This window comes from Sorex araneus, chromosome 3 (genome assembly GCF_027595985.1).
Source record: "Sorex araneus isolate mSorAra2 chromosome 3, mSorAra2.pri, whole genome shotgun sequence".
Lineage (NCBI taxonomy): Eukaryota > Metazoa > Chordata > Mammalia > Eulipotyphla > Soricidae > Sorex > Sorex araneus.
In genome coordinates, this window is record NC_073304.1 from 120,544,076 (window position 1) to 120,682,385 (window position 138,310).

The window sequence follows — 138,310 nt, forward strand, 5'->3', positions numbered from 1 at the left end:
AGGAAGTTGGGATGTTAAAGAGAATTTACTGATCAGGCCATCTCTATGCCAACCCCAGGAAGACATTACCTGCTCCATGAAAGCCATTGATTTCTCTCTGCCTCATTCTCTAACTACTCTCCTTGGGTAGGTGTGACTGGGAGCACAGAAATGTAACCAGTGCTGAGCTGGGGATATACCAAGGAACTATTTTTTAAAGCAGTTTCATTAGAATATTGTGGGCAAACAAGAGATCCTACAATGGGTAGGGTGCTTCTCTTGCATGTGGCTGACCCAGGTGTGATTCCTGAACACAAAACTAAGTTCTGAGCAGCACTCTGTGTAACCCAATCCTCTCCGCCTCCCCTGCCCCTAAGACCTTTAAAAGGCCATAGAGACAGTACGGGTGTAAGGTGCCTGCCTTGCACATGAGCAAACCCAGTTTGATCCCAGCACATACGGTCATTCCTGAACCCCACTATAAGTGATCCCTTAGTACAGAGCCAGGAGTAAGCCCTGAGCACTGCTAGATATGGCTCCAAAACAAAATGCCTGAGGAGGGCCAGAAAGAGTGCAGTATGCTAAAGCACTTATTGTGCATATGGTCGTTAATCCCTGGCACCTCAAATTTCCTGAGCACCGCAGGGTGTGGTCCCAAGCATAAATAAACAAAAGCAATAAAATACTTAAGAGGGCCTGGAGAGAGTATACAGGGCCTAAGACCTTGCATGCAGTCACATATGGTTCCCTGAGCACCCCCAGTATCCACCAGGCGGGATCTCTGAGCACAGAGCCAGGAGTAAGTCCTGAGTATCACCTCGGATGGCCCCCAAACTAAAAAAACAAAAATATTTGAGGTAGACAGGTTATGTAAATTTTGTAGTAACAAATTTTCATTAACGTAGATATATAGTAGAACATCTGATTAAAATTTGCATAGTAGTGACTTATAAAGCAGACCTTCATGAAACGTCACTTGTGACTGGGAATATGAAAAGCTTTAAACTTGTTCAGGGTCAGAGAGAGAGTACAGGGGCTTAGGTGCTTGCCTTGCTGACACTACCAACAGTGACCCTGAATATAGGGTCACTATATTCTGAATATAGCCAGAAGTAGCCTCTGAGTAAGTACTGCCAGGTGTGTCACAAAAACAGAACCAAACACAAGTGCACCTGCACACAAACAATTCTAAAAACATACTTATTCTACTTCCTTGTCCTCCAGAAACCTTTGGAAAAGACATTTCTGATTAGCTTAGGCTGCAAACCACAGCGTGTGGGCCAATCTGCTTTTCTGCCTGTTTTTGTGTAGCTGGTGAGAAAAATACAAAGATCGGAAATGAAAATGCCATTGTAAAGTTTCACTGGAACACAACTACCCAATCATTTATTTAGCTTTTGCATGCTACGACGGCAGAGTAGCATGAGACGGTGAATGTGTGGCAAAATCTTAACTTTTATTTTTCAGACTGACCTTTTCCAGAAAAGGCATTTGTCCTGGGGCCTAGATTAATCCTGGGTCATGTTCATGTCATTCTGTGAAATTTGCTTATTGCAAAACACAGAGGTGGATCCTTTAAATGTCCCCGTTACTATTCTTTATAGACCAGCGGTGCCCGCAGACTAGACCCGGGTAGATGCTGACTGGTCCTATCACTGCCTGAGCCAGTCTGGCCACGTTCGCGCTCATTCTCAGTCCCTTTCATGCAACCTATCGAAGCACGAGGAGACTGGGCTCCGAGGAAGCCCAGCCGCCCCGCGCCCGGGACTCCGGACTCACGGCGAGCGCCGGCCGCCTCCAAGCTCGACCCGCGGGTCTGCGGGCCGGCGTCGCGCAGGTGGGACGTACTGCGGGGCGGGGAGGGGCGGGGTCCGCCCCCAGCCAATGAGAGGGCGGTCCTGAGCCCGGCCAATCGGGGCGGCCGGGCTCGGCCAATCGGGCGCGCCCGAGTGTCGCCGCAGTTGCCGGCTGCGGCCCGGCTCGGCTCGCTCTGCCGCTGCTCCGCCGCTGCCCCGGGCGGCCTGGACGCCCCTTCCCGGAGCCCATGGGGCGGCCGTGGGGGTCCGCCATGCAGGCGGCCGAGCAGGCGGGCTGCGTGGTGAGCGCCTCCCGGGCCGGGCAGCCCGAGGCGGGCTCGTGGAGCTGCAGCGGCGTGGTGCTGAGCCGCAGCCCCGGCCTGGTGCTGTGCCACGGGGGCATCTTCACCCCCTTCTTGCGGGAGGGCAGCGGGGTGCTGACCGCGGCCGGCAGCGCTTTCCTCCCGGGGGACAGCTGCACCGACGACCTGCGTCTGCACGTGCAGTGGGGCCCAACGGCCGCCGGCCCCGCCGGCCGCGCGGAGCGGGGCGGCCCGGAGCTGTGCACGCCCCAGTGCACCGGCCGCGAGCTGGACCCGCCGCGGCGAGCCCCGCCGCCCGCGCGCGCCGCGCGGCTGCTGCTGCTGCTGAGCTGCCCGGCCTTCCGCGCGCACTTCGCCCGCCTCTTCGGGCGGGACGCGGTCGAGCCGTGGCGCTTCGCCGGCGCGGCGCCCGACGAGGACGTGTCGGAGGACGAGGAGGAGGACCAGCTGCGCGCGCTCGGCTGGTTCGCGCTGCTGCGCGTGCGGCCGGGCGCGCCCGAGGAGCCGGTGGCCGTCGAGCGCGGCCCCGCGCTGGCCGTGGCGCCGCCGGGGACCGTGGCCAAGGGCGCGCCGCTGCTGGCCTGCGGCTCCCCGTTCGGGGCCTTCTGTCCGGACCTCTTCCTCAACACGCTCAGCCGCGGCGTGCTCAGCAACGCGGCCGGCCCGCTGCTGCTCACCGACGCGCGCTGCCTGCCCGGCACCGAGGGCGGCGGCGTGTTCGCCGCGCGGCCACCCGGCGCGCTCGTGGCGCTCGTGGCCGCGCCGCTGTGCTGGAAGGCCCGCGAGTGGGTGGGCCTGACCCTGCTCTGCGCCGCCGCCCCGCTGCTCCGCTCCCTGCGCTCGGCGCTCGGCCGGCTGCCCGCCGACGCCGCCGCCCTCGCCGCGCTGCTGCCGCCGGAGCTGGGCCCCCCGGCCGGCCCGCCCCTCCGAGACCCGGAGCCCCCGTGGGCGGCCGCGGCCGTGCTGGTGGAGTGTGGCACCGTCTGGGGCTCCGGAGTGGCCGTGACGCCCCGCCTCGTGGTGACCTGCCGGCACGTGACCCCGCGGGAGGCGGCCAGGGTCCTGGTGCACGCCGCCTCCCCCAAGTAAGGCTCGCTCCATCCCTGGTACTGTGGGTACCCCAGTGGGGTGTGCAGCTCCCGGCAGGGGGGCGAGTGAGGACAAGGTACGGGCTACTCTAGGTTTGGAAATGGAGGTATTCTTGCACATACGGGACTCTGAATCTTTGAGGACCCCCCCCCCCCCCGCCTAGTTTGAGTACCTTTGGGACAGCATCTCTGTCTCAGAGCCCTACACACCCCGACACATCTGAGAATTCCTAACCCTATACCTCCCTCTCCTGGTACCCCCTTTGCCTCCCATGAGTAATAAGATGGACCTGTAAATGGTCTGCTTTTAGGTTTTGGGTCACACCCAGTGATCCTCAGGGCTTACTCCTGGGTCTGCACTTAGAGATTACACCTGCCACTGCTCCGGGATGTTGGGGATCTAACCCAGGTCGGCTGTATGCAAGGCAAGCAAGCACTCTACCCACTACAGTTTTTTCTTTTTTTCTTTTCTTTTTGGGTCATACCCAGTGATGCACAGGGGTTACTCCTGGCTTATGCACTCAGGAATTACTCCTGGCGGTGCTCGGGGGACCATATGGGTTGCTGGGAATCTAACCTGAGTTCGCTGCGTGCAAGGCAAATGCCCTACCCGCTGTGCTATCTCTTCAGCCCCCTACTACAGTCTGATCTGTTAATGATTTCTCAGATCTTAGCCAGCGCTTCTCTGATGGGTCAGAGTTACAGGCTGGGGGCAGGGGTCAGGGGATGATGTTCATCCTGGGCAAATGTGAGAGTGGGCCCCTGGCAGGAGGATTTGAACAGCCCTTGGTTCACTGCAGGACCCAGCTCTGGCCTCCCATGCTCCTGCCCTCCCAGTGGAGACTGCAGCCTTGGCTTCCTCACTGGGTTTTCTTACATGTGTTCCTCCTGGTACTCTGCAGCCCCAGGAGCTTAACTCAGAACACAGCAAAGCACCCACGTGTTAAAGCCTGGTGATCTGGACCTGGCAGACTAGCCTTACAGCCCTGACCTTCCCAGATCCCCAACACCGGGCTGGGGAGATAGCACAGTGGGTAGGCACTAGCCTTTCTGTGCAGCTGACCCAGGCTCGATCCCTGGTACTGCATATGGTCCCTGTAGTACCTCCAGGTATGTTCTGAGCTGAGCACAGAGCCAGGAGTAAGTCCTGAGCACCACCAGGTGTTGCCCTTCCCCCCAAAAAAAATTCCCCAAATTAAACATCCTGCTTGGCCATAAGATCCTGTTGGCAGCTTGCAAAACAACTGTGCAGGGGAAACTGAGGCATCTCCAGTGGGCCCCCTACATTCCCACACCCCACCTGGGAGGTTCCTCAGCCAATTGCATAGGAAACCCCTGTTTGATTCTGGCCATGTCACTTGGTCTGGAAGCTGCCTGCCTCAGAACTGCCATGTTCAAGTTCTGGACCATCCTGGCCTGGAGTAAGTGCCAGCTTTCCTGAAAGCCAGAACCCAGGGGCATGAAACCAGGGCACACATACCCCGCTCATGATGAGGTGATAAAAGCCCTCGGGACGTTTGCTCTGGTTCCACCACTTGGAGCTTGGGGAAGGTGGCCGCCCTCTTGGGCTCAAAGGCCACCAGCTTCCTGGTGATAAAACCTGTGTATGGCCACTTGAGGGCTGATGTGCAGCCTATTCAGCATTAGTGAGCCTCGCCCTTGGTGCCCTGCACCTATCATGGGCATCTTGGTGAGATGCGGGCTGAGCTCTGGGACATGCTCCCAGCCTGCAATATTATAGAGGGGTCACGTGACAGACCCACAGTTGCCTGGCAGGTGGTTTCTGGGTTTTTCCTGCCCAGTCTCTGACTTCCTGTCCCCTAGCCGCCTCCCCATGTGTCATTTTGTTTCCCTTGTTCACAGGGGTGCCCAGATCTGGGGGCAGGTGGTGTTTGCCACCCAGGAGACTTCCCCCTATGACATCGCCGTGGTGAGCCTACAGGAGGACCTGGACGGGGTCCCCATGCCTGTGCCCACGGAGCATTTCCATGCAGGTAAAGGATAAGGGGCTGCCTGGAATGGGCCTGGGAAGGACAGTAACCCAGTCTTTCCTGGTTTGGAGCCCCCCTCCCCGCATCAGGAGACACGGGAGCAAACCAAGGGGCTGTAATAGGCTTGGGTGCAACCTGGGCACTTTGGGGACCACACCCGGCGGTGCTCAGGGCTTACTCCTGGCTCTGTGCTCAGGGATCACTCTGTCGGGCTTGGGGGCTAGATGGAGTGCTGGGGACCAAGCCCGGCTTGGTCATGTTTAAGGCAAGCGCCCCACCCACTGTGCTATTGCTCCAGCCCTTCATTTTCTTTTTGTTCATCTAAAGAAGGCTGATTTTCAGAGGGATTTTTATTTTTTTTGCTTTTTTTGGGTCACATCCGGAGATGCACAGGGGTTACTCCTGGCTCTGCACTCAGGAATTACCACTGGCGGTGCTCAGGGGACCATATGGGATGCTGGGAATCGAACCCGGGTCAGCCGCGTGCAAGGCAAACGCCCTACCCGCTGTGCTATCACTCCAGCCCCTTCAGAGGGATTTTTTTAAAAAAAATTTTTATTAGTGAATCACTGTGAAGTACAGTTCAGGCTTACAAACTTTTTTTTTTTTTAGACTTACAAACTTTTGTGCTTGCATTTCAGTCATACAGTGATTGAGTGCCCGTCCCTCCACCAGTGCCCATTTTCCACCACCAGTGGTCCTAGCATCCCTCCCACCACCATCACCCCCTCTTCCCCAACCCCACCCCGCCTTTGTGGCAGGGCGTTCCCTTTCGAGCGCTCTCCTTTTGGGTGTTGTGGTTTGCAGTAGAGGTATTAAGTGGCCATCATGTTCGGTCTGTAGTCTACTTTCAGCCCGCATCTCCCATCCTGAATGGGCCTCAGAGGGATTTCTTTATTCCCTGTAAAGGGGGTAGTATGCCAAGTAAGTTTAGGAGCCTCTGACCAGGCACCCCAGCCCATCCCGGCCAGACCCCTCTCCCGTCTCTGCTGGGAAACTGAGTCAGTGAAGGCGTCAGGAATTAGAGGGTTCCCCCTGCTCATAGGGCTTGAGCCAGAGCTGCCCTGGCTTTAGGGGAGCAGATGGGACCCCTTCCTGAGACCCCCAGAGTCTTGTGGGTTGTGCTTAGCCTCGGGAGCATGCGAACACTGCCAGCGTGGCAGGGGGCTGCCGTGGCTGTTGGGCATCGTTTGAGTCCGAGGCTTTGTGACTCGGCCCTGGAAGCGGACATTGCATGATAGAATAGCCAAGAGCACAGCTCTGAGCCGGCCTGGTCTTGGCCCCTCGCGTGCCCGTGACCTGACGCAGGTGACTTGATCTTCTTTGCCTCTTTCCCACCTGTGGCGGGGCCCAGGGCTCCCAGCCCGGGTGTTGAGAGGCGTGAGTTATGCGTCGTGGGCTCAAAGCACCTGGTAGAGGGAGCTGCTGCCCGCCTGCTCACCATTAGCAATCAGTGTTGGTTGGTTGGATGTTTCTACCAAGAGACTTTGTCCCGGGAGCAGATGGAGATTCTTTCCAAAAACGTTGTTGACCGCCTGCCTGGGTGAGAGGAAGCCCAGGGAGGGACCAGCCCGGGAGAGGAATGAGGAGGGCCTGGTGTTGGGGCGTCTGGGTGTTGGTGAGGGAGGGGTGTCCCGCAGACAGGGTGGCACAGCTGCTTCCCACCCTTCCCTCCTTGGCAGGCGAGCCTGTCAGTGTGGTGGGCTATGGCGTCTTTGGCCAGGCGTGCGGGCCCTCGGTGACCTCGGGCATCCTGTCGGCTGTGGTCCAGGTGGATGAGAGGCCAGTGATGCTGCAGACCACATGTGCTGTGCACGGAGGCTCCAGCGGGGGACCCCTCTTCTCCACCTCCTCCGGGAACCTTCTGGGTAACCACCCCTTCTTGCATTCCCCTTGTACCGAGTGACTGGGCTCCGTGGGCCTGACATATAAAAAAAAAAGCAGCCCTGTTTTTTGGGCCTTTCCTGCCCCTGTTGGTGGGGGGAGGGAGAGAGCTGAGTTCTGACCCCTTCTATGCCACTCAGCTACTGTGTGGCCTTAGGTAAGATGCTTAATCACCTTTGCTCTGTGAAACAGGAGTTAGGTTGACCCAGGATCAGAGTTGGGGTGTGAGCTGGGGGCCAGGGTGAGCTCCACTCAGTTCCCACTCTGTCGCTCTGTTAACAGTAGGGCACAGGCATCACTCTGGCCATCTCTATTGTTTTTCATAAGCTGTAAATTTAAAAAAAATGTGGGGGGCAGAGCAATAGTACAGTGGGTAGGGCATTTGCCTTGCATGCAGCCAACCCGGGTTTGGCCCCCGTATATGGTCCCCTGAACTGCGCCAGGAGTGATTCCTGAGTAACCAGAGTCAGGAGTAACCCTGGTGCACCACTGGATGTGGCCCCAAAACAAAACAAAGTGGCTCCTCAAGGCCTGAGCAGCACCACATCCTCGGGCCCCCGCACTGGCCATGGCCCTGCCACCCCAAGCACCCATTAGCAGGCCGCCAACTTTGCAGATCAAGAAAATACATGAGGGCTGCAGAGCTAGCAAAGCTTCTGCCAAAACAAAACCAACAAAATAGTCCAGCTTTTCAATTCTGGTAACTGGTTCAGAAGAGGGAAAAAAATACATATATAGTAACAAGTCTCACAATGGAGACGTTACTGGTGTCCGCTAGAGCAAATCGATGAGCAACGGGTTGACAGTGACAATGATATATATATGTGTGTGTACAATATATGTATATATGTGTGTGTATATATAAGTATATATACATACATATATATATATATACATATATAGTAGCACTGTAGCACTGTCATCCGGTTGCTCATCGGACTTGTTACTGTTTTTGGCATATCGAATATGCCACAGGTAGCTTGCAGGCTCTGTCATGTAGATACTCTTTTTTCTTTTTTTTTTTGGTTTTTGGGTCACACCCGGCGATACACAGGGGTTACTCCTGGCTCTTCACTCAGGAATTACCCGCTCAGGGGACCATATGGGATGCTGGGATTAGAACCCGGGTTGGCCACGTGCAAGGCAAACGCCCTACCCGCTGTGCTATCGCTCCAGCCCCATGTAGATACTCTTGGTAGCTTGCCGGGCCCCCTGAGAGGGGCAGAGGAATTGAACACGGGTCAGCTGCACGCAAGGCAAATGCCTTACCCTCTGTACTATCACTCCAGCTCATATATATATATATATATATATATGTGTGTGTGTGTATATGTGTGTGTGTATGTATATATATATACACACATACATACATATACACACATATATTTATAGATACACACAAACACATTTATACACTTGTATGAAACATAATATTTTGGGGGCCCGAGTGATAGTACAGTAGGGAGTGCACTTGCCTTGTACACAGCTGACACAGGTTCTGTCCCATACGGTCCCTCGAGCCCACGGGGAGGGGTTCCCAAGCACAGAGCCAGGAGTAACACTTGAGTATGCCACGTGTGGCCCCAAAACAAATAAGCAAAATGCCACATCATATTTTCTTATGGACTATTTTTTTCTTTTTGGGTCACACCCGGCGATGCTCAGGGGTTACTCCTGGCTTTGCATTCAGGAATTATTCCTGGCGGTGCTTGGGGGACAGTATGGGATGCCGGAGATCAAACCCGGGTCGGCCGCATGCAAGGCAAACACCCTACCCACTATACTATCGCTCTGGCCCAGATTTTGTTAAAATTAAATTTTAAAAAATGACGTTTTATCATTATGTTAGTGCATTAATATGATTTGTATTCATTGATTGTAATTTATTATAAAGTATATATATTTGGCTTTGGGGCCATATCTGTTGTTGTCAGTCAGTGCTCAGGACTTACTCCTGACTCTGCACACAGATATCCCTCCTGCCAGTGCTCGGGGACCATTTGCAGTGCCAGGGATCAAACCTAGGTCGGCCCCATGAAACCTTATTCTTACCCTCAGTCTTGCCAGGAAGGAACAGCCCAGGCAGAGCGGCAGGCTACAGACTTGGGGGCCTGCATGCTGCCAAGTGCCAGCGCTGGAGATAAGCACCCTCGTCTGGAAAGGGGGCATGGACAGACATGCCCTGAGCAGGACAGACAGAATGTGATGGGTTCCCTTGTCCAGGAACCCCACTGGGTGGATTGAGCACCCAGTGCTGAGCGTGCATTAGCCCAGGTGTGAGGAGACGGTGAGCAGAGAACAGAAAGGGCCCTAAAGGAGCTGATAGGGAAAACGACATCTAGTGGCTTCTGTCCCGGAGGTAGTAGGAAGACAGGAAAGGGGGACTAGGGTGCGGGGAGCCAGTGTGTGTCAGAGGGATCCTGGCACATCCCTCCCCTGCTCTGTTCCCCCACCCACACCCTCTTTCCCTCTCTGCTGCCTCTCCAGGTATCGTCGCCAGCAACACCCGGGATAACAACACGGGGGCCACGTACCCGCACCTGAACTTCAGCATCCCCATCACGGTGCTGCAGCCGGCCCTGAGGCGCTACAGCCAGGAGGGGGACCTGGGCGGCCTGCGGGCACTGGACAAAACCGCAGAGCCCGTGAGGGTGGTGTGGCGGTTGCAGCGCCCCCTGGCGGAGGTTCCTCGGAGCAAGCTCTGAGCAGGCCGCCCCACGGAGGAGAATGAGCACAGCAGTGGGGAGTCCTGCCCGGTCCTGCCGCCTGCTGCAGTCTGGGTCACACGTCTCTTCTAGCTGCGGACTCAGCCTACGGGGCTGCTGCTGGCGGGATCAGTCCCAGCCTCGCCCTTGTTCTTGGCCTCTTCGTGGCCAGAAGTAGCTTCCGCTCCGAGACTGCTGGAGGGTACAGGGGAGAGGCCCCACTCTGAAGATTAGGGGGTGACACAGCCTCCTCTGCCAGAGACCCCCAAAGTCCAGTGTCCCTGGCTTGCAGAGAAACTAGACGTTGTGCCTTAATTTTCCAGTTCACAGATGGGTTTCAGGATCCTCGGGGGGTGGAATTTTCTACCTGGGGCTTGGGAATAAACTTGACTCACTGGAGAACATCTATATTAAAGTATTCAGACTCTTCCATCCCTCCCGCCTTTGTTGCCTTTGTTTCAGGGGTTGAATTGGGACCCTGATGGCTCTGGGCATGGAAATGCCCCTTTTCTGTGCGGCCTTCTGGGGTGGGGCTTGGCCTAGGGGCTTCTCTGGCACCTGACTGGCTTCCCAGGGCAGGGCTTATGGGTGTCCATTCTGGAGATGTGTTTATAGGGTCCGCCCGCCCCCTGCTCTGTGTGTGTGTGTGTGTGTGTGTGTGTGTGTGTGCGTGTGCGCGCAGGGCTTGTGGGTGTGTGTGTGTATGTGATTAGGGCCACTACAGCCCTCATCTTGGAGATGTGTTTACAGGGTGTGCCCCCTGCCATGGGGTGTGTGTGTGTGTGTGTGTGACTAGGGCTACTACAGCCCTCAGAACTGAGAGCTACCTTGCAAGTCAGAAGCAGTTTCTCTGCTGGGGCCTTGTGGGTGGTCCTCAGCAGAGAAAGATGTTTTCAAGTCCGATGTGCTTTGGGGAAAGCCAGGGAGGGTGGTGGCAGGGGAGATCTGGTCCCTTTGTGGATCAGAAATGGGCAGGACGCAGTGGCCTGGGGCCTCCGGCTGCCCGCAAGAGCACAGGGAGAATTGACTGAAGGTGTTCCCGGGCTGTTCAGTCCCTAGTGTGCCAAACAGAGCAGCCTTGTCCCGAAGGGATGGAGGGGGAGGACATCCAGGGCCAAGGGAGGGTTGAGAAAGGCTTCCTGGTGACTCATGCTTAACTGTAAACACAACCAGTGTGTAGCAAGGGACTGGAAACTCGGGTGAGAGGTGTGACCTCTCTGCACATTCTGGGAATACCAATGGGGAGGAAGCTGTGAGGGAGCAAGATGTAGGGTGTAGCCAGTTAGCAGGGTCCTGATGTGTGGGGGCACTCACCTTGCAGGTACCCACTCCACTCAGCGCTGCCAGGGGTCACTCAGTACAGAGCCAGGAATAGCCCTTGAGCACCACGGGGTATAGCCATGGCCCCTCTCCCCCCAAACACATACCCCAAAGAAACCACCTTAAATGGTTCTAGACAGGAAGATGGCCAAGGCAGGACTGGGGGGCAGAGAAGACCAGCAATGACGCAGGAAGGGAGCGGGCTGCATGTGGGGTCCGAGCAGAGACTTGAAATGGTGCCTTGGTGGCTTCGGACAGTTGCAGTGTCCATAGAGCCCTGGCTCAGCAGCAGCTGAGACCTTGTGGTGACAGGGATGGACACTGCTCTCCTTGGTTGTGTCCGTGAGTGTGAGACGTGAGTGTGCTGTCAAGTCTCTGTCCAGGAGTGATGACTAGGGACGAGGATGGAGAAGATACTCCTGTTATTTTACTCCTGCCTCTGCACCCAGGATTTACCCCTGGCAATGCTCAGGGGAGCCGTATGGGATGCTGAGAATCAACCCCAGGTGCGCCGTGTGCAAGGAAAATGCCCCACCCGCTGTCCTATTGCTCCAGTCCCAACTATCCATTAATATCTCGTGAACTTTCATGGTTGCCAAATGCCAATTTTTTTTTTTTTTTTTGCTTTTTGGGTCACACCTGGAGGTGCACAAGGGTTACTCCTAACTCTGCACTCAGGAATCGCCCATGGCGGTGCTCAGGGGACCATATGGGATGCTGGGAATCGAACTCAGTTTGGCTGAGTGCAAGGCAAATGCCCTACCCACTGTGCTATCATTCCAGCCCCCCAAATGCCAATTTTCTATTTTCACTGTTCTTCCTACATTTATTGTAAGAGTTTTCTTTCTGTTTCTTTAGTTACATCTTTGTGGACTCGTGGATTCATACTTTATTCAGTGGGTTATAATCTGTTATTGATTTTGATGTTTAAATGGTCCTATATTGGCCCATGAGAGCTGCCTGCAACTAGATGTCTTGGCATCTCTCCTCCATCATATTTTGAGCATTTCTTGCCAAATAAAATGTTCTAGGTTTACAGGTAAGTGTATTTTCTCTCAATAATTCAGTTCTTCAGGGATCTTTTTCTGGAGAGTAGTAATTAGAAGCCAAGGTCTGCCTACTAGGGATGCTTATTTGTCTAGGTAGGTTCATTTATTACATATAGCTTTCATTTTAAAAAGTCAGTTATGGGGGCTGGAGTGATAGTACAGTGGGTAGGGCATTTGCCTTGCACGCGGCCGACCTGGGTTCGATCCCCAGCATCCCATATGGTCCCCTGAGCACCACCAGGAGTAATTCCTGAGTGCAAAGCCAGGAGTAACCCCTGAGAACTGCCAGATGTGACACAAAAAGGAAAAAAAAGCCAGAAACCAGTTATGTAGTTGAATTGGAAGGGTACATTTTTGCCTATCTGAGGCTCTGGGTCCAATCCCTGGCAACTGCTTCCTCCTCCAGAATACTCCGGTGTGTGTGTGTGTGTGTGTGTGTGTGTGTGTGTGTGTGTGTGTGTGTGTGTGTGTGTGTGTGGTGTATGTGTGCATGTTTGTGTGTGTACACTTAATATAAATATATACGCTAAACCATGAGTTAACACTGACAGTTTCTTTTTTTTTTCTTTTTGGGTCACACCCAGCGATGCACAGGGGTTACTCCTGGCTCTGCACTCAGGAATTACTCCTGGTGGTGCTCAGGGGACCATATGGGATGCTGGGAATCCAACCCGGGTTGGCCGCGTGCAAGGCAAATGCCCTACCCGCTGTGCTATCACTCCAGCCCCTGACAGTTTCTTTTTGTTGTTTTTTTATTTTTGGTTTGGGGGTCACACCTAGCAATGCTCAGGGGTTACTCCTGCCTTGGTGCTCAGGAGTTGTTTCCAGAAGTACTGGGGGTATGTACCATGCAGTGCCAGGCATCAAACTCTAGTACCTAGCCACATGGCCAGCTAGCTCCTAGTTTGAACAAAGGGCCTTACACTGCTGAGGCAGACGCTGCACTACTGAGCTCCCTGACAGTTGGGATTTTAACCCAGTAGCACACAGTTCATTCCAGAGCCCCCCTTCTGAGCGAGGCCAGCCTGCCTTCCCTGCTGCTGTGACAATGAGTTTGTTCACGACATGCTTCACAGGGTGAGAGTAGAAGAAGCTGCACTTTCCTAAACAGTCACCTACATGGTCTTCTCTGTTCTCTTATCCCTCCCAAAGAGGAATGCAGACAGCCCCCCTGCCCCCCAGAGACACCCTGGAAAGCATGTGTTAAAGATGGGAGGGGCCCGAGAGATAGTACAGCGAGAGGGCGCTCGCCCATCATGCAGAAATCTGGGTTCAATCCCTGGCACCACACAAAAACAAACCTCCAAAGATGGAACTGGTCTGTCTGTCTGATCTTTGGATGGTGTGGAGGGGCTCAGGAGCGAGTGTACTGGCCTAGCCGGATGCAGTATTCCAAGCATGTTACGGGAGAGAAGAAAGAGGGGTTCCTCCAACCCCCATTCTTTAAAGCCCCTGGAGCTATAGACGGAGAAGGAAAACACTAGGGTCTTGTTTTGTTTTGTTTTGTTTTGCTTTTTGGGTCACACTCAGCAATGCACAGGGGTTACTCCTGGCTCTGCACTCAGGAATTACTCCTGGTGGTGCTTGGGGGACCATATGGGATGCTGGGAATCGAACCCGGGTCGGCCGCATGCAAGGCAAACACCCTACCCACTGTGCTATCGCTCCAGCCCCAGGATCCCTAATTTTTGTGTTCAGGAACAGGACTTTAGACAGAGGCTACAGCTCTGATACACTGAGTCCTGAAGCTGGTGGGAGGCCAACCCCTCCCTCTCCACTTGAGGGTGCATTGTTTCTTGTCTTTCCCTTATACCCCACCCATTGGAATCCTCTTCATCTGCCAAGGTTCAGTGTCACCCCCCCCCAGCCTTTCTTGATTATTATCAAGTGCCACCCCATGGCCTTTTCCCCCCGCCCCACCCCAGGCTGTCTCTCTGCCCTGGATAGGAAGGAATGCTGTTCGCCACTGTGTCCCAGAGGACCTGGCTTGTGTCCAGTACATTTTGCAGCTTGCTTGAGTCACAACTGTGACACCTTTGCCTGCTAGGTGACCTTTGCCTGGATTTGGGGTGAGGCTTGCAGAGGGTTTTCCTCCCGGGCTGGGGTTCTGCCCTCCACTCCGGGCTCTGCTGCTCTGCAGGCTCTTACCAGTTGCCTGAGGCTGCCCCAGGGCTTTGCCCGTTGAGCCTCAGTCTCCCCAATGGTGCATGAGATGGAGAGTCAAAGAAATGAACTGGGAAGGCCTGTGTGACACAAAATCAAGTAAGTCATCTGAAGTACTTACTTCGTGTTCAGTATTTGCTGATTATTTATTTATTTTAAACATTTATTTCCTTCCTTATTTCCCTCTTTCCTTCCTTCCCTTCCCTCCCTCCCTCCCTCCCTTCCTTCCTTCCTTCCTTCCTTCCTTCCTTCCTTCCTTCCTTCCTTCCTTCCTTCCTTCCTTCCTTCCTTCCTTCCTTCTTCGTTCTCTTCCTTCCTTCCTTCCTTCCTTTCTTTCTTTCTTTCTTTCTTTCTTTCTTTCTTTCTTTCTTTCTTTCTTTCTTTCTTTCTTTCTTTCTTTCTTTCTTTCTTTCTTTCTTTTCTTTCTTGTCACACCTGGTGATGGTCAGGACTTACTCCCAGCTCTATACTCAAAAATTACCCCTGGTGGTGCTTGGGGGACCATATGGGGTGCTGGGGATTGAACCAGGGACAAGGTATGCAAGGCCAGCACCCTACCTGTTGTACTATTGCTCCAGCCCTTTTGCTTTTTTTTTTTTTTAAGAAAATGATTCTATATCATAGGATTTAACCTCTAGTTGTAGATTCATAATACATACATTTGATTCATAAACATGATTCTCAATGAACTCGTTTGGTTGTCAGGAGAAGAGATAGTTGATGAGGTGAAAGTTTCTTGATGGTTAATGAAAGGCCTGGAATTAGGGAGAGGGGAGGTTACACAGGAAAATACTGCTGACTTTCACAGCCAGCAATGTAAAAATTTAATTTTTTTGTTTTGTTTTGGGGACCACACCCAGTGGTGTTCAGGGCTTACTCCTGACTGTGCTCTGTGATCACTCAGGGACCTTACTGGGTGCTAGGGGTTGGACACAGGTGGCACTTGTGTGAGGCCAGTACCCTGTTCACTGTACTATGGTTCCGGCCCTTATTTTATTATTTTTAATTGGCGAAGGTTGTGCTCAGGGTCTCTCCTGGAGATGCTCAGAGACACGGGTGCCGGGGGTGTGACTGAGGATCCTGCATGCAAAGCATCTGCTCAGCCCTTGGAGGTATTACCCAGTTGTTTTTTGGGTCACACCCGGTGATGGACAGGAATAACCCCTGTGCATCGCCCAGTATGACCCAAAAAGCAAAAAAAAAAAAGAAGAAGAAGATTTGGAGATTGGAGACATTGTGTGGCAGGTAGGGTGCTTGCCTTGTACCTGCTGACCCAGGTTTGATCCCCCAATATTGGTGAGTCCCCAGAGGTGACCCCTGAGCGCAGAGCTAGGAATAAGCCCCGAGGACCACTGGAGGTGGCCCCATAAAACTTTTTTAAAAAAGAGTAATTTTCATGTTTAAGGAAAAAAAAAATTTCATTTGAGCCCCAACTGAGGGAGCTGATGGCTGGGCTCAGTGCCAAGCCCAGCCTAAAGAGCAGCCAAGTGAGGCCTCAGCCACAGAGTGGGTCAAAGGCTCTTCTGGCTCTCCTTGGGGGCAGCCTTTACTCTCTGCCCCACTTCCCTCTCAGGGGCTCAGCAGAGAGGAAAGGAGACCAGCGCTCTTGGAAACTTCGCCAGGCCCAGAGAGGCTGCGGTGGCAGGGCCCCAGGGCTGTCTGTGCCCAGCCCGGCAAGGCTGCCCCCCTGTGCCCCCTCTGGCAACGCCACACCTCTTCCCTCTCCCAGCCCCCATCCCTCCACGGGGTCAGCAGGATGCAAGCACCCAACTGCAAGCTGCAGCCAGCCTGGGCGCGTAGGGTGCTGTGGGGATGCCGCAGCTCCTGGTGCCAATGGTCCAGGCAGGGGACTCTGGTGCCAGTCTTCCAGCGGGAGTGGGTCACAACTGCCCGGCTGCGGGGTTTACTGGATACGGGTCCCTGGCCATCGCTTTGTGAAGACAGACAGAGAGGGCCATGTGTCCGAGGAGAACTGATGTGCACTGGGAAAGGTGGTGGAGGCGCTGAGAGGGGTCTTGGGCTAGGGGGTGGGCGGCTGTCTCGAGGCTGTGACCCTCAGGCGGGCAATTCACAGCTCTAGTCCCGCATTCTAAGTCCGCACTGAGCCTGCGCTGCGTCAAAGCTCAGATGTGCACAAGAGACCTCACCGAAGCTTTCCAGTAGCTCTTAGGGTAGGACATAATGTTGGCTTCATGCAGAGGCAGTGGCTGTCTCTCGGCTGGCGGGATCCCGCCTCAGTCCCTTTCTCCACAGACCCTTCCCCAGCTCCGTCCTGCTCTCCCTGCACTTCAGTCCTTCCCCTGCCACCACCCTTGTTCTCCCCCACTCTATTGCCACAGAGCCTAAGTCAGACCTGACCCTCTTCTGCCTCAGTCTCCCTGTGGCATCCCATTGTCCCTGAGCACACCCCGGGCTGCTGTCCGCGGGCATTTCCGCAGTCAGGTCTGCGGGCACAACTTCCTCCCTGCCCAGGGCCAACGCCTGGTACTTAGAGAGACGCCCTTTGCACAACTGGCCCCAGTCCTGCTGCAATTAGTAAGAACTTTTATTTTGGAAGTTACATCTGTCTTTTTCTAAGCGGTGATCTCAACTGAAGCAGAAACCGTGTTCCTTCCCTCTCTCGCCGGGCCCACCGGGGCTGCTCAGCGGCGTTTGTGGCATTATTACTTAGATTCCTGGAGGCAGGAGCTGGGGCGGGGAGGAGGGGGAGGGCGAGCTCGCGGGGCTTTCTGGCTGCGAGTTGCCAGGGGAAGGCGTTTTGACTGACTGCGAGGGCGGCGCGGAAGCCAGCGCACGGCGCGGTTCCCAGGGGTGGAGGGGGCGGGGACGGGGGCGTCGGCGGGGGCGGTTGTCGGCAGTGCTGCCGTGGCAGGCGCAGTTCTGGCAGCGAGCCGGCTGCTGCCGTTCCTCGGGGGCCCGCCGGGGGGCGTGGCGCGGGCAGAGGGCGTGGCTCCCGCCAGTCTCTGGTCCGCCGAGGGGCGTGGAGACATCAAGTCTCCTCCACGGGCCGTGGCTACAGCAAGTCACCGCCTTCCTGGGGCGTGGCTCCCACAAGTCTCAGTCCAGGGGCGTGGCGCCCTCATAGTCTCCGCCCTTCCGGGGCGTGGAGCCCGCGAGTCTCCATCCAGAGGCGTGGCTCCCCAAAGCTTCCGCCCTCCTGGGGCGTGACTGAGGGCGTGGCACCCCAAACCTTCCGGGGCGTGGAGCCCACAATGTCCCTCCCTTCCGGGGCGTGGCACCACAATATCAACGCCCTTCCGGGGGCGTAGCTCCCGCATGTTCCCGCCCCACCGGGGCGTGGCGTCCGCGTAGTCTCCGCCCTCCGGGGGGACGTGGCGGCCGCACAGTCTGGCCTTCGTCTGGGCGTGGCGCGGGCGGCGGGGCGGACGCGCGTCTGCACAGCCCCCGGGAGTGGCCTCGCGACTAGCGGCCCCAGACTTTGGGCAGGAGCGGTTCGGGCGCGGCCGCGGCGTGCAGTGGAGGGCAGGTGAGGTGCCTCGGTGGGAGGCCGCCGGGCACTGGCTGGGGCCAGGGGACGCGCAGGCCGTGGCCGGGTGGGGGTGTTCGGGGGCGCGGGAGGGCCGGCCCGGAGGCTGGTGGGCCGCCGTGTTTATCAGCCGCCGGCTGGCCGTGGGGCGGTGCGCAGACCCTAGCCCCTCCGCCTGCTCAGAGAGGTTGAAGATCGCCCAGCGGGGGGCCGCGGTCAGGGGCCACCCCCCACCTCCTGGTGCGGGGAGGTGAGTGCAGAGCCAGTCCGGGCCCCCCTGCCTGCGCCCCCCAGTCCCTCGCCAGACGTGCCCCACCCCCATCCTGAGAAAGTTTCCCAGCACCCCCTGGGTGGAAGCCACAAGTGGGCCTCGCTGGAGCCTGAGTCCCACCTAGGAGGAAAGTGCCCAGCCCAGAGTGCGGGGGGGTGGGTGTGCTTCTAGAAGGTCCCCTCCGCCCCTCTCCTGCCCCCCAAGCCCCCGTCCCAGTGGGGAGTTAGCCTGGGGGAGGGGCTGGGGCCTGGGTTGTGGGCCTGGTGTCAGGTCAGTCTCCAGGAGGCCGGGTGGGGGAGGGGCACGGGTGTGCTCCAGTGGTTCTTCGACCCCCTGCCTCTCAACCCCCAGGAAAGGAACCCACCCAAGGGGGTGTGTGCCCCCCCCAAATCTGGAGGGACCTCCTTTCAAGGGAGGACGCGATTGCTGCCCACTATTCCAGTGGTGGAGCTGGGCAGGGGTGTGCGAGCCAGCCTGGTGGAGGACGTGGAGGCGGGGCGGTGGGCAGGGCGGTCGTCGTGCCGGGGAGAGGCCTTCGGGGGAAGTACAGGCTGGGGCAGGTTTCTGAGCGGAGTGTCCACGCTTGCATCCACAGTCTGCCTGCTGAGCTGCCGTCTCCGGTGTGAAGACACAGACTCTCAGACTTTCTCTTTTCAGACACGGGGGGCTGGAGAGATGCACAGCAGGTAGGGCGCTTGCCTGGCTCTGGGTTCCGTCCCTGGCACCGCCGATGGTCGCCCAAGTACCACCAGAATTGACCTCTCAGTGCAGAGCCATGATGAGCCCTGAGCACTGTCGGTGTGGCTCATAAACCCTCTTCCCCACACACAAAAAAAGATGCTGGTGCAATGTGGTGTTCTGGGTGTGTTTCTTGTGGCAACTCTGAGATGCCACTCTCAGCTGCTGCTGGTGGCTGAGGGGCGAGGCTGCTGTGTGTGTGTGTGTGTGTGTGTGTGTGTGTGTGTGTGTGTGTGTATGGGGGGGCAGAGAGAGAGAGAAAGAAAGAGAGAGAGAGAGAGAGAGAGAGAGAGAGAGAGATCCTGGCTTGAGTTCTAACTAGTGGCTTACTCTGGAGACATGATATTTGTGTTCCTGGCTTGCGGTGTGTGTGTTTATGTGTTTGTGTGTAAGTATGTATATGTACACACATGCGTGTAAGCACACATGTGCATGCACACATGTGTGTATGTGTGTGTGCATGTGTGTGTGTGTATATGTGTATGTGTGTGTGTGTGGTGCGACAGTCCACTTTTAGCCTAAGAGGCAAATATGCAGAAAACTGCTTATTTTACTTGTGTTCTTTCTTGCGCAATGCTGGGCGTGGCCTTGCTTTCCTGGGAGCCCACATAGTTCTTGCTGTGTGTCACCCCAGGCACGACCTTCCAATGGCTTTGGCAGAAACAGTCACTTCCAAGTTTGGGGACCTCTTTTTTGCACCTTTTGGTTTGGGGCCACATCCATTGGTGCTCAGGGTCCCTTCTGGTAGCTCTAGGGGGACCCTGAGGTGCTGGGGTGGAACCTGGACCCCCTGCAGCAGAGAGTCTGCGCTCCTACCCTCCAGCATCTCGCTGGCCCCTTTTTGGTAGGTTTCTTTTATGTACTGTAGGAGGAGAGACTGACCTGGGTTTGATCCCTGGCACCATACACAGTCCCCTAACACTCCCTGCCAGGAGTGATCCCTGAGCACAGAGCTAGCAGTAAGGCCTGAGCTTGCCAGGTGTGGCCCCAAACCAAAGGCAAAAAGCCAAATAAAACAAAATACAACCCATGACATGTGTTCACATAAAAAATAGAATTGACTATTGAATAATAATCATACAGCAGGTAGGGTGCTTGCCTTGCATGTGGTACTCCGTATGCACCCCTCCCCACGCCCCAGCCCGTCGGGGGTGATTCCTGAGGGACCCCTGAGCACACAGCCACGAGTAAGCCCCTAGTACTTTGGGGTGTGGCCCTCCAAAAGAAACAAGTTTGGGGACTGGAGCAGTAGCACAGCGGGGAAGGCATTTGTCTTGCATGCGGCTGACCTGGGTTCGATTCCCAGCATCCCATATGGTTCCCCGAGCACCACTAGGAGTAATTCCTGAATGTATGAGCCAGGAGTAACCCCTGTGCATAGCCGGGTGTGACCCAAGCACCAAAAAAAAAAAAAAGTTTGAAGTGTTCCCTACACTCACACATAAAAGGTCACAGAAGAAGGTGAAAATGTCACCTAGCCCTGTCCATTAGCATTTCCAGCTGGGGTGTGGGTGTGGTCAGCCCGGTCAGGACTGAATTTGTGGGGTTCGGGCTTGGTGTGGAGACTGGGTGTGGGCAACTTAGGGCCTCGCATCTGCTCTGCTTGAGCCCCGGCCAGTGGGCGTTGGGCCTGGCACCAGCCTTTCTTCTCGGAGAAGACTCCGCGGTCCCACGTATGTGGCCAAGTCATGTGCCCCGGTGGGGCCACCCTGCAGTGCCGCCCGTGGTTGCAGTGTCCCTCCTGTGACCTCAGCTGCACCAGGGCTCTGAGCTCCTCCGGCCACGTGGCAGTGAGTACAGCCCCGTGGGCAGGTTCTGACTGAGGGTCCCGGCCTCGCACCGTGGAGCCCAGTTGTCTTGGGGGCTGGACATGTTCGAGGCTGCTGAGGCAGAGTAGCAGGCCGGAGTTCTCCCGCTGGGCGTGCCAGGGATCCATAGCACAGCGTGGAGCGTGGGTCCCGGGAGAAGCCTCGGGCACCCCTGTGGACTCTCTGTGTGCCCAGGTCTGGCAGAGTGGGGTCTTCCAGGGTGGGGAGCTGGGCTTTGGTTCCCACCCCCCTGCGGCAGCGGGACTCTCCCCTGTGAGGCCCAGGTGGCAGGGCCGGGGCATGTGGGTCTGGCTTAGAGGCCCCCTGGTTCCCAGACTCATCACTGCCTGTTTCTGCCACGCGCTCTTCCCTCTGACCTTGGAACTGACTAGTTTTCAAGATTCCTTAAGCTTCCCTGGGTGGTCCCTGACCACCAGGACCCCTATCTTCACCAGGTATAAGGTGGGACTGACTGCTGCCCTGGCTCCCTCCCTGGTGGCTAAGCCTGAGGGCAGCTGTCCCAGGACGCCACGCCAATGGGGGCCACCTCCTGGCTGTCCAGGCCAAGGCCTGCCCTCTGGGTCCTGACCCGAGAGACACTTGAGTTGACAGGCTCAGTCGGACCCACACTCGGGGGAGCAGGGCAGTTGGGGTGACCTTTCCAGAGGCCTGAGAGCAGTGATGGGCCCTGGTTGGGTTGCTGGGAAGGGTTTCTGGGGCCCATCCCTGCCAGGACTCAGTTTCCCCATCTGGCAGATGATTGTGCAGAACCATACTGAGGCGCCAGAGAGATAATACGGGGGAGCAGGGGAATCCCTGATTGGATGATCCTCCAGGCACCACCAGGAGTAATCCCAGAGCCCCACTGGGTGTGGCCCTGATCACACAAGGCCAAACCCAGCCCTCCGCCTAGGCCTAGCTGGTCAGTTCCTGAGCTCCCCTTCTCCGTGTCCTGCCACAGGGGAGGTTTGGGCAGTGGGTGTTTGGATCCCCAGTGAGAATAGGCCGGGGGTACACTGGGGGGCTGTCTCCTAGGTGTGAGGAGATGGGGGTCCAGTGTGGGAACTGGGTGCTGGAGCAGGTACGCCCTCATGACCTGTCCCTCACATTCCAGGAGTGTCCCAGGTCACACTGAAGACACGGTGGTGGCTCCTGGCTGGCCTGGCACTGTCCACGAAGGTCCCTGGGGTCTGGAGCATGCTCCTGGCCAGCCTTGGGCCCGTGTTGCCTGTCCTTGGAGGCTGGCCTCAGGGCGCTGCCTCCTGCCCCGCCACTCCCGGGTCCCCTCCCCAGAGTCCAGGCTGCAGACAGGGCTGGGGCGTGTCGGCCTCTCTCCCGTGGGTCTTCCCCCTCCTTCAGAGCTGGCCACAGCCTCCTGCCTCGGCTCCAGGCCCCTTCCCCCTCCGCGCTCAGGATCCAGACCGCTGCCCGTGCTTCTGAGGGTCCTTCCCCGGTTTGGAGCTGGGCTGGGCTCAGGGGCAACCCTAGGCTGGTCCCTCAGCTCTTTCCAAGGACAGACTGTGTCTGTGGGTGCAGCAGGTGCCCCAGCTGTTGACACAGCTGGCCCCAGTGCCCAGGAGACTCCTCCTCCCCTCCGCCCCCCGAAGCCCTCTGCCTCTGAGGGCCTCCAGTGTCCGGCTGAGCCACGGCCTCTCTGAGTTACTGCCAGAGACACTCAGTCAAGGTCAGTTCTCGGGCCAGAGCGATAGCACAGTAGTCGGGCCCTCGCTTGCATGTGGCCCATCCAGGTTTTGTCCCCGTCACCCCATATGGTCCCCCAAGCACCATCAGATCCTGAACATCACTGGGTTTGGGTTCCAGATTTAAACCAAACTAAGTTCTTAGCTAGGGGAGGACGAGGCCGCTGTGCACGAGCGGAGGGCACCCTGGCCCACACATGTGGTCCCCATGCTCACTCAGCAGACACCCACGGATGGCAGCCCTTAGACCAGATACTATGACATGGGCAACATGTTCCTTCACCCCGCTTCCTGAGTCCTGTGCCCTCCCTGCACCTCTCCTTGGCCCGCCCAGCTGCAGGCATCCCTGTGCAACCCTCCGCCAGCGTCGCCCCTTCTCTTCCTCTGCCGCACACCACTGGGCTACTCCCAGCTTGGTGCTTGGGTGGGGTTGCTCCTGTGGTGCTGGGGGACTGTGGAGCAGGGGATCGAGCTCGGGTCTCCTGCACGCAAAGCAGTTCTACCCTAGCGCGCCTCCCCAGCTCTCCGCTCTGTGGCTGTGGTGCTCACTAGGGTCGTACCTTCTGGTGCCAGGCTCGCATCTCCAGGGATCACATCCAGCAGAACTGCCCAGACCACTTGGCGCTGTAGGGAGTCCAGGGCCCTGACTCGTGGCTCCTCCATGCTGGCAAGGTCTTAGCCACTGAGCCAGCTCCTTTCCCTATTCAGTTGCTTTCGGGAGACTCATACTCACTGGTGCCCAGTGGTTCCTGTGACTGGGCTCAGCTGCCCACATCCACAAGCAGCCAGCCAGCCCTCAGAGCATGCAAGAAACACATGCAGGGGCTGGAGCAATAGTCCACAGGACAGGGTGTTCGCCTTGCAGAGGACTGACCTGGGTTCTGTCACCAGCATTCCTGCCAGGAGTGGTTCCTGAGTGCAGAGCCAGGAGTGAGCCCTGAGCACCAGTGGGTGTGGCCCCCAATCCAAAAAGACATGGATAAGGCAGGGACCATAGTATCCATCCTCGTATTCCGAGGCCCACAGCACAAAGCATGAGAAAGAGCAGGCGCTCAGGGAGAGGATAAACATACTGAGTGAAAGGAGTCAGACAGGTTGGTGAGATGGAGCATGTTGGTGAGATGTGGGTATGTTGGCGAGATTTGAGCAGTGGGTGAGATGTGGCCAGTGGTGAGATGTGGGCAGTGGGTGAGATGTGGCATGTTGGTGAGATGTGGGCAGCGGGTGAGATGTGGCATGTTGATGAGATGTGGGCAGTGGGTGAGATGTGGGCAGTGTGTGAGATGTGGCATGTTGGTGAGATGTGGGCAGCAGGTGAGATGTGGGTGAGATGTGGGCAGCGGGTGAGATGTGGGCAGTGTGTGAGATGTGGCATGTTGGTGAGATGTGGGCAGCGGGTGAGATGTGGGCAGTGGGTGAGATGTGGCATGTTGGTGAGATGTGGGCAGTGGGTGAGATGTGGCATGTTGGTGAGATGTGGGCAGTGGGTGAGATGTGGCATGTTGGTGAGATGTGGGCAGCGGGTGAGATGTGGGCAGTGGGTGAGATGTGGGCAGCGGGTGAGATGTGGGCAGTGTGTGAGATGTGGCATGTTGGTGAGATGTGGGCAGCGGGTGAGATGTGGGCAGTGGGTGAGATGTGGCATGTTGGTGAGATGTGGGCAGTGGGTGAGATGTGGCATGTTGGTGAGATGTGGGCAGTGGGTGAGATGTGGCATGTTGGTGAGATGTGGGCAGCGGGTGAGATGTGGGCAGTGGGTGAGATGTGGGCAGCGGGTAAGATGTGGGCAGCGGGTGAGATGTGGGCAGTGGGTAAGATGTGGGCAGCGGGTGAGATGTGGGCACGAAGGCTCAGGATTGAAGGCACCTGGCTGTTGGGTAGTTGGGGTGGGGTGAATTAGGAGCAGACTGGATTCAAGTTCCACAAAGTTAGAATTGCATTTAAAAAAGATTGAGCCTTGGGACCTGAGAGATAATATAGCAGGTTGGCGCTTGCCTTGCACACAGCTGGTCCGTCTAATCCCTGTTCTGTGGCCCCAGCGGGAGTGACCTTGTGTGCAGGGCCGGGAGGGAGCTCTGAGCATTGTCCGCGTGGCTCACAAAACAACAAAAGACCAAGCCTTGGCCTTTGAGGCCTTTCTGTGCCTGCCCCCCCCATGCCCTCTGACTCTCCTGTGTTCTCTCCTCCTTCCCTGCAGTGCCGGCTTCGAGATGGGGTCCCAGGTGTCGGTGGACCCCGGAGCTCAGTGTGTAGTGATCGTGGGCGGGGGCTTCGGCGGGATTGCGGCCGCCAGCCAGTTGCAGGCCCTGAACATCCCCTTCATGCTGGTGGACGTGAAGGAATGCTTCCATCACAATGTGGGCGCCCTGCGCGCCTCCGTGGAGAGCGGTGAGGGGTCTTATCTCTCCTGGGGGGTCTGGGACCAGGTGCCTGAAGCCCCCCAGACGGGCTCACGGGCCTTAAGAAGAGCTGGAGCCTCTGCAAGGGCCTGAGGCCCGTGTGGGCACTGGGGCTGGGGGCGGGGTAAACTCCAGCTTTCCTGCTGGCCCGGGCAGCCCGTGGACATGCAGCTCGGGGAAGGGCCTCTGGTGACATCCACCTTCATGCCGTGACCTCCTCTGTGTCCTGTCTCCAGGGTTCGCCAAGAAGACATTCATTTCCTACTCGGCGGCCTTCAAGGAGAGCTTCCGGCAGGGCCTGGTGGTCAAAATAGACCTGAAGAATCAGACAGTGCTGCTGGAGAGCGGAGAGGTGAGCCGGGCGGGGGCCTGCAGAGTGGGGGAGACCCGGGCCTGCAGGTGGGGGGACCTCCTGTGCCAGGCCCGACCCTCAAGGGGGAGGCAGAGGCTTTCCTGGGCCATCTGCCAGGTCCGGCCTTGCACCGCAATCTCATGTAATGCCCTGGACGGTGAGGGCAGATGTGGTCTCCTTCTACCCAGACATTCTTGAGGTCATCCTTCCTTTCGTCCCCCTCTCCCCCGCCCCCGTCAGGTTTGTTTCTGTATCAGGAACAAACTGTATCAGGTCGGAAGTTCTTCTGAATGCCAAAGTTTAGGCTCTAAGTCAACTGCACCTGTGTGAGAATCCTGCTTGCTGCTCCTGGCACTCGTGTTTGTGCCCAGGCTGCTGGGGGAGCTCCCCTAGGTCTTTAGTTCCCCCAGGCTCCGGCAGGAGGGAAAACCTGCTGCCTTCAGTGGTTCCTGGGTCCCTGTGTCGCCCCTGGGCTTGTCGCCCTGCGCCCTGCCTGGATGGCTACAGGAACCCAGGTCTCCCTTCAGCCCGATTCCCTCCCGTGTCCCCTCCCACTTCTAGGCACTGCCCTTCTCGCACCTGATCCTGGCCACGGGCAGCTCGGGCCCCTTCCCCGGCAAGTTCAACAAAGTCTGCAGCCTGCAGGCAGCCGTTGAGGCCTACGAGGACATGGTGAGGCAGGTGAGCTTCGGGAGGGGCCGTGAGACGCAGGATCTGCACGCCGCTCCCTGGAGCCGCATCTCATCTTCCCAGGCCTCCTGAGAGGCCCCGGCAGGAGGCATGTTGGGACCCTGATTTGGGAAGGATTCTCGATGGTCTCTGGCCCCTGTGGCCCCGATGGTGCTGAGGGCACCTGCCTTTGCTCCTCAGATCCAGCGTGCCCAGTTCATCACGGTGGTAGGAGGTGGCTCTGCGGGCGTGGAGATGGCGGCGGAGATCAAGACGGAGTACCCCGATAAGGAGGTGGGCGCAGCCGTCCCTGCCAGGGGAGTCGGGGTGGGGCGACCTGTCAGGAGCGCAGAGCGGGAGATGCCCTCTGGGGTGGCGCCCAGATCTGCGCCAGGCACCGGGGAACTTGTTCCTGCTGAACGGAGCCCCGTGCTGTGGCTTCCCCCTGTGACAGTGCACGTCTGGCGGCCTCTGGGCTGGCCCTTGCCGGGTCAGATGCCGCGATTGGTTTTCCGTTCTGGGGTAAGCAGTGGCTGTTCTGGTGCCTCGGCCCCTCCCATCCTGGCTTTGGGCGTCCATGCTCTCTGACGAGGGGCACAGAGAGTGCGGTCCCCTGGCCAGCGGAGAGGTTGGCAGAGGGCAGAGTGCTCCCTGTGTCCTCGGGCTCAATGGTTCTTCGTCCCTCCGGGAGCAGCTGGGCGGTTTTCAGAGGGAAGATCAATATGGGACCCATTTAATTACGCGGCTGTGCCCTGACAAATTGTTGGGCGTTCTGCGTGATTGATGCAAAAGCGTAGGACGTCTGGTTGGTGGGGTGAAGACCCTGGGCTCTCAGTGCCTCCCCTCCACCTTCCCCTCTCTCGCCAGGGCAGGGGTCTGTGACAGGACCTCAGCTCAGCCCACCTGTCCTGTGGCCTGCCGCCAGCTTCCTGAGCTTGCCCAGAGAGCAACGGACAGGCCTGGAGGCAGCGTCCTTAGGACCAGGCCTCACGGCCTATCACAGGATTCTGAGAGGACCAGTGGCTTGTGTACAGACTATGACCCCGAGTGCCCAGCAATGCTTAAGAATCACTCCACGTGGGTCGGAGAGAGAGTGCTGGGGGCAGGTGCTTGCCTGGCTCGTGGCTGACCCCGGTATGATCCCTGGCACCATATATGGTCCCCCAGGCACCGCACTGCCAGCAGTGATCCCTGAGCACAGAACTGGGAGCAGCTGCTGAGTACCATTAAGTGTGGCCCTAAAACCTCCCCCCAGAAAGGTTTTCAGTCAGCCTTGGGTGAAGCAGGGCCTGAGAAGACTCAGTGCCTTAGTCATCTGGCCTGCTTCTTTGGCTTCTTCCCTGGGCCTTGGTTTCCCTCCCTGTCATACGGTCACGGGGCAGAGGTGGGGCAGCAGCGAATGTGTTTTTCAGCAGGAAACTGAGAGGCCGTGCTCTGGCCTGTCATTGTTTGTCCCCACAGGTGACACTCATTCATTCCAAAGTGGCCCTCGCCAACAGGGAGCTCCTGCCCTCTGTCCGGCAGGAAGTGAAGGAGATCCTGATCCGGAAAGGCGTGCAGCTGCTGCTGAGTACGTGCCCTGTGCCCACCCCCCTGGCCGCTCCCTGTACCCCGTGTGGCTGTGTCCCGTCCCGACTCCCTCTGCCCTTACACATGGCAGCGCCCCGCATGTCTGGATTCCCACGTCGGCCCCCCTGTGCTGACTGGCACTTTGGACAGTGCCGATGACTTTGGGGAGTTTCTGAGTCGCTTTCAAAAGTGAAAGGCTCTGCCGGGCAGGGAGAGAGTCCGGCGGACTGAGCCCAGCAGGCTTCGCGTGCCGGGGACCTGGGTTCCACCCTGGCACCTTGAACATGGCCAGGGGCAGCCCTATGACAAGAGGTGGGTGTAGCCCCCACGCCAGGCTAGGCTCCCCCTGCCTGGTCAGGGTGGTGAGGCCAGCATTTAGGGAAGTGTGAGGATTCCTCCAGAAGATTCCCCGAGGACTCCGTGGGGAACTCGGCCCTGCTCCCAGCCGTGCCCTGTCTCCTGCCCTTGGAGCTGGAGACCACCAAGCGCATCCTGAGAGCAGAGGGGAAGGGAGAAGGGGGGCCGAGGTTGCTTGGCTGGTGGGGTGTCCACCCACCCTAGGCGGGCCTGGGCCGGGGTCTGCGTCTGGAGTGGTGCCCTCGAGCCCCTGCACTGGCCTCCCTCGCCAGGTGAGCGGGTGAGCAACCTGGAGGAGGTGCCGGTCAACGAGTACCGAGAGTACATCAAGGTGCTGACGGATAAAGGCACGGAGGTGGCCAGCAACCTGGTGATCGTCTGCAACGGGATCAAGATCAACAGCCAGGCCTACCGCAGCGCGCTGGGTAAGTGGGCAGCGGCCCCTGGGCCTTCCCGTCCCCTCCTCCAAACAGCAGCTCATCCTGTCTCTTCTGGAAGGTGACGCCGACCTTTACTTAATTCATTTATTTTTGGTGTTCGGGCCACACCTGGTGATGCTTAGAGGTTACTCCTGGCTTTGTGCTCAGGGATCACTCCTGGTGGTGCTCAGGGGAGTGCTGGGGAGTGAACCCAGCTCAGCCATGTGCCAGGCGAGAGCCCTCCCGGCTGTGCGCTTTCTCCCCCTGGGCCCCAACTCTGACCTTGAGAGGCAGGGCTGAGTCACCCCCTAGCAGGGCTAGGTATGGCTCTACCCGCCCCCGCCGTCTTATCCACATGGAAAAGAATGTTCCAAGACTTGTAACTTAATCGCGGTGAGTTAACCCTTAGAGTCATGCATTGCACGAAGGAGCCTGGCTCTCCTGGTCCCTCCAAGCAGGGACAGTAACCCTGCCTTTGCTGGAAGCGCTCAGGGCTGGAAATGGGTTAAAGGAACATAGAAGGTGGTGGTGGTGGTGGGAGGGGGCAAGGGGGCAGCTTGTTCCCTGAAGCGGTGCCTCGGGTTCCCCTCGATGACGGCTCGGGATCCTGACTTCTCCGTGGGGTTCCTTGGCAGAGGGCCATCTGGCCAGCAACGGGGCGGTGAGAGTGAACGAGTTCCTCCAGGTGGAGGGCCACACCAACATCTACGCCATCGGCGACTGCAGCAACCTCAAGGAGCCCAAGATGGCGTACCACGCCGGCCTGCACGCCAGCATCGCCGTGACCAACATCGCCAACTCCACGAAGCAGAGGCCCCTCAAGGCCTACAAGCCAGGTTGGGCCCCGAGCCGCAGGGGTGACAGGGAGTTGGGCCGTGAACCTTAGGGAAAACGTTGCAGGCGGTGGGGGTGGGGGCTGGGGGGTGTTGGGCCACACCTGGCAGTGCTTGGGGCTCTTCCTGGCTCAGGCGTGACCCCGACAGTGGGTATATGTGGTGCAGGGATGGAACCAGGGCTGGCCGCCTGCAATGCAGATGCTTTCCCTGCTGCCCTGTCTCTCCGGGCCCTGAACCTCGGGGAATTTTAACAGGGCTGACCCCGGAAAACCCTCACAGAGCTGAAAGCAGGAACATTCCCCTAGAACTTAAAAATAAGCCGGGGGGGGGCCCGGGGAGGCCCAAAGGGCTGGGACGTGCTCTGCGTACTGTGTTCCGTCCCCGCCACTGTGGGTGCCGTCCCCAAATTGCAGGGACTCCCCACCTTGCGAGGCGGAGCGCCCAGAGCAGTCCCTGCTGACTGGGGTGGCAGCCCCAGAGTGGCTGCAGCACTCCAGTTGGTGTCTCCGCCCCACAGGAGCCCTGACCTTCCTCCTGTCCATGGGGAGAAACGACGGTGTGGGCCAGATCAGCGGCTTCTACGTGGGCCGCCTCATGGTCCGGCTCGCCAAGAGCCGGGACCTGTTCGTCGGCACCAGCTGGAAGACCATGAAGCAGACTCCGCCTTGACGGGGGAGGCCACCCGGGACCTCTGACAAGTGCCCAGAGGCAAAAGCTTATTTTATGGAATAAGATGACAAAGATCTACTGACCAACCTACATGAAGTGGAAGAGAGAGGAGGCACAGCCGGCTCTATCCCAGCTCCTTTGGAATGGACATGTGTGTATACACATGTGGATATGTGTGCGTGGATATGTGTGGATATGTGTGCATGTGTTTGTGTGCACATGTATAGATATGTGTATGTTCAGGTATGTATGTTCATGTGTGTGGGTTTGTGTTTGTGGATATGTGTGTTCATGTGTTTGCATGTATTCGTGTGTGTGCGTGTTCGTTTGTGTATGTGTGCATGTGTTTGTGCGTGTATGTTCATGTGTGTGTTTGCTTGTGCATGTATGTGTTTGTATGTGTGTGCGCATGTGCGTGTGTATGTGTGTTCGTGTGTATTTGTGTATGTGTGTACATGTGTTCATGTGTGCGCGCATGTGAGCATGTGTGTGTGTGTGTGTGTGTGTGTGTGTGTGTGTGGTATATAGAGCTCTGGGAGCGGTGGAGCACTGTGTCTCCCTGAGGCTGGCACCCTGTCTGTTGGAGTAGGTGGGAGAGGGCCTCCACTCCAGCCTCTCCCATCCCATGGTGGGTGGTGGGGTTCTCAGAGCCTGGGCAGCCAGGCAGCTCATGGGCACCTCCTTTGAAGCTCTGTTTGGTTTTTGTGACTCTTTCTTGCCATTTTAGATGTTAGAGGACATTGCCCTCGTGGTTGGTTCATCCAGCCAAGTGAGTTTTCCCACTATTAACACGTGTTACCCACGAAGTGTTGGCATCTGTGAGGAGGGGCATAGAATGGGGGTGAGCAGGGTGTGGAGGGTGGTGGTGGGCTTCAGCAGGTGAGCCTCCAACCCAGGTACATCTGCAGGTGACCGGCTCTGGAGCTACTGGGGGTCGGGGAGGGGGTTTTGTGTTTCTGGCCACCTGCAATGTCACTTGACCTGGAAGTGCTCCAGGTTTAGCCCCTAGCCACCTCTCTGAGATGGAACTTATTTCCTGCCCGAGGGGCCGGTGAGGGGTGATGCTGAGTCCGTCTGCCATACCCAGACCCCTGCATAATGGTCTCTGCAGACGCGGACACCAGCCTTCCTGGTCATCCATCCAGCCCCGCGTGAGCTGAGTCTGACGCCACCTGCAGAGGCCTTGCCAGGGCGCCTGTGGGAGGCTCCCCAGGAAGCAAGCCGAGCCTGGTGCCTGTAAACTGAGGCCTTGTGTGTGGGGGGGGGGTGGGGGATGGTTGGGGGGGTAAAGGGGGTTGTCTGATTTCTCAGCCACTCTACAGAGAACATTCTAGAAGTATCCCACCCTGGGGAACATGGTTTTCCAAGCTTTGGAAATGTGACAATAAAAGAGTACATCCCAAGAAAGACACTGGATCTTTTTTTTTTTTTTTTCATTTTCTTTAAAAAACAAAACCCCCAAACAAACCACCACCAACAAAAAAGCCCAAAGCCAAAAACATTTTCAGGAGTAGTTACAGATATCACTGGGTGAGGAGAGGAGGGCCACTAAAGCAGGGAAGAAACGCCCCGAGCTGCCTCCTGATTTTCTTCTCCTCAACACCGAGTGCCACAGCCCACACCACCCAAACCACTTGGTTTGCCCTCCGCCCTGGCAGGAAAGATTTTTTAGAAGACCTGGTGTGTGTGGGGGTGTAGGCGGGTGTGTAAAAGTCAAGGCTATAAATCTAAAAAAAGTCCTCTTTTAAAAAAAAGAACGAACAAACAGCAAAATTTCTAAAACAAAGGGAAGAAAGACAGGGAAAGAAGCCCTGGGGTGTGGGGAGGTGGCACACCTGGTTTGTGAGCAAAGGCCACACCCAGTGGGGGGGCGGATCTGCCCGCCAGCACCCTCGGCTCCTTTGAAACGACGACGACAGACACCCCCGCTGGCGCCCTCCTGCGCCAGGGCTCCCGTCGGCCGACGCTCTACTTGGCGTCCAGCTTGGCCATCTCCTGCACGTAGATGCCGATGCTCTCGCTGTCGAAGAGCAGGAAGTAGACGTTCTTCAGCGAGGACACGCTCGAGTCGTCGAAGTGGGCCGAGATGGCCCGTAGGGTCACCTGTGCCGCCGTCTGTTTGGGGAAGCAGTTTCTGCGTCCGAGGGAAAGAGGAGGTGAGCAAGGTTATTTGGGTCAGCAGCTGAGGAGCTCGGACCTCAGGGCAATGCCTTGTCCTTCCTCCTGGGCACCACACGTTGGTCACTGTGGGCCTGTTGTCAGTGTGTGTGGCTGTGCTGGCCTGATCTGACTTACTCCAAGGGACAGGTGGGAAGGGTGGGCTCAGGGAGCACTGCCCACTTCATGGGTGCTGGGGGCGTGAAGGCAAAGGACACGCAAGGTGTGCCTGAATCAAGGTCTCTTGTGTCTGGCCAAGCTGGCTTTGAAAACTTTTTTTTTTGCTTTGCTTTTTGGGTCATACCCAGCGATGCTCAGGGGTCATTCCTGGCTCTGCACTCAGGAATGACCCCTGGCTGTGCTCAGGGGACCATATAGGATGCTGGGAATCAAACCCGGGTCGGCTGCATGCAAGGCAAACGCCCTACCTGCTGTGCTATCTCTCCAGCCCTGGCTTTGAAAACACTCAGAGAGAGAGAATGTACAGCTGGGAAGGCCCACACAGGTGGCCTGGGTTTGACCCCTGGCACCACATAGAGCCCTCTGAACCCCACCAGGGGTGACCCCTGAGCAGCACTGGTGTACCCCAAAACCAAATACATAAATAGAGAAATAAACCTGCTGATTTTGGGGACAGGGACACAGTGGATGTGACCGAGCAAACATGAAGTCCTGACTTTGACCCCCAGCACTGCTGGGTGTGCCTCTCGTGACAAAAATCAAAATCTGGATTCACAAATGAATCTTGGAAGAGGACAGCACGCTGTGGAGACGTCTCCCCACCCTGCGCCAGATTGATTTCATTGGGGTATCTCGGAGGGGGGCTGGGGTGTCCCTCTGCCTGCCCCAAATGAACTCTGACAGCTGCAAACCTCCAGAACCCATTCACCACCACGCTCAGCGGCCCACCACAGCCTTGTCCCGAGCCCCCCACGCATGAGAATGAAACCATTGTAAAACTCAGGTCTGTGGGACTAGTGACTGAAATCTCCTGGCTTGCTCGAGACCTCCCCCCATCTCCTTGCCCTTCCGGTTCCCTGGCAGTCACACCCGTGAACTGCCTCTGGGCGCCAGTGAAACACATTAATGACCATGATTCAGAGATTCACAAATCACACTGCAGAGATGCCTCTGGACCCCAAATATTAAACACTTTAGAATTTCAGGAGTGTGTGGCCGCTTTTGCAGCCGCACAACACCTCAATCTCTTCATAACAAGCAGTACAAAATAAGTTATTTAGCATCTGCCTGTGGTGCAGGCTTGGGTGTTGGTGGGAAAATTTGAAATTACGGTGGTGGGAAGGTGTAACGGTAAGATTGGTGTTGAACTTTTTTTTTTTTTTGCTTTTTGGGTCACACCCGGTGATGCACAGAGGTTACTCCTGGCTTTGCACTCAGAAATTACCCCTGGCGGTGCTCAGGGGACCATATGGGATGCTGGGAATCGAACCTGGGTTGGCTCCGTGCAACGCAAACGCCCTACCCGCTATGCTATCGCTCCAGCCCCTGAAATATTTTTTTATTTTTTATTTTTTTGCTTTTTGGGTCACACCCGGTGATGCACAGGGGTTACTCCTGGCTCTGCACTCAGGAATTATCCCTGACGGTGCTCAGGGGACCATATGGGATTCTGGGAATCAAACCCGGGTTGGCCGCGTGCCAGGCAAATGCCCTACCCGCTATGCTATCACTCCAGCCCCTGGTGTTGAAATATTGAATGTAATCAATTATTGTGAACAACTTTATGAAAATAATATTAAACTTTTGTGGCTTTTTTTTTTTTTTTGCTTTTTGGGTCACACTCAGCGATGCTCAGGTGTTACTCCTGGCTCTGCACTCAGGAATTACTCCCGTTGGTGCTTGGGGGACCATATGGGATGCCGGGGATCAAACCCGGGTTGGCTGCGTGCAAGCAAATGCCTTACCCGCTGTACTATTGCTCCAGCCCTGAAAATAATATTAAAAATTAAAAAAAAAATCAAAACCCTACGGACCCAGCATTTTAAAATATCTAATCTTCAAAACAGCAGGTCTCCTTCAATGCCCCAAACTGGCGTCTAGGGAGGACAGGCAACGCCGTGGGCTCAGAGGTACACTCCATCATCGCCTCCCCACTTAATGGCCCCCACTGCCCTGGTTGGACATGCTAGTGAGATGTTAACATTGGGAACTCTGGGCAGGGCCCCAGGACCCGGGAAGGTTGACGGACCTGTTCACTGGCCTGGCCCCAGTGGCCAGGAACAGTCAGAGTGGACTCTGGGGTCATTCTGTTGGTCCCAGGCCCCGGGGGCTGGCCTGGGGCCCTACTAAGACGCCTTCTCACTTGCCCCTGGTGTCTCAGCATCTCGTCGTGAGGCTCCAGCTCGCTGGGGGCTCAGCTGGGAGCTGTTTGGGGCTGGGCCGCGTGTCCCCATGGTTAGACAGATGAGCTGCGAGCTCTCTAAGCTCCCCTAGTTTTTTTTTTTTTTTTTGCTTTTTAGGTCATACCCGGCCATGCACAGGGGTTACTCCTGGCTCTGCACTCCTGGCGGTGCTCAGGGGACCATATGGGATGCTGGGATTAGAACCCAGGTTGGCCACGTGCAAGGCAAAAACGCCCTACCCACTGTGCTATCGCTCCAGCCCCTCCCCTAGTTTTTTTTTTTTTTTTTTTTTTTTTGCTTTTTGGGTCACACCCGGCGATGCACAGGGGTTACTCCTGGTTCTACACTCAGGAATTACCCCTGGTGGTGCTCAGGGGACCATATGGGATGCTGGGATTCGAACCCGGGTCGGCCACGTGCAAGGCAAACGCCCTACCCGCTGTGCTATCGCTCCAGCCCCTCCCCTAGTTTTTTTTTTTTTTTTTTTTTTTTTTTTTTTGCTTTTTTGGGTCACACCCAGCGATGCACAGGGGTTACTCCTGGCTTTGCACTCAGGAATTACTCCTGGCAGTGCTTGGGGGACCATATGGGATGCCGGGGATCGAACCCAGGTCGGCCGCGTGCAAGGCAAACGCCCTACCCGCTGTGCTATCGCTCCGGCCCCACCCTCCCCTAGTTTTTAAATGTCTTTTTCTTCTGGTTTTGGAGTCATGCCCGGCGGTGCTCAGGGATCACTCCTGGTGGTGCTCAGAGGACCCTATGGGGTGCCAGGGATCGAACCTGGGTCAGGCAAGTGCCCTACACTCTGTCCTGTTGCTCCGGCCTCATGTGTGCATTTTGAAGGCTGGGAACAGGCTTTCTTGCTCCGTGACTAGGAGGCTCCCGGGGTCAGTCCTTGGCCGGGTGCAGGACTGAGTGAGGGGGTGTAAATGGCAGGAGCCCCCCCCCCCCCGCTTGCTTACCTGCCGCTGGGGAAGGGGGGAAATGCCACGGACTTGAGCTTCTTGTCTTCGGCGGCTGACAGGCAGTTCTTGATGGTCTCTTCGAGCTGCTCTTCGCACTTGTCAGAGCCCCACTGAGGGATGTGACAGTGGATGACAAACTTGGCCGCAAGTCCATTGGACTGGCTGACGGCGGCTGGGACATGGGAGAGAAACGCTGCAGGTCATTTCCGGTGGCTCCTCCTGAGCCCCGAGATCCTCTGCCAGGCAGGGGGACCAGGCAGACAGGACGGGGCAGTTGGCGAGTCACTGCCCCTGAGTCAGCAGGGGCTGCACTCACAGTGGAAGGAGCACTGGGTGCTGCCTTGGCCAGGTGACGGCTGCCCCCTCAGGGGCCTGGCCAGCTCGTCCCCGCAGATACAGGCATCTAAACAGTGGCTCCCTCGGAATCATCTCTGGGGGTGGTGCGAGGCTGGGGATCCTCTCTCCACTGCCCGCATCCCTGGAACCCGGTGCCCACGGATTTACCTTTACATGGCAACAGAGCCCCTGCCATGGCCAGAAGGTGAGGGGAGTGTCTGGGAGAGGGCTGGGCCTGACGGGAGCCACCCTTATGTGAGGGGCGCGGAGGGAGGAACAGAGACAGAAGGCCGTGACACTGGAGAGAGGTGGCCAAGGAAGAGAGAGGTGGTCTCAGGGCAGACCCAGAGGGGAGGGGCCAGCCCCACAGCTCTAGCCTCAAGGCTCCTCGTGTATCTCCAGAACTAAGAGGTAGGGGTCTGTGTTGCCTGAGGCCACTAAATGTGGGGTAAAATTTGGTACCTGCGGTAGGAAATGAATATAAAGACTTTCAGACATTTTTGTTTTGTTTTTGGACCCTACCTGGCAGTGCTCAGGGCTGATCCTGTGCACAAGAATCAGCTGGCAGTCCGGTGGGGAACCATGTGGGGTGTGTGTGTGGGGGTCAAGCTGGAGTTGGCTGAGTGCAAGGCAAGTGCGGTACTCGCTGCACTGTCTCCCCAGTCCCTGGAGAGGTGCTCAGGGGTTACTCCCGGCTCCACATTTGGGGATTGCTCCTGCAGTCTCTTGGGACCAGATGGGATGACGGGGAGTGAGCCTTGCCGTTGGCTGCGTGCATGGCACGCGCCCTGCCCGCTGGACTATCACGCCAGCCCTGGAGCGTCATCTTCAAACACGGAGAAGATGCTCCATGGCGGTGCCAAGTCACACGTTTCACTGAGGAAGCTCTGGCGGCCCCCACTCCCACCATCTCCACCCAGCTTGGTTGGATCTGGAGGGCAGCCCACAAGGACACCCTGGAAAACCTTCCCATGGCAACTGGGCAGCTGGGAATGGGAAGCTTCCCTGGCAGTCTGGTCGCAATTCTGAAGTCCTGGTGGCTGGGAAGCACCAGGGATGCCCTGGTCTGAGGACCGGGGTGCTGGTACCTTGCAGGAGCACCTACAGATATTCTATGGGGGGGGGGGGGCATGTTTCGTGGCGAGTCTCTTTTATCTGCAAACACCTGAACTCCCAGAGGGCAGTGCTGCTTCAGGGGGCTTCCAGAACCTTCTCTCGGGTGAGACGATAGCCAAGGGGACTCTGCAGGGCCCCCTCCTTCTTCTGGGAGACTGTCCCTGCTAATCCTCGCTCTCAGTGGCGCCATGGCTTCCCTTCTGCCCCAGGGCCCTGATGTAGCCTCTCTTCCTCCTGTCCACCCGGGCCTGGTGCTCGCCCCTGCTTCAGCCCTGGCTTGAGCCCAGCATCTACAATACTGTTTCCTTGTCAGCTTTCATTGACCACTTAGCAGTGGCAGGTGCCCGCGTCACCACATCCTTGGTACCCAATCCCATTATCCGTGTCGCTTGCTGGGACCCCAGGCCATTTGCACAGCCCAGCCCCATTCTGCTGGCTTCATTTCTGTCGCCAGGGCCATTTCTGTCCCATGCAGCTATGGGCTGAAGTCAGATGTGTCTCCTAGCTAGGGTTGGCCTGAGTCCCGTGAGAAGCTGCCTGGGCCTCTGTGTCACCTGAGGACACTCTCCGAATGGGTCACTTCCTACTAACTGTCCCTGCTAGAGGTTTGGGCTCCACTGGGCTCACCTGTAAATCTGCGGAGCATCAGCCCGTGGTTCAGGTTCGGGCATTCTTCTGCCCTTCCTGCCCGTTGGGCCATGTCTTGCCCTTCTACCGAGCGCGTCCGATTAACCAGCACCTTGGAAATCTAGTCTCTCTCGATGACACATATTTACATACATAACAAGGATCTATCTTTTTTGGTTTGTTTTTGGGCCACACTCAGCAAGGCTCAGGGGCTACTCCTGACTCTGCACTCAGGACTTACTCCCGAGAGTGCTCTGGAGACCTTATGGGATGCTGGGGATCAAACCTGGGTTGGCCACGTGCAAGGCAAACGCCCTACCCACTGTGCTATCACTGTGGCCCCTATAATAAGGATCTATTTCACAATTGGTGATTATGAATGAAGTACGGCAGAAACCTGATGAACGGTCTCCTCTTTTCCACATCACTCCCACTCCATCTTCCAAGAGAGCTGTCACTGGGTTGACCCGAGGCCACAGACCCCAAGGCCCACCGGTTTCTGGGTTCCTGATAAGTCCCGCCAACCCCCTTCCTCTAGGCTCACTTCTGCTTCCTCTGGCGAGGGCCTCCTGGCTCTGCTGGCAGGGCTGGGAGAGGCTGGTGCATGCACGTTGGTACCTTCGGGCCTTCCGCCCACCTCCCTCTGTCCCGGCCCTCCCTGCCCCCTTCCACCTGCAGGCTGTGCTGGGGCATCTGTCAGCCCTCACACAGCCTTCCCTTCCCGCTGGGCTGCCTTTCAAGTTTTCCTTGAGTTTCAGACTTCGGAAGCGTCCCCACTTGGGGTCAGGACTGGATCTTGTTTTCATGGATCACACCTGCTATATCCTATCCCTTCCTACTCCCGCACGCAGCTCTCTGCTCTCTGTCTGCACCTACACTGGCCATCTGTCTTGTGGCCTAGGCTTCAAATTTCAAAGGAGAGATGCCACCTCTCAAGGCCGCATGAGGAGGACTGGCAGGAACAACGTGGAGCTCGGGACCGACCCTGACCAGAAGTCCCTCATACTTCTGCAGTTAAGTCTGGTGTGGACAGTTCCTCGTTTGAACTTGCAGAGGTGTCTGTCTCATCCACAGAGGGTCCCAGCACTGCCCACTGGCCCAGGTTTCCCACTGTCCACTGGCCCTGACCAGCTGCAGCCATCTGATCTCCTCATGGCCCTTCCCCAAGGCCCCCCAAAAGAAGGTGAGCGCTGTTAACGTATCTGCCTAGTTATCCAGACATCACTGCTTGAGGACAGATGGGGTTTGACATGACTCTGGCGCCCCGACTCTGACTCAGCGGTCACTAGAGTTGGTGGGTGCAGCTGGCCTCACTACCCAGAGTTATCCCACATCCCTGCAAACAGGTGTTCAAACAAAAACTGTGCAGGGCCGGAGGAGTGACACTACAGCAGGCAGGGCTCTCGCCTAGCCCCTGCCTAGCCTCAGGCTTGGTCCCCAGAACCTCACAGGCACCTCGAGTCCCGCTAGGAGTGATCCCTGATAGCAGAGCCAGGAGGAAGCCCTGAGCACCGTGGGGTGTGGCCCCCAAACCCAACCCAAAGCCAAACAGATTGTGCACAAGGGTTCAGAGAAGCACTATGCACAACGGTCAGATGCAGAAACAGCCGGGTAGTGAGTGGATGAGGGAAACTCAAGGTGATGTGGCCACAAAAGGGGAACAAGCAGTGGCATAGGCTGCAGCGGGGTGGGGGGAATGACTCAAAAAGTCACTCAAAGTGGGAGAAGCCGGAACAAGAGGTCAGACACACAGCGTGATGCTGTTTATGTGCCATGTCTGGACCAGGCAAACTCCTGGACCTCGAAGGCAAATTGAAGGGGCTTGGGGGGGCGCTGTGGGGAGGTTGGCATGGAACATGCCTTTAATGGGGTTTCCACTGAGGGTGATAAGAATGTTCTGGAAGTAGATTGTAGTGACATGACGGCCGTGCACCACGGTGGGCACCTCTGATGTGATTTCTGATGCAAGTTGACTTGAGTGAACCGGACATTTTACATAGTCCCCAAAGCAGAGGAAACGGCCTGGCCAGATGATCCTGTGGTTCGAGAGAAGTGGCAGCAGCTGTCCGCTTGTCCTGGCCTGTTTTGTCTGGCACCCCACAGGCTGAGCGTGTGGTTCCATAGGGTGAGGCCGGCGGGTCCATCCCACACTTACCTTCAGCAACTTCCAAAGGGCCTTGGGATTTGCGGAGCTCCTTGACGGTTTCCAAGAACTCCTTCCCTCCTGCCTTTTCCAAGGCCTTCCCTGTGGAGAGTGGGGGAAGGGCATTGCAGTGGTTCTGCCAAGGTCATCAATGAACCGTGTGACAGTGTTAGGGGTGGGAGGAAAAAGGTGTTGAAATTGGGACTCAGCGACTGGGGCGACAGTGCGGCATTATTTTGTTGTTATTTTAAAAAGTTTTCTATTTGTTTTTTGGGAGACACCCAGTCATGCTTAGGAGTTACTCCTGACTGCACTCAGGAACTACTTACTGCTGGTGGGGTTCAGTGGACCATGTGGGGTGCCAGGGATCGAACCCGAGTCAGCCACATGCAGGCAAGACCCTTCCCACTGTACTATCACTGCAGCCCCAGTCCCAGTGCAGCGGCTTTTGATGGTACCAATGATTTTTTTTTTCTTGAAGTAAAACAGATTTTATTTGGAGGATTTTAGGAAGGGAACTGAGGGAGAGAAAGTGAGAGAGAAATGCACTCAAGAGAGAACACAGGTTTCTCCAACGGTGGAGAGAGACCTGACACACATCCCAGAGTTAGTTGTGAAAGCATGAAAGTCCACATATCAAGAGGGGAGATGCAGGCGGGCGACACATGTGCTTGGCCACATGTGTCTACCAATGATTTTTGAACTCGGATCTCATTTATTTCATCAAGCCAATGACTAACTGATACGAGAAACAGAGAGAAAACAGGCTTGATAACACCAGGAGATGCAATCAATTAATATAGTAAGAAACCCTATCAGACAAATGGCCTAGCTTCTTCAACAAGTCAGCTGCAAAACAAAGTGAATCGAGCTTGTGTGCATGTGTGAGTGCATGTGTGTGTGTGTGTGTGTGTGTGTATTAGGTGTGAGAGAGGGAATTATTAAGTCTATGAAAACTTATTAAAATTATAAGCCATAGGGATGGAGCAATAGTACAGCGGGTAGGGCATTTGCCTTGCACGTGGCCGACCCGGGTTCAATTCCCAGCATCCCATATGGTCCCCTGAGCACCACCAGGGGTGATTCCTGAGCTCAGAGCCAGGAGCAACCCCTGTGCATCGCTGGGTGTGACCCAAGAAGCAAAAAAGAAAAAATTATAAGCCATAATAACTTAATCTATAACCAATTGCTACATGTGGGCTTATTTGGATGCTGAATTTTAAAAAAAGGAAGAATAAATGAGAATAAGATGAAGGCTGGAGAGATGGCACAGTGTTAGATTTAAAACACTGGGGCCAGAGTGATAGCACAGCAGGTACGGTGCTTCTCTTGTACACAGCTGACCTGAGTTCAATCCCTGGCACCCCATATGGTCCCCTGAGCCCCGCCAAGAGTGATCTCTGAGTGCAGAGCCAGGAGTAAGCCCTGAGCATCACCAAGCGTGGCCCAGAAACAAACTGCTGCTTAAGCCACTTACTGTGCACACAGATGACCTGCTTCAAATCTCAGGTTCCATATATGGTCTCCCAAGCACCACTAGGGCTACTCCTGAGCACTGACCTAGGAAGAACCTCCAAGTATCGCTGTTTACGGCTTCCCCCGCCCCACCAAAGAACAAATAGTGAAATTCAAATCTGAGCACTGATAGGATTTTTCTGGTTCTGCACTCAAGAATTACTCCTGGAAGTGCTCAGAGGACCAGATGGGATGTCAGGGATCGAACCCAGGTCGGTCACGTGTGGGGCAGCTGCCCTATCCACTGTCTCTCCAGCCCCTGACAGGATGTTTGATAAACAACTTCTTTCCCTGCTGCTAGGGATGGGTCCTAGAGCCCTCAGCTGCAAGGCAAGAGTTCTACTGTTGAGGTCCATCCCTGGCTAAGTGAATAAATGTTTTCAGTTGCAATAATGGTATCGTGGCTACACTGTTAAAAGAAAACACCCCTATTGTTCTAAACTATTCACAGATAAAATGATATGAGGCCTCGGCGTGTTAGCAGAGCTGAGCGGACATGGCGATGGGTTGATGATGATTATTATTACCGGGTGCACAGGGTGTGTCATTTGATGCCTGAATTCTCCTTGTAATAACAGAGAATGTCTTTGAAAGAACAAAGCAGGGCTTGGTTTGCAGAGGTTGACTGCTTGGAATGACAGAGTGGAGAAGAGAGTCTCGGGATGGGAGGGACAGCTTCTCACAACAAAGCAGTAATAAAAATGACAACACTGTGGCAAAGGCTCATAAACTAGACACTGTGATCAGCTCCATCCCTGTTATCTTCCCAGCACCCCCAAGAGAAACACACTGGGATTCTCCTCACTCATGGCTGAGGCAGCGGAGGTTCAGAAACCTGAACACAGCTAAAGTCACACAGCTAGGAAGTAATGAAACCTAGGATGTAGACCCACACTCCAGAAACTCCACTGCTGGGATCTGAGCTTGAGTCTTTGCTCCGAGACCAGCGTTTTCTCTGTGACTATAATCCTGATACCCAAAGAGAAATGGTGCTGCTGTCTTCCTGAGATGAAATGTCAAGTGCCAGTAGAAATAACATCTGCACTTATAAGTTTGTTGCAGCACTGTTCACAATAGCCAGAATCTGGAAACAACCCAAGTGCCTGAGAACAGAAGACTGATTAAAGAAACTTTGGTACATTACACAGTGGAGTACTATGCTGTCGTTAGGAAGCAGGAAGTCATGAAATTTGTTTATAAGTGGATGGCTATGGAGAGTATCATGCTAAGTGAAATGAGTCAGAAAGAGAGGGACAGACATAGAATGACTGCACTCATTTGTGGAATATAAAATAACATAATATATAAGACTAACACCCAAGAACAGTAGAGACAAGGTCCAGGAAGATTCTCTGTGGTTGGAAGTTGCCTTATGAGCTGGGGAAGAAGGAAGCTGGAATAGAGAAGGGATCACTAAGATGTGTGCTGAAAGTAGATAAATTAGATAAAGGACCAAACACTATGGCCTCTCAGTATCTGTACAGCAAACCATAATGCCCCAAAGTAGAGAGAGAGTATGGGGGAAATTGTCTGCCATAGAGGCAGGGGGAGGGGTGGGATGGGGACTATACTGGGGACATTGGCGGTAGAAAATGTACACCGGTGGAGGAATGAGTGTTCAATCATTGCATGACTGAAATTCAAACATGAAAGCTTTTTTGTAACTGTGTCTCACGGTGATTCAACTAAAAAGAAAAAGTCAAGCGATAGCCCAGTGCAGTTCATGTGCGGAAAGCGGGGACACACTTCAAAGCCGAGCTAATGATTAAGGCCACAAAGGGGAGTGTGTCCCCAGAGGGCAGTGAAGGCTGGGTCCGGGTTTGAGAAGAGGGTTTTCTGTCGACCCACTGTTGGTGGCACTGTCGTCTGGCTCAGACTTGATGGAAAGCAACACGAGATGTCTCTAAGACACAGAGCTAGAACTGCCATATGACCCCGCCATACCATTCTCAGCATCCATTCACAAACACACAACTATTAATTCGAAAGGATCTGTGCATGCCCATGTTCACTGTAGCATCTAGCTAATGGCCACAACATGGAAACAACCCAAATGCCCAACCTGGGTGAATGGATCAAGATGCTTTGCGATATAGACACAAAACAAAATACTGTGCAACTCGAAGAATAAACTCAAGCAATTTGCCATGACACGGATGGAACTAGAGGCTATTGTGCTGAGTGAGGTAGGTCAGAAGGAAAGGGAGAGATGCCGAATGATCTTTCATGGGTGGGACTTGAAGATGCAGAGCAAGGTAGCAACAGAGAGCTAAAGGCAACGCAACAGAAGAAGTGATCCACGGAACTGAGTTTGGATAGTGGCGTGAAAGGGTGGAGCCTTGGGGTCCTTGGGGGAGGGAGGGGGTACACTGGTGAGGGGTACAGTGTTGGAATTAGGTAAGATGAAACCATCAATAACAATTGTATATCAGAGCCTCAGTCAATTAAATTAAAAAAAAAAGGCAGAAGACGCGCCCTCTGTTCTGACTCCCAGGGTCTATATATTTTTCCCAGTATTAATTAATATTCTCTGAGATAACAGGGGAAGGTTAGTGAGCCAGCAGAGCACCCTAGGGTGCTGCCATCCAGGGGCTCAGCTACAAGTTATGTCTACACATGGCCTCCCTGCACTGTTCTTGACATTGAGGCTTCTGACATCTATAAATACAACATTTTCACCTCCAATATGTCTAGCAAAGTTCATGGCAGCATCAGTCAGCTCTCCAAGTCCATCGGGGGCAGTAAGCAACAATAAATGGTGGCATATTTGTACAGGGGCACAGAAAAGATAATGAACAAGCCCCAACTCCAACTCAGCAGCATGGGAGGATTTCAGAAAGACGGAGCCAAGCTGACGGGGCTGGAGAGAAAAGACGATCTCACTGACCCAACACCTAAAGGAGCTGAATGGCTCTGTGCAGTTCCAAGACCCGGGAGTGGTTACCCTTGGAACACACAATGATGGGAAAGGAGAGGCAAGTGAATTCTGGAGTGCTGATAAGTTCTACCCTCACGATTGAATTCACCAAACTGAATACTAATGACCTGCAATGCTTCAATAAAGCTTAAGACGCACAGGTTGAGGACACTGGAGAGGCAGTAAAACAGGCAGGGTGCTGGTGTCACACACGGCCCACCTGGGATTCAACCCCAGCATCCCATAGGGTCCCTGAGCATCGCCAGAAGTGAGCCCTGAGCATAGGAGCAGGTCCTGCGCACTGCTGGGTGTGGCCCCCAAATAAACAAACAGGGACCTTACCGATGTCTTCCTTGAGGTCGATTTCGGCTGTGGTGGGGTGCACAATCCCCTCCACTCGCATGGAGCCAATGTGGCTGATGTCACTCTGGGTCAGGGACAGCTGCGACAGGAAGGGAAGTTGGAGAAGGTGAGAAAGTTGAAATCCTACCCACAATCTCCCTTACTCTTATGTCAATGTAAGAGGCCACGGAGCCACGGGGCCGCACTGCTGTTCAGGTGAGACGGGCAGTCCCTAGTGGCACCCAGCACTTTCACCTTTCGGCTTCCCCCTTTTCGTGGGGGAGACTTAGGAAGTCCCCACCCTTCCGTGCTCCCTCTAACACAGTTCAATAAAGTTTCACACTATTGTCAGGTTGCTCACATCTGGCTCGCAGCTATGATTAACTGACTGTTTCCTCGCGTATCTTATTTCAGCTCCAGTTGACTGGGTATCTGATAAATCGTCTGTTCTGTAACCTTTCTGCTCAAGGGAATGAGTTTTTTGCATGTCTGCCTGGCAGCTTTGGTGCTCCCAACGACTGTTCAAATGTATGGCCCTGTTTGTTTTCTTTCTGTGATCTAGAGAGGCAAGCAGACCAAACGAGTGGCAAATAATTCATCTCGAACACCACGGAGATTGGGGAAACACATATTTCTATTTCCTCTCTTTGAAAAATTGCACTGAGCCACGTGAGGTGGTCCTCCTAAAGGCTGCGTGAGAAATTAAGCTTTGGAGTTTGGGTGGGAATAGAGGGAGCATAAGGGTATTTCCAGCAAAACCACTCTCTCTCTGCTCACCAGCCAGGTTCTCTATGCCTACTTTTGACAGATCAATGTCAGGATTAATAATTCTCAGTACTAAAGAGCTGGTTTTTTCCCACAATGCAACACTGCCATCACCCTGTAGTTTACAAATGAATAATTCAAGACAAGAGTGAAAGTTAGTTACGGATATGCAGGAGTCATCATTGCATGTAAACAGTAGGTCATAAAAATGCAGTTGTGTTTGACTACAGCACATTACAGTTCTCTTATTACCTTCTGCCCCAGAACAAGGCTCTTAGAAGATAGAATGGTGAATCCCTCCCCTGGCCCGTCTTCAGAGGTGGAGTTGGAAGTGCCCTCTTTGTCACTGTCCTTTGGCTTGGACTGTTGGCAGAAATCAGGAAAATGGATGGAATAAAACCCAATAAAACAGAGATTATGAAATAACGCTCCAAAGAGAGCAACATACGCCTAAGCCATGAGTGAATCTGCTCTATAATCATGATCTAAATTTCAGAGTTCCTCGAGTGCGTGGTTGCATTTGCGGCCATGTGACCTTTCATGATCTAGCCCACTGATATACCAAAAGTAGAACACATTTGTTTAGGTTTAACATACATGCTTTTAATCTTTTTTTTTCTTTTTGGGTCACACCCAGAGATGCACAGGGGTTACTCCTGGCTCTGCACTCAGAAAATTACCCCTGGTGGGTGCTCAAGGAACCATATGGGATGCTGAGAATTGAACCCAGGTTGGCCACGTGCAAGGCAAATGCCCTACCTGCTGTGCTATCGCTCCAGCCCCTATGTTTGCAATCTATTACACAAGGGGTTAAATGGTTCCAGGATGAAACACAACAATCTTCACACAATTTCCTCTTTTGGTGGTGGGAAGGTGCACAGTGGTGGGATTGGTATTTGAATATTAAATGCAATGAACTACTGTGAATAACTTTATAAAAATAAAATAAAATAAAAAACTTACATGTTAAAGCCACAAATAATTAAAAATCAATCAAAAAATTTTTTAAAAATCCAGTAAAGGCCTACTGTGACTTTGTTAAGCTCTTTCATATCCACCAACAACTTGGATAAGAAAAGCTTTGGGGGGGCCGGAGCGATAGCACAGCAGGTAGGGCGTTTGCTTTGCACACGGCCGACCCGGGTTCGATCCCCGGCATCCCATATGGTCCCCCAAGCACCGCCAGGAGTAATTCCTGAGTGCAGAACCAGGAGTAACCCCTGAGCATCGCTGGGTGTGACCCAAAAAGAAAAAAAAAAAGCTTTGGGGCTGATGTTCTACTTTCTGAATGGAGGAAAATAAGGGCAGGAGTTTGAGAGAAAGGAAAACAGGAATTCCCCAGAGATTGTGAAGGGGCGCCTCACACATGCCCACTGTCCTCTCAGAAATCTGGACACAGGTCCGTTATTTCTGCTCTTTTCTTTTTCTTTCTTCCTTCCTCTCTCTCATCTCTGGGCTGCACCCAGCAATGTTCAGAGGCTGCTCTTTGCTCTCTGCTCAGGAGTTACCCCGGGTGATGCTTGGGGGCCCATACTTGATGCTGGAGAGTTGAACTGGGGTCCGCCACATGCGGGGCAAGTGGTTTCCTGCACTGGTTTTCTGGCTCTATCCTGTTCTTTTCAACGTCGGTAGAATCAGTGGCTCATTCTCAGCCTGCTGTCCACCCTCCCTTCTCCCTGGGATTTCCCTAGGAAAGGTGGCAGTGGAGTGAACTCCTTTTCCCCTAAGATGTTGGGTCACCCCCTACGAGTGCTCCGGAGCTATTTCTGATCACTCCTAGCAGCGCTGAGGGAATGAGACACAGCGCCAAGGACTCAACCTGGTCCTGCATGAGCATACAGAGCTAGATACCCAGCCCTCTGAGCTATCTCTCCGGCCTCTTAGATAATCTGGTGTGTTTGCGTGGAGGGAAAATGGACAAATTTGACACCATCCAGCAGCAACCTCTGCCCCCAGAGAAGTGCCTGTGTGCAGTGCTCGGGGAGACTGAGCATGTACAGCATGGCCAATACCACGGAGGAGCAGAACTCTTAATTGACTTTGAACTCATTTGGATTCAAATTCAAACAGCCACAGGTGGCTGGTGGTTATAGTACTGGGTGGCAGGTGAAAGTATTATTCCACACACGGTATCTGAGAGCTACTGTGACTTGGCCCATCATGGCTACCCCAGTCACCCAGCTTCCCATGGGTTCAACTCAGGCCATGGAATGAGACCAGGCACCACGGAAGCCAGGAGAGGGTTGCAAAGGGGAGTTCCCATCTCATTTGTCACTTGGGACTACAGTGGGGACCTGGAACCATGACAACCGCCTGTGCTCTAGTTCTGGAAACCTCTGGTCTCAGCCCTCCCTCACCCCTCTCCTGTCCACTCCTCCCAGTGTCCATCCAGAGCGCGTGTCCTTCAGCACCGCCCCCTCATCTCTCAGGTTCCACAACAATCTCTGGCTCACCTTCTGTGACGTCCGTGGTTTGGCAGCCTTGGATTTCTTGCCTCCCTTCTTGCCTGATGTGGCCTTCCTCCCTCTTTTCTCTGGAGGAGGGGAGAGGATGGTTTCCGACTTGCCTTTGGTCCCTCGCTTTTTGGCCAGCAGTTCGGGGTGAATCCTGGGCAGGACACCCCCACTGGCAATGGTCACTCCTTTGAGCAGCTGCAGAGAGAAAATGTCTGAGCCGAGATAGTTTCTCGATAGGGCTGGGTGCAGTTCTCACTGCTGGCAGAGGACGGGGTAAGCCTGGTCTTTGCTTTCTCAGAGGGCTGGCATACACTGTAGTATGGTTTTCCCGTTTCACTGGTAGGGAGGGTCACGGCATCCTATGATCTTGTACAAAAGGTAAATTAAAACGAAAGGGAGGTATACCTACAGCCTCTGGCATATAAATGGCTGAGCTTCACAGCATCATGACTAATCTCAGGAGACACCAGGCCAAAGACTCGTCCCCGTTCTAGAGTTCCCAGAGTTCGAGCCCACATAGCTGTGTGGGACCTTCTGTTACACATACTGACAGCCAGCAGGAGCACAGTAGGTCAGATAGGAAAGTAGCATAGAAGCCCACTAAGCTCAACAAGCAAAAACAATAACACAGAAGGCTCAACCAGCACCTAACAACTCAGTGAATCCTCAGACAATAACTTCAATAACCCCTCTGGTGAGATACAACAATTTTCACAAACTTTGTTTTACTGAACTATTTTTTTTTTTTTTTTGCGGGGTGGTCACACCTGGCGATGCACAGGGGTTACTTCTGGTTCATGCATTCAGGAATTACTCCTGATGGTGCGAGGGGGACCATAGGGGATGCTGAGAATTGAACCCGGATCGGCTGCGTGCAAGGCAAATGCCCTACCCGCTGTGCTCTTGTTCCAGCCCTATCTGAACTATTTTCGGATAATTCTATTTGCCACTTTGTTATAACAAAGCAATATAAAATAAATTATTTTATGCCTGCTAAGGGGGTAGGCCTAGGGGGTGGGAAACTGGGGACAGTGGTGGAGGGAAGGTCATACTGGTGGTGGGATTGGTGCTGGAACATTTAATGCCCCCGACAACTCTTTTATAAACACCTTTGTAAATCACGGTGTATAAATAAAGTTGGTGGTGGTGGGGAGGGACTAAAATGAAAGGGAGATAGAGGATGAAATCCAGCCAAACTGCTCCAGGACTCAGGAATTCTAGACATAACAGAAGATAAAAAGCTTCATTTGTGGGCTGGAGCAATAGCACAGCGGGTAGGATGTTTGCCTTGCACGTGGTAGACCCGGGTTTGATTCCCAGCATCCCCTATGGTCCCCTGAGCAGTGCCAGGAGTAATTCCTGAGTGCAGAGCCAGGAGTAACCCCTGTGCATCGCCGGGTGTGACCCAAAAAGAAAATAAAAGCTTCATTTTTGGGTGGCACAGCTTGATAAAATGCTGTCACTGATGGCACCAGACCTACAGAACACCCTCTTCTGATCAGGCATCTATCAGTCAAATTTGTGAATCCCAATTGATCCATGTTTATTTTGTAAATATCTGCCTTGCACATTTTAAATATTCTAACTGTTGCAAGCAGTGGAGTAAACCTAGGCAGGCCCACAGTTATGTCTGTGATAAGAAACAGGAACCAAGAAGAGTCTAGAAACACTTAAAGCAAAATGTTAGTTATTATACACTGATTGGCTCTAATATAGCAACAAGCTAAAAAGACTTTGTATTGCTTTAAATGTTTTCCCCCAGAATTTATTTCTTATTGCCAGTTTGGAAGTTACCAGTTGATGATAAATTAGCAATACACAGACTCTTCACCAAAAACAGTTTGAGAGGCTATCCAGTGATAGCACAGCGGGTAGGGTGTTTGCCTTGCACACGGCCAACCTGGTTCAATTCCCAGCATCCCATATGGTCACCTGAGCACTGCCAGGAGTAATTCCTGAGTGCATAAGCCAGGAGTAACCACTGAGCATCGCTGGGTATGACCCAAAAAGCAAAAAAAAAAAAAAAAAACAAAAAACAAACAAACAAACCAACCCCCGCCCCACAAAACCAAAAAACCACAGTTTGAGAAGAGTGAAATGAGAAAAGAAATAAAATAAATAAAAATGATTTTATCTTTCCCTTTGTGTATCCTCAAGGGGCGTCCACTCCTCTTCAGAAATACTTCTGACATGGCCAAAAGGCACATGAAAAAATGCTCTTCATCACTAATCATTAGGGAGATGTAAATCAAAACATAATTTTTTGTTATATTATCATATGGAGATATCATATCATATCATTTCACACCACTGAGACTGGCACACATCCAAAAGAATAAGAACAACCAGTGCTGGTGTAGATTCGGGGAGAAAGGGGACTCTTTCATTGGTGGTGGGAATGCCAACTGGTCTAGACTTTTAGGAAAATGATATGGACATTGCTCAAAAAGGTAGAAATCGAGCTCCCATTTGACTCAGCAATATCACTTCTGGGAATATGCCGCAGGAGCCCCCAAACATCAGAAACACCACCTGCACTTCCATGTTAATTGCAGTACTATTTACAGAAGCCAGAACCTGGAAACAACCCAAGCCCCCGAGAACAGATGACTGGATAAAGAAACTATGGTACATCTACACAATGGAATACTATGCAGCTGTTAGGAAAAATGAAGTCATGAAATTCACTTATAAATGGATGAACCTGGAGAGTATTAAGCTGGCTGAAATGAGTCAGAAGGAGTGAGAGGGACAGATATAGAATAACTGCATTCATTTGTGGGATATAAAAAAAAGTGTATGAGACTAGCATCCAAGGCCAGGTAAAACAGAGGCCAGGAGGACTGGTCAATGATTGGAAGTTGCAACAAGTGTGTGTGGGGTGAGGGCAATTAGGACAGAGAAGGGACCAGCATGTAATAATAGTTGGAAATGGTCACCCTGGACAAGAATTGAGTGTTGAAAGTAGGTAAAGGGATATACATGACGATAAATTTTCAGTATCTGTATTGCAAACCATAATGCCCAAAAGGGTGAGGGGAGGGAGGAGGGAAAGGAGAGGGAGAGAGAGAGACAGAGATAGAGAGAGACAGAGACAGAGAGAACGAGAGAGACAGGGACAGACAGAGACAGAAACAGACAATGCTTGCCACAGAGTGGGGCGTGGGAAGAACACTGGGGACACTGGTGGTGGGAACTGTGCTCTGGTGAAGGGACAGGTGTAGGAAGACTGTATGACCTAAATCCAATCATGAACAATTTTGTAACTGTATATCTCATTCTGATTCAATTAAAAAAAAAAAACACTTCTGACATACACAGTGTCACAAAAGGTGACCGGCATTTGGTACTGGTCACACACACTTCTTTCCTTTGACCAGGTCCTCCCCATTCATGGCTTTTGTCCATTTTGCTCTAGGGCTGTGGGTTTGTAATGACTCTATGTTACGGAAATGATAACTTTTTATAATACAAAGGTAGAGCTTATTTTGTTTCTCTGTGATTACCTTCATAAGGCTTTTTGATTCATGCTTCTAACATCCGTATACCATTAAGAAAGTATCCCTCAGTCCTGGTTTATTGAAAAAGTTTGACCTGTGCTTTTTCTAGATGCATTTAGGATTTCTTTTTTGCTATTTGTATGTGACATGCTCTATCTGTTTGGCTACATTATATATACCACCACACCTGGCTTTGCTTAGGGCGAATTCCTTGCCTAGGATCACGCCTGGTGGGCTTGGGGGACCACACAGGGTTCTGTTATTCATTTGTTTGTTTTTGATTTTGGGGTCACACCTGGCGATGCTCAGGGGTTACTCCTGGCTCTGCACTCAAGAATTACTCTTGGCAATGTTCGGGAGACCATCTGGGATCCTTGGAATTGAACTTGGGTCGGCCGTGTGCAAGGCAAATGCCCTACCTGCTGTATTGCTCTGGGTCCCCGACATAGGGTTCTGGGGATCAAACCCGGGTCAGCCAGTTGCCAGGCAAGTACCCTACCCATTATACTACCACTCTAGCCCCATATATAAAATATTATGTGTTTCCTTATATTATGAACTATATTTTAATGCCAGGAGTGAGGTAGGGATTCCTTTTATTTTCATTGCCAATGTGTACTTCTACACACCACTCATTAATTTTCTGAGTCATTTAAATTATTAGCTTAATTATTATTAATTGATTTTGAGGACATACACCTGACAGTACTCAGGGAAGACTCCTGGCTCTATGCTCAGGGGTTATTCCTGGAGTTGCTTGAGGGAGTCAGGGATTGAACTGTTGACTGTGTGCCAAGCAAGCACCTTGGCCCTTGTACTAACTCTCTGGCTCTGAGCGTCTCGGTAGAGCACCTGCTGTCTATGTAGTCACCTATTTCTGAATGCCTTAGGTCACAGTTTCTCATTATGTCACTTATAGTAAAAAAGCGATGGAAAGGGGAATGCTAATATATGAGGTAGGACTCTACCCTCATCAGAGTTAATACGTAGTTACAGTGAATAAGATAGAGACAGGGTCAATGCCAGGATACAAAGCCGAGCTCCACCCTCATCAGAACTGCTTATCACACAGTTTGGGGGACTATGGGAAAGACACCAGTCTGTATCTCCCACAGAGCTCTTTTTGCAGGGACTGGGGGTGGTGTGGGGGTATCACACCAGTGATGCTCAGGACTTACTCCTGGCTCTGCACTCAGGAATTGCTCCTGGCGATGCTTGGGAAACCATAAGGGGTGCCGGGGATCAAACCCGGGTTGGCTATGTGCAAAGTAAGGGCCCTCCCTGCTGTACTATGGCTCCGGCCCCCATAAGGCTTGTCTTTAAGGAGGAAACGTCTGCCCACACCCATGTCACATAGTGAAATCTGTTCCAGAGGCAATCTGAGTTTGAGTATCGATGGTATGGCTAGCCAGATCATTCTTCTCTTGTGTGCAGCTTGGGTGTACATGCAGTGTGACCAGGACACTGCCTCGCAGTAGAAATGATCAGTGGTCAGCCACAGCCGAGGGTGCCACGGTGCATCTGGCGGCCCGTGCTGTGGCTTATCTCCGAGTCTCAGGCATACCTGATTCAGCTCCTCGTCGTTGGCAACTGCCAGCAGGATGTGCCGTGGTGCTATCCGAGCCTTCTTGTTGTCCCTTGCAGCATTCCCGGCCAACTCGAGAATTTCCGCTGAAATTAATAAGGAGAAGCAAGTAGACTTTTATTATAAAGTAAGTAGACAATTATAAAATGGGGTCTGAGCTTTCTAAAGTTTTTTTTTAATCAATGGTCTTTAGTTTGATTGCCGGGCTGGAGCGATAGCACAGGGGTTGGGCGTTCGCCTTTCACGTGGCCGACCCAAATTCGATTCCTCCGCCCCTCTCGGAGAGCCCGGCAAGCTACTGAGAGTATCGAGCCCGCTCGGCAGAGCCGGGCAAGCTACCCGTGTGTATTGGATATGCCAAAAACAGTAACAATAAGTCTCTCAATGAGAAGACGTTACTAAGTGCCCGCTCGAACAAATCGATGAGCAACGAGATGACAGTGACAGTGACTTGCAGTTTGATTGCCTTTATTCGTTTATGATTCGTGAGACAATACTGAGAACATGGGGGGAAATGCATGTGTGACTGTGTGTGTGTTGTGGGGATTTTTTGCTGATACAATGGTATAAATATTAAGCTCCAAAGTTAACAGATTATCCATGTGAATCAGTATAATTTCAGATAAAGTAGCACATGAAATTGCTATCTCTCATAAGTCTACAGCAATAAAAAATGGGCATGAGTATGTCGTATAAACTAAGCAAATATAATTAGCAAAAAATTAGAATAAAATAGGCATTAGAGCTAAATATTTGTATGATGTATCCTGAATGGAAATGCTACTTCACTGCATATTCACCCATACAGTGTCTTTTCGGGTTATTAAGCAATGAATGTTGACTGTACCCACCAATTTATATAGTGACCGTGTTTTCTGCACTAGAGATGAAAGTGCATGAATACACTTCTTCAGGTTCTGCAGAGAGCATCTGAAATTAATGTTGTTTTAGCTACTCTGGTCCAGTGCATTATTGCTGATAACCAACTTAATTTTTCTCCCTTTTCCCTTGGTGTGGCTGGGGGGCTCCACAGTGTTCAGGAGGCCCCGGGTCCCCTCTGCAATTTCCACTACTTTGGCAGCAGTTTGATGCAGTTTGAGGATGCTGCTTGGGCCCTTTGTGCCAGGGACCAGCTGGGCCACCCTGGTGGTGCTTGAAGGGGTCTACAGGGTCACACACATAAGTGTTTGGGAGCCTCCCTGCCTGCACCCCGGCTGCTCAGGGTACTGGGTCGGGCACACGCCCACCACTAACTGCTTTATTATCTCCTGGCCTACCTTCCTTTTTTTTGGAGCCACACCTGGCTGTGCTCGGGGATTGCTCCTGGCTTTGCACCTGGTGGGCTCAGGGGACCATATGAGGTGCTGAGGCCTGAATCTGGGTCTGTTCTGTGCAAGGTAAGCACCCTGTCCACTGTCCTATCACTTTGGCCCCCTCCTTTAAGAAAGTGGGCTTGGGGGCCACACCCAGTGGTGTTCAGGGCTTACTCCTGGCTTTGTACTCATGGATCGCTCCTGGCGGGCTCGGGGGATCATATGAGGTGCTAGGGAATGAGCCTGGGCTGGCGGCGGGCCAGGCAAGAGCTCTACTTGCTGCACTATCGCTCTGGCCCCTGGTTTCTCCTCTGCTCTCGACAAGGCAGCTCCCCATCCCCCGCACCTCTGCCCACCACACAGGCTTCCAAAGCTCCTCTGACTTCACTGCCCGCCTCCCCCTCCCCCTGCTGGTGTGAGGTTTGTGCTGCCCCCTGCTTCTCACCCCAGGCTGTATCCCGTATTCTGCTATATCTCTCAGACTTGACCCAAAGTAGAACCTCAGTCAACATTATGTCATGAATTTTGAAGGTCATTTCTTTTCTATGGGTGTGTGTGTGGAGGGTGGGGGGTGGTTCAGCCTGAGGTCCCCAAGGGCTATTCCCGACTCTGTTGGGGGTGTATGTGTGCAGGGGATGGGACCCAGCCTTTGCATGTAAAGCCTATGCTCAGCCCTCAAAGTTCTTTCTCTGACCCTGGCAGGTCATGTCAAGGGTGACAGGAACCTTTCACATTTGGAACCCTCCTTCTCCAAATAAAACCACTGGATCAAAAAAAAAAAAAAACCCAAAAAAACCAAAAAAACAAACAGCAACTGCTCTCTACCTCTTTGCTCCTCATCTATGACCTGTGATTCTGTTCAAATCACCGTGCGTCAAAACTCCTTGTTTCGTTACAATGCAAACATAGACTGAAAATGCACCTTAAGGGTGTTTACGATACCCTTGGCCCAGAATTATTTCATCAGCTCTAAAGAGCAGGAGAGAGCGGTGACCGTCTACTGAGGGTACCTAGGTGGGAGATGTGCACTAGTTCAGAGGGTGAGAAATTAGTGTGAGGTGACACAGGTGGCAAACGGATTTGATTGACAGTTAAGTCGTGCCTAATGCCTGTCTCACTTATGAGGAGAGAAAAAGTACACAGAGAGGGGCCAGAGTGATAGCCCAGTGAGTAAGGCAGCAGCCTAGCACTTCAGATGGTTCCCCGAGCCCTCTAGGAGAGATCCTGAAGTGCAGAACCATGAGTAAACCCTGAGCATTGCTGCATGTGTGGAGAGAGAGAGAGAGAGAGAGATTGAGAGACAGAGAGAGACACAGAGAGACAGAGAGAGACAGAGACAGAGACAGAGAGAGACAGAGAGAGACAGAGAGAGAGGGAGAGAGAGGGAGTGAGAGGGGGAGAGAGACAGAGAGAGACAGAGCGAGGAGAGAGAGACAGAGACAGAGAGAGAGACAGAGACAGAGAGAGGGAGAGAGAGGGAGTGAGAGGGAGAGAGATACAGAGAGAGACAGAGCGAGGAGAGAGAGACAGAGAGAGACAGAGAGAGAGAGAGGGAGAGAGAGGGAGAGAGAGAAAGAGGGAGAGAGAGGGAGATAGAGAGGCCTGCTGCAGAGGTGGGGGCTGTTGTGGCCGTGATGCTGGTGGTCAGGAGCAGGTGCAAGTGGACAGTGCAGGTGGTCAGGTGCAGGCAGTAGTGACCCCAAGGGGCTGGAGTGAAGAGGAGGAGAGCAGGACATGGGGGATCTTAGAGGGTCTAGAGCAGAGGTGGAAGTGATCTACCTCTGGGGCCCCAGGGAATTGGGGGTGGACAAGGGTAGCTGCTGATGGACTACAGCAGGCCCAGGTGGGATGTGGGGGGGGGGCAGGCAGGGAGGGAGAGGGGCAGAGGAGCAGACAGGAAAGCAGCAAGGGTGCCAAGTCATTTGGAAGAATGGACGGTGAGCATCTGGAAAACACGGGTTCCCCCACCCTCCAAATTTCTTTTCTTCCTTTGATTTCTGGGCCATATCTAGTGATACTCAGGGCTTCCTCCTGGCTCTGTGCTCAGGGATCACTCCTGGCAAGCTCAGGGGCCATATGTGGTGCTGAGGATTGGACCTGGGTCAGTTGCATGCAAGGCAAATGCCCTGCCTGCTGTACTATTGCTTCAGCCCCCTTTTCCGATTTTCTTGACTCGTGGGTTTATTTTTTTCTCCTTTGCACGTATTATTTATTAAAAATTTATTTATTTATTTTTATAAAGTTGTTTATGATGATTTATTACATTCAATATTCCAGCACCAATCCCACCACCGTTGCACCTTCCCACTACCATTATTTTCAATTTTCCCCAACACCTCTGAAACTTACCCCTATAGCAGGCCCTGAATAATTTATTTTATGTTGCTTGCTATAAATATTTAGCTAAAAATGATCAAAAAATGTTTTCTCAGAAGAAAGTGTGTGAATATTATTGTATCAACCACGGAGCCATTAAGCACTTATAGAAGAGATTACTCACATGATGTAAAAGATTAAGACTTATATGCTTATATTTTCTTTAAAATTTTTTTTTTTTGCTTTTTGGGTCACACCCAGCGATGCACAGGGGTTACTCCTGGCTCTGCACTCAGGAATTACTCCTGGTGGTGCTTAGGGGACCATATGGGATGCTGGGAATCGAACCCAGGTCAGTTGTGTGCAAGGCGAATGCCCTACCCACTGTGCTATCACTCCAGCCCTGTTTATATTTTCTTAATCAAGATTGGCTTGTATTCTATATCCCATCCAATGTGGTGTGTTACTCCTGGTTTATCAGTGGTATAGAGTTTGAGATATTGCTCCAAGAATTCAAAAATTTTGAATGGGGTGATACAGCTGGAGTTAAATTTTTAACTGGATGATGACTTGGGGGTGCCCCAGAGGGTTTTGGCTATTACTGTAACTTTTTCTTGTGCCCTGGAATAAGCCTGGACTGCTATGAACTTCCCTCTTAGTTCCCCTTTTGCTGTGTACCATTTGCTGGTACCTGATTTTTTGCTGTGTACCATTTTGCTTGTACCATTTGCTGGTAGCTGATGTCTTCATTCTTATTCATTTTCAGGAATCTTATTTCTTCTTTGCCTTCCTCTTTGGCCCAATGGCTGTTCAACAGCATGCATACTATTTTGTCTCCAAATATTTGAGTGTTTTTCCTGGCTTTTTCTTTTTTTGGCTTTTTTGGGTCACAGCTTGTGCTGCACAGGGGTTACTCCTGGCTCTGCACTCTGGAATCACTCCTGGCGATGCTCAGGGGACCATATGGGATGCTGGGGATCGAACCTCGGTCGGCTGCATGCAAGGCAAATGCCCTACCCTCTGGACTATCACTTCAGTTCCTCTTGGTTTTCTTTTCTTTTCTTTTTTTTTTTTTGCTTTTTGGGTCACACCCAGCAATGCTCAGGGGTTACTCCTGGCTTTGCACTCAGGAATTACTCCTGGCAGTGCTTGGGGGACCATATGGGATGCCGGGGATCGAACCTGGGTCGGCCGCGTGCAAGGCAAACGCCCTACCCGCTGTGCTATCGCTCCGGCCCCCTCTTGGTTTTCTTTTCATGGTTAATTTCTACCTCCCTAGCCTTATGGTCTGAAACGAGACTTGATATTGATTTCTGTTCTACTGACACGACGGACACTTGATGTAGTCTGAGTTAGAGAATGTTCCATGTGCACTGCAGAATCAACATGTGAAACATACATTCCCTAAGCCCTTGGACCTGACGCATTCGGCTGTCCCTTGGAACACCAGCAAGAATGTCTTTTGGGTGAAGTTACAGAGGTGGCTTCCCAGACACCATCCTGGACCTGAGTGACAGAGGGATCTTCACTGTGGACTGACTTTCAGAAAACTCTTAGCCCGGGAACAAGCTCTCATTGACAGTAAGGGCAGGTGTGGGGCCTGTCTGAGAGGGGCCGGGGAAGGTCATGGTTATTGGGCTCTTGCCACTGGTCATGCTGTTTGCTGAGGGGGAACCAAGAGGGCAGATCAGGTTCAGCTTCTAAAGATGAGGAAGAAGCTACTCTTATGGAGCCTGGGATAGAAAGTGGGTCCAAGGCTGAGTGGTAGTACAGAGGGTAGGCACTTGCCTTGCATGAGGCTGAGCCCCGAGGTTGCCAGGAGTTACCCCTGAGCACCGCTGGGTGTGACCCCCAAATATAACAAACAAACAAACAAACAAAACCCCTCAAGACACTGAGTTCCTCCATACCGACAGCCCAGCAGGAACACACCAAATGAGATGGGAAAGTAACACAGGAGCCAATGAAACTCAACAAATGAGAACAGTAACATGGAGGCTCAACTGGCAGCAAGCAGCCTGGCACGTTCTTCCGCAAGGACTTTACAACCCCATGATGAGATAGAAACTTTTTTTTGTATTAAAAATTGGTATTTTATACTTACTGATTTTATTATTGGAGTTATATTGCCTAATTAATTTCAACTCTAGAATTGCATCAAATTATGTCTTTTGATTACATTAAAATAAATTTTAAAACTTTGTGAAAAGAAAAGAAAATGGGTCCAGTCCCCTGCGCTAGGGGTTTTGAACTGTGGCAGCGGGGAGGTGGGGTTGGCTTCTAGGATAGACAGTCTGGAGGGTCTTTGCTTACTGGGTTTCCAAGGTGCATCAGTGTCTGGGGGATTTGTGATACTTGGGCAAAGTCAGTAGCTTTGTTGCTTATGATGAAAAAGGCTGCTCTAGGAACTGCCCCACTTGTACATGTTGTCATGCTTTGTTCTCTATGGATACACGCATAGTTTAGACGCATCTTCAATGTTGTAGAGTTTGCTTTCTGGTTAGCTATGATATTAGAGAACAACAACAATGCTAAGGAGGTTACTCAGATCCCACACACACAAGCTCATCTTTCATTTAAAAAAATGATTTGAGTAATAACTGATATGTAAAACTGTTTCCTAGGTACTTGCTGTTTATAGAGGGTCTCTCCAGGACGGGAGGGCAAAACCAGAATGAATCTAAGAGGCCTTGAGCTCTTGCGTCTGTGTTATTTATGGACATTCCAGTCTCATAGATGGTCTTTTTGGCTTTTGGGTCACACCTGAGGGTGCTCTGTGCCTATTCCTGGCTCTACTACCAGACACTTTTGGGGGACTCGGGGGACCATATGTGGTGCTGTATTGAGCCCAGGCTGGCATTGTGCGAAAGAAACACCCTACCTGCTATGCTATGGTTCCAGTCCCAGGACAATGGACACTATACCGTGATCTTCTTTTACGGAATAAACAGCACCCTCACCCCTTCCTCCCTGTAGGTCTCCAGAAGTTGTACTACCTAAAACTTTGGGGGGCTGGTCTAGAAAATCTGTTTTCTCAGGAGCTTTTGCACCTTTGCCTCTTGTTCCCACTAAAACCTGTGGAAATGGACTTCGGCCAAGCAGGGGTGCAGACACCCTATGACCTGGGGGGGGTGTCCTTCCCAATCAGTTTGGGCGGGGGCTGGTGCATTACCTGCCAGGTACTCAATGACAGCCGCCATGTACACGGGGGCGCCCACGCTGATCCGGTACTTGAATGTCCCTTTCTTGAGGTAGCGCATCAGCCTGCCCACCGGGAAGATGACCCCAGCTCTGGCTGACCGGGACAGCTTGGACATTTTCTTCTTCCCGCTCCGGCCCGACATCTTGCCTCAGTTTCCCTCTCAGCTTGCTGACCCACGGGCCTTCCGGCACAAACACTGTGCTGCAAAAGAAAGATGATGGCGTGAGGGAGGGCTCCAGGCAAACACGCTGGGGGCAGGCGTGTCCCCTGACCCGGGCACTGCATGGCACAACTGAGACCTGACTGCCCCTGGAGGGCACAGCACGTGGCCTGGTGGGCAGGGAGTGGGGCAGAGGGTCTCCCAGAAGAGCCCCCTACGAACATCTGCTCCTCCACAGTCCCCGCCCGCCCCGACGGATTGTTCAGAGGGATCGCCTCCATGGTCGCTCCTCAGAGCACGTCCAGCCGGACACAGTCCATGGGCCACATGCAGGCTTTGCATGTGTGAGCCCCAATTAAGTGACCAGCACCACTTGGCCATTGAGTACTTCCAGGAATGACCCCGATCTCGAACATGGAGTAGCCCCTGAGCACTGCTAGGTGTGGTCCCCAAACAAAGGAATAAGCAGGCTCCCCACACCCCCAGCACATGTTACCTGGGTGGGGGGCGGGGACTTTGCAGATGAAACGACAGATATTGAGGTGGGAGTTCCTAACACCACTGTGGGGTCCTTTCCATGTTATTTTTACTTTTTTTAAAAAATTGAATCACTGTGAGACAGACCATTACAAAGCTGTTCATGACTGGATTTCATTCATATAGTGTTCCAACACCCATCCCTCCACTAGTATACATTTCCCGGCACCAGTGTCTCCAGTTTCCCTCCCATCACCCCCCAACTCGCATCCCCCAGCCTGTCTCTATGGCAGGCACTTTTTGTCTCTTCCTCCCTCCCTCCCCCCACCTCACCTTTTAGGCCTTGTGATCTGCAATACAGATACTGAAAGGTCATCAGGTATATCCCTTTACCTACTTAGTTCTTGTCCAGAGTGATCATTCCCAACTATTATTGTCATACTGGTCCCTTCTCTTCCTGACCTACCCTGTGTAGGTAAGGAGGCCAGGAGGGCTCAGTGGGTGCTTAGAGATGTGACGATGGAAGAAAAGCAATTCTCTCAGCTTCCAGCAGTGACCCAGCCCCTCCCTGGAGGGACACTGACTCTGAACTTCTGACCTCCATAAAACATGTTTGCATCATTTTAAACCGCTAAACTTAGGGATTTGTTGTTATAGCAGCAAGGAGTGGCATTCTCTTTGCCCTGATTTGATTCTATCTATTTTAGTACTTGGCATGAGGTTACTATAAATGACCCAGTCTGTGCCTATTATAACGCCAGAGTTGACGGGCCACTCAGAGCTGATGCGTGTGCAATTCTCAGATGGAAATGCTTTTCTAAACTCCATTATGAGGTAGCATTCTAAAAAAGGTGGGTTTAGAGAAGAGGTGACTTTATAGAATAGGCAAACGAAGAATCACCAGGTGTAATAAATTAAAAAGTCACAATACCGGGGCCGGAGCGATAGCACAGCGGGTAGGGCGTTTGCCTTGCACGCGGCCGACCCGGGTTCGATCCCCGGCATCCCATATGGTCCCCCAAGCACCGCCAGGAGTAATTCCTGAGTGCAAAGCCAGGAGTAACCCCTGAGCATCGCTGGGTGTGACCCAAAAAGCAAAAAAAAAAAAAGTCACAATACCATCTGAGCTTTTGCTCTTTGGGATGGGGAATTTTGATTGGTCTTGGGGAGAGCTTCTGGAATCAGCAGAAAGAAGTAGTATAAACAAAGCATCCAGGCACAGAATGTAATTTAATGTTATTTCAGGAAGGACTTTTTTGGGAGGAGGGGGGAAAATGGGAGAGAGGGGCGGCCACAGCCAGCTGTACTCAGGGCTTACTTCTGACTCTGTGCTCAGGGATTGTTCCTGTCGGAGCTCAAGAGACCGTATGGGATGCTGGGGATCGAACCCAGATCACCAGCGTGCAAGGCAAGCACCTTCCCTGCTGTACTATTGCTCCAGCCCATTTCAGGAATTTTTATTATGAAAAAAATAAAGGAATTCTATGGGGTCCAAAAAAGTCTTTGATAGGCTAACATAAATCCAGAGAATTGTATTAGAATGGCTGAGGGAGTATTATGAATTTCTTTAAAAGGGGAATATAATCCAGAGTGAGCAAATTAGAGAAGACAAAAAGGACCACAGAAAAGGAGCAGAAATTTTCTAGCAAATGCATTAATGAATCAAATTACTGTGTCCATTGGTAGTGCTCAGTGGCTTTGTGGATGGAAAGTGAAAGAGTAAAAAATAAATCAAGGCCACCACCTCTGCTTTGACTCCATCAGCTTATCCATAGCCAAGACGGCAAGGACGTGGCCTAACAAAGTGGCTGAAAAGATAATGAAAGAAACGGCTAAATGAATGGCAAAGATAAGAGACACAAAACTAGGATTTACTTACTGAATGGGAGACTAAAATAGAGTGCAATTGTGTGAAGTATTGATCACTCCATGATGACTGGGAGTTTTATATATAAATTGACAATAAACATTATCCTTAACACCCTCAAGCTCTGAAGTAAAAGATGGGCGTTTGTGGTATTTTATTATATCCTGTCCATATATTTTTTTACATTTCCCTTTCTTTTCTCCTTCCCCTAACCCTCTTTTCAGAAAACTTTAGTTCTTTTTTTTTTGCTTTTTGGGTCACACCCAGCAATGCTCAGGGGTTACTCCTGGCTTTGCACTCAGGAATTACCCCTGGCAGTGCTTGGGGGACCATATGGGATGCTGGGGATCGAACCCGGGTCGGCCGCGTGCAAGGCAAACGCCCTACCCGCTGTGCTATCGCTCCGGCCCCCAGAAAACTTTAGTTCTGTTAAAAATTGTCCCTGTACCAGAGATTTAGCTCAATAAACTGGGGTAATACAGAAGGCTGGACTTGATCCCTGGAACCCCATGGTCCCCCAAGCACAAACAGGAATGGCCCTCAAACAAAGCAAAACAAAAATGTTTCACTTTGGGGGTACTTTTATTTAGGTTTTTAAAATTTAGTTCTTCTACATCCTTAAGCACATTTGTGAAATCATTTGAAATTGTCATCTTTTTTGACTTATTTTGCTAATTTCTTCAACTTTCTCTCATTTTGTAGCAAATGGCAAAATTTTACCTGTTTTTAAAAACAGAAAATAGTATTTCAGTGTATCATATACTCCAGTTTTGTTATTTAGTCATTTCTCAACAGGCACTTCAGTTGCTTCTGTATTTGAGTTATTGTAAAACACAATAAACACTGCATTGAACATAACTTTTTGTGCTTATGCTTTCATGTTCTTCCAAAAGATACCTCAAAAGTAGTTTTGCTGGGCTGGAGTGATAGCACAGCAGGTAGGGCGTTGCACGCCTTGCATGCGGCTGACCCGGGTTCGAATCCCAGCATCCCATATTGTCCCCTCAGCACCGCCAGGAGTAATTCCTGAGTGCAGAGCCAGGAGTAACCCCTGAGCATCGCTGGGTGTGACCCAAAAAAGAAAAAAAAAGTGGTTTTGCTGCATCACATGTTAGCTCTGTTTTAAGGAAGTCCCACAGCAGTTTCAAAATGGTTACATTCCCATTCGCTAAAGATGTATATATTCATAAAATTTAAATACAAGCAAAGATGAAAATATGTCCTTGAAAATGATCTTTTTCACATGGCACAAGGATAAAACACTATTGCCAGGGAGGGAAGAAGGGCCTGATGATCAGGATTACTCCCCTCTTTACCAACACAGTCGCATTGCTTGGTTCCACAAACCCTCATTTGTACAGGGAATGGCCAATCAGCTAGCAGAAACAGCTAGGGGGCAGGGCTACAGCAATATATCCAAGGTCAGGTCCCTCTAAGGCACTCCACTCCGACTTGCTGTTGTTTGGCTTTTTCTGGGACCCGGGAGTCATGGTCTGCACTTAACTCACGTCAGGGCTTACCCCTGGCTCTGTGCTTGGGGACCATCCTGCTGGAGCCTGGGGGACCTTATGTGATGCTGGAGGGATGAAACCTGACTGCGCTCAGGGATCATTCCTGGCAGAACTCAGGTGACCATAGGGGATGCTGGGGATCGAACCAGCGTGCAAGGCAAGCACCTTCCCTGCTGCACTACTGTCCAGCCCATTTCAGGAAGCTTTATTATGAAAAAGATAAAGGAATTCTATGTGATCCAGAAAAGTCTTTGAAAGGCTAAAATGAATCCAGAGAATTGTGCCAGGATGGTTGAGGTAAATGTCGAACTACCTTCCTGGTTCTAGAGTCCTGTTGTGCCCATGATTCTGTTGCTGTTAACTCCATTTAAGAGAGTTGGTGCTAGAGATGTATCTGTGTGCTGTACGGGAAGAGCTATAACACGGAAGACATTTGGGGTTTGGTGTGTCTTTTTCTTTTTCTTTCTTTCTTTTTTTTTGCTTTTTGAATCACACTTGGCGATGCACAGGGGTCACTCCTGGCTCTGCACTCAGGAATTACCCCTGATGGTACTCTACCATATGGGATGCTGGGAATCGAACCCGGGTCGGCCGCATGTAAGGCAATATATTGCTCCAGCCCCTGGTGTGTCTTTTTTAAATTTTTGGTTTTGGGTCACATCCAACTGTTTCTCAGGGCTTACTCCTAGCTCTGTGCTCAGGAATCACTCCTGGCAGGCTTGAGGCATCCTATGGGGTGCCAGGAATTGAACCCGGGTCAGCCCTTACCTGCTATTCTATTTCTCTGGCCCTGGCGTGTTATTCTTCTTCACTGTCACACAAGAACCACACACTAGTTAGATCCGCTGTCCAAGTATCTCTGTTTTAGCCACAAATTCTGAAAAGAAGTGCCAAATTTTCTGAATTTTGCAGTTTGAAGTTACTAACTCACATATATCCACTTACAGATATCCGCACGTTGAAGAAGAAGCAAGACATTGCCTAATTAGGATTATAACCATCTGTATCTTGAGGAAACTCAGGCATTGGCAAGCATGCAGAGGGACAGGGGCCACGCAGAGCAACATGCCAGGACCCCAGGCCCACAGACAACTCAGCAGCTCCCACGTGCTGATGCTGGTGTTCAACAGGGAGACGGAGGCAGCTTGGGTGGGGGTAGAAGCCCTGCACTCGGTCCCACCCACTCACTAGCCGCGTGTGTCATTCCTGTGGGCCTCATCCTTAAAACAGGGAGGTGAGTCATTGATCCCAAAGGTCCTGGTGTGGAATGTTCCAATTTTTGTGCAATGCACTTTCCAATGGCTCTGGAAAAAGCGGCTCAGTCTCTTTAAGAAACCAGCTCTAAAGAATGAAGAACCTCTGCAGGCTCACAAAGATGTATTAGTATTGGTGACTCCACTAAGCCAATTATGTGCTTTTTATTTTCTCAGTGCCTGGTATGAGGGGGAGGATTAGTAGGTCTGGTTGCCAAGGTAACCACCTGAAAGGCCCATGGTAGGAAGGATGTGCCCTGTGGATACAGAGCGTGGGGGTGGGGGAGGGGGCCCTAATCTCTCCCAAGGACAGAGGGACTCGGAGAGTACAAGGCACGGAAGGCACCATCCAAGACTCGTAACTTGTTCTAAGAATTGGAAACTGGGAGTAATCCAAGGGAACACGCCATGTCAGGGGACCGATGCCTAAATACCCATGGAAATAAAATATCAAGGAAGGAAGACCAGGGTTAGAGCAAACAGAAACAAGTGTCACTCAGCCGAACGTGGGATGGTGCGGGGCTGACCCCGTGCTCGGCGCACTGTTGACCACACTTTCTCTCTTTGGCTCTGGTTGAGGCTGGGGTCTCCCCGTGAGCTGACGGTGGTGAGCGCTGACCAGGGTGGGAGGGGTTACTGGGCGGGGGAACCGTCTCTGCAGACATGCTGATGTGTTTAAGCTGCAGGCACTTTACTCCTGGGGTCCAACACCTATGAGGCACCCCGGGCTCTGTGGGTCTCTGTCCAGAGATGGCGGCCAGATAGTGCAGTGGTGAGGGCACTTGCCTTGCACTCAGCCAACCAGATCCCCGACATCCCATATTGTCCACCAAACACCACCAGTAGTGATTCCTGAGCACAGAGCCCAGAGTAACTCCTGAGTATCACCAGGTGTGGCTCCAAACCCCGAAACACACCCAAGGGGTCTTTGGGGCAGCAGGGGAGGCTAACAGGGGCCTGGTACCTGCCATACCCCACACATGGAAGAGCTCCCGTCCCTCAGATTCCTGGAGGGAAGGTCCTGCTCCCTAAAGATCCTACACATCCTTCCTAACCACGCCACCCTGACGTTGTCCTGGCTCTCTCCAGTCTCGGGCAGACAAGAGTTAAACAGCTCCTAGGGTTGGTGGGGATTTTTATAGCCATTTCTTGTGAACCTGGAATTCTAAATATGGTCGCTTAATTCAAGAGAAAAAAGATTTGTTTTTGCAGTGTTGATCCCTCCCATCAGACTAATACTTAAATTTTTACATTTACTTGCCTCCTAAAACAAATTGTTTGCTACCCTAAAACAAATTCTGCTCTGAATAGGCAGAGAGTACAGTTTGCTTCCAAGTTTGAGGCTAGAATCTGGCCAAGCCCTTTCAGTGGTTGTTTGTACAGTAAGATGGGTGGGGTGGGGGGTTGCTGGAGGCCACATTCAGACCCCTCGTGACTGAGGACCAGAGACGGAACCTAGATGGGGGGCATTCCTGTCCTTCTACACCTGGAGACATGAGGCACGATCAAGGGAGACAGTTTTGATGGGAGCGTTTTGAACATGTAACAGGGGGGAACAGAAGGAAGAGAACTTAAAACTCGGAAGCCGAGGGGAGAGCCTGCTGCCTGCTCATTCCCTTTCACCCCTGGAGGTACAGCTGTTGGGCGAACACCGCTATTTTTTTTGTATATGATGGGGAAAACGGGATAATGCTCATTCTCTTTCACCCATCACTATTTTTTTGTGTATGCCGGGGAAAAGGCAATAGCTTGACTGATGTTTTAGATGATGGTGATGGTGGTGATGGTTTTCGTTTTGGTGGTGCCTGGGATCACATACGGCAGGACTGTTGTCAGTCAAATAGCAGTGCTGCCTCAAGTGTGCTGGGTGCATATGGGCCACCGGGGATTTGAACTCAGTGCTCTTAGCCACTGTGCTATTCCTCCAGGCCCCAGGACAGGATTTCTTCCTTTCTTTCTTTTTTGATATTTTTAATTGAGATACTCTAATTTACAAAGTTATTCATAGCACCCAACATTACAATTAGTCATGTTCAAATTCCATGTGCACAGGTCTCCTGACCTCAACCCCATCACACCAGTATCAGAGATCACGCCTGCCTGGGCTCTGGAGCCATAGGGGGTGCCAGGAACCGAACCTGGATCAGCCGCATTGCAAGGCAAATGCTTTAACTGCTGTCCTATCACTCTGGCTCCTAGGATTTATTTCTATGGGTGACTGTAAACCCATAAAGATGGCAATGAGTTAGCTTTTACTGATATCACAAATGTAAATATAAAACTGCCACACTCACTCGGACATGGCCCATAAACTCACACCAGCCTATTCAAATAACCACTGCAGTACGTTGATTTTTATGCATTTTACTACCTCTAAGAGAAGTATTTTACTATCTCTAGAAATGAGCACGTCCCTCGCACTGGGTGACATCCCAGATTCAACGAAAGAGTATTTATGGATCATTTATGTTTGGACAAGAAACAACATTCAATGAACGTTGTGGAATATAAAGGGCTCTTGTCCTCAAATATTTCCTTCTCTTTTTACTTTTTTCTTTTTTTGTGCCACACCTGGAGGTGCTCAGGTTTTACTCCTGGATCTGCCCTGAGGAATCACTCCTGGCAGAGCTCAGGGGACCATACAGGTGCCAGGGATCAAACCAGGGTTGGACAAGTGCAAGTCAGGCATGCTCCCCACCGTACTGTCACTCCAGCTCCTTGTCAAGTATTTTCCAGTGAAATTGCACGACAGACCATAAGCAAGTTTCAAAAAGGGGCTGGAGCAATAGCACAGCGGGTAGGGTGTTTGCCTTGCACGTGGCTAACCTGGGCTTGATCCCTGGCATCCCATATGGTCCCCCAAGCACCTCCAGGAGTAATTCCCGAGTGCAGAGCCAGGAGTATCCCCTGAGCATCGCTGGGCGTGACCCAAAAAAGCAAAAAAAAAAAAGTTTCAAATAGATTCCAGAGTCATGGGGCCCAAACTATGCCCCAGAGCACCCCAGTGCCCAGCTCTCAGTAGTGCGGCTTCACTGCTAGGCCACTGTATCTTCCTTTTGATGATGCCATGTGTTTGCAGAGCTGAGTCTTGAGATATTTAGTGTGATAAAAAGCAAGTGCAGAGGACAAAAAAAATAAAGAAAACAAAAACCCAGTCTGTGAGGCTTGGGGCTAACTGTTGGCAGAGCACCTGCCTTCAGCCTGGGCGGGCTGCCAGTCCCGCCCCTGGCACCGTCCCACAGGCTGAGACTCGGAGCGGGTGCTGGAGCCTCCACGGACAGTCCTCCCCAGCATTTCACCGACTCCGTGAGAGCACCCAGACACCTCCAGAGCCAGGAGTTACCCCTGAGCATCGCTGGGCGTGACCCAAAACCAGGCCTGGACTCTCCGTCGCAGGAACCACAACTACAAAGAAAAAGGGAGAAACTGACAATAAAAATTAGCCTGCAGGGGCCAGAGCGATAGTACAGCAGGCAGCATGCTTGCCCTGCGCGCGGCCGACCCAGGTTTGATCCCAGACATCTCATATGGCCCCCAAGCCAATCAGGAGGGATTGTGAGGGCATAGCCAGGAGTAATCGCCAGGTATGACCACCCCTAAACCCTAAAAAAAAAAATCAACTGGAACAGAAAATGTGAGTGACAGGTCCAGTCTGCGTCCAAAGTTTGAGGAGTTGTGCAACGCTCCCGAGCGGCCTCCATCCTATCCCTAACTCACTGGGGGTCTCTCAGAACAGAACAAATACTTCTCCTTTCTTTTAATTGTGGGCTTCTGATATTTTTAGCCAGCTACTGAATTGTTGGGACAAAAAGTCCTCGCTAAGTAGTTTGGCCTTACTCATTTAGTCAATAAAACCAACGGGGAGTTCTGGCCCTGCCCAGAAGAAACAGGCTGGAGACTCTCAGTTCTCCATGAACTGAGAGTTTGGGGACTTGGGCCCCATCCACGTGGCGCTGGCAAACTGAAACGTATCTTTAAGATGCCCTCAAGCTCATCCTAGAGCCAAGAAAGCAAGCAAGTCCAAGTTATTTTGAAAATTAGAAGAAATTTTATCTTTTAATCTAATACTTGTGCATAGGTGTGTAGTGGAGGGCGGCGGGGGGCAGTGGCGGCAGGAAGAAGCTAAAGCGTTGAGTATTGCATCAAAGGCAAAGCAGCAAACTCCCCTCCAAGCTTCTCAACCCCAACCCAACCTCACCCCAGAGGCCTGTCCATGAGATAATTTTGGATTTTAGTCTGGTTTGTTCTAGAAACACTTTCTACCTCTGCTTGTCCACCTCTTTTCATTTTTAGATAATCCCAATCAGTGCTGAAGAAGGAGCACTTACCTCCGCTCCATTACTGGCCATGTACTGTTTTCTTTTTTTTTTTTTTTGGGTTTCATTTGTTTTATTAATTGGATATATTATATTGGAAATTAATATTTATAGTCATAAAACAGAAAAAGAATAGGTTATACAAAGATGCTGGTAGATATAAACTTTTATTTGGGGGGGGCGAGTGATTTTGGGGTGTGGGCAATACTCAGTAATGCTCAGGGCTTACTTTTGACTCTGTTTTCAGGAATCACTCCCAGTGGTAATCAGGGGATGTACATGGGAACAGAGATTGGACCAGCATCAAGACAAGTGCATTGCCACCTTGTACTGTTTTCTTTTTAAATTTATTTTGGTTGTTGGCTTTTGGATCACACCAGCTCTGCGGAAGGCCTTGGGGCTTACTCCTGGCTCTGTGCTCAGGGCTGACTCCTGGCAGTGCTCGGGAGAACATATGGGTGCTGGGCATCAAACTCAGATCTGCCACGTGCAAGGCAAGCACCTTAGCCTCTGTGCTGTTCCTCTGGCCTGTGACGGTGGGTTTTAATCTTCATTTCTTCCACTCCCAGCCTTGGAAACTTTAAATAGAACACTCTCTATTTCTGACTCCAGCTTCGGCTATTGTCTCCTGCATCTGTGAATCAGACTAGACACTTCAATCTCTCCCTGGCCCTCGCCGTCCAACTGCCTCCCAATTTCTCCTGTACCACATCTTCCTTTTTTAAAAATTTTATTTTATAAAGTAGTTCACAATGTTTGATTACATTTAATATTTGAACACCAATCCCACCACCATAATACCTTCCCACCACTATATTTCAAATGTTTCCATCCTGAACCCCAATCCCTGCCCCAAAGCAGAACCGAAATAATTTATTTCGTATTGTTTGTTAAGAAAAACCGCTGAAAATGCTACAAGAAAGTTTTCTTAGAGGCAAAAGTGTGAAGATTGTTGTATTTCACCCAGGGGCCATTAAGTCCTTCTCTAAGAGACCGCTAACATGTTGTTAGAGGTGGGGCCTTGTGTGCTTACATATATATATATATATATATATATATATATATATATGTAAAAAAACTATTTCCCTCCAAGATTGGTTGCCTCCTACTTTAAACCCAATCAAAGGTGATGCGGTACTCTTGGACTCCGGGTGGTGTGAGGTCTCAGTTCTTTCGTGGCTGCATTCGGGGTTAGGCTCACTCGTGGGTGAGGCTCGGCCCGAACGTGTGGAGAGCGAGAGCAATGGCGGGGAGAACCACATCTTCTGGTGCTCTGATTCCTAACTCTTTCCACTCCATCCTGTGCATCTCGAGATCTTTATTTTGTCTTTAGGTTTATCCTGAAATTTTATTTTGTTTTTGCAGTACACCCAGTGGTGTTTGGGGGTTATTCCTGGCTCTGTACTCAGGAATTATTTTTGGCGGCGCTTGGAGGACCATACAGGTACCGGGGCTCAACTTCAGATCAGCCACGTGCAAGGCAAGCACCCTACTCACTGTAATATGTCTCCAGGCCTTACTCTGAAAATTTAACAGCCTAAGCACCAAGTCTGTGATGTAGGCTTGTGAGCACTGTTCCTTGCAGACTAGAGGCGGGCCTGAGCCTCCCACCTGCTGTGACCCAACACTAGCAGCCTCTGTCTTGGCACCAGAAGTGGATTCTCATTTCAAAACATGCTTGTTTTTTTTGGGGGGGGTCTCATAACTTCTAACAGAGCTGCCCCTCACTCTAAATCCCTAAACTTGCCAATAACTTGCCAATAATTATTTTGTTTGGGAGGGAGGGGCACATCCAGCAGTGCTCAGGGCTTACTCCTGGCTCTGTGCTCAGGGCTTACTCCTAGCTCTGTGCTCAGGAATCATTCCCTGGCTCTGTGCTCAGGGCTGACTCCTGGCTCTGTGCTCAGGGACCACTTCCTGGTGGGACTCAGGACTCTATGTGGTGCTGGAGATAGAACTTAGGTCAGCAGCACACACAAGGCAAGTGCTTCACCCCTGCCCCGTCTCTCCAGCCCTACAGGTGATTCTTGTTCTGTAAAGTAGCTGGGAATGCCGAATTCCTGAAAACTGAAATCAGGTTAGGGAGCTGTGAGTCTCTGATGACGTTCTTTTTTAAAAAAATTTTTTGGGTCACACCGGTGATGCACAGAGGTTACTCCTGGCTCTGCACTCAGGAATTATTCCTGGCAGTGCTCGGGGAACCATATGGAATGCTGGGAATCAAACCCGGGTTGGCCGCGTGCAAGGCAAACGCCCTACCCGCTGTGCTATCGCTCCGGCCCCACTCTGATGACATTTTCGTCAGGATGTAACCTCGGTTTATCAGTGGCTGGGCTTAGAGTCTCATTTAGAATCGACTGTGGACTTATTAACACTGAACCAGCCAATACCCTGACAGCTCTGAGCAGAGCAGAGCCTGTTCCACACACGCCTTCTCTCCAGCATGCCCGAGGCAGCTCTGTGTGCTGGAAACCCAGTGTATACCCAGGGACCACTTTGAACAGTGAAATCACTAGTGAGAAGTGCAAAAATGCAAAAAACCTGGCGCTAAGCAGACTACCACAAGGATGTGCATTTATGGCGTAAGACATGACTTTAGAAGGCGGAGTGTGGCTTTGTCCACCCTCAGCTGGGATTGAGCACGCTGTATCCTGCCCATCTCTTCTCCCATCACTACTGAGGCTGCAAGGCCGCAAGTGAATGCCAAAGTGCCAGGGTGGGGCCTGAGCAAAAGTACAGCGGGTTGGGCGCTTGCCTTGCATGCGGCTGACCTGGGCTCAATCCCTGGCATCCCATAGGTCTCTCAAGAGTAATTCCTGAGCGCAGAGCCAAGAGTAACCCCTGAGAATTGCTGGGTGTTACCCGAAAAGAAAAAAAAACCCAAAGTGCCAGGTGTAATGACTCTGGGGTTACCAATAGACTTGAGTCTTATCGTTGAATTAAAAAGTACTGAATCTTTGGGGCTGGCACATAGGGTGCTTGCCTTGCATGTGGCCGACCTGGGTTTGATTCCCAGGGCCCCATGTGCTCTCCCAAGCATTGCCAGGAGTAATTTCTGAGCGCAGAGCTGGAAGTAAGCCCTGAACACTGCTGGGTGTGGCCCCCAAACCAAAACCAACTGAACAACAACAAAGAATCTTTGAACAGGATTGTCTGTACCTCTTTGGGTTCTTGCTGACAAAAGATAAGGTGTCTGTGAAATTCTAAAAACCACCCAAACCTCCCCATCACGTTATTCTTCACAGGGGTCACATTCTGGAAGCCTGAACCCAATAATTATCCTGGGACTATCTACTAGACTCTGGGTTTTCTCCCTTATTTCCTTGATATACACCTCGAATAACTCTTCAGAGACAGTGCAAAAAATGTTCTGAATCTTACTGAGTGATCTTTGGATGACCACTGATGGACCCTTTAGCTTCAAAATAATGTGGCTTCAATTTTGAAGCTATTGGAGCTGGAGCAACAGGACAGCAGATAGGGAGATTGCTTTGCATGCAGGCAACCCTGGTTCCATCCCCGGCACCCTATATGGTCCCCCCAGCACCACTGGGACTAATTCCTCCTGAGTGCAGAGCCAGGAGTAACCCCTGAGCATTGCTGGGTGTGGCCCAAATACAAAACGAATAATAAATAAAATCTTGGTGCTATTGAATCACTGGTTTTATTACTCAGAGCGACACATAAATTCGGTGTCCCCATACAACCCCGGAACCCCCCAAGCCTTGAGATTCTTAGCACTTGGCTATTAACCCATCCAATTTGTCTCTAAAAACTCTAGAACTTTCCCTGTTATGTACCTGATTATTTCCTTCATCTCTTAATTTCTCCCCCTTTTCCCTTGTCTTTTTACTGGATGCCTGTGAACCAGGTCTGGATTTCTCCTCTTTTTCCTTCTATTGCCTTAGTCCCTTGATTTTCATTTTTTTAATGTGTTTGTGGTGCTGAGGCTCTAACTCGGAGCCAAATACAGACAAGGCAAACGCTCTGCTACTGAACCACCTTCCCAGGTCCCCAGTTCCTTGAGCATCTGTTGGTAATCAGATTTTCATTGACTTGTTTTCTTTTTTTTTTTTTTTTTGCTTTTTGGGTGCACTCAGGAGTTACTCCTGGTGGTGCTCAGGGGACCATATGGGATGCTGGGAATCGAACTCGGGTCAGCTGCGTGCCAGGCAAATGCCCTACCCGCTGTGCTATCATTCCAGCCCCAGACTTGTTTTCTTTATCATTTTACGGAGGAACTGTTAATTATACTTTTTATGCATACATTGTTATCAGCCACTGGTGATCATATTTTTACCTTCCAAGGGCTCTTTCTGGTACTCTTATTTCTTATTCAGTCTCCTTCCATGGTGGGGCCATGCATGTCTTTAAATCTCTCTGCAGCCAATCAGGGTGTGTTTAGAAGGTACAAACCATTTGTGGTTTGATCCAGTTATCCCATTATTGGCTGGCAGCTTCTCTTTTTCACTGGTTTTCCTTAAACATCTGGACATCTTTGCTTCTGTGCTCATATTTGAGAGTGAAAGATAAAGTTTATTATTAAACTTTAAAGTTTACTAAAAAAAGTTTCGTTTGGAGTTGGAGCAATAGTACAGCGGGTAGGGAGCTTGCATTACACACCACAGACCCAGGTTCGATCCCCGGCATCCAATATGGTCTTCTGAGCACTACCACACTCAGGAATAAGCCCTGAGCATTGCAGGGTATGACCCAAAAATGAACAACTAGCAGGCATGAATTCCTATTAGGGACCTGTATGTTTGTGTTTATGCGTGTGTGCGCGAGCGAGTGTGTGTGTGTGTGAGGTGGGCATTCGCGGGCTCACGGTATCCCAATTGGCAAGCATCTCCTTAGGGTTCCCAGTTAGCAATCGAGAGGTCCAAGTTTTAGGATGAGGGGGTCTGATTTTGGTGCAGCCAGATTCATTCTAGAAACTCAGGAGCTGCGATAGTTTTTGGCTCTTCAGTGGAAACCTCCGATTGTTAGTTTGTGGGATAAATGCCAGAAGCCCTACATGAAGAAGGGCAAGGAGGGAAGTCAAGTCATCGAGCTGCGCGGAGACAGACATTGATGACTTCCCATTTTCTTATTTGCCCACTTGAACACTCCCTCCCCTTGACGTTATTCCGGCCCTGGCTTTCCGGAGCTGCTGTACATACACCCTGTGTCTGTCTAATACCCAGAATATGTTCAGTCTTCAGAAAATTTGCTGAAAATTTCCATCTGCTGGTGATGAATACCAGCCCCTACACCTTTGTTGTTATTTATTTTCTTTTTCTTTTTTGCCATTCTCTAGGTGGGTTATAGAGAAGGAAAGCATGTTGTTTAGTTCACTGATTTTGATGGAAAAGCAGAAAGCATTATTTAAATGCAATACCTCTTTTGTTTTCTATGTTCTCCTTATCCTATGTTTATTTTTTAAGAGAATTTCTTGCCCGAGCACCTGGCTGTCTTCCCCGGGGCCCCTCAGAGGGGGTGGGCTCCAGCTTCCCTCCCCGCCCTGAACAGAGCTCCCTCGGCTGAAGACCTCCGGAGCCTAGCCACAGCCATGCTCAAGGCCCCTCTCCACACATTCGGATGAGCCTCACGCATTGAAGGTACCGGCAGAGGAACTCTGGTGTGCGGGACATGGGGCTGAGACCTCCAAGCCTGCTCAGATCGGCAACGGGCCTCTTCCGCCCAGATTTCCCATTTTCCAGTAGCTAGGTGGTCACACCCAGGGGCTGTCCCCTGGCGCTGTGTAATCCCACCAACGGCCAACATCCAGAGACTTAAAACCAAGCTCCTGGAAGCGACATCTTACAGCCTAGTTCTCCCTCTGGGAGAACCTGGTAAGCTACTGAGAGTTTCCTGCCCACATGGGAGAGCCTCGAAAGCTCCCCATGGTGTATTTATATGCCAAAACCAGTAACAATGATGGGTCTCATTCCCCTGACCCTGAAAGAGCCTCCAGTGCAGCACCATTGGAAAGGACGAGTAAGGAGAGGCTTCTAGAATCTCAGGGCTAGGACAAATGGAGACATTACTGAGATGGCTCGAGAAATTCGATAATCAACAGGATGATGATGATGATGATGACGATGATGATTTTTTAAATCAAGGCAACACTGGCTTATAACATTACATGGGTGTCAGGTGTACTGGCTTACATCAACATCTATATAGACTATATTATTTTCATAATCAAAACTTTAGTTTCTATCCATTACCATCTAACTCATTCCTTTTGAGTTTATTCAACTTTTTTTCCTGCTTCCTCCTGGTAATCCTATTTGTCCTTGTAGTGTAAGAATCTTGTGTTTTTAATCTTTTCCTTATTTACTTCTGAGTGAAATCACATGGTCTTCTCTGTCTGATGGATTTCTCTGAGTCTAATGCCATCTAGATCCACTCAGATTGTTGCCAATGGCAGGATTAATAGAAAAAAAAAAAAGCTGAGTGGTATTCCATTGTGTGGATACCCCATATCTTCTTTAGTCATCAGTTTCTGTTTGGTTGATTTTTGGGTCACAGCTGCCTGTGCTCAGAGCTTACTCCTGACTTGCGGATCACTCCTGGTGGGCTTGGGGCTCCAGATGGGATGCCAGGGATCAGACGTGGGTTGGCCATGTGCAAGGCAAATGCCCTGTACCACTGCTCCAGCCCCTGTCCACTCACCTGTTGATGGCACTTAGGCTGTTTCCAACTCTCAGCTATTGTGAATAATGCTGCAAGGAATAAGGAAGGGGGTGCACAGATCTCGCTGAATTATCAACTGTATATTAAATATTGATTTAATAGCTTAACACACATCATTAGGGAATTAGCTTAGAAATGAATATACTGGTGTGAATAAAGAGCTCAAGTGTTTTCTAATTGAGTCATAATGTTCTGTTGAAAAGTTCTCATCATTTTCATCACCAGGTGAGTCATTGGAAAATAACTGGCCTTAAGATCATCGAAGAATGTAAAATTTTGCTTCAGGAGATTATAAAAGGTCTCGCTCATATAATAAAATCAAATATAGGGTGTTTGTATTTGCATGATTATAGCCTATGGGATTTCAATAAAAACAATATTTAAAATTATACTATAATCCCAGAAGGGAGGAGAGAAAAGAAAGGAGAAACCCTTAGCGTTTGCCCTTCTTAACTGAGTGCTTTGGATGGGAAAGAGCAAACTCGACTTAACAGACTGGCTGCCTTCACGGAAAGACAAAAGAGACTGATTTTCTTAGACCAATATTTTACTTTAATTCACATCATTCACTGTCAGGCAAAAAGAAGCGATAAAGAGTAAACCATCTTTTATGCCTCAGACACTTAGGGAGGTTTTGACTGTGTGAGCAGATGAGGAACATGACAAACTCTGGCTAATCCGCAAGATGATCCTAGAAGCCACCAGCAATTCTGATTTAATCACCACTTTTCTTCAGCTGAGTTCTGCGCAGTGGTTTTTATAAAAAGATGACAATCAGTCATTTGCAATTGGGAACAATAATTATAGGTCAGTAAGCACAGGTGAGGTCTGGTTGGCTGAGAAACCACTTTAACAAAGGATCTGGAATTACACAGCTTACTTTAATGTACTTCTCTTTTGAGGGTGTTCTTTTCAAAAGTCTACGAATCAAAAATGCTTTCAGATAGTTTTTTAAATTTAGAAATAAAATAAGAGGAGGCTTTTCAATGATGGAAAGAATTTTTTAACTTTTAAATGCTGTTTTCTGCAATGTTCATGAGCATGAAATTCAAAGCGTCATCCCCTAATAGACGCTGAACTGTCTGAAAATTGCTGAAATGGACTCAAATGTATTCATTTTCCATCCTCATGATATTTTCCTCATCCCTAGTACTGTGCTTCAGAATATTTTATATTGTAAATATTTATGAAAAAATGAAGTAGACACTGCAATGAAGCATCTTTATTCTGTCAGTTCAAAACTATCCTTTGGGAGAATAAAATGAGATGAAATAAAACGAGGTAGGACACCAGGGAATTCAATATAAATACATTAACTACAAGTGGAAATATATTTTTAAGGGGAATGAAAATAAATCTCTTAACTTCACACCTAGCAGAAATGTAACATATTTCGGTGTTTTACCCTAAGTACTGTATTAAAATAATGACAGTTTGTTAGTATTATTTTGAAGCTGTAAGAACATTTTCAGTAATACTAGCTAAATCACTTGCTCTATTACACTTCCATTTATGAACTCCAGGGCAAATCATTATTACACAAGTAATACTTTCCAAACCATTTTCTTCCAAGGCCACCTTTAAGTGAATGAGAATAGTCAATAATTTTATCGTCATATATGTTAGAGCACATTAACAATTTATAATGTAAAGAGCTCTATCAAATGCAATTTCATCAAAATGACATGCAGATCAAATTAACCAAATTAACCAACCATAAATGTTAGAACCCAGCATTAACCCAATTTATTTAAATTATACTCTTGGATTACAAATCATTCCCTTTTAAAAATGTATTTCAAACCATGTCTGGAATCGTGCGTGGGGAAGCTCAGCGGCCAGCATGTTTGTTAGGATTCGGAGACCATGTCCGGCCTTCCACAGGGGACAGAGAGGCAGGCAGGGGTCAGAGGGGGCCGGGAGAGAGTGGATTTAGGGTATCTGCTATCTTGGCATGCTTTTTGTCTTCCTTGAAATGGAGCAAAAGTTTATTCATTTTATTTTGGGGCCACACCTGGCGATGCTCAGAGCTTATTCTTGGCTCTGTGCTCAGGAATCACTCCTGGTGGTACTCAGGGGGACCATATGGGATGCTGGGGATCGAATCTGTATTGTTGTTTGCTCAAGGCAAACACCCTACCCCTGGTACTATCTCTCCAGCCCCCCATTTTTCTTTTTGGGTCACACCGGCGATGCCTAGGAGTTACTCCTGGCTTTGCACTCAGAAATTACTCCTGGCAGTGCTCGGGGGACCCTATGGGATACTGGAAATCGAACCCAGGTCAGTCATGTGCAAAGCAAACGCCCTACCTGCTGTACTATCGCTCCAGCGGGTCCCCCCCATCTTTTTAAAGAGAGAAAATAAAAGTTTTTGATCTGTATTTTGCTCCTCTGTCACCAGCCTTCTGCTGCTTTCTTTCCTTATATATTTTTTCTTTCAGTTTTTTTTTTTGCCACATCTGGGTGATGTTCAAGGTTTATTCTTGACTCTGATCTCAGGGATGGGGCTTGGGGGATTTCGGGAGACCATGTGGGGGTGCTGGGTACCGGGGTCAGCCATGAGCTAGCAAGCACCTCACCCACTGTACTATCTCTTTGATCCTGCCTTTTTTTCCTACTATAAATATATTTGCTAACCTCTGTATGGCCTGAGGTCCATGAGAATGAGTACAAGTGAATAAATAAAAAAGTAAGTGTAGTTCTCTTTGGTTTATAGTCATGCACCCCAGAAGAAAATGACTCCAGGATTGTCTTCATGGAAAACAAGATAAAACTCACATCCTTTACTAGGTCTCTCCTGGTCTCTGCTCGCTGAGAATGGGCAAACAGGAGCAGTGTGGTGGCTTCAGAACGGAATCATTCCCACTCAGTCGTGAGGTCGCTGTTTCACGCGGGGCCGGCTGTTTCTCTAGACTGACTGGCTTTGCCTAAGCCAAGCTGCGTCTGGGCTGGGAATGGGGGACGCAGAGGGTGGAACCCCACACGGCAGGTGGGCTACAGCTCCTGGTTCTGCCTGGCCCTCCAGGGCTGTCCAGCAACCATGAGACCTGGGTTTGGAAACTGGAGGCGCTGACAGGGCTCTGAGCATGTCCTCTGCTGTCCCTTCCTGGCCAGTGACACAGGGAGCATTTCTCTTCCCTGTCACTTCTCTGGCTGTGGTTGCACTGAGGGGACAAGTGGCTGAGATGGTCCAGTGTAGTGTTCTGTGCTGGTGACAGGCAAAGGGGTCCATGATCCTGAGGGCTGAGTGGGTGGGTCCCCCGGGAGCCCTGGGCCCTGGCATGCTGTTTCTGCTGCATCAGTGGCACGACAAAAGTGACCCGCAGCCAGAAGTGCCCTTCCTTCTATGCAGGGGTGGGGTTGGGGACTGCAGGGAGTTCTAGGGAGCATCATGGAGAAGGCGTGAGAGGAGCAGAGGAACAGAGCACGTGTGTCCATTTGTGTGTGTGCATATGTGTGTGTGTGTATGTGTGCGCGCACACTCAGATTGGTTGGGGGCTGCAATTCTGCAAGGACTAGCTCTAGTCTCAGGCTTTAGGTGCGGCAAGTCAGCCTCCCTTTTGCTCAAACAAAATCTCTTAAGAGAACCAGAGAGACAGTACAGGGAGTGGGGTGTTTCCCTTGTATCTGGCTGACCTTGGTTCAATCCTTGACATAGGGTCCCCACAGAGCCAGGAATAGACACTGAGCACAGCTGGGAGTGGCCCCCCGAACAAAATCCCCTTTGAGAGCTCTAATGTAGAAGAGAGCTGGAAGGAAGGGGACTACACTGTTGGTGTGGGGCTGCCTGGGAATCTGACAGGTCCCACCTTCCCTGCCTGGGACCTGAGGAATTATGGGAGAATCATTGCACCGGCTGATCACCAAGCATCTTGCCAGGAATAGGTGTCATGAGGATGGTAAGAACATCTGTCTCTCTCACTCTTTTTTTTTTCCTTTTTGGGTCACATCCGGCAATGCTCAGGGGTTACTCCTGGCTCTGCACTCAGGAATTACTCCTGGCAGTGCTCAGGGGACCATATGAGATGCTGGGATTCGAACCCGGATTGGCCACATGCAAGGTAAGCGCTCTACCCGCTGTGCTATCGCTCCAGCCTTCTGTATGTGACAATACTTAATTTTGTTTTTGTTGTTGTTGTTGTTGTTATGGTCCAACACCAGCAGTGCCCAGGGCTGGATCTCTGCTCAGGGATAATCCCTGGTGGTGTTTGGGGGACCACAAATGGTGCTGAAGATCGAACTGGGGTTATCAGCATGCAAGGCAAGCACCTTATTCCCTGTAATATCTACCCACCCCTACACTTGATTTTAGTGGTTTCCATGGTAAAGGCAGCACAAAACACAAGATAGGAAATTCTGTGTCTATACTATTATTAGTGTCAGGCCAGTGGACACAAGTGGGTTTTCCAAGAGAGGCTTTATTTTATGTTATTTCTTTGTCCTGGTGACACGAAAACAAAATATCTCATGACATACCACGAGCCTAGGTTCCTAAGCCGGTATCACCAGCTCCTCATACTCAGAAGCAACCCCGGTCCTTAGTCAGGGCTGCCCTGCAGTGTCACGACGGCCACCAGCGCTATCTCTCCTCAGGGACACCAGAGATTCTGTGAGAGTGCGTGTCTCTGGACCCAGGCCGGTGGGCCCACACACACTTCCACACACATTCCTGTCAACTCATGAGAATTCTGACTTGAATTACTTACTCCATTCCAGATCCAAATTGGCAACGCCAGTCAAATAAACCGGGCAAAGGATGATGGATGGTGAGATGGATGGAGGAACCGTGAGAGCTTTAGAGAAACCACCGAATTTGTCTTATTTAATACTTTGAGACAAGACAGTTGTGACTGTGCTGTGGTCGAAGCCCTTTATCTTTCATCTGACATAGGTGAAACAAGGATGCAAAGAAGGAGCTTCAGGCTCTCCTGTAGAATGAACACAGCCCGAGGCTCACTGGATGGCTAACTGTGGGGCTGCTGGTGTGCAGGTGTGGGTTCAGTGCACCCCCTCCCCGGGTTTCTCACCCCATAACCACCAGTTGTGAGGTGACTGTCTTAACTTCTTTTTTCAGTGTTGTGGGTATGACCATAGTACCTTCCTGGGACAAGAGAGATAGTACAGTGGGTAGGGCACTTGCCTGGCACACAGTCAACCCAAGTTTCATCCCCGGCAGCACAGTGGGTGCCCCAGGTTCCGGAGTAGTACCTGAATACTAGGGGATGTGGCCCGAAACCAAAATATAAAATTACCTTTCCCAAGAGCTACTGCGACAAGTGAGTTCATACGTATAAAAACTGGAAGCCAGTGGCATTTAATTCATTTTAGCTATAATGACTGTTTCCATAAGAGGAAAGTTTTGTAGAACTATTTCCATGGAATACAGACCGGCATTGTTTATCTATTTCAAAAGCAACGGCTATATAGTACCCTACAGTGCTTCACGCCGTGTGTATTAAAATGTGAGACTTAACACTCAGCCCTACTCTCCATCTCCCTCACGTATCTCTGGAGCTGGTGGAAGGGGTGGGAAAAGCATTTAACCTTGGGAAAACTCTGAAAGTCACACAATGCACCTAGAACCCTCAAGAAAGCACTTCTGTGGGTGCTTTGGGCTGCGCCCTGGTCTAATCCCATATTCTCCCAATTGCATCCGCCTGGTGAATTCCCCGTCCCCGAAATGTCCGAATCCTAGGACTATCAGCATTATCTCACACCTCAAAGGACTTGGGTGATCGATGATTCAGGCCCCGTCTGTGTTCAGCCCTGGTGAAAGTGTGGCCTGGGAGTGGGCAGTCATCATCAAACACCATGTGCAGGGCCCTGCAGTGTGAGACCTGAGGCCCCCTCTCCTCCCCCCACTGCCTGAACCCCACCAGGGGTTCATGCGTCATCCGCTAGGCAACACGACCAAACTTCAGAAACTACCCTAAATGAGAGAACTAAGAAATGAAACCAGGTTTAAATATTTCCTGCAGAAGCAGTCTGGGGCCCTCTTGCGGGGCAAACCAGTGACCTCTGCAGTCTTTGTCTGCATCCAAACCCCCGCACACACCCCAGCATGGGAAAAATCCTCCATGCTCACAGTTTCCACCATTCTTTAAAAAAAAAAAAACCCAAAAAACAAAACTGTCACCTTCAATACTATAGTTAGAATGCATCCTCTTCAGGATCTTTTCTTTTCTTTCTTTTAAATCTAATTTGAGATCATAACAGATTCAGCGAGGAAAGGATCTGCGGCCCGGGCACGGAGTTCATGCCCAGCCTGAGCCCTGGAACACAGGCCCACAGGGCATCTGCAAGGTGGGTAGAAGGAAGAGAGGGAGCTGGTTCGAGCTGTCTCCTCGGGCTCCTGCTCCCGGCTTGCTCCCTTTCCCCTTCTCCCTCCAAATCCCACCATGTTCTCTAGGAAGGCCCCCCCACCCCCGCCACCTAGCATTCCCTTCTCCCTTTTGGGATCGGTGGTGACAGTGGCAGGGGGAGGGTGTGACAGACACCTGCCTCCCGGGGTGAGGCCCAGGTCCCATCCCTGGCACTGTGGAAAAAGATAGTTGAAGCATTTTGTGATTTTTATTATACATCATCAATCACTTTTAAATTCTTAATTGTATTTAGTCATCCAAGCAATACATAAATTAATTCGAATTGTAAATTTTGAAATATTACACCAATGGTTATGGATGGGTCTGAATAATGAGACAACTAAACTCCTCCTTGGCAATTGCTCCATTCAGCGCTCTCTCTCCCTCCCTCTCTCTCTCTTTCTCTCTCTCTCTCTCTCTCTCCCTCTCTTTCTCTCTCTCTCTGTGGGGAAGGGCCACACCGAGTGGTACTCAGGGCTTATTCCTGGCTCAGTGCTCAAGGATCACTCCTGGCAGGGCTTGGGGGGCCATATGGGATTCCAGGATTGAGTCCCTGTTGACCACATGCCAGGCAAGTGCCTTGTCCTCTGTCCTATAGCTCTGGCTAACTCAGGTCTCTTCCAGTGGGTGTCTTCCAAATGTCTTCTGTCCAGTTATGTATGCCTTTTTATGACAGAAATGCATAGAATTTTGCTCTTCTTGCAGAACTGTCTTATTTATCTTTTTTTACTGCCATACAGTATTATTTTGAAATTTTCTTTTTTCACTAATATGTTTTTTTAATTAAATCACTGGAGATACACTTTTTCACTAATATTCATAACAGTGACGCATTTTTGTCCCAATATATTTATACACACACACATGCGCGTAGTCACACATTCTTGCTCTGTTTGTGTATGGTGCTGGGGATTGAACCCAGAACCTCACACATATAAGGCAGATGCTGTAGCCAATGGACCACATCCCCATTCTTTGTTGTTTTTCAATTTTTTTAGAGGGGAGGGGCACATCCAGCAGGGCTCAGGGCTCACTCCTCACTCTGTGCTCAGGAGAGATCATCCCGGGTAATGCATGGGGGACCATATGTAGCGGCAGGGATCAAACCTGATCTACTGCAAGCAAGCAAGGCAAATAAGTGCCTTAACCCTTCTATCATGGCCCCAGCTCCATTCACTCTTTTTGACTTCTGTCTCATTTCCCGAAGGTAGATGTACGAGATTTTACTTAGCTATTCCCCGTGATGGTTGTTTGGTGACTTTCCATCTTAGAACCACCTAAACTCTACAATGGAATGGATTTACACAGTCTGTCAACACATCTTGCTTCTTCAGGATACATACCAAGGCATGAACCCGCAGGACCCCACAAGTGCACATGATAACTTCTTTTTTTTTCTTTTTGGGTCACAGCCGGCGATGCACAGGAGTTACTCCTGGCTCATGCACTCAGGAATCACTCCTGGCGATGTTCGGGGGGATGTTGGGGGAATCAAACCCGGGTCGGCTGCATGCAAGGCAAATGCCCTACCCGCTGTGCTATCGCTCCAGCCCCCACATGATGACTTTTAACAGAGCCAAATGGCCCTTCAAGTTGACAATATCTATTTATACACCAGTCGGCAGCATATAAAAGTACCTATTTTCCTCTTGGATTGCCATCATTAACTACTTTTTGCCTTGTTTTACCTGTCCGATAGATTTAACTTCCTAAGCTGGGGGGGTTGTAAGCTGAGAGCCCCCAGTTCCAGATCTTTCCATTCCTCCCTCCCCCGCCCATCCACAGGTATTTCATAATCGGTGTTCAGTAAAGGCTTCCAGAACCATCTCTGGCCAGAAGTCCTTTGCTTACCCCTGGACAATGCACACTTTCAAAAGTGTTTACCAAGATGGCGTCTAGCTCTGAGGTTATTTCCAGTTGGTGGAAGTTTTGCACATCCCTCCCCGCATCTTTCTCGTTTGAAGTTTCGAAGCCAGGATTTATCTCCTGCACTGCTGGCAAGAGGCAGAGACACAGACCTGGTTGCCTCAGACAATAGCTGGCAGGGTGTCCCACCCACCAAGAAGCAGACCCAAGGCGCCCCAAAATCCCTGGGAGCGAGAAGGGGGATGGAGTGGGGAGGGAGGAGGGTCAGATTCTTTGGAAAATTCTGGATCCAGGGAGGTAAACGGTTTCCCAGAGTTTTGAAAGAGAGGAAGCCATCAATAATGTCTAAGGCATGGCAGTAAATGCATTCAGGCGAGGAGGGACTGACAGGGCTGGGAAAAACTGAAGTGGGGGAACTGGGCACGTTTTGAAAGAAAAGGTGGATGCAAGAAAACGAAGTTTTAAAGGTGTGAATCATGCCATTGAACAGAAACAATTCATCCAGCCAGTGCCTGTACTAACGTGTGTATACTATGATAGTTGGGGCAAAGGCAGTACAAAAAATGCATGAGCAAGGTTTCAAATCTGGGCCCTCCGCTCTGAAAGGCGGTTGTTATTCTGAAAATAAGAGTGGTGGAGAGGGGTCAGCGGCCACTGCGACCTGCAGTGGGGCAATGATATGTAGCTGAGACGGTGGGAGGGTAAGGAACAGGTTCTCTGGACGGAACAACGTGAAGGAAACCTCATTTCCACTCAAAAAAGATTTTTTTTTCTTGCCCCTGTGGAACTGTTTCAAAAGCCTCTGCAGCCCAAGGAGGGCTGGACGGCATCTCAACACAGACACGAAGGAGAAGGAGGAGGAGGAGGAGGAGGAGGAGGAGGAGGAGGAGGAGGAGGAGGAGGAGGAGGAGGAGGAGGAGGAGGAGGAGGAGGAGGAGGAGGAGGAGGAGGAGGAGGAGGAGGAGGAGGAGGAGGAGGAGGAGGAGGAGGAGGAGGAGGAGGAGGAGGAGGAGGAGGAGGAGGAGGAGGAGGAGGAGGAGGAGGAGGAGGAGGAGGAGGAGGAGGAGGAGGAGGAGGAGGAGGAGGAGGAGGAGGAGGAGAAGGAGAAGGAGGAGAAGGATGGGGTGCACGCCTGCCATGGGGGACCCCGCCTTTCCCAGGGCAGGGGGCTGCAGGTCGGAGGCTGGGGGTGCGAGCGTAGGCCTGGGCCCTGTTCTGTGTCCCCTCCCCGGGGCTGGCCAGAGGGATAGGGGGTTCTGCTGCCCTTGGTGCCCAGCCCTGCTGGAACGCCCAGCTGCCTGCAGCACCAGGCTGGGGGCCCGTGCTCTCCTGTGCTCCCCCTCAAATACACCTGGGGGGGCGTCAGGGCCCCTAGCCCGTCACCACGAGGAACGAGCGGCCACTGGCCACGCGTGGGGAAGGCGGTGCCTCCGGCGGGGGCAGGCTCCTGCCCTCTTGGCTATTGTTGTCGGGAACAAAGAGGGCAGGAGCGGAGAGCGCCCCCACGCGGGAAGGTGGGGAAGGGCACCCGCGGCGCGGGGGCTGGCGGAGCCCGCGCGGCGCACCCCTTCCCTGCGCCGCCGGCACTTTACTTTCTCGCCCGCCGCCCCCCGGCCCCCGTCACCAGCCTCTGCCTTTTCCCGCGCAAAGAGGGGGCGGCGGGGTGGCCGCCATTTCCCCGGGCGCCCCGGAAAGGGAACCGGAGGGGAGTGCCCGCGCCGTGCACCCCGCGCCCCTGCCATTGTCGGCCCGGGCCCCCCGCCGGCCGGCCCCGCGCCCCCCGCGCCCGGAGCGGACCCCCGCGGCCCGGCGCGCCCCGGCTCGCACCCCCGGGCGCCCTGCGCATCCTTCCTTCTCCCGCCGTCTTCGCCCCAAGATGCTGCCGGCCGCACGCCGGGCGCAGGCATTCTACCGCTTTTTACATTTTTATTTTATTCTTATTTTATGCTTTTTTTTGCACCCTCCCATCCCCTTTATTGCAAGTTGAACAGCTTGATTGATACATTTTTTTTTTCTTTTTTGCAGGGAAGGACGGCTTTGCAGGGGTGCGCCCGCCGGGGCTGGGGGCGCGGGGGCGGGGGGCTCTGCCCGGGCCCCGCGCCGTGCGTGCAGACCCCGGCCCCCCCGAGAAGGATGCCATGGCCATGGCGCGCTCACCTGTGCTGCCCGCCGCTGGGCGCCGGTGCGGGGCAGGACGCCTGGCCGTGCTGGGCGCTATGTGCGCGCGTCAATGGCGGCGGCGCCCGGGCCGGGGACCGCGCGGGGCGGGGAGGCGCGAGCGCTGCGGCTCCGCATAGCGGCCGCTAGGAGGCGCCGCGCCGCGCGCCGGGCGCGGGCTCCGGCCTTGATGGGCTATTGTCCTCCCGGGCGCCCGGGACGCCCCGCGCGCCCCCGCCGCGGGCACCGCGCGACACCCCCGCCCCCCCGCGCCCCATGGTGGGCGTCCGTCCGGCGGGCCGCGGGCCGCTGGGAGGCGGCGGGGGGCGAAGCCGCCTTTGTTGCTCGGGAGTGACCGGCCCGCGCGGGTCCCCGCGTGCGTGTCCGGCGTCCGGCGGCGGGACGGGCGGGAGGCGCGGCCACCGTCGAGAATTTAAACCCCAGCCTACGGGCTGTTTGTTTTTAAATTTTCACCCTCTAAATTTAGACCGTTTCGAATCCATCATGGCATGGATGCGCAGGTGGAGGCTTGGGGGGACCCGCGTGCAGCGGCGGGGCTGGAGAGCCGCTTGCCCCCTCCCTCCCCCCGCCCCCTCCCCGGGTTAATTCGTCCAAAGGGCCAGCGGCGGGTCGGGTTTGCACGAGGCGATTGCCCCAAGGAGCGGCGTTTAATGCGTTCCTGAAAAAAATAGTTTGCTGGGGGGTGTGGTGGGAAATGCCAGGTGTGACCAAAGGAGGGGCCCCTGCAGTGTCTGGCTGGAACCTGGTGCTGTCCTTTGTGAAGGAGACGTGACCAGGAGCGCCCGGTGGCGGCTGGGGGCAGGCCAACAAATAGGTTATTTTAGAGGGACATTGCTGTAGGCCACCCATGCTTCCTCTGATGAGAGAGAGAGAGAGAGAGAGAGAGAGAGAGAGAGAGAGAGAGAGAGAGAGAGAGAGACAGACAGACAGACAGACAGACAGACAGAGAAAGGAACGCTGTAGGAAAACAACCAGCACTGCCAAATGAATGCTTTTGTTTCCATGTATAGTGTTTATTATCTATATTCACCCCCTCCAAAATATTTAGGCAGTTGGGATGGCTGAAAACTTTCATCCCGAGTGGGAAGAACCCGAATTCCCACCGTCCTCAGAATTCACGCGAATCAGCGCGATGGATGAACACGGAGCTCACACTTTAGACCATGTGCATCTTAAATGTTTTGCTGAGAAATCAGTAGACAGTGTGCGCGCCTTAAAGGTATAAATAAATTCTTGCTTTGGGTTTCTCAGACTTTTCAACTAAACAGCCTCAGCTTATTGGGATCCACCCCCCCACCCCGCCCCCTTCTTTTTTTCATTTCTTTTCTCCTTTTTTGCTATAGCCTCACTGTTGCTTGCCTTTGAAGGTACTCTTCGGGTCAGAAATCTCGCCAGGATAGAGTCCTCGGTTCCTGCATTGTATATGTGAAGGTTTCAAATGATCCGCTGGGGCATTTCCTACAGGCTTCTGTGTCCCGTTCCTCCAGGAATGCCCACTTTCCTTCTGACTGAGATTTCTGCCGCCTGCTTGATCAGAAATAACACCCCCCTCACCCAGGCCAGCATTCAAGAAGGTTCAAGAGCTTTCTTGGTAGACCGTGAAAAAAAAAATCTTTGTACTCTGACCCAATCATGCAGACAGACTGAGTTATTGTTGTATAATTCATCAAGTGACTCTAGATGCATAGTTTCTCTGTGATTTTGTAGTAAAAACTGTTCGTGTGGTCATTTTCATGTGGATTTTATGTAACTCTTTTCCCCCTAGCCTTTTGTTTTATGTGCTCTTCTGAGAAAGGCAGGGGTCTAGGGTATTTACTAGTTAAGGTTTTGTACTGGTTGGTTTCTTTAAATAGAGGATGCTTTCACAACGGAAAGATTCTAGTGGGAATGGGCTTTTCATAATACTCTGCTTCTTACGAAGGATCGCAGAGCACACCTGGTCAATCCCTTTGTGTTATAGGATAAAATCTGATATTTAGGAGGATAAGTTAATTGAAGAAGCGCCATTGAATTTCCAATGCAGTTCCTTCCCACTGCAGGCTCTTTGGAGTGGAGTTTGGGCCGTGTACCCCTATTGTGCTCAGGGCTTACTCCTGGCTCTGTGCTCAGGGATCACTCCAGACAGGCTCAAGGGACCATATGGGGTATTGGAGATCAAACCCAGGTTAGTCACCTGCAAGGTGAGAGCCTACTCACTGTAATATTTTTTCTGTAAGCTTCTGAGTATGGATAAGGAACAAATTGGCAAAATGATATACAGATCTCGTTAAATGATGTTCATTTAATTTTTGTTGTTGTTGTTTGCTTTTGGACCACACCTGGCCTTGCTGAGGGCTTACTCCTGGCAAGTGGAAGAATGAGTTGTGGCAGTGAGAGTTGACGCTGAATGCTTACTCTGCGCGCTGTACTTATGTCTGACTACTATTGATCTCCACAACTCTATGCGGTGGACACTATTTTCTCATCTTCACAGATTAAGAACGTGAGGTAGAGAGGAGATGAGGAACTGGCCCCGAGTATGGAGCTAGAGAGTAGCATGTTCATTCTCCCCATTTATGTTGGCAGTGGGATGCATATTTACTTTTGGTTAGTCACATGAGGAAATATCTTGGACCATTCCTAGAACACCCTCAAGGAATTAGTGGAAAGCCTGATGGCCAAAGGTTTGTCTAATTACCATTGCACCCTAAATGTCTTCTTAACCCTTGAGCTGTATGTGTATGTGATATTATGAATTAATATATTGATTACGAGTTGATTTCCTATGGCAAAAATGTCTAGCAAACATTTTGTTGAGAACTAAGATGATGTGCTTTTGCACCTAAAGACAGACAGGTAGTAGGGTTTAGAGATGAAAGGAAAAAAGGGTCATCGATGCAATCTCTTCCACATCAATTGAGCCTTCTACTAATGCATTCACAAAATCATCTATTTAAAAAATAACCTCATTGATTTTTGCCCCTAAAATCTTTCACTTTTTCATGATCCAAATTTATGATCTTGTGTAAATTGAGTGGACTTTTATTTTCCATGATTAGCTCTAATCTAGTTTATGACTCCTACTATAATTTGTGATCATTTTGCCCCTCTTAGATTATGACACGCAATTATACTTATTAATTTCCTGACTTTTGCTTTGTCTAGAAGGGTATATATTTATATCTGACATCTGTACATATATGTGCCTGAGATTTGTGTGTCTAGATTAATTTCACTTGAGAATTTCTCATCTCCTTTGAAGTAACCTGAGATTCCCTGGGAGTATCATAAAAACAGATGGGAATAATTCGTTTAAGTTCTCCATTGAATGTAAGTCGGGCAATTCTAGGTGTATTAATTCTATTGAGGCACCAACTGGCATAACTAAATAGTAACCTGGGGGCTTGAGGTTATGAAGGCAGGCTAGCAGCACAGCTTCTAAACGGATGTTAGAGCCTGGGAAGCACTAGACAATCAGACTTACAAGTTTTTTCTTACCTAGCAAGTGTCCTAAGCTATACCTGTTCTTGTTATTGTTTTGTTGTTTTGGCCTCATCCAGCAGTGCTCAGGGAGTACTTCTGGCTCTACATCAGGGATCACTCCTCGCAGACTTGGACAACCACAGGGGATGCCAGGAATTGAACCCTGGTCAACTGTGTACAAGGAAAGCTCCCTACTTGCTCTACTGTTGCTTTGCTATTTCTTTCAAATAGGGAACATAATTAATATTACAACATTAATTTTCTTGATCAGACCTGGTGATTTCAAGACCTTAATGATATGGAAAACACCATAAGCAGCCAATTATTAATATCTCTGGTTAAAATGATTGCCTTTCTCTCTCTCTCTTTTGGCTTTTTGGGTGCTTTGCACTCAGGAATTACTCCTGGCGGTACTCGGGGGACCATATGGGATGCTGGGAATCGAACCTGGGTTGGCCATGTGCAAGACAAACGCCCTACCTGCTGTACTATCGATCCAGTCCCTTCTCTTTATTAAAGAAATACTAGTTTTGACTTTTCTTTGGTTTTGGACCCAGGTTCGATTCCTCTGTCCCTATGGGAGAGCCTGCAAGCTACCGAGAGTATCCTGCCCACACGGCAGAGCCTGGCAAGCTACCTGTGGCGTATTCAATATGTCAAAAACAGTAACAAGTCTCACAATATAATAATTACTGGTGCCCACTCCATCAAATCGATGAACCATGGGAGGACAGTGACAGTGACAGTGCTGAGATTGAATCCAGGGCATGATGTAAGCAAAGCTTGTACCGAGCTGCACCTCCACCTGTCCTGGTTCTTAAAAAAACAATCAAATACACTTTTAAACTTTTCAAGTCGAAGCAGCACAGTTCATGACTTCGAACCTTTGGCATTATTCTTTAACATATAGTATATGGTATATTATGGTCATCTTTAAAGTTTATTTTCCATTGCTCACCATGCAATTGATTCCCTATATATGTTTCATGTCTCTCTCTCTCTGTGACACACACACACTCACACACACACTCACACAGACACAGACACACACACACACCACCACTGCCACCACCACCACCACCACCACCATCCAACCAACCTTTCTCTTCTGTTAACTGGCGACTTGTCCTTTTGTATACTAAGTTCTGACTCTAGTTCTGGGAAAAGGGACTGATACAAACGTGTGGGAATAGATGCATATCTATGGATAAATAAATATTTGAAGTGAGTATTTCTTGAAGTGAGCAATCCTTATAAGAAGGATTGCAGTCAGCTCAGGGTTATTACTGGTTTAGATTTGGAAGGAGTCTACCAAATGTTCAGCATTTAACCAATGAACTCGATTATAAAGGAAAACGGGATGTTTCAGGTTTCTTAAGGGAAACGCCATTGTCAGCTCCAATTATGCAAAGTTGTGGTTAGGTAAATAAGGCCTCGGTGTCTGTGTCTGTACCGTGAATGGAAACAGGGCCAGCTTATAGGGGCTTGTCGGTTGGTTCCTGGCTCAGGCCCCCGCTGGAGGCCCCTGGGAGCTCCTCCGCTCACCTCAGGACCGAGCACTCTCTGTGCCAATAGTGATGGGAAGCAGCACACGCCTCTCGAGACCTTAGCATCTGTGCTGGGAGAGCCGCAGTGCAGCCTCTTACCTACACACAATTGCTCTTTATAACTCCGCTCCATTCTTGAGAATGGGGGCATTGATTTTCCAAATCCACAAAAAAATGCAACACCATAGTAAAGCTCTAATTTATTTATACAAATGGTGTGTTTTTACAAAGGCCATCTGTCAGTTGACTCTCTGATCTAAAACAAATCTGTTTGTTCTCCCAGAAGAAATAACATGTCTGTTGAAAAAGGATTTACGGACGACAGGCTGCCCAATCTACCAGCCATTGGGATAACAGTAACTATTTATGATATATTTACTTCTAAGGGAGTGCTACGAGTGGAAACTATTACTTGTAAAATATGGTAATTAATTTTTCATTAACTCAAAGCCAAGAAATGGAGCCCATCATATTTATGAAGATTGGTGCACAAGAATCATGTTTCTTTCAGGGGAAAAAATCCAGACAGAGCCTGGGGGGTTAGGCTGCTTGCGTGCCACGAGTCCAGTTTCCCTCCCTGATGCTACATGGTCTCTTCTCTGCACCTGCTGGGTGCCTGAAAGCATCAAAGGCTGTAGCCCTGGGAGCCCCTGAGCAAAACCCTGAGGGAGTCACAGAAGACCCAGGACCCTTACAGAAGTCCTTCCTTGGGCCCTCACACTGCACGGTTACAGCTGAGTACTACCAGAAGTGACCCTTCAGTCTCTTAAGCAGTGCTTGGGGGACACTTGAATATGATGCATGAGTCAGATATTACAGATAGTTCTAAGGATTTCTCCCCTGGCCCCAGTCTGTTGGCATATGCCAAAGTTTATTTCTCCAGTGTCCTTGCCAGCACTGAAGGGTGCCCTGGGTAGACAGAGGTCATATTGGCCTTCTCTAGGACCCTCAGGGGACAGATGCTAGCTGGCAACTTTCCACTTTGCTGAGACCTCAGGCAGGAGAGAGGCTGCAGAGATGGGGGTCACACTGTTGAATATATCCCTGTAGGGTCACCTGCTGGTGCTGCCAAGTAGGAACCTGCCAATGGCAGGACAGTCGCCCATGGTGTCTGTCCAAGCCTGGCACAGAGCTGGGCCCCACATGCTCTGCCCCTGCAGCCCAGCCTGAGATTGTGGACCAAGAGACATAAAATCAAGAAGATAGAAATCAAAGCAACTGTCCTCTCATACCATGTGGCTTTGAGAACGGGAATTAATGACAAAGAGAAAAGGGCAAAAGCCCCAAACACTTGGAAATTAAACAAAATAATCAGATTAAGTGAAAAAAGTGTTTTCTGAGTAAACAACAAAATAAAATGTTATGGTTAGACCAATTAAACAAAAAAAAAAAAAGGAAGGCAAAACATAGTAAGGGAGCAACAAATGACCAAAGGCCACGGAAAGGGAGAATTGGTCCACAGAGCAGAGTGCCCTGACTTGGCACACTGGTGGAGGGACGTGGGCACTTTTGGTGGGCGTGGTGTTGGGACGACGTGTGCATAGACTTATCTATCATTAACAGTATTATGAATCATGGTAGGTTTCGGGCAGGCAGGCCAGGCAGGCCAGGCCCAGCAGGACCAGGCCAGTGGTTCGGCCAGGCAGGACAGGCCCAGCAGGGCCAGGCCGGCAGTTCGGCCAGGCAGGCCAGGCCAGGCAGGGACAGGCAGGCGGTTCGACCAGGCAGGCCAGGCAGGCCAGGCCTGGCAGGACCAGGTCGGCGGCTCGGGCAGGCAGGGCAGGCAGGCCCAGCCCGGCAGGGCCAGGCCGGCGGTTCGGCCAGGCAGAGCAGGCCCGTCAGGGCAAGGACGGCGGTTGGGCAGGCAGGCCAGGCCCGGCAGGGCCAGGCCGGCGGTTCGGGCTGGCAAGGCAGGCAGACCAGGCCCGGCAGGGCCAGGCCGGTGGTTCGGGCAGGCAGGGAAGGCCCGGCAGGGCCAGGCCGGCAGTTCGGGAAGGCAGGCCAGGCCAGGCAGGGCCAGACTGACGGTTCGGGCAGGTAGGCAAGGCAAGGAAGAGCCAGGCTGGCGGTTCGGGCAGGCAGGGCAGGCAGGCCAGGCCCGGCAGAGACAGGCAGGCGGTTCGGCAAGGCAGGCCAGGCCGGGCAGGGCCAGGCCGGCGGTTCGGGCAGGGAGGCCAGGCCCGGCGGGGCCAGGCTGGCGGTTCAGCCAGGCAGGGAAGGCAGGCCAGGCCCGGCAGAACCAGGCTGGAGGTTCGGCCAGGAAGGCCAGGCCCGGAAGGGCCAGGCCGGCGGTTCGGGCAAGCAGGCCAGGCCAGGCAGGGCCAGGCCGGCAGTTTGGGCAGGAAGGCCTGGGATGGCAGGGCCAGGCCGGCAGATTGGGCTGGCAGGCCAGGCAGGCCAGGCCCGGCAGGGTCAGGTCGGCGGTTCAGCCAGGCAGGCCAGGCCTGGCAGGGTCAGGCCGGCTGTTCGGGCAGGCAGGCCAGGCCCGGCAGAGCAAGGCCGGCGGTTTGGCCAGGCAGAGCACGCCCGTCAGGACCAGTCCGGCCGTTCGGGCAGGCAGACCAGGCCTGGCAGGGCCAGGCCGGCTGTTCGGCCAGGCAGAGCAGGCTCGTCTGGGCCAGACCGGCGGTTCTGGCAGGCAGGCCAGGCCTGGCAAGGCCATGCTGGCGGTCCAGGCAGGCAGGCCAGGTCTGGCAGGGCCAGGACAGCAGTTCGGGCAGACCAGGCAGGCCCGGCAGGGCCAGGCCGGCGGTTGGGGCAGGCACGCCAGACCCGGCTGGGCCAGGCCGGCGGTTCAACCAGGCAGGCCATGCCCGGCAGGGCAGGCCGGCGGTTCGGCCAGGCAGGGCAGAAAAGTCCGGCCCGGCAGGGCCAGTGCGGGTGTTCGGCCAGGCAGGGCAGGCAGGCCATGCCCGGCAGGGCCTGGCCGAAGGTTTGGGCAGGCAGGCCCGGCCGGGCAGAGCCATGTCGGCGATTTGGGCAGGCAGGCCAGGCAGGCCAGGCCCTGCAGGGCCAGGCCGGCTTTTCGGGCAGGCAGGCCAGGCCCAGAAGGTACAGGCTGGCGGTTCGGCAAGGCAGGCCAGGCCGGCAGAACAAGGCCGGCGGTTCGGCCAGGCAGGGCAGAAAAGCCTGATTCAGTAGGGCCAGTGCGGGTGTTCGGCCAGGCAGGGCTAGACCGGCGGTTCGGGCAGGCAGACCAGGCCCGGCAGGGCGAGGCCAGCGGTTTGGTCAGGCAGGCCAGGCCCAGCAGGGCCAGGCCGGCTGTTCGGGCAGGCAGGGCAGGCTCGGCAGTGTCAGGCTGGCGGTTCGGCCTGGCAGGCCAGGCCCAGCATGGCCAGACCGTCGGGTCGGCTAGGAAGGCCAGGACCGGCAGGGCCATGCTGGCGGTTTGGGCATGCAGGCCAGGCCCGACAGGGCCAGGCCGGCTGTTCGGCCAGGCAGGGCAGGAAGGCCAGGTCCGGCAGGGCCAGGCCGGCGGTTCGGGCAGGCAGGGCAGGCTCGGCAGTGTCAGGCTGGTGGTTCGGCCTGGCAGGCCAGGCCCAGCATGGCCAGGACGGCGGTTTGGCCAAACAAGCCAGGCCCCACAGGGCCAGGCCGGCAGTTCGGTCAGGCAGGCCAGGCCCGGCAGGGCCAGGCCGGCAGTTCGGCCAGGCAGGGCTGGCAGGCAAGGCCCGGTAGGGCCAGGCCGGTGGTTCAGCAAGGCAGGGCAGGTAAGCTAGGTCCAGCAGGGCCAGGCCGGTGATTCAGCCAGGCAGGCCAGGCCCAGTAGGACCAGACCGGCGGTTCGGCTAGGAAGGCCAGGCTCGGCAGGGCCTGGCTGGCGGTTCGGGCAGGCAGGCCAGGCCCGACAGGGCCATGCCGGCTGCTCTGGCAGGCAGGGCAGGCAGGCCAGGCCCGGCAGGGCTAGGCCAGCGGTTCGTGCAGGCAGGCCAGGCCCGGCAGGGCTAGGCCGGCTATTCGGGCAGGCAGGCCAGGCCCGGTAGGGACAGGCCGGCGGTTCGACCAAGCTGGCAAGTCCCTGCAGAACCAGGCCGGCGGTTCGGCCAGGTATGCCAGGCCAGGCAGGGCAAGGACGGCGGTTCGGCCAGGCAGGCCAGGTCTGGCAGAACCAGGCCCGCTGTTCGGGAAGGCAGGGCAGGCCCGGCAGAGCCAAGCCGGAGGTTCAGGCAGGCAGGCCAGGCCCGGCAGGGCTAGACCGGCGGTTCGGGCAGGCAGGGCAGGCTTGGCAGTGTCAGGCTGGCGGTTCGGCCTGGCAGGCCAGGCCCAGCATGGCCAGACCGTCGGGTCGGCTAGGAAGGCCAGGCCCGGCAGGGCCAGGCTGGCGGTTTGGCATGCAGGCCAGGCCCGACAGGGCCAGGCCGGCTGTTCGGCCAGGCAGGGCAGGAAGGCCAGGCCCGGCAGGGCCAGGCCGGCGGTTCGGGCAGGCAGGGCAGACCCGGCAAGGGCCAGGCCGGCGGTTTGGGCTGGCATGCCTGGCCCGGCAGGGCCAGGCTGGCGGTTTGGCCAAACAATCTAGGCCCCGCAGGGCCAGGCCGGCAGTTCGGTCAGGCAGGCCAGGCCCGGCAGGGCCAGGCCGGTGGTTCGGCCAGGCAGGGCTGGCAGGCAAGGCCCGGTAGGGCCAGGCCGGTGGTTCAGCAAGGCAGGGCAGGTAAGCTAGGTCCGGCAGGGCCAGGCCGGCGATTCAGCCAGGGAGGCCAGGCCCAGTAGGACCAGGCCAGCGGTTCGGCTAGGAAGGCCAGGCTCGGCAGGGCCTGGCTGGCGGTTCGGGCAGGCAGGCCAGGCCCGACAGGGCCATGCCGGCTGCTCGGGCAGGCAGGGCAGGAAGGCCAGGCCCGGCAAGGCCAGGCCTGCGGTTCGGGAAGAAAGGGCAGGCAGGCCAGGCCCGTCAGGGCCAGGCCGGCCGTTCGTGCAGGCAGGTCAGGCCCGGCAGGGCTAGGCCGGCTATTCGGGCAGGCAGGCCAGGCCCGATAGGGACAGGCTGGCGGTTCGACCAAGCTGGCAAATCCCTGCAGAACCAGGCCGGCAGTTCAGCCAGGTATGCCAGGCCAGGCAGGGCAAGGCCGGCGGTTCGGCCAGGTAGAGCACGCCAGTCAGGACCAGGCCGGTGGTTCTGGCAGGCCGGCCAGGCCCGGAAGGGCCAGGACGGCAGTTCGGCCAGGCAGGCCAGGCCCAGCGTGCCAGGCGGTAGGTTGGTAAGAAGGCCAGGCCCGGCAGGGCGAGGCAGGCAGTTCCGGCAGGCAGGACAGGTCCGACAGGGCCAGGACGGCTGTTCGGGCAGGCAGGGCAGGAAGGCCAGGCCTGTCAGGGCCAGGTTGCGGTTCGGGAAGGCAGGGCAGGGAGGCCAGGCCTGGCAGGGCCAGGCCCCGGGTTCGGACAGGAAGCGTGGGCCCGGCAGGGCCAGGCCGGCGGATCGGGAAGGCAGGGTAGGCCCGGCAGGACCCTCCGGTGGTTCGTGCAAGCAGGCCAAGCCCGGCAGGGCCAGGCCGGCGGTTCGGGCAGGCAGGCCAGGCCCAGCAGGGTCAGGCTGACGGTTTGGCCAGGCAGACCAGGCCTGGCAGGGCCAGGCCGGCGGTTCGGCGATGCAGGCCAGGCCCGGCAGGGCTAGGCCGGCTATTTGGGCAGGCAGCCCAGGCACGGCAGGGACAGGCCGGCGCTTCAGGCAGGCAGATCAGGCCCGGCACGCCAGGCAGGCGGTTTGGGCAGGCAGGCCAGGCCCAGTAGGGCCAGGCCGGCGGGTCGGCTAGGAAGGCCAGACCCGGCAGGGCATGGCTGGCGGTTCGGGCAGTCAGGCCAGGCCCGACTGGGAAGGCAGGACAGGAAGGCCAGGCCTGGCAGAGCCAGGCCGGCGGTTCGACGAGGCAGGCCAGGCCTGGCAGGGCCAGGCCGGCAATTAGGCCAGGAAGGGCAGAAAAGTCCGGCCTGGCAGGGCCAGTGCGGGTGTTCGGCCAGGCCGACGGATTGGCAGGCAAGGCCCAGTAGGGCCAGGCCAGTGGTTCGGCCAGGCAGGGCAGGTAGGCCAGGTCCTGCAGGGCCAGGACGGCGATTCAGGCTGCAGGCTATGCCCAGCAGGGCTAGCCAGGCTGTTTGGGCATGCAGGCCAGGCCCAGGAGGGCCAAGCCGGCGGTTCGGCAAGGCAGGCCAGGTCCGGCAGGGCTAGGCCGGCCGTTCGGGCAGGCAGGCCAGGCGCAAGAGGGCCAAGCCGGTGGTTCGGCAAGGCAGGCAAGGCCCGGCAGGGCCAAGCCGGCGGTTCGAACAGGAAGGGCAGAAAAGCCAGGCCCGGCAGGGCCAGTGCGGGTGTTCGGCCAGGCAGGGAAGGCAGGCCAGGCCCGACAGAGCCAGGCCGGCAATTCGGGCAGCAGGCCAGCCAGCAGGGCCAGGCCGGCGGTTCGGCCAGGCAGGGCACACAGGCCAGGCCCGGCAGGGCCAGGTTGGCAGTTCAGGCAGGCAGCCCAGGCCCAGCAGGGCCAGGTCGGCGGTTCGGACAGGGAGGGCAGTCAGGCCAGGCCTGACAGGGCCAGGCTGGCTGTTCGGCCAGGCAGGCCAGGCCTGGCAAGGCCATGCTGGCGGTTCAGGAAGGCAGGCCAGGCCCGGCAGGGCCAGGCCGGACATTCGGGCAGCCCGGGCTGGCCAGGCAGGGCCAGGCCAGCGGTTCGGGCAGGCACGCCAGGCCCGGTAGGGCCAGGAGAGCGGTTCGGCCAGGCAGGGCAGGGCAGCTAGGCCCGGCAGGGACAGGCGGCTGTTTGGCCATGCAAGGAAGGCAGGACAGGCACATCAGGGCCAGGCCGGTGGTTCGGCCAGGCAGGGCAGAAAAGCCCGCCCTGGCAGGCTCAGTGCGGGTGTTCGGCCAGGCAGGGCAGGCAGGCCAGGTCCGGCAGGGCCAGGCCGGTGGTTCGGCCAGGCAGGGCAAGCAGGCCAGGCCCGGCAGGGCTAGGCTGGCAGTTCGGGCAGGCAGGCCAGGCAGGGCAGGGCCAGGCCGGCGGTACGGGCAGGTAGGCCAGACAGGCCAGGCCAGGCAGGGCCAGGCCGGCAGTTAGGCGAGGCAGGCCAGGCCCGAGAGAGCCAGGTTGGGTGTTCGGGCAGGCAGGCCATGCCCAGAAGGGACAGGCTGACGGTTTGGCAGGCAAGGCCCGGTAGGGCCAGGCCAGTGGTTCGGCCAGGCAGGGCAGGTAGGCCAGGTCCTGCAGGGCCAGGCCAGCGATTCAGGTGGCATGCCAGGCCCGGCAGGGCTAGCCCGGCGGTTCGGGCAGGCAGGCCTGGCCCAGGAGGGCCAAGCCAGCGGTTCGGCCAGGCAGGGCTGGCAAAAGGCTCGGTAGGGCCAGGCCAGCGGTTTGGTCAGGGAGGGCAGGTAGGCCAGGTCGGTCAGGGCCAGGCCGGCGGTTAAGGCAGGCAGGCCAGGACCGGCAGGGCTAGCCCGGCTGTTCGGGCATGCAGGCCAGGCCCAGGAGGGCCAAGCTGGCGGTTCGGCAAGTCAGGCCAGGCCTGGCAGGGCTAGGCCGGCCGTTCGGGCAGGCAGGCCAGGCGCAAGAGGGCCAAGCCGGTGGTTCGGCAAGGCAGGCCAGGCCCGGCAGGGCCATGCCGGCGGTTCGAACAGGCAGGGCAGAAAAGCCAGGCCCGGCAGGGCCAGTGCGGGTGTTCAGCCAGGCAGGGAAGGCAGGCCAGGCCCGACAGAGCCAGGCCGGCAATTCAAGCAGCAGGCCAGCCGGCAGGGCGAGGCCGGTGGTTCGACCCGGCAGGGCAAGCAGGCCAGGCCCGGCAGGGTCAGGCCGGCAGTTCGGGCAGGCAGCCCTGGTCCAGCAGGGCCAGGTTGGTGGTTCGGACAGGGAGGGCAGGCAGGCCAGGTCCGGCAGGGCCAGGCCGGCCGTTCGGGCAGGCAGCCCTGGTCCAGCAGGGCCAGGTCGGCGGTTCGGACAGGGAGGGCAGTCAGGCCAGGCCTGACAGGGCCAGGCTGGCAGTTCGGCCAGGCAGGCCAGGCCTGGCAAGGCTATGCTGGCGGTTCAGGAAGGCAGGCCAGGCCCGGCAGGGCCAGGCCGGACATTCGGGCAGCCCGGGCTGGCCAGGCAGGGCCAGGCCAGCGGTTCGGGCAGGCACGCCAGGCCCGGTAGGGCCAGGAGAGCGGTTCGGCCAGGCAGGGCAGGGCAGCTAGGCCCGGCAGGGACAGGCGGCTGTTCGGCCATGCAAGGCAGGCAGGACAGGCACGTCAGGGCCAGGCCGGCAGTTCGGCCAGGCAGGGCAGAAAAGCCCGCCCCGGCAGGCTCAGTGCAGGTGTTCGGCCAGGCAGGGCAGGCAGTCCAGGCCCGGCAGGGCTAGGCCGGCGGTTCGGGCAGGGAAGACAGGCCCGGCAGGGCCAGGTCGGCGGTTCAGACAGGGAGGGCAGGCAGGCCAGGCCTGACAGGGCCTGGCTGGCTGTTCGGCCAGGCAGGCCAGGCCTGGCAAGGCCATGCTGGCGGTTCAGGCAGGCAGGCCAGGCCCGGCAGGGCCAGGCTGGACGTTCGGTCAGCCCGGGCTGGCCCGGCAGGGCCAGGCCGGCGGTTCGGGCAGGCACGCCAGGCCCGGCAGGGCCAGGACAGCAGTTCGGCCAGGCAGGGCAGGGAAGCCAGGCCCGGCAGGGACAGGAGGCTGTTCGGCCAGGCAAGGCAGGCAGGATAGGCATGGCAGAGCCAGGCCGGCGGTTCGGGCAGGCAGGCCAGGCACGGCAGGGCCATGCCAGCGGTTCAGCCAGGCAGGGCAGGCAGGCCCGGCCCGGCAAGTCCAGACCTGAAGTTCGGGCAGGCAGGCCAGGCCCGGCAGGGCCAAGCCGGCGGTTCGGGCAGTCAGCCCAGGCACAGCAGGGCCAGGCTGGCAGTTCGGACAGGCAGGGCAGGCAGGCCAGGCCTGACATGGCCAGGCTGGCAGTTTGGCCACGCAAGCCAGGCCAGGCAAGGACATGCTGGCTATTCAGGCAAGAGGCCAGGCCCGGCAGCCCCAGGCCGGCCGTTCGGGCAGGTAGGCCAGGCCCGGCAGGGACAGGCTGGCGTTTCCTGCAGGCACGCCCGGCCCGGCAGGGCCTGGACGGCGTTTCAGCCAGGCAGGCGAGGCCCGGCAGGGCCAGTTCGATGGTTTCGCCAGGCAAGTTAAAAAGCCCGGCCCGGCAGGGCCAGTGCTGGTGTTCGGCCAGGCAGGTCAGGCAGGCCAGGCCCGGCTGGGCCAGGCCAATGCTTCGGGCTGGCAGGCCTGGCCCGTCAGGGCCAGGCCGGTGGTTCATGCAGGCAGGCCAGGCAGGCCAAGCCTGGCAGGGCCAGGCCGGCTTTTCGGCGTGGGAGGCCAGGCCCGGCAGGGCCAGGCCGGCGGTTCCGGCAGGCACGCCAGGCCCGGTAGGGCCAGGACAGCAGTTCAGACAGGCAAGGCAGGCAGGCCAGGCACGGCAGGGCCAGGCCGGCAGATCGGGCAGGGAGGCCAGGCCTGGCAGATCCAGGCCGGCTGTTCGGGCAGGCAGGCCAGGCCCAGAAGGGACAGACCGACGGTTTGGCAGGCAAGGCCCGGTAGGTCCAGGCCAGCGGTTCGGCCAGGCAGGGCAGGTAGGCCAGGTCCTGCATGGCCAGGCCGGCGATTCAGGCCGCAGGCCAGGCCTGGCAGGGTTAGCCCAGCGGTTCGGGCAGGCAGGCCAGCCCCAGGCGGGCCAAGCCGCGGATCGGCCAGGCAGGCCAGGCCTGGCAGAGCCATGCCTGCGGTTCGGACAGGCAGGGCAGGCAGGACAGGCCAGACAGGGCCAGGCTAGCTGTTTGGCCAGGCAGGCCAGGCCTGGCAAGGCCATGCTGGAGGTTCAGGCAAGCAGGCCAGGCCCGGCAGGGCCAGGCCGGACGTTTGGGTAGACCAGGCAGGCCCGTAGGGCCAGGCCGGCGGTTCGGGCAGGCATGCAGACCTTGCAGGGCCAGGCCGGGTGTTCGGCCAGGCAGGGCAGAAAAGCCCGGCCCGGCAGGCTCAGTGCGGGTGTTCGGCCAGGCAAGGCAGGCAGGACAGGCACGGCAGGGTCAGGCCGGCGGTTCGGCCAGGCAGGCCAGGCACGGCAGGGTCAGGCCGGCGGTTCGGCCAGGCAGGGCAGAAAAGCCCAGCCCGGCAGGGCCAGTGCGGGTGTTTGGCCAGGCAGGGAAGGCAGGCCAGGCCCGGCAGGGCCAGGCCGGTGGTTCGGCCAGGCAGGGCAAGCAGGCCAGGCCCGGCAGGGCCAGGCCGGCAGTTCGGGCAGGCAGCCCAGGTCCAGCAGGGTCAGGTTGGCGGTTCGGACAGGGAGGGCAGGCAGGCCAGGCCTGACAGGGCCAGGCTGGCAGTTCGGCAGGGAGGCCAGGCCTGGCAAGGCCATGCTGGCGGTTCAGGCAGGCAGGCCAGGCCCGGCAGGGCCAGGCCGGACGTTCGGGCAGCCCGGGCTGGCCTGGCAGGGCCAGGCTGGCGGTTCGGGCATGCAGGCCTGGGCGGGAAGGGCCAGGCCGGCGGTTTGGCCAGAAAAGCCAGGCCCCGCAAAGCCACGCCGCCGGTTCGGTCAGTCAGGCCAGTCCCGGGAGGGCCAGTCCGGCGGTTGGGCCAGGCAGGACTGGCAGGGAAGGCTTGGTAGGGCCAGACCAGCGGTTCGGCCAGGCAGGGCAGGTAGGCCAGGTCCGTCAGGGCCAGGCCGGCGGTTCTGGCAGGCAGGCCAGGCCCGGCAGGGCTAGGCCGGCATTTCGGGCAGGCAGGCAAGGCCCGGTAGGGCCAGGCCTGCATTCGGGCGGGCAGGGCAGGCAGGCCAGGCCCGGCAGGGCCAAGCCGGCGATTTGCCCAGGCAGGTCAGGCCCAGCAGGGTGAGACCACTGGTTCGCCCAGGCAGGGCAAGCAGGCCACTCCTGGCGGGGCCAGGCCGGCAGTTCGTGCAGGCACGAAAGGTCCGACAGGGTCAGGCCGGCGGTTCGGCCAGGCCGGCCATGCCCGGCAGGGTCAATCCGGCGGTTCGGGCAGGCAGTCCATTCCTGGCAGGGCCAGGCCGGACGTTCGGGCAGCCCGGGCTGGCCCGGCAGGGCCAGGCCGGCGGTTCAGGCAGGCACGCCAGGCCCGGTAGGGCCAGGAAAGCGGTTCGGCCAGGCAGGGCAGGGAAGCCAGGCACGGCAGGGACAGGCGGCTGTTCGTCTAGGCAAGGCAGGCAGGACAGGCACGACAGGGCCAGGCCGGCGGTTCGGGCAGGCAGGCCAGGCACGGCAGGGCCAGGCCGCCGGTTTGGGCAGGGAGGCCAGGCCCGGCAGGGCCAGGCGGCGTTTCGGGCAGGTAGGCCAGACAGGCCAGGCCCGGCAGGGCCATGCCGGCGGTTCGGCCAGGCAGGGCAGGAAGGCCTAGCCCGGCAAGTCCAGACCGGCAGTTCGGCCACGCAGGCCAGGCCAGGCAAGGACATGCTGGCTATTCAGGCAGGCAGGCCAGGCTCGACAGCCCCAGGCCAACCGTTTGGGCAGGTAGGCCAGGCCCGGCAGGGACAGGCTGGCGTTTTGTGCAGGCACGCCAAGCCCGGCAGGGCCCGGACGGCGATTCGGCCAGGCAAGCCAGGCCCGCCAGGGCCAGGCCGGCGGTTTCACCAGGAACGTCAAAAAGTCCGGCCTGGCAGGGCCAGTGAGGGTGTTCGGCTAGGCAGGTCAGGCAGGAGAGGCCCGGCCGGGCCAGGCCAATGCTTCGGGCAGGCAGGCCTGGCCCAGCAGGGCCAGGCCGGTGGTTCATGCAGGCAGGCCAGGCAGGGCCAGGCCGGGGTTCGGGCAGGGAGGCCCGGCCCGGCAGGGCCAGGCCGGCGATTTGGGCAGGCAGGCCAGGCAGGCCAGGCCCGTCAGGGCCAGTCCGGCAGGTCGGAGAGGGAGGACAGGCCCGGCAGGGCTTGGCAAACTATTCGGGCATGCAGGCCAGGCCCGGCAGGGACATGCAGGCGGTTCAGCCAGGCAGGCCAGGCCCGGCAGAACAAGGCCGGCGGTTCGGCCTGGTAAGGCAGTCCAGGCAGGGGAAGGCCGGCGGTTCGGCCAGGTTGAGCACGCCCGTCAGGACCAGGCCTGCGGTTCAGGCAGGCAGGCCAGGCCTGGCAGGGGTAGGCCGGCAGTTCGGGCAGGCAGGCCAAGCCCGGAAGGGCCAGGCCGACGGTTCGGTCAGGCAGGCCAGGCCCGTCAGGGCCAGGCCGGCATTTCGGGCAGGCAGGACAGGCTCGGCAGAGTCAGGCTGGCGGTTCGGTCAGGCAGGCCAGGCCCAGCAGGGCCAGGCCGGCGGGTCGGCTAGGAAGGCCAGGCCCAGCAGGGCCATGTCGGCTGTTCGGACTGGCAGGGCAGGAAGGCCAGGCTGGGCAGGGCCAGGCCTGCGGTTCGGGAAGAAAGGGCTGGCAGGCCAGGCCCGGCAGGGCGAGCCCGGCGGTTCATGCAGGCAGGCGAGGCCCGGCAGGGCCAGGCCGGTTGTTCGGGCAGGCAGGGCAGGCCTGGCAGGGCCGGGCTGTCTGTTTGGGCAGGCAGCTCAGGCCCAGCAGGGCTAGGCCAGCGTTTCGGCCAGGAAGGGCCGACAGCAATGGCCCGGCAGGGCCAGGCTTCCTCTTTGGCCAGGCAGGCTAGGCCCGGCAGGGCCAAGCCTGCGGTTCAGGCAGGCATGGCCGGCAGCCCTGGCCCTGCAGGGCCAGGCTTCTACTTCGGCCAAGCAGGCCAGGCCCGGCAGGGCCAAGCCTGCGGTTCAGGCAGGAAGGGCCAGCTCGGTAGGGCCAGGCCAGCGTTTCGGCCATGCAGGCCAGGCCCGGCAGAGCCAGGCCGGCTTTTCGGGCAGGCAGGCCTGGCTTAGAAGGGACTGGCTGGCGGTTCGGCGAGGCAGGCCAGGCCCGGCAGGGCAAGGCCGGCTATTTGGGCAGGCAGGCCAGGCCTGGCAGGGCCAGGCCGGCGGTTCGGCGAGGCAGGCCAGGCCCGGCAGTGCTAGTCCGGCTATTCGGACAGGCAGGCCAAGCCCAGCAGGGCCAGGCCGGCGGGTCGGCTAGGAAGGCCAGGCCCAGCAGGGCCATGTCGGCTGTTCGGACTGGCAGGGCAGGAAGGCCAGGCTGGGCAGGGCCAGGCCTGCGGTTCGGGAAGAAAGGGCTGGCAGGCCAGGCCCGGCAGGGCGAGCCCGGCGGTTCATGCAGGCAGGCGAGGCCCGGCAGGGCCAGGCCGGTTGTTCGGGCAGGCAGGGCAGGCCTGGCAGGGCCGGGCTGTCTGTTTGGGCAGGCAGCTCAGGCCCAGCAGGGCTAGGCCAGCGTTTCGGCCAGGAAGGGCCGACAGCAATGGCCCGGCAGGGCCAGGCTTCCTCTTTGGCCAGGCAGGCTAGGCCCGGCAGGGCCAAGCCTGCGGTTCAGGCAGGCATGGCCGGCAGCCCTGGCCCTGCAGGGCCAGGCTTCTACTTCGGCCAAGCAGGCCAGGCCCGGCAGGGCCAAGCCTGCGGTTCAGGCAGGAAGGGCCAGCTCGGTAGGGCCAGGCCAGAGTTTCGGCCATGCAGGCCAGGCCCGGCAGAGCCAGGCCGGCTTTTCGGGCAGGCAGGCCTGGCTTAGAAGGGACTGGCTGGCGGTTCGGCGAGGCAGGCCAGGCCCGGCAGGGCAAGGCCGGCTATTTGGGCAGGCAGGCCAGGCCTGGCAGGGCCAGGCCGGCGGTTCGGCGAGGCAGGCCAGGCCCGGCAGTGCTAGTCCGGCTATTCGGACAGGCAGGCCAAGCCCGGCAGGGCCAGGCCGGTGTTTCGGACAGACTAGCCAGGCCCGGTAGGGCCAGGCTGGTGGTTCGGCTAGGGAAGCCAGGCCTGGCAGGGCCAGGCCGGCGGTTCGTCATGCAGGCCAGGCCCGGTAGGGCCAGGCCGGCGTTTTGGACAGGCTGATCAGGCCCGGTAGGGCCAGGCCGGCGGTTCGGGTAGACAACCAGGCCCGGCAGGGTGAGGCCGGCGGTTTGTCAGGCAGGCCAAGCCCGGCGGGGCCAGGCCGGCGGTTGGCCAGGCAGGGCTGGCAGGTAAGGCCCGGTTGGGCCAGGACGGCGGTTCGGTCAAGAAGGGCAGGTAGGCCAGGTCTGACAGTGCCAGTCCGGCGGTTTGGGCAGGCAGGCTAGGCCCGGCAGGGCCAGGCCGGCAGTTCGGGCAGGAAGTCCAGGCCCGGCAGGGCCAGGCCGGCAGTACGGGCAGGAAGTCCAGGCCCGGAAGGGCCAGGCCGGCTGTTTCACCAGGCATAGCAGACCCATCAGGTCCAGTCCGGCGGTTGGGGCAGGCAGTCCAGGCCTGGCAGGGCCAGACCGGCAGTTCGGCCAGGCAGGCCAGGCCTGGCAGGGCCAGCTTGGCGGGTCGGCCAGGCAGGTCAGGCCTGGAAGGGCTAGGCCGGCGATTCAGGCAGGAAGGGGAGGCAGGCCAGGCCATGCAGGGCCTGGCCGGCTGTTCGGCCAGGCCATGCAGGGCCTGGCCAGCGGTTTGGCCAGGCAGAACTGTCCCAGCAGGGCCAGGCCGGAGGTTGGACCAGGCAGGCCAGGTCCGGCCAGGCCAGGCCGCCGGTTCGGCCCTACAGGCCAGGCCCGGCAGGACCAGGCTGGCGCTTCGGCCAGGCAGGCCAGGCCCGGCAGAGGCAGGCCGGCAGTTCGGGCAGGCATGCCAGGCCCAAAAGGTACAGGTCGGCGATTCGGCCAGGCCGGCCAGGCCCGGCAGAGCCAGGCCGGCGGTTGGGCCAGGCAAAGCAGGCCCGTCAGGGCCAGGACAGCGGTTCGGTCAGAAAAGCCCGGCCCATTAGGGCCAGTCCGGTGGTTTTGCCAATCTGGCCAGGCCCGGCAGGGCCAGGACAGCGGTTCGGCAAGGCAGGGCAGGGAAGCCAGGCCCGGCAGGGCCAGGCCGGCTGTTCGGCCAGGCAAGGCAGGCAGGACAGGTACGGCAGGGCAAGGCCGGCGGTTCTGGCAGGCAGGCCAGGCCTGGTAGGGCCAGGCCGGCGGTTCGGCCAGGCAGGCCAGGCCCAACAGGGTCAGGCAGGAGGTTCGGGCAGGTAGGCCAGGCCCGGCAGGGCTAGGCCGGTGGTTCGGGCAGGCAGGCTCGCCCGGCAGGGCCAGGTCCCCGGTTCGGACATGCAGGGCAGGCAGTCCAGGCCCGGCAGGGCCAAGTCGGCTTTTCGGCCAGGCAGGCCAGGCACGGCAGGGCCAGGCCGGCAGTTCGGCCATGCAGGGCAGGCAGGCTTGGGCCGGCAGGGCCAGGCCAGCGGTTTGGGCAGGCAGCCCAGGTCCAGCAGGGTCAGGCCGGCGGTTCGTGTATAAAAATAAAAAGAAAAGGCGCGGGCGAGGGAAGGGACGCCTCACCGCACCGAGCCAGGCACAGGGCCTAGGGCAGCAGCTGTCTCTCCCGCCACCCGAGTTCGGTAGCCTCCAGCCACTTCCCCCACCCCTGGGAGGTTGATGGCGATAATGTGGCAGGCGAAGGAAGGAACGGAGCCATGATGGTTGGTCTCACTTGCAGTTTATTCCAATCTTCTCTCTATATACTCTCCATCCTCTCTACCCCTTTCCGCCCTCTCACCTTCTCTCCAAACCCCTTTTATTGATCATGGCCCTTCCAAAGGGCGCAATACATTGACGTCACCAAAAGCACCAAAAGATCTTACAGGAAGAACATTGAGGCAACATAATTCTCTTGTATCTGCAGGCCGTTAATCTAGGCCCCCCGGAAAGAAGATACAAAAACAAAACCAAAGCCTTCTTTGGGCTGAAAGCACTGGGATTTACATCCCAAAGACCAGGCTGGGCTGCAGCAAGAAATCTACATGTCAATTACAAACTAGACAGCACCTGAAATTTACATCCCAAAGACTAGGCTGGGCCAGGGCCTGGAATCTACAATGTCAAGTCAAGCCTTAGATCTGCGGGTCAAAGATCAGCTAGGTTTCTGTGACAAAACTCCAGAAGGCAGCTGGAAAAGGGGAAATATTCCAACAGTTCGGACTTGCAGGGCAGGCAGGCCAGGCCCGACAGGGCCAGGCCAGCAGTTCGGCTAGGCAGGCCAGGCCTGGCAAGGCCATGCTGGCGATTCAGGCAGGTAGGCCAGGCCCGGCAGGCCCAGGCGAACGTTCGGGCAGACCGGGCAGGCCCGGCAGGGCCAGTCCGGCGGTTCGGGCAGGCACGCCAGGCCTGCAGGGCCAGGCCGGCGGTTCCACCAGGTAGGCCAAGCCCGGCAGGGCCAGGCCAGCGGTTCGGCCAGGCAGGGCAAAAAAGCCCGGCCCGGCAGGGCCAGTGCGGGTGTTCGGCCAGGCAGGCAGGCTGGCCAGGCCCCGCAGGGCCAGGCCGGCGGTTTGGGCAGGTAGGCCAGGCACTGCAGGGTTGGGCCGGCTGTTCTGGCAGGTAGGCCAGGCAGGCCAGGCCCGGAAGGAGTAGGCCGACTGTTTGGCGAGGCAGGCCAGGCCCGGCAGGGCTAGGCCGGCTATTCGGGCAGGCAGGCCAGGCCTGGCAGGACCAGGCCAGCGGTTCGGCCAGGCAGAGCAGGCCCGTCAGAGCTAGGCTGGCAGTTCGGGCAGGCAGGCTAGACAGGCCAGGCCTGTCAGGGCCAGCCGGTGGTTCGGCCCGGCATGCCAGCCCGGCAGAGGCAGGCCGGATGTTCTGGCAGGCAGGCCAGGCCCAGACGGGACAGGTCGGCGATTCGTCCAGGCAGGCCAGGTCCGGCAGGTCCAGGCCGGCGGTTCGGCCAGGCAGTCAAGGCCCGGTCGGGCCAGGCCGGCGGTTCGGCCAGACAGGCCAGGTCTGGCAGGCTAAGTCCGGCGTTTTTGCCAGGCTGGCCAGGCCTGGCAGGGCCAGGACAGCGGTTCGGCCAGGCAGGCCAGGGAAGCCAAGCCCGGCAGGGCCAGGCCGGCGGTTCGGCCAGGCAAGGCAGGCAGGAAAGGCAAGACAGGGCAAGGCCGGCAGTTCAGGCAGGCAGGCCAGGCCCGGGAGAGCCAGGCCGGCGGTTCGGGCAGGCAGGCCAGGCCCAGCAGGGCCAGGACGGCGGTTCGGGCAGGCAGGGCAGGCCCGGCAGGGCTAGGCCAGCGGTTCGGGCAGGCAGGCCAGTCCCAGCATGGCCATGCTGGCGGTTCGGGCAGGCAGGGCAGGCAGGCCAGGCCCGGGAAGGCCAAGCCAGCGGTTAGGCCAGGCAGGCAGGCCAGGCATGGCCAGGCCGGCGGTTCGGCCAGGTGGGGCAGGAAGGCCAGGCCAGACAGGGCCAGGCTGGCAGTTTGCCAGGCGGGCCAGGCCTGGGAAGGCCATGTTGGAGGTTCAGGCAGGCAGGCCAGGCCCGGAAGGCCCAGGCTGGCAGTTCGGGTAGACCAGGCAGGCCCGGCAGGGCCAGGCTGGCGGTTTGGCCAGGCAGGCCTGGCGTGGCAAGGCCATCCCGGCGGTTCGGGCAGGCAGGCCAGGCCCGGGAGGGAGGGCCGACAGTTCGGGCAGACCGGGTAAGTTCGGCAGGGCCAGCCGGCGGTTCGGGCAGGCATTTCAGGCCCGGCAGGGCCAGGCCCGCGGTTCGGGCAGGCACGCCAGGCCCGGCAGAGCCAGGCCCGCATTTCGGCCAGGCAGGGCAGAAAAGCCAGGCACGGCAGGTCCAGTGCCGCTGTTCAGCCAGGCAGGGCAGGCAGGTAAGGCTCGGCAGGGCCCGGCCGGCAGTTCGGCCAGGCAGGCCAGGATCGGCAGGGCCAGGCTGGCGGTTCGGCGAGGCAGGCCAGGCCCAGCAGGGCCAGGCCGATGGTTCGGCAAGGCAGGCCAGGCGTGGCAAGGCCATCCCGGCGATTCAGGCAGGCAGGCCAGGCCTGGCTGGGCCAGGACGGCGGTTCGGGCAGACCGGATAAGCCCGGCAGGGCCAGCCAGCGGTTCGGGAAGGCAGGCCAGGCCTGGCAGGGCCAGGCCGGCGGTTTGGGCAGGCAGGCCAGGCCCGGCAGGGCCAGGTCGGTCTTTCGGGCAGGCAGGCCAGGCCCGGCAGTGCCAGGCCAGAGGTTCGGGCAGGCAGGCCAGGCAGGCGAGGCCCGGCCAGGCCAGGCCGGTGTTTCGGCAAGGCAGGCCAGGCCCGGCAGGTCTAGGCTGGGTATTCGGGCAGGCAGGCCAGGCCCGGCAGAACCAGGCCGACGGTTCAGCCTGGCAGGCCAGGCCAGGCAGGGCAAGGCCGGCGGTTCGGCCAGGCAGAGCAAGCCCGTCAGGACAAGGCCGGCCATTCGGGCAGGCAGGCCAGGCCCGTCAGGGCAAGGCTGGCTGTTCGGGCAGGCAGGTCAGGCCCGGCAGGCCAGTCCGGCGGTTCGGCCAGGTACAGAAGGCCCGGCAGTGCCAGGCCGGTGGTTCGGGCAGGCAGGTTAGGTCTGGCAGGGCCAGACCAACTGTTTGGGCAGGAAGGGCAGGCAGGCCAGGCCCGGCAGGGCCAGGCCGGCAGTTTGGGCAGGCAGGTCAGGCCCAGCAGGGCCTGGCCGACGGTTCGTGCAGGCAGGGCAGGCAGGCCAGGACCGGGAGGGCCAAGCCGGCGGTTCGGCCAGGCAGGCGCGGCCCGGCAGGGCCAGGCCAATGGGTTGGCCAGGCAGGGCAGGTAGGCCAGGACCCGTAGGGCCAGGCAAGGCCATGCCGGCGGTTCGGGCAGGCAGGCCAGGCCCAGCATGGCCAGGCCGGTGGATCGAGCAGAGAGGGCAGGCCCGACAGGGCCAGGCCAGCGGTTCGGCAGGCAGGGCAGGCAGGCCAGGCCCGGCAGTGCCATGCCGGCGGTTCGGGCAGGCAGGCCAGGGACGGCAGGGTCAGGCCGGCAGTTTGGGCAGGCAGGCCAGTCAGGCCCGGCCCGGCAGGGCCAGGACGTCGGTTCGACCAGGCAGGCCAGGCCCGGCAGGGCCAGGCCGACGGTTCGGGCAGGCAGGCCAGGCAGGTCAAGGCCGGCGGTTCGGCCATGCAGAGCACGCCAGACAGGACCAGTCTGTCCATTCCGGCAGGCAGACTAGGCCCTGCAGGGCCAGGCCAGCTGTTTGGCCAGGCAGAGCCGGCTCGTCTGGGCCAGACCGGTGGTTCGGGCAGGCAGGCCAGGCCTGCAGGGCCAGGCCGGCTTTTCGGCCAGGCAGGCCAGGCCCGCCAGGGCCAGGCCGGCGGTTCGGCCAGGAAGGCCAGGCCCGGTAGGGCCAGGCTGTCGGTTCGGGCAGACAGGCCAGGCCCGGCAGGGCCAGGCCGGTGGTTCGGCCGGCCTGGGCACAAGGGCCAGGCCCGGCAGGGCCAGTGCGGGTGTTCGGCCAGGCAGGGCAGGCAGGCCAGGCCCAGCAGGGGCAGGCCGGCGGTTCGGCCAGGCAGGGTAAGCAGGCCAGGCCCGGCAGGGCCAGGTCGGCAGTTTGGGCAGGCAGCCGATTCCCAGCAGGGCCAGGTCGGCGGTTCGGACAGGCAGGGCAGGCAGGCCAGGCCTGACAGGGCCAGGCTGGCAGTTCGGCCAGGCACCCAGGCCTGGCAAGGCCATGATGGCGGTTCAGGCAGGCAGGCCTGGCTGGCATGGCCAGGCCAGACGTTCGGGCATCCCGGGCATGCCTGGCAGGGCCAGGCCGGCTGTTCGGCCAGGCAAGGCAGACATTACAGGCACGGAAGGGCCAGGTCGGCGGTTGACGCAGGCAGGCCAGGCTCGGCAGGGCCAGGCTGGCGGTTCGGGCAGGGAGGCCAGGCCTGGCAGGGCCAGGCCGGCGGTTCGGGCAGGTAGGCCAGACAGGCCAGGCCCGGCAGAGCCAGGCCGGCTGTTTGGGCAGGCAGGCCAGGCCCAGAAGGGACAGGCCGACGGTATGGCCAGGCAGGCGAGGCTTGGCAGGACCAGGAAGGCAGTTCGGACAGGCAGGCTTGGTCCGGAAGAGCCAGGCTGGCGGTTCGGGCAGGCAGGGCAGGCAGGCCAGGCCCGGCAGGGTCAGGCCGGCAGTTCGGGCAGGCAGCCCTGGTCCAGCAGGGCCAGGTTGGCAGTTCGGACAGGGAGGGCAGGCAGGCCAGGTCCGGCAGGGCCAGGCCAGCAGTTCGGGCAGGCAGCCCTGGTCCAGCAGGGCCAGGTCGGTGGTTCGGACAGGGAGGGCAGGCAGGCCAGGCCTGAAAGGGCCAGGCTGGCAGTTCGGCCAGGCAGGCCAGGCCTGGCAAGGCCATGCTGGCGGTTCAGGCAGGCAGGCCAGGCCCAGCAGGGCCGGGCCGGACGTTCGGGCAGCCCTGACTGGCCCGGCAGGGCCAGGCTGGCGGTTCGGGCATGCAGCCTGGGTGGGAAGGGCCAGGCCGGCGGTTTGGCCAGACAAGCCAAGCCCCGCAAGGCCATGCCGGCGGTTCGGTCAGTCAGGCCAGGCCCGATAGGGTCAGGCCGGCGGTTGGGTCAGGCAGGGCTGGTAGGCATGGCTCGGTAGGGCCAGACCAGCGGTTCGGCCAGGCAGCGCATGTAGGCCAGGTCTGTCAGGGCCAGGCCAGCAGTTCAGGCAGGCAGGCCAGGCCTGGCAGGGCTAGGCCGGCGGTTCGGGCAGGCGGGCAAGGCCCGGTAGGGCCAGGCCGGCATTCGGGCAGGCAGGGCAGGCAGGCCAGGCCCGGCAGGGCCAGGCCGGCTGTTCAGGCAGGCAGGCCAGGCCCGACAGGGCCAAGCCGGCGGTTTGCCCAGGCAGGCCAGGCCCGGCAGGGCCAGACCACCGGTTCGCCCAGGCAGGGCAGGCAGGCCACTCCCGGCAGGGCCAGGCCGGCAGTTCGCGCAGGCACGCGAGGCCCGGCAGGGTCAGGCCGGCGGTTCGGCCAGGCCAGCCAGGCCCGGCAGGGTCAAGCCGGCGGTTCGGGCAGGCGGGCAAGGCCCGGTAGGGCCAGGCCGGCATTCGGGCAGGCAGGGCAGGCAGGCCAGGCCCGGCAGGGCCAGGCCGGCAGTTCGGGCAGCCAGCCCAGGCCCAGCAGGGCCAGGTTGGCGGTTCGGAGAGGGAGGGCAGGCAGGCCAGGCCTGACAGGGCAGTTCAACCAGGCAGACCAGTCCTGACAAGGCCATGCTGGCGGTTCAGGACTGCAGGCCAGGCCTGGCAGGGCCAGACGGGACGTTCGGGCAGCCCGGGCTGGCTCGACAGGGCCAGGCCGGCGGTTCGGGCAGGCACGCCAGGCCCGGTAGGTCCAGGAGAGCTATTCGGCCCGGCAGGGCAGGGCAGCCAGGCCCGGCAGGGACAGGAGGCTGTTCGGCCAGGCAAGGTAGGCAGGACAGGCACGTCAGGGCCAGGCTGGTGGTTCGGGCAGGCAGGCCAGGCAGGGCAGGGCAGGCCGGCGGTTCGGGCAGGTAGGACAGACAGGCCAGGCCAGGCAGGGCCAGGCCAGCAGTTCGGCGAGGCAGGCCAGGCCCGGCAGAGCCAGGTCGGGTGTTCGGGCAGGCAGGCCAGGCCCAGAAGGGACAGGCTGACGGTTTGGTAGGCAAGGCCCAGTAGGGCCAGGCCAGCGGTTCGGCCAGTCAGGGCAGGTAGGCCAGGTCCTGCAGGGCCAGGCCGGCGATTCAGGTGGAAGGCCTGGCCCGGCAGGGCTAGCCCGGCGGTTCGGGCAGGCAGGCCAGGCCCAGCAGGGCCATGCAGGAGGTTCAGACAGGCAGGGCAGGCAGGAGAGGCCCGACAGGGCCAGGCTGGCTGTTCGGCCAGGCAGGCCAGGCCTGTCCAGGCCATGCTGTCGGTTCAGGCAGGCAGGCCAGGCCCGGCAGGGCCAGGTCGGCTGTTCGGGCAGACCAGGCAGGCCCGGAAGGGCATGGCCGGCGGTTCGGGCAGGCACGCCAAACCCGGCAGGGCCAGGCCGGCAGTTCCGCCAGGCAGGCCATGCCCGGCAAGGCCAGGCTGGCGGTTCAGCCAGGCAGGGCTGAAAATCTCGGCCCGGCCTGGCCAGGCCTGCAGTTCAAGAAGGGAGGGCAGGCAGGCCAGGCCCTGCAGGGCCAGGCCTGGGGTTCGGGCAGGCAGGCCAGGCAGGCAGGGCCAGGCCGACTCTTCGGGCAGGAAGGCCAGGCCCGGAAGGGCCAGGCCGGCGGTTCGGGCATGCAGGCCTGGGCGGGCAGGGCCAGTCCGGCGGTTCGGCCAGACAAGCCAGGCCCCGCTGGGCCAAGTCGGCAGTTCGGTCAGTCAGGCCGGCGGTTAGGCCAGGCAGGGCTGGCAGGCAAGGCTCGGTAGGGCCAGGCCAGTGGTTCGGCCAGGGAGGGCAGGTAGGCCAGGTCCGTCAGTGTAAGGTCGGCGGTTCAGGCAGGCAGGCCAGGCCCGACAGGGCCAGGCCTGCTTTTTGGCGCGGGTGGCCAGGCCTGGCATGGCTAGGCCGGCTATTCGGTCAGGCAGGCCATGCCCGGCAGGGACAGACCGGCGGTTTAGCCAGGCAGCCCATGCCCGGCTGGGCCAGACAACCGGTTCGGCCTTGCAGGGTTGGCAGGCCCCTCCTGGCAGTGCCAGGCCGCCATTTCGGGCAGGCTCGCCAGGCCCGGCTGGGTCAGGCCGGCGGTTCGGCCAGGCAGGCCAGGCCTGGCAGGGTAGGCCGGCCATTCGGGCAGCAAGCCAGCCAGCAGGGCCAGGCCGGCAGGGCAGGTTGCCCAGGCCCGGCAGGGCGAGGCCTGCGGTTCTGCCAGGCAGGGCATGCAGGCCAGGCCCGGCAGGGCCAAGTCGGCAGTTTGGGCAGGCAGGCCAGGCCCGGCAGGGCCAGACCAGCGGTTTGGGAAGGCAGCCCAGTCCGAGCAGGGCCAGGCCGGCGGTCCGGAAAGGCAAGGCAGGCAGGCCAGGCGCGACAGGGCCAGGCTGGCAGTTCGGCCAGGCAGGCCAGGCCTGGCAAGGCCATGCTGGCGATTCAGGCAGGCAGGCCAGGCCCAGCAGGCCCAGGCAAACGTTCGGGTAGACCAGGCAGGCCCGGCAGGGTCAGGCCGGGTGTTCGGGCAAGCATGCAGACCCGGCATGGCCAGGCCAGGGGTTTTGCTAGGAAAACCAGGCCTGGCAGGGCCATGCTGGCGGTTCGGGCAGGCAGGCCAGGCCTGGCAGGGCCAGGCCGGTGGTTCTGGAAGGCAGGCCTGTCTGGGCAGGGCTAGGCCGGCGGTTCGGGCAGGCAGGCCAGGCACAGCATGGCCAGGCCGGTGGTTCGGCCAAGCAGGGCAAGCAGGCCAGGCCCGGCAGGGCCAGGCCGGCCGTTTGGGCAGGCAGCCCAGGCCCAGCAGGGCCAGGTCGGTGGTTCGGACAGGGAGGGCAGGCAGGCCAGGCCTGACAGGGCCAGGCTGGCAGTTTCGCCAGACAGGCCAGGCCTGGCAAGGCCATGCTGGCCGTTCAGGCAGACAGGGCAGGCCTGGCAAGGCCTTGCTGGCTGTTCAGGCAGGCAGGCCAGGCCCAGCAGGGCCAGGCTAGACGTTCGGGCTGGCCCGGCATGGCCAGGCCGGCGGTTCGAGCAGGCACGCTAGGCCCGGCAGGGCCAGGACAGCGGTTCGGCCAGGCAGGGCAGGGAAGCCAGGCCCGTCAGGGACAGGCGGCTGTTCCGGCCAGGCAAGACAGGCAGGACAGACACGGCAGGGCCAGGCCGGCGGTTCGGGCAGGCATGCCAGCACGGCAGGGCCAGGCCGGCGGTTTGGGCAGGGAGGCCAGGCCCGGCAGGACCAGGCCGGCGGTTCAGGCAGGTAGACCAGACAAGCCAGGCCCGGCAGGGCCATGCTGGCGGTTCGGCCAGGCAGGGCAGGCAGGCCAGGCCCGGCAAGTTCAGACCGGCAGTTCGGGCAGGCAGGTCAGGCCCGGCAGGGCCAAGCCGGCGGTTCGGGCAGTCAGCCCAGGCACAGCAGGGCCAGGCCGGCAGTTCGGACAGGCAGGGCAGGCAGGCCAGGCCCGACAGGGACAGGCTGGCAGTTCGGCCACGCAGGCCAGGCCAGGCAAGGACATGCTGGCTATTCAGGCAGGCAGGCCAGTTCCGGCAGCCCCAGGCAGGCGTTCGGGCAGGTAGGCCAGGACCGGCAGGGACAGATCTGCGTTTCGTGCAGGCACGCCAGGCCGGGCAGGGTCCGTCAAAAAGCCCGGCCCGGCAGGGCCAGTGCGGGTGTTCGGCCAGGCAGGTCAGGCAGGCCAGGCCCGGCAGGGTCAGGCCAATGGTTCGGGCAGGCAGGCCTGGCCCGGCAGGGCCAGACCGGTGGTTCATGCAGGCAGGGCAGGCAGGCTAGGCCCGGCAGGGCCAGGCCGGCTTTTCGGCGCGGGAGGCCAGGCCCGGCAGGGCCAGGCCGGCAGTTCCTGCAGGCACACCAGGCCCGGTAGGGTCAGGACAGCGGTTAGGCCAGGCAGGGCAGCGAAGCCAGGCCCGGCAGGGCCAGGCGGCTGTTCGGCCAGGCAAGGCAGGCAGGACAGGCACGGCAGGGCCAGGCCAGCGGTTCGGGCAGGCAGGCTAGGCATGGCAGGGCCAGGCTGGCGGTTCGGGCAGGGAGTCCAGGCCTGGCAGGGCCAGGCTGGAGGTTCGGGCAGGTAGGCCAGACAGGCCAGGCCCGGCAGGGCCATGCTGGCGGGTCGACCAGGCAGGGCAGGCAGGCCAGACCAGGCAAGTCCAGTCTGGCAGTTCGGACAGTCAGGCAGGCCAGGCCCGGCAGTGCCAGGCCGTCGGTTCGGCCATGTGGGGCTAGCAGGCAAGGCCCGGTATGGCCAGGCCCAGACGGGACAGGCCGACGGTTTTGCAAGCAAGGTCAGGTAGGGCCGGGCCAGCGGTTCAGCCAGTCACTGCAGGTAAGCCAGGTCCGGCAGGGCTAGGCCGGCGGTTCGGGCAGGCAGGCCAGGCCCATCAGGGCCAAGGCAGCATTTCGGGCAGGCAGGACAGGCTCGTTAGGGTCAGGCTGGCAATTCAGTCAGGCAGGCCAAGCCCAGCAGGGCCAGGCTGTTGGGTAGGCTAGGAAGGCCAGGCCCGGCACGGCCAGGCTCACGGTTCGGGCAGGCAAGCCAGGCCCGACAGGGCCATGTCGGCTGTTCGGCTGGCAGGGCAGTAAGGCCAGGCCGTGCAGGGCCAGGCTTGTGGTTCAGGAAGAAAGGGCAGGCAGGCCAGGCCCGGCAGGGCCAGGCCGGCGGTTCGTGCAGGCAGGCGAGGCCTGGCAGGGCCACGCCGGTTGTTCTGGCAGGCAGGTCAGGCCTGGCAGGGCCAGGCTTCCTCTTTGGCCAGGCAGGCCAGGCCCGGCAGGGCCAAGCCTGCGGTTCAGGCAGGCATGGCCGGCAGCCCTGGCCCTGCAGGGCCAGGCTTCCACTTTGGCCAGGCAGGCCAGGCCCAGCAGTGTCAAGCCTGCAGTTCAGGCAAGCAGGGCCAGCCCGGTAGGGCCAGGCCAGCGGTTCAGCCATGCAGGCCAGGCCCGGCAGAGCCAGGCCGGCTTTTCGAGCAGGCAGGCCTGGCTTAGAAGGGACAGGCCGGCAGTTCGGCCTTTCAGGCCAGGCCTGGCAGGGCCAGGCCAGCGTTTCGGCGAGGCAGGCCAGGCCTGGCAGGGCCTGGCCGGCTGTTCAGGACGGCAGGGCAGGCTGGCAGGGCCAGGCTGGCCTTTTGGGCAGGCAGCCTAAGCCTGGCATGGCTAGGCCAGCGTTTCAGCCAGGCAGGGCCGGCAGCCCTGGCCGGGCAGGGCTAGGCCAGCGTTTCAACCAGACAGGGCCGGCAGCCCAGGCCCGGCAGGGCTAGGCTTCCGGTTCGGCCAGGCATGCCAGGCCCGGCAGGGCCAGGCTGCGTTTCGGCTAGGAAGGCCAGCCCGGCAGGGCCAGGCAGGTGGTTCGGGCAGGCAGAACAGGCCCGACAGGGCCAGGCCGGCTGTTCGGGCAGGCAGGGCAGGAAGGGCAGGCCGGGCAGGGCCAGGCCTGTGGTTCGGAAAGGCAGGGCAGGCAGGCCAGGCCTGGCCGGGCCAGGCAGGCGGTTCGGCGAGGTAGGCTAGGCCCGGCAGGGATAGGCCGGCTTTAGGGCAGGCAGGCCAAGCACGGCAGGGTCAGGCCAGCGGTTCGACCAGGCAGGCCAGGCCCGGCAGAACAAGGCCGGCGGTTTGGCGAGGCAGGGCAGAAAAGTCCGGTCCGGTAGGGCCAGTGCGGGTGTTCGGCCAGGCAGGGCAGGCAGGCCAGGCCCGGCAGGGCCAGGCCGGTGTTTCGGACAGACTATCCAGGCCCGGTAGGGCCAGGCCGGCGGTTCGGCAAGACAAGTCAGGCCCGCAGGGCCAGGCCGGTGGTTCGTCAGGCAGGCCAGGCCCGGCAGGGCCAGGCCGGTAGGGCCAGGCCGGCGGTTCGGCTAGAAAAGCCAGGCCCGGCAGAAAAAGGCCGGCGGTTCGGCCCGGTAGGCTAGGCCAGGCAGGGGAAGGCCGGCGGTTCAGCCAGGTTGAGCACGCCCCTCAAGACCAGGCCAGCGGTTGGGGCAGGCAGCCCAGGCCCGGCAGGGCCAGGCCGGCGGTTGGGGCAGGTAGGCCAGGCCCAGTAGGGCCAGGCTGGCGGGTTGGCTAGGAAGGCCAGGCCATGCAGGGCCTTTCTGGCGGTTCGGAAAGGCAGGCCCGGCCCGACGGCCATTCTGGCTGTTCGGGCAGGCAGGGCAGGAAGGCCTGGCCCGGAAGGGCCAGGTCTGCGGTTCGGGAAGTGAGGGCAGGCAGCCCTGCCTGGCAGGGCCAGGCCGGCGGTTCGTGCAGGCAGGCCAATCTCGGCAGGGTCAGGCCGGCGGTTCAGGCAGGCAGGCCAGGCCCAGCAGGGCCAGGCCGGCTGTTCAGACAGGTAGAGCTGGCCCGTTAGGACCAGGCCAGCGGTTCGGTGTTACTGTCTAGGTCAAAGTGTTTCTGTCATTCGAACATTCGAAATGTAGCAATGACTGTTCGTTTTTTTTTTTTTTTTTTTTTACTTTTTGCTTTTCGGGTCACACCCAGCGATGCTCAAGGGGTTACTCCTGGCTTTGCACTCAGGAATTACTCATGGCGGTGCTTGGGGGACCATATGGGATATCGGGGATCGAACCCGGGTCGGTCACGGGCAAAGCAAACGCCCTACACGCTGTGCCCCAGGAGGCGGGGGCGGGCTGGACGGACAAGGCAGTGAGAGCTCAGAATATCCACCGAAGCCCCATGAACTTGACAAAAGACGAAAGGACCAGGGAGGACCCATCTGTCAGGGGCCAACCTCCCTGAAGGAATAGGCATAGGCGACCTGACCCACGAGAGAGAGAGAGAGAGAGAGAGAGAGAGAGAGAGAGAGAGAGAGAGAGAGAGAGAGAAAAGAGAAGAGAAGAGAAGAGAAGAGAAGAGAAGAGAAGAGAAGAGAAGGGAAGGGAAGAGAAGAGAAGAGAAGAGAAGAGAAGAGAAGAGAAGAGAAGAGAAGAGAAGAGAAGAGAAGAGAAGAGAAGAGAAGAGAAGAGAAGAGAAGAGAAGAGAAGAGAAGAGAAGAGAAGAGAAGAGAAGAGAGTGAGCGTTCCCCTCCTCTGGGACACAAAGACATTTTGGCCTTTGGCACCGGGTGCTGTGAGAAACGAGGAGGAGAAACGAGGAGGAGAAACGAGGAGGAGAAACGAGGAGGAGGAAAAGGAGGAGGAGGAGAAGGAGGAGGAGGAGGAGGCGGCTGCGGAAAAGAGCGGTTCGCCCCCTTGGAGCTTTCGACCGAGAAACCGGCCCCGTGGCCTCTAGGGCGACCGGGCACCCGCCTCGGGAACTAGCACACCCTAGTCGTAGCCACTCACGGAGCTAAATCTGGGACGTGAAGCGGTGTGGCGCTGCGGCGCCCACCACGAGTGGCGTGACGCACGGCCGCCCGCTCCTTTCTCTTCAGCGTTCCCGAGTCGAATGGGTCACTGTGAAGCGGCTGAGGCTTGCGGGAGTGCGGGCGGGCGGGAGTGAGTGAGTGAGTGAGTGCGTGAGTGCGTGAGTGCGTGCGTGCGTACGTGCATGCGTGTTTCAAGTGGCTTAACACATTTTAAAACGACCTCGAGATGGAGACGCGACTACAAGAACCGAAGGGATGCGTGAGGTGGCTGGGGACATAGGCGAGGGGTCCGGGGCTGTGCCTCGCCAGGATCCCCAGCACACCGCAGGTTTCCTGCCCACCCCCCCAAAGCACCGCCGCCGCCGGCAGCCTCCGAGCAGCCCCAAAACCTCTGCAAATTTCGTCTGCCAAAGTTTTCCGAGTTGCATGCATAGATTCGTCAACCGGACTCAACTCCATCAAGAGATTTTTCGTGGCGGGGGGCGGGCAGCGCGGATGGCAGGAAAAAAATAGAACAGGAGTTAAGTAAGGCACCTGTGCCACACGTCACGTGAACTACGGGCAGCTACACCGCCCACGCGCCCCCCCCCCCCGCCCCGTGACCCCGTTGGAATCCCTGGAGATGGACGGAGGGCTGGAGGGACCGAGGGGTGGGAGGGACGGAGGGGAGGGGCGGAGGGGCGGAGGGACCGAGGGGTGGGAGGAGCTGAGGGGAGGGGCGGAGGGGCGGAGGGACCGAGGGGTGGGAGGGGCGGAGGGGAGGGGCGGAGGGGCGGAGGGGTGGGAGGGGCTGAGGGGAGGGGCGGAGGGGCAGAGGGTCGGAGGGACCGAGGGGTGGGAGGGGCGGAGGGGCTGAGGGGCGGGAGGGGCGCGGGGCGGGCGGGGGGATTGGCGAGTTGGGCACACTGTTCCCTGAACAAAGCAAAGCTCTCTGACTGACTGTCGTTGCTGATGAAAGTGCCTTGGGTTTTTTCTTTGGGGGGGGTGGGGGGGTTGGTTGGTTTTTTTGGTGTTTTTCTTTTTTTTTTCCCGTTCCACTGAAGGGGAAGTTTATCCGTGACTCCCGTTTTCCGTTCACGGTGCTTTTATTTTATGCTACCGCATCTTCACCAAAGTTTCTTCACCGCCACCATCGCCCCCACCGTCCCACCTCCCCTGCCCCGGGCTTTCTGTTGTTCGGTCAGCCCCCCCACCCCGGGGGGGGGGCGGCGCTTCACATCGGGCACCCAGGACCTCAGAGGAGAGGAGGATCGGTTTGATCTCCAGAAAGGCTGTTTCTTGAAGGGCCAAGGAGGGAGGGAGCGCGAGTTTTGACCCCCCGCCCCCCGCAGCCGCGCCTTTCCCTTTCTCGCGCTCCCCCTCCCCCGCGGCGGCGCCAGCGCCCAGCTGAAATCGGTCACCCACCCCACCTCCCATCCCGACCCCACCGCGAGGTGCGTGTCCTAAGCCTTAGCAGATCTTATCTCCAAGCGAGCTACGGACAGAGAACGGCATCTCTTCCTCTTCCCCACCCTCACCCTCCGGGCAAACGGGCGGGCGAGGCGGCAATGGTCGCGCAAAAAAAAAAAAAAAAGGAGGCGGCCGACCCGGCCGGCTTGGAGTCAGATTCCCTCTGGCCTCTTCTAAGGACACCATTGTTTTTGTTGTTGTTGTTGTTGTTCTCTCTCCCTCCCTCCCCCTGCCCCCGGTGTGTGTGTGGGGGGGGAGCGGGTGTCGGGAAGAGAAATGAAACCAAAACCCCGGGTCACGGACCACAAGTCCCAGGAAGCTCCGGGGCCGCCACGGCCACAGGCACCGCCACCGAGATGGCTCCTGCCACCCTCCCCTCCCCTCCCCTCCCCACCCCACCCCGCCCCACCCCACCCCGCTGTGTCCGTTCTCGGTTGGTCTCATTCTCTCACCCACCCCTACCCGATCAGCCCTCCACCCTCCGTCTAGGAAATTCGGGCGGGGTTATCCTATGAAAGTCCTGCAAACATCTCAGATAGATTTCAAAGAGAGGCTTGAGCTAGATCCAAAAAAATAGTTATAATATTTTTTTTTAAAAAAGGAAAGCAGGCAAGCAAAAGCAAGTGAGCAAGCAAAAGCAGGCCAAAGAATAGACCCTGAGCATCGTCAGAACAGAGCAGAAAAGCCGGGCCTGGATCTGGGTGGTGCAATAGGAGCACGGGTGGAGGGATGGGCCCTGGATCATGGTAGAACTGATTGAAATGTGAGCACGAGAGTGTGTGTCTGTCACTGTCCCTCACGGTGTTTCATTAAAAAAAATTCTTTTTTAAAAAGGAAAGCAGGCAAGCCAGCCAGCCAGCCAGCAAGCAAGCAAGCAAGCAGGCCTGCAGGCCCACGGGCAGGAAGGCAAGCAAGAAGCAGGTTGGCAGGCAGCCGGCAGGCCGGCAAGCAATAAGTAAGTAAGTAAATAATAAATAAATGAATGAATGAAGAAATAAATAAGGAAAGCAGGCAAGGAAAAGCAAGCATGCAAGCCAAAGCAAGTGAGCGAGCAAAAGAGTAAGCAGCAAAAGCAAGCAAAAGAGTAAGAGGAAGCAAGCAGGCAAGCGAGAAGGCAAGGCAGGCAGGCAGGCAGGCAGGCAAGGAAGGAAGGAAGCAAGCGGACCAAGGAGTATACCCTGAGAGGCCTCAGTACACAAGGGAAAAAGCAGGGCCTGGATCTCGGTGGCGGAGAATGGGCCCGGGTGGTGGAGAGGGGGGACTGGATCATGGTACGACAAGAACGTGAGCAGGAAAGTGTGTAAGTCTGCCAGGGTCCCTCACGGTGATTCATTAAAAAAAATTTAGTTAGTTAGTTAGTTAGTAAGTAAGTAAGTAAGTCAGTCAGTCATTCAATAAGTCAATAAGTAAATAAATAAATAAATAAATGAATAAATAAATAAATAAGGAAAGCAGGCAAGGAAAAGCAAGCATGCAAGCCAAAGCAAGTGAGCGAGTAAAAGCGTAAGCAGCAAAAGCAAGCAAAAGAGTAAGAGGAAGCAAGCAGGCAAGCGAGAAGGCAGGCAGGCAGGCGGGCGGGTGGGCAGGCAAGGAAGGAAGGAAGCAAGCTGCCAAGGAGTAGACCCTGAGAGGCCTCAGTACACAAGGGAAAAAGCAGGGCCTGGATCTCGGTGGCGGAGAATGGGCCCGGGTGGTGGAGAGGGGGGACTGGATCATGGTACGACGGAAACGTGAGCACGAAAGTGTGTAAGTCTGCCAGGGTCCCTCACGGTGATTCATTAAAAAAAATTTAGTTAGTTAATTAGTAATTAAGTAAGTCAGTAAGTCAGTCAATCAGTCAGTCAGTCAATAAGTCAATAAATAAATAAATAAATAAATAAATAAAAGTAATAAAAAAAGGAAGGAAAGCAGGTGAGTCAAAGCAAGCAAGCAAGGAAGGAAGGAAGGAAGGAAGCAAGCAAGCAAGCAAGCAAAAGGGTAGACCCTGAGCACCTGCAGTACACAAGGGAAGAGCAGGGCCTGGATCTCGGTGTTGGAGAATGAGCCCGGGTGGTGGAGGGGTGGGACTGGTTCATGGTAAGACCGAGACGTGAGCAGGAAAGTGTGTAAGTCTGCCACTCTCCCGCAAGGTGATTCATTAGAAAATTTTTTAAAAAAATAATTAAAAAAGGAAAGGAAAGCAGGGCCAGGAGAGCTAAATCTAAAAAAAAAAAACTAAAAGCTCCAGGGTTGCCGGCGGCTCGGAGCGGGGCCGCGCCTTCGCCGGCGTGTCCCCCGCCGCTCGGGAGCCTCGGTGGGCCCCGGCTAGCCAGTCCCCCGCCGTCCCCGCTGGTGGGCCGCGCCTTCGCCGGCGCGTCCCCTGCCGCGCGTCGGGACCGGGGTCCAGTGCGGAGAGCCGCTCGTCTCGGGAACCGGGACGCAGCCGGAAAGGCGGCCGCCCCCTCGCCCGTCACGCAATGCAAGTTCGTGGGGAACCTGGTGCTAAACCATTCGTAGACGACCTGCTTCTGGGTCAGGGTTTCGTAGGTAGCAGAGCAGCTCCATCGCTGTGATCTATTGAAAGTCAGCCCTCAACACAAGGGTTTGTCCCCCCCCTTTCCCCGTCCCTCCGGGGACGGGGGTGGGGGTCGCGTGTGACGACCACCGCGGCTCTGCATGCGTCAAGCATTTCTCACACGCTCACAAATCTCGCTCACTCCGCTCCGCTCGGTCAGGTCCCTGGCGGGGGCGGGGGTCATCCCCGGCACGCGCCGTCTCTGGCTCTCTTCCTTTCCCCCACGTCCGGGGTGCGGGGTAAGAAGCGTCGGTAGAGGCGGTCCGCGCGGGTCTCGAGCGTCTTGTCGCGGCTCCCCCTTCCCTCTGGGGAAGGGGGTGGGGCGCGCCGAAGATGCCCATCCCGCCGTGCGTGGTGGGGGGCCCCCGCCCTCTCGGACCTGGGACCCAGGGGGTCCGCGCACCGCTCTGCGTGCCCGTCGCCCTCCGCAGGAGGGCCGCGGGTGCCGGGCGTCCTCGACTCGCGGATCGCCTCGCCATGAGGCTCGCGGGGGTCTCGTCCCGCCGCCCGCACGCAGGGGTCGGGGCCAGAAGGGGGCGGGAAGCCAGCGGCACCGTGCGGTGACGGTGGGCCCTGTGGGTCGGAGGCTTGTCGCTGTGTTGGAGGAAAGGGCGCTGCTGCCTCGCGCTCCGCTCCGCTCTGATCTCGTCCCCCTGGCGCCGGGGACGGCGGGGCGAGTGACGGGGTCTGGCGACGGCCTCGGCCGTTCCCTTTGTCGGGCGGCTGGGTTGACCAGCAGCCCCCTGCCCTGCCTGACCGAACCACCAGCCTGGCCCTGCCGGGACTGGCCTGCCTGCCTGAACCGCCGGCCCCACACTGCCGGGCCTGGCTTGCCTGCCCGAACCGCCGACCCCACCGTGCCGGGCCTGGCTTGCCTGCCGAACCGCCAACCCAGCCCTGCCTGGCCTGGCCTGCGTGCAGGAACCGCCGGCCCGGACCTGCGTGGCCTGGCCTACCTGCCCTGCCTGCCCAAACCAACGACCCGGCACTGCTGGACCAGGACGGCCTGCCCGAACAGCCAGCCCAGCCTTGTCGGGCCTGGCCTGCCTGCCGTAACTGCCGGCTCGGCCCTGCGGGGCCTGGCCTGCCTGCCGGAAATGCCAGCCCGGCCCTCCGGGGCCTGGCCTGCCTGCCCTGCCTACCCGAACCGCGAGGCTGGCCCTGCCGGGCCTGGCCAGCCTGACCGAACCGCCGACCTCGCCCTGCCGGGCATTTCCTGCATGCCCGAACCGCCGTCCCCGACCTGCCGGGACTGGCCTGCCTACCCGAGCCACCTGCCTTGCCCTGCAGGTCTGGCTTGCCTGCCCGAACCGCCAGCCTGGCCCTGCCGGGCCTGGCCTGGCGCCCTGCCTGCCCGAACTGCCGGCCCCGCCCTGCCGGGTCTGGCCTGCCTGCCCGAACCGCCGGCCCGGCCCTGCCGCCCTGTCCTGCCTGCCGAAACAGACGGGCCCGCCCTGCCGGGCCTGTCCTGCCAGCCCAAACAGCTGGCCCTGCCCTGCCGGGACAGGCCTGCCTGCCTGAACCGCAGACCCGCCCAGCCTGGCCTGGCCTGCCTGCCCAAACAGCCGGCCCTGCCCTACCTGCCCTGGCCTGCCTGCCCGAACGCCGGCCCAGCCCTGCCGGGCCTGACCTGCTTGCCCGTAACGCTGTCCCGGCCCTGCTGGGCCTGGCCTGCCTGCCCGAACCGCCAACACCGCCCTGCTGGGTCTGGCCTGCCAGCCGAACAGCAGGCCCATCCCTGCGGGGCCTGCCTGCCTGCTCGGCCTGCCCGAACACACAGCCTGGCCCTGCTGGGCCTGGCCTAACTACCCTGCCTGCCCAAAAAGCCTGCCCGCACCTGCTGGGCCTGGCCTGCCTGCCCGAACTGCCGGCCTTGCCCTGCCAGCCTGGCCTGCCTGCCCAAACCGTGGGCCCCGCCCTGCCGGCCGTGGACTGCCTGCCCGAACCGCCGGACTTGCCGTGCGGGGCCTGGCCTGCCTGCCCGAACCGCCGGCCCGGCCATGCGGGGCCTTGCCTGCCTGCCCTGAATGCCCGAAACAATGACCCAGCCCTGCTGTGCCAGGCCTGCCTGCCCGAACCGCAAGCCCAGCCCTGTCGGGCCTAGCTAGCCTGCAGGAACCGCCGGCCCGGCCCTGCCGGGCCTGGCCTGCCTACCCGAACCGCCTGCCCGACCCTGCGTGGCCTGGCCTGTCTGCCCTGCCTACCCCAACCGCGAGGATGGCCCTGCCAGGCCTGGCCTGCCTGATGGAACCGCCGACCCCGCCCTTCCGTGTGTGGCCTGCATGGCCGAACCACCGTCCCCGATCTGCCGGGCCTGGCCTGCCTACCCGAACCGCCGGCCTTGCCCTCCCAGCCTGGGCTGCCTGCCCGAACCGTCAGCCTGGCCCTGCCGTACCTGGTCTGCCTGCCCTGCCTGCCCGAACCGCCGGCCCAGCCCTGCCGGGACTGGCCTGCCTGCCCGAACCACCTGCTCCACCCTGCCGGGCCTGGCCTGCCTGCCCGAACTGACGGCACCGCCCTGCCGGGCCTGGCCAGCCTGCCCCAACCGCCGGCCCCGCCCTGCGGGCCTGTCCTGCCTGCCAGAACCGCCGAGCCCGACCTGCCGGCCCCGTCCTGCCGGGCCTGCCCTACCTGCCCGAACCGCAGGCCGGGCCCTGCAGGGCCTGGCCTGCCTGCCCTGCCTGCCCGAACCAACGACCCGGCCCTGCTGGGCAAGGCCTGCCTGCCCGAACCGCCAGCCCAGCCCTGTCGGGCCTGCCCTGCCTGCAGGAACCGCCAGCCCGGCCCTGCGGGGCCTGGCCTGCCTCCCCGAACCGCTGGCCTGGCCCTGCGGGGCCTGGCCTGCTTGCCCTGCCTACTCGAACCGCGAGGATGGCCCTGCCAGGCCTGGCCAGCCTGACCGAACCGCCAACCCCGCCCTGCCGGGCCTGGCCTGCCTGCCCGAACCGCCGTCCCCGATCTGCTGATCCTGGCCTGCCTACCCGAACCGCCGGCCTTGCCCTGCCAGCCTGGCCTGCCTGCCAGAACCGAGCGCCTGGCCCTGCCGTTCCTGGCCTGCCTGCCCTGCCTGCCTGAACCCCCGGCCCCGCCCTGCTGGGCCTGGCCTGCCTGCCCGAACTGTCAGCACCGCCCTGTCGGGCCTGGCCTGCCTGCCCTGCCTGCCCAAACTTCCGGCCTGGCCTTGCAGGGCATTGGCCTGCCAGCCCTGCCTTCCCAAACCGACGGCCTGGCCCTGCCGGGCCTGGCCTGCCTGCCCTCCCTGCCGAAACTTCCGGCCTGTCCCTGCAGGGCCTGGCCTACCTGCCCTGCATTCTCGAACCACCGGCCTGGCCCTGCAGGGCCTGTCCTGCCAGCCCTGCCTTTCCGAACTGATGGCCTGGCCGTGCTGGGCCTGGCCTGCCTGCCCTGCCTGCCCAAACTTCCGGCCTGTCCCTGCAGGGCCTGGCCTGCCTGCCCTGCCTTCTCGAACCGCCGCCCTGGCGCTGACGGGCCTGCTCTGCCTGCCCGAACCACCGGCCTGGCCCTGCCGGGCCTGGACTGCCTGGCTGAACCGCCGGTCTGGCCCTGCTGGGCCTGGCCTGCCTGGACTACCTGTCCAAACCGCCGAACTTCCCCTTCCGGCTTTGGCCTGCCTGCCCGAAATGCCGGCCAGCCCCTGACGTGCCTTCTCTGCCTGGGCGAAACACCGGCCTGGTCCTACCGGGCCTGGCCTGCCTGCCCTGCCTGGGCGAACCGCCGGCCTGCCCCTGCCGGGCGAGGCCTGCCTGGCCGACCAGCCGGCCCGGCACTTCGGGGCCTGGCCTGCCTGCCCTGCCTACCAGAAACGCCGGCCTGGCCCTGCTGGGCCAGGCCTACCTGTCCTGCCTGGCTGAACCGCAGGCCTGGCCCTGTCGGGCCTGGCCAGCCTGCCTTTCCTGCCCGAACCGCCGGCCCATCGCTGCCGGGCCTGGCCTGACTGCCCTGCCTGGCCTGCCTGCCCGAACCGCCGGACTGGCCCTGCCGGGCCTGGAATGCCTGTCCTTCCTGCCGGAACAGCTGGGCCGGCCCTGCCGGGCCTGGCTTACCTGGCCGAACCGCCAGCCGGGCTGTGCTGGGCCTGGCCTGCCTGCCCTACCTGCCTGAACCGCCAACCCGGCCTGCCAGGCCTGGCATGCCTGCCCGAACTGCCGGCCCTGCCCAGCGGCGCCTGGCCTGCCTGGCCGAACCAGCGGTCTGGCCCTGCCGGGCCTGGCCAGCCTGACAGAACTGCCGGCCTGGCCCTGCCGGGCCTTGTCTGCCTGGCAGAACCGCCGGCCTGGACCTGCCGGTACTGGTCTGCCTGCATGAGCGGCTGGCCTGGCCTGGCCAGGCCAGCCCTGCCTGCCCGAACCGCTGACCTGGCACTGCCGTTCCTGGCCTTCGTGCCCGAACTGCCTGAACCGCAGGCCTTGCTCTGCCGGGCCTGACCTGCCTGCCCGAACAGCCGCCTGGCCATGCTGCGCTTGGCCTGCCTGCCCGAACCACCGGCCTTGCCCTGCTGGGCCTACCTACCTGCCCAAACCGCCGGCATGGCCCTTCTGGGCCTGGCCTGCCTGCCCTGCCTTCCCGAACCAACGTTCTGGCCCTGCCGGGCCTGGCCTGCCTGCCAGAACTGCCGGCCCCGCCCTACCGGGCCTGGCCTACCTGCCTGAAATGCCGGCCCAGCCCAGCTGGGCCTGGCCAGCCTGCCCTGACCAGCGGCCCCGCCGTGCCGGGCCTGGCCTCCCTGCCCGAAACGCCATCCCGGCCCTGCGGGGCATGGTTGCCTGCCGTGCCTGGCCGAACCGCCAGCCTGGCCCTGCCGGGCCTGGCCTGCATGCCCTGCCTGCCCGATCCGCCGGCATGGCACTGCCGGGCCTGGCCTGCCTGGCTGAATCACTGACCTGGCAGTGCTGGGCCTGGCCTTCCTGCCCAAACCGCCGGACTGGCCCTGCCTGGCCTGCCCTGCCTGCAGAAACCGCCGGCCTGCCCATGCCTGGCCTGGAATGCCTGGCCTGACTGCCCAAACCGCATGCCCGGACCTGCCGGGCCTGGCCTGCCTGGCCGAACCGCCAGCCTGGCACTGCCGGGCCTGGCCTGCCTCCCGAACCGCAGGCCTGGCACTGCCGAGCCTGGCCTGCCTGCCCGAACCGCCGGCACCGCCCTGCCGGGCCTGGTCTGCCTGCCCGAACTGCCTGCACCGCCCTGCTGGACCTGGTCTGTCTGCCTGATCCGCCGGCCCCACCATGCCGGGCCTGGCCTCCCTGCCCGAACAGCCTGCCCCACCCTGCCCGTCCAGGCCTGCCTGCCAGAACCGCGGACCCAGACCTACCGTGCCTGGCCTGCCTGCCCAAACCGCCGGCCCTGCCCTGCCAGGCCTGAGCTGCCTGCGCGAACCACCGGCCTGGCCTGCCTGCACTGCCTGCCTGAACCCCGGACCCGGCCCTGCCAGGCGTGGCCTACATGCCCGAACTGCCGGCCCCTCCCTGCGGGGCCTGGCCTGCCTGCCCGAACCACCAGCCTGGCCCTGCGGGGCCTGGTCTGCCTGCCCAAACCGCCTGCCCTTCCCTGCCGGGCCTGGCCTGCATGCCCGAACCGCCGGCACCGCCCTGCTGGACCTGGTCTGTCTGCCCAATCCGCCGGCCCCGGCATGCTGGGCCTGGCCTCCCTGCCCGAACAGCCTGCCCCGCCCTGCCCGTCCAGGCCTGCCTGCCCGAACCGCGGACCCAGACCTACCGTGCCTGGCCTGCCTGCCCAAACCGCCGGCCCTGCCCTGCCAGGCCTGAGCTGCCTGCGCGAACCACCGGCCCCACCCTGCCGAGCCAGGCCTGCCTGCCCGAACCACCGTCCCTGTCCTGCCGGGCCTGGCCTACCTACCCGAACCACCAGCAAGGCCCTGCCTGGCCTGGCCTGCATGCCCTGCCTGCCCGAACAGCCGGCATGGCACTGCCGGGCCTGGCCTGCCCGGCCAAATCTCCTATCTGTCCCTGCCGTTCCAGGCCTACTTGCCAGAACCGCCGGCCCCGCCCTGCCGGCCCTGGCCTCCCTGCCCGAACCGCCTGCCCGAACCGCCTGCCTGGCCCTGCCGGGCCATTCCTGCGTGGCCGAATCGCCGACCTGGTCCTGCCGGGCCTGGCCGGCCAGCCCGAACCGCGAGCCTGTCCCTGCTGGGCCTGGCCTGCCTACCCTACCTGCCCGAACCACCTGCCCGGCACTGCTGGGCCTGGCCTGCCTGCCAGAACTGCCGGCCCCGCCCTGCCAGACCTGGCCTGCCCTTCCGAACCGCCGGCCCCTCCCTGCCCGCCTAGCCTGCCTGCCCGAACTTCCGGCCAGGCCCTGCGGGGCATGGCCTGCCTGCCCGAACCACCGGCCTGGCCCTGCGGGGCATGGCCTGCCTGCCCTGCGTGCCCAAACTGCTGCCCGGCCATGCCGGGCCTAGACTGCCTGCCGAACAGCCGGCCCGGCCCTGCTGGGCCTGGCCTTCCTGCCCGAACTGCCGGCCCCGCCCTGCTGGGCCTTGGCTGCCTGACAGAACCGCAAATCGGTCCCCGCCGGGCCTCGCATGCCTGCCCGAACCGCTGGCACGCCCTGCCCGCCTGGCCTGCCTGCCCGAACCGCCAGCCGGCTTGCGGGGCCTGGCCTGCCTGCCCAAACCGCCAGCCTGGCCATGAGGGGCCTGGCCTGCCTTCCCTGCCTGCCCGAACCGCCACCCGCCCTGCCGGGCATATACTGTCTGCCTGAACCGTGGGCCCCTCCCTGCCGGGCCTTGCCTGCCTCACCAAACCGCCTGGCCCGCTCTGCCGGCCAGACCTGCCAACCCGAACCGCTGGGCCTGCCCTGCCTGGCCTGGCCTGCCTTCCCAAACCACCAGCCCCGGCCTGCTGGGCCTGGACTGCCTACCCAAAACGCCGACCCCGCCCTGCAGGGCCTGTTCTTCGTACCCGAACCGCCGACCTGGTCCTGCCTGGCCTGGCCTGCCTGCCCTGCCTGCCCGAACAGCCGGCATGGCACTGCCGGGCCTGGCCTGCCTGGCCGAATCTCCTATCTGGCCCTGCCGGGCCTGGACTACTTTCCTGAACCGCCGGCCCCGCCCTGCCGGGCCTGGCCTCCCTGCCCGAACCGCCGCCTGGTCCTGCCGGGCCTGTCCTGCATGGCCGAATCGCTGACCTGGCCCTGCCGGGCCTGGCCTGCCGGCCCGAACCGCCGGACTGGCCCTGCCGGTCCTGCCCTGCCTGAACGAACCGCCGGCCTGACCCTGCTGGGCCTGGAATGCCTGGCCTGCCTGCCCAAACCGCTGGCCCGGACCTGCCGGGCCTGGCCTGCCTGGCTGAACCGCCGGACTGGCCCTGCTTGGCCTACCCTGCCTACCCGAACCGCGGGACTGTCCCTGCCGGGCCTGGCCTGCCTGGCCTGAATGGCTGAACCGCGGGCCTGGACCTGACGGGCCTGCTCTGCTGGCCGAGAAACCGGCCTGGCCCTACCGGGCCTGTCCTGCATGCCCTGCATTCCCGAAGCTCCGGACTGGTCCTGCCGGGCCTGCTTTGCCTCCACAAACCGCCAGCCTGGCCCTGCTGGGCCTAGATGCCTGGCCTGCCTGCCCGAACCGCTGGCCCGGCCCTGCCGGGCATGACCTGCCTGGCTGAACCACCTTCCTGGCCCTGCCGGGCCTGGCCTGCCTGCCTGTACCACCGGCCTGGCCCTGCCGGGCCTGGCCTGCCTGACCTGCCAGCTGAACCGCCGGCCTAGCCCAGCCGGGCCTGGCCTCCCTGCCCGAACCACCGGCCTGGTCCTGTTGGGATTGTCTCCCTGGCCGATCCACCTGCCTGGCCCTTCTGGGGCTGGCCTGCCTTCCCTGACCGCCCAAACCTCAGGCCTGACCCTTCTGGGCCTGACCTGCCTGGCTGCCTGCCCGAACCGCCGGCCTGGCCCTGCCGGGCCTTTCCTGCATGCCCTGCCTGCCCGAACCGCCAGCATGGCACTGCCGGGCCTGGCCTGTCTGCCCGAATCGCCGGCCCCGCCCTGTCGGGCCAGGCCTGCCTGCCCGACAGCAGGGCCCACCCTGCCGGGCCAGGCCTGCCTGCCCGAACCGCCAGCCCCGCCCTGCCGGGCCTGCCTCCCTGCGCGAACAGCCGGCCCTGCCCTACCGGGCCTGGCCTGACTGCCAGGACCGCAGGCACGCCCTGCCGGGCATGCTCCTCCTTCCAAACCGCTGGCACCGCCCTACCCGGCCAGCCCTGCCTGCCCGAACCGCAGACCCCGCCCTGCCAGGCCAGGCCTGCCTGCCCGAACCGCCGGCCCCGCCCTGTTGGGCCTGGTCTGCCTGCCCGAACCGCCCGCCTGGCCCTGCCGGGCCTGGCCTGCTTGACTGCCTGCAAGAACTGCCGGCCTGGCCCTGCAGGGCCTGCCCTGCCTACCTGAACTACGGGCCTGGCCCTGCCGGACCTGGCCTGCCTGGCCTGACTGGCTGAACCGCCGGCCTGGACCTGACGGGCCTGCTCTGCCTGGCCGAACCGCCGGCCTAGCCCTGCCAGGCCTGTCCTGCATGCCCTGCTGCCCGAACCGCCGGCATGGCACTGCCGGGCCTGTCCAAACCGCCGGCCCGGCCCTGCCAGGCCTAGCCTGCCTTCCCGAACTATCGGCCTGGCCCTGCCGGGCCTGGCCTGCCTGCCCTTCCTGCCAGAACTGCCGGTCTGGCCCTACCAGGCCTGGCCTGCCTGGCCAAACCGCTGGTCTGTCCCTTCCGGGCCTGGCCTGCCAGGCCGAACTATCGGCCTGGACCTGCCAGGCCTGGTCTGCCTGCCTGAACGGCCGACCTCGCCCTACAGGGCCTGTCCTGCCAACCAGAACCGCCGGCCTGGCCCTGCCGTTCGTGGCCTACATGCCCTGCCTGCCCGAACCAACGTCCTGGCCTTGCCGGGCCTGGCCTCCATCCTGAACAGCCGGCCTGGTCCTGTTGGGATTGGCTTCCCTAGCCGATCCGCCTGCCTGGCCCTGCCGGGGTTGGCCTGCCTTCCCTACCTTCCCGAACCACAGGCCTGGCCCTGCTTGGCCTGGCCTGCTTGGCTGCCTTACCGAACCGCCGGCCTGATCCTGCCGTGCGTTACCTGCCTGCCCGACGCGCTGGCCTGGCTCTGTTGGCCCTGGCCTGCCTGGCCTGCCTCTCCGAACAGCCGGCCTGGCCCTGCCTGGCCTGGCCTGCCTGCCCTGCCTACCCGAACCGCTAGCCTGGCCCTGCCGTGCCTGGCCTACCTGGCCTGCCTGGCGAACCGCCGGTCAGGACCTGACGGGGCTGCCCTGCCTGTCCGAACCGCCAGCCTGGCCCTGCCAGGCCTGGCCTGCCTGCCCTGCCTGCCCGAATTTCCGGCCTGGCCCTGCAGGGCCTGGCCTGCCTGCCCTGCCTTCTCGAACCGCCGCCCTGGTGCTGACGGGCCTACTCTTCCTGGCCGAACCGCTGGCCTGGCCCTGCCGGGCCTGGACAGCCTGACCGAACCGCCGGCCTGGCCCTGCTAGGCCTGGCCTGCCTGGCCTACCTGCCCGAACCACCCGCCAGGCCCTTCCGGGCCTGGCCTATGTGCCCAAAATGCTGGCCCCGCTCTGCCGGGCCTGGTCTGCCTGGCCGAATCTCTTACCTGGCCCTGCCGGGCCTGACCTACTGCCTCTTCCGGCTTTGGCCTGCCTACCCGAACCGCCGGCCTGCCCCTGACGTGCCTTCTCTGTCTGGGTGAACCACCGACCTGGTCCTGCCGGGACTGGCCTGCATGCCCTGCATGGGCGACCACCGGCCTGGCCCTGCCGGGCAGGGCCTGCCTGGCCGACTAGCCGGCCCGGCAGTTCGGGGCCTTGCCTACCTGCCCTGCCTGCCCGAACCACCCGCCCGGGCTTCCGGGCCTGGCCTACCTGCCCAAAACACCGGCCCCGCTCTGCAGGGCCTGGCCTTCCTGCCTGAACCACCGGCCCGGACCTGTAGGGTCTGGCCTGCCTGCCCAAACCGCCTGTCCCGCCCTGCCGGACCTGGCCTCCCGGCCTGAACCGCCGGCCTGGCCGTCCCGGGCCGGGCCTGCCTGCCCTAACCGCCGAGGCTGTCCTGTCGGACCTGGCCTGCCAGCCAGAACGGCCGGCCCGCCCTGTAAGCCGGCCCGGCCCTGTCTGGCCTGGCCTTCATGCCCTGTCTGCCCAAACCGCCGGCATGGCACTGCTGGGCCTGGCCTGCCTGGCCGAATCTCTGACCTGGCCCTGCCGGGCCTGGCCTACTTGCCTGAACTGCCTGCCCTGCCCTGTCAGGCCTGGCCTTCCTGCCTGAACCACCGGCCGGGCCCTGCAGGGGCTGGTTGCCTGCCTTGCCTGCCCGAACCGAAAGCCTGGTTTGCATGCCCTAACAGCCGGCCCCGCCCTGCCGGGCCTGGCCTGCCTGCCCGAACCGTCGGGCCAGCCTTGATTGCCTGGCCAGCATGCCCGAACCGCCGAACCGACCCTGCGGGGCCTGGCATTTCTGCCAGAACCGATGTCCTGGCCCTGTGGGGCCTGGTTTTTCTGCCCTGCATGCCCGAACCGCCAGCCTGGCCCTGCCGGGCCGGCCTGCCTGCCCTACTTGCCCAAACAGCCGCCCGAACTGCCGGGCCTGGACTGCCTACCCAAACTGCCGGCCCGGGCCGGCCTGGCGAGGCCTGCCTGCCCGAACAGCCGGCCCCGACCAGCCTGGCCTGGCCTGCCTGCCCGAACAGCTGGGCCCGCACTGCCGAGCGTGGCCTGCCTTCCCAAACCGCCGGTCCCGCGGTGCCGGGCCAGGCCTGCCTGCCTTAACCGCCGGCCCCGCCCTGCCGGACCTGGCCTGCCTGCCCGAACCGCCTGCCCCGCCCTGCCGGGCCTGGCCTGCCTGGCCTGCCTGCCCGAACCGCCAGACTGGCCCTGCCGGGCCTGGGTGCCTGGCCGAACCGTCGGCCTGTTCCTGCCTGGCCTGGCTTGCATGCCATGCCTGCCCGAACCGCCAGCATGGTACTGTCGGGCTTGGCCTGCCTGGCCGAATCGCCATTCTGGCCCTGCCCGGCCTGCCTACTTGCCCAACCGCCAGCGCCGCATGCCGGACCTGGCCTCCCTGCCCGAACAGCCGGCCCGGCCCTGCGGGGCCTGGATGCCTGCCCTGCCTGCCCGAACCGCCAGCCTGGCCCTGCCAGGCCTGGCCTGCCTGCCCTGCCTGCCCGAACCGCCTGCCAGGCCCTGCCAGGCCTGGCCTCCCTGCCCGAACCACCGGCCCAGCCCTGCCGGGCCTGGCCTGCCTGGCAGAACCGCCGGCCTGGACCTGCCGGGCCTGGTCTGCCTGCCTACCCGAACCGCCGGCCTGGCCCTGCCGTTCCTGGCCTGCTTCCCCGAACTGCCCGAACCACTGGCCTTGCCCTGCCGGGCCAGGCCTGCCTGCCCGAACCGCATGCCTGGCCGTGCCGCGCTTGGCCTACCTGCCCAAACAGCCGACCTGGACCTACCGGGCCTGGCCTGACTGCCCTGCTTGTCCGAACCGCCGGCCTGGCACTGCCGGGACTGGCCTGCCTGCCCAAACAAACATCCTGGCCTTGCCGGGCCTGGCCTGCCTGCCCTGCCTGCCCGATCCACAGGCCTGGCCCTGCCGGGCCTGGCCTACCTGGCCTGCCTGCCCGAAACGCTGGCCTGACCCTGCCAGGCCTGCCCTACCAGTCCGACCACCGGCCTGGCCCTGCTGGCACTAGCCTGCCTGCCCGAACCGCCGGCCTGGCCCTGAAGGGCCTGCTCTGCCTGTCTGAACTGCCGGCCTGGCCTTGCCAGGCCTGGCCTGCCTGGCCTGAATGCCCGATCTGCCGGCGTGGCCCTGCCGGGCCTGCTCTGCCTGTCTGAACCAATGGATTGGCCCTGAGGGGCCAGGCCTGCCTGCCGGGCCTGCCCTAACCGCCGTCCTCGTCCTGCCAGGCCTGGCCTGACTCGCCGAACCACCGGCCTGGCCCTGCCAGGCCTGGCCTGCCTGCCCGAACTGCCGGCCTGGCCCTGCTCTGCCTGGCCTGCCTGGTTGAACCGCCGGCCCGCCCCTGCAGGGCCAGGCCTGCCTGGCCGAATCGCCCGCCTGGCCCGTTAGGGCCTGGCTTGCCTGCCCTGCCTGCCCGAACCGCCTGCCCGGCCCTGCTGGGCCTGGCCTCCCTGCCTGAACCAATGGCCTGGCCCGGCCGGCCTGGCCTGCCTGCCCGAACCGCCAGCCCGGCCCTGCCGGGCCTGTTCTGCATGCCCTACCTGCCCAAACCGCCGGCATAGCACTGCCGGGCTTGTCCTGCCTGGCCTAATCGCCGACCGGGCCCTGCCAGGCCTGGCCTGCCTGCCCGAACCGCCGGACTGGCCCTGTTGGGCCTGCCCTGCCTGCACGAACTGCCTGGCCTGGCTTGCATGCCATGCCTGCCCGAACCGCCAGCATGGTACTGTCGGGCTTGGCCTGCCTGGCCGAATCGCCGTTCTGGCCCTGCCCGGCCTGCATACTTGCCCGAACCGCCGGCGCCGCATGCCGGACCTGGCCTCCCTGCCCGAACAGCCGGCCCGGCCCTGCGGGGCCTGGATGCCTGCCCTGCCTGCCTGAACCGCCGGACTAGCCCTGCCCCGCCTGCCCTGCCTGAACAAACCGCCGGCCTGGCCCTATTGGGCCTGGAATGCTTGGCCTACCTGCCCGAACTGCTGGCCCGGCACTGCCGGACCTGGCCTGCCTGGCTGAACCGTCGGCCCGGCCCTGCCTGGCCTGGCATGCCTGCCCTTCCTGCCAGAACTGCCGGTCTGTGCCTGCGGGGCCTGGCATGCCTTCCTGAACCACCAGGCCCGCCTTCCCAGGCCAGGTCTCCCTGCCTGAACCGCCTGCCCAGCCCGGCTGGGCCTGGCCTGCCTGCCCAAACAGCTGGCCCCGCCCTGCCGGGCCTGGCCTGCCTGCCTGAACCGCCGACCCCGCCCTGCAGGGCCTGGCATTCTTTCACAAACCGCCAGCCCCGCCCTGCCAGGCCTGGCCTACAAGCCCGAACCGCCGACCCCACCCTGTCGGTCCTGGCCTCCCTGCCCGAACTGCAGACCCGGACATGCCGGTCCTAGACTGACAGCCGGCCCCGCCCTGCTGGGACTGGCCTGTCTGCCCGAACCACCAGCCCCGCCCTGACGAACCTGGCCTGCCTGGCCTGCCTACCCGAAAAGCCAGCCTGGCCCTGCCGGGCCTGGTTGCCTGGTAGAGGCGCCGGCCTGTTCCTTGGCCTGCAAGCCATGCCTGCCCGAACCGCTGGCATGGCACTGCTGGACCTGGCTTGCCAGGCTGAATCGCCGACCTGGCCCTGCCGGGCTTGGCCTCTGTGCCCGAACCGCCGGCCCGGCCCTGCGGGGCCTGGTAGCCTGCCCTGCTTGACCGAACCGCCAGCCTGGCTCTGCCGGGCCTGGCCTGCCTGCCCTGCCTGACCGAACCGCCTGCCTGGCCCTCCCGGGCCGGCCTCCCTGCCCGAACCGCCCGCCTGGCCCTGGCGGGCCTGTCCTGCATACCCTCCCTGCCAGAACCGCTGGCCCGGCACTGACGGGCCGGGCCTGCCTGGCGGAACCGCCGTCCGGGCCATCCTGGGCCTGCCCTGCCTGCCCGAACCGCCGGCCTGGCCCTGCCGGGCCTGGCCTGACTGCCCTGCCGGCAAACCGCCGGCCTTGCCCACCCGGGCCTGGCTTCCCTGCCCGAACCGCTGGCCTGGTCCTGTTGGGATTGGCCTTCCTGGCCGATCAGCCTGCCTGGCCCTTCCGGGGCTGGCCTGCCGTCCCAGCCAGCCCTAACCACAGGCCTGGCCCTTCTGGGCCAGGCCTGCCTGGCTGCCTGCCCGAACCAACAGGATGGCCCTACCGTGCGTTACCTGCCTACCCGACCCGCCGCCCTGGCTCTGCCGGGCCTGGCCTGACTGGCCTGCCTGCCGTTACAGCCGGCCTGGCATGCCTGGCCTGGCCTGCCTGCCCTTCTTGCCAGAACTGCCGGTCTGTGCCTGCCGGGCATGGCCTGCCTTCCTGAACCACTGGGCCCGCCTTCCCAGGCCAGGCCTGCCTGCCTGTACCTCCGGCCCCGCCCTGCCGGCCTGGCCTGCCTGCCCAAACAGCCGGCCCCACCCTGCCGGGCCTGGCTTGCCTGCCCGAACTGCCGACCCCGCCCTGCAGGGCCTGGCCTTCTTTCACAAACCGCCGGCCCCGCCCTGCCGGGCCTGGCCTGCATGCCCGAACCGCCGACCCCGCCCTGTCCGGCCTGGCCTGCCTGCCCGAACCGCCAGCCTGGCCCTGCCGGGCCTGGGTGCCTGGCCGAACCGCCGGCCTGTTCCTGCCGGGCCTGGCCTGCAAGCCATGCCTGCCTGAACCGCTGGAATGGCACTGCCAGGCCTGGCCTGCCAGGCCAAATCGCCGACCTGGCCCTGCCAGGCCTGGCCTCCCTGCCCGAATTGCCGGCCCGGCCCTGCGGGGCCTGGTTGCCTGCCCTGCCTGACCGAACCGCCAGCCTGGCCCTGCCGGGCCTGGCCTCCCTGCCCGAACCACAGGCCTGGCCCTTCTGGGCCTGGCCTGCCTGACTGCCTGCCCAAACCGACAGCATGGCCCTGCCGTGCGTTACCTGCCTACGCGAGCCGCCGGCCTGGCTCTGCTGGGCCTGGCCTGCCTGGCCTGCCTGCCGGATCAGCCAGCCTGGCCCTGCCTGGCCTGGTCTGCCTGCCCTTCCTGCCAGAACTGCCGGTCTGGCCCTGCCGGGCCTGGCTTGCCTTCCTGAACCGCCGGGCCCACCTTCCTGGGCCAGGCCTGCCTGCCCAAACAGCCGGCCCAACCCTGTCGGGCCTGGCCTGCCTGCCCGAACCGCCGACCCCGCCCTGTCGGGCCTGGCCTGCCTGCCCAAATCGCCGGCCCCGCCCTGCCGGGCCTGGCCTGCCTGCGCGAACTGCCGACACCCGCCCTGTCAGGCCTGGCCTGCCTGCCCAAACCGCCGGCCCCACCCTGCCGGGCCTGGCTTACCTGCCCAAACCACCTGGCCTGCCCTGCCGGGCCTGGCCTGTCTGGCCTGCCTGCCCGAACAGCCAGCCTGGCCCTGCCAGGCCTGGGTGCCTGGCCGAACCGCCGGCCTGTTCCTGCTGGGCCTGGCCTGCAAGCCATCCCTGCCCGAACCGCCGGCATGGCACTGCCGGGCCTGAGCTACTTGCCCGAACTGCCGGTGCCGCCCTGCCGGGCCTGGCCTCCCTGCCCGATCCGCCGGCCCGGCCCTGTGGGGCCTGGTTGCCTGCCCTGCCTGCCCGAACCGGCAGCCTGGCCCTCCTGGGCCTGCCTACCTGCCCTGCCTGCCCGAACCGCCTGCTCGTCCCTGCCGGGCCGGGCCTCCCTGCCCGAACCGCCGGCCTACCCTGCCGGGCCTGGTCTGCCTGCCTGAACGGCTGGCCTGGCCCTGCCGTTCCTGGCCTGCCTGCCCGAACTGCCCGAACCGCCCGCCTTACCCTGCCGGGCCTGGCCGGCCTGCCTGAACCACCCGACTGGCCGTGGCGTGCTTGGCCTGCCTGCCTGAACTGCCGGCATTGCCCTGCCGGGCCTGGCCTCCCTGCCCGAACCGCCGGCCTACCCTGCCGGGCCTGGTCTGCCTGCCTGAATGGCCGGCCTGGCCCTGCCGGGTCAGCTTGCCTACCTGAACCGCCGGCCTGGCCCTGCCATTCCTGGCCTGCCTGCCCGAACTGCCCGAACTGCCCGCCTTGCCCTGTCGGGCCTGGCCGGCCTGCCTGAACCACCCGACTGGCTGTGGCGCGTTTGGCCTGCCTGCCTGAACCGCCAGCATTGCCCTGCTGGGCCTGGCCTGCCTGCCCAAACCGCCGGCCTGCCAACCAGGC

At 58.1% G+C, this 138,310-nt stretch overlaps 3 protein-coding genes across 3 annotated transcripts; 2 read left to right on the top strand and 1 right to left on the bottom strand.

Moving 5' to 3' along the window:
- Positions 1–1,939: 1,939 nt before the first annotated feature.
- TYSND1 (trypsin like peroxisomal matrix peptidase 1) lies at positions 1,940–10,198 on the top strand. The gene is made up of 4 exons (XM_055133636.1): positions 1,940–3,183; positions 5,050–5,180; positions 6,860–7,045; positions 9,549–10,198. Exons 1-4 carry the CDS (start codon positions 2,024–2,026, stop codon positions 9,764–9,766), a joined length of 1,695 nt encoding a protein of 564 aa, XP_054989611.1. The 5' UTR covers positions 1,940–2,023; the 3' UTR covers positions 9,767–10,198.
- Positions 10,199–17,615: 7,417 nt separating this feature from the next.
- Positions 17,616–30,826, top strand: AIFM2 (apoptosis inducing factor mitochondria associated 2). Its single transcript, XM_004615491.2, has 10 exons — positions 17,616–17,785; positions 18,652–18,742; positions 24,500–24,690; positions 24,938–25,053; positions 25,615–25,734; positions 25,924–26,016; positions 27,184–27,292; positions 27,921–28,073; positions 28,703–28,903; positions 29,421–30,826. The coding sequence occupies exons 2-10, from the start codon at positions 18,732–18,734 to the stop codon at positions 29,570–29,572; spliced, it is 1,146 nt and encodes a 381-aa protein (XP_004615548.2). The 5' UTR covers positions 17,616–17,785; positions 18,652–18,731; the 3' UTR covers positions 29,573–30,826.
- A 156-nt stretch (positions 30,827–30,982) lies between these two features.
- Positions 30,983–85,972, bottom strand: LOC101542692 (core histone macro-H2A.2). The gene is made up of 9 exons (XM_055133294.1): positions 85,841–85,972; positions 59,161–59,391; positions 52,339–52,445; positions 47,272–47,469; positions 45,071–45,181; positions 44,054–44,153; positions 39,292–39,381; positions 35,055–35,229; positions 30,983–31,706 (listed from the first exon to the last, which is right to left on the bottom strand). Exons 2-9 carry the CDS (start codon positions 59,330–59,332, stop codon positions 31,541–31,543), a joined length of 1,119 nt encoding a protein of 372 aa, XP_054989269.1. The 5' UTR covers positions 59,333–59,391; positions 85,841–85,972; the 3' UTR covers positions 30,983–31,540.
- Positions 85,973–138,310: the final 52,338 nt, after the last annotated feature.

Excerpts from the sequence above, each read along its gene's own strand:
- TYSND1 (XM_055133636.1), top strand. The coding sequence starts at position 2,024 with ATGGGGCGGCCGTGGGGGTCCGCCATGCAGGCGGCCGAGCAGGCGGGC. Across the intron at positions 5,181-6,859 it reads CACGGAGCATTTCCATGCAG|GCGAGCCTGTCAGTGTGGTG; the intron begins GTAAAGGATAAG and ends CCTCCTTGGCAG. Across the intron at positions 7,046-9,548 it reads CTCCTCCGGGAACCTTCTGG|GTATCGTCGCCAGCAACACC; the intron begins GTAACCACCCCT and ends CTGCCTCTCCAG.
- LOC101542692 (XM_055133294.1), bottom strand. The coding sequence starts at position 59,332 with ATGTCGGGCCGGAGCGGGAAGAAGAAAATGTCCAAGCTGTCCCGGTCA. Across the intron at positions 45,182-47,271 it reads AACCACGGACGTCACAGAAG|TCCAAGCCAAAGGACAGTGA; the intron begins GTGAGCCAGAGA and ends TTCTGCCAACAG. Across the intron at positions 31,707-35,054 it reads CCCCCCTTCCCCAGCGGCAG|AAACTGCTTCCCCAAACAGA; the intron begins GTAAGCAAGCGG and ends CCTCGGACGCAG.
- AIFM2 (XM_004615491.2), top strand. Across the intron at positions 25,054-25,614 it reads TGCTGCTGGAGAGCGGAGAG|GCACTGCCCTTCTCGCACCT; the intron begins GTGAGCCGGGCG and ends TCCCACTTCTAG. Across the intron at positions 27,293-27,920 it reads AGGCGTGCAGCTGCTGCTGA|GTGAGCGGGTGAGCAACCTG; the intron begins GTACGTGCCCTG and ends CTCCCTCGCCAG.